Below are 144,179 nucleotides of genomic sequence, written 5' to 3'. Positions count from 1 at the left end.
TACCATATTGATTTACATTGTGTCTATACAAATTTTCACTTCCAACATGATGGAGGAGTGTTCCTGCATCCTCCTTAGTATGAGCTGTTACTAGTGTTACTGGTCTTAGCCATTCCAACAGGTATAATATGGATTCTCAAAGTAGTTTTGATAGTTACATTTCCCAAGTGGCTAAGGATGTTGTACATTTCTTTTAAGTGTCAGCTACAGGTCTTACTTGGTAGAATTTTTGGAGTCACTTATGTTATTATATCGTCTGCAAATAATGATACTTTGACTTCTTCCTTTACAATTCTTCTCTGTGAACTTCAATTGCTATACTGAGTAGATACTCTGACCTCTTCCTGATTTTAGGAAAATTGCTTTGAGTTTCTCTACATATAATTTAAAGCTGGCTGTTGTCTTGCCGTATTCTATCCAATACTTTAATCCTGACCATGTGTTGGATTTTCTTAAAGCCTTTTGGAGTATTTAAGGAGATGATTGTGTGTGTGTGTGTGTGTGTGTGTGTGTGTGTGTGTGTGTGTGTGTGTGTTTCTTCTTTGTTTTTTCTGCTGTGAGAATATCTCTTGTGTTGTCGTAGGTAGAGTCAACTTCCTTAGGTTAATTGAAGTTTTCCTACTGCTACCTTGTATAAAACTGGATTTGTGGATAGATACTATTGAAATTTGACCATATCATAGAATAATTTTATTTACTTATTTCAACTTTTCATTTTTCTTGCCTTTATTTAAGCAATTTATTTATTTCCTTCAATTTTTGTTTGTTTTTCTTGGATTTCTTTAAAAGGTTTATTACTTTTCTCTTTAAGGACCTCATCGTCTTCATTAAGTTGACTGTAATGTAATTTTTCTTGTGTTTCAGTTGTGTCGTAATAGTCAGGGTTTGCTGTAGTAGGATGGCTAGACTTTGGTGCTAACATATTATAGGCATCTGGGTTTGGCTTTATTATATGTCTAGGTGCATATTTCTGTTTGTCATAGTCAGATTGGTGTTTTTGATTTTGGTTGTTTGTTTGCTTTTCTTTTTGTTTTGTCCCCCTTTATTTCTGTTTTCTTTCCGGTCTTTTGAAATGAGTGGCCAGCTTGGTCTCTGGTCCATCATGGTTCCTCAGCACGATGATTTTTCTAGTTTCATTCATTTGCCTGTAAATTCATGATGTCATTTCTTTATGCATTCATTGGCTGAAGGAATTGGCTTCCACCTTGGGTTATGGGTGATAGCAAGGGCTCTGGGAAAGCACAGAGCCACTGCAGGAATTGTGGAACAGGATTATGTTTATGTTCTTAGTGTTCATATATTGACAACAGCGTAGCTTATGCAAATATTGCTATTCATACACCAGACAGACTACATCAATAGGAAATTGATAAAAATTCATAGAAATGTATTTTTAAGTTTCTTACTCAGAGAGTTTCATACATATACATGTAATTAAACATCATATTGCTCCCCCCATTCTTCTTCTTTTATATCTCCCTAACAATTCTTGTTCCCAACATCATGTCATTTTAATAGTTCTATAAATCTAGTTATCACTGCCCATATGTTACTTGTTGTGGGGGCATCTACTGAGAAATAGAAAATCTACCAACAGCGTACGCTCAATAAAGAATGATTTTTTTCTTTCCTAGAATCTGCTCAGTAAAGGGTAACTTTAGTATTTGATAGCTCTAATTCCCTTTTCAAATTATGTAAGCCTATGATAATCCTATGCATTTTCAATTTATGAAGCATCTATTTTTTGGCTTTCCATATGAAGGGTTTATTACCTTTACATAATCATCTCATTTTATCATTTGTAATACTTCAAAGGGCTTTGTCCTCTCTAATAGATATTAGTAAATAGACACAGAATTTTTTAAAATATGTTTAATCAAATGCTAGATAAAAATCCAGATAGTTTGGTGAGTTATCTATATTAGATTTTTCTTTCCCTTTTATTATGAATGCTGGAATTTCCCAAGAAGAATATATACTAACTTATCTGTTCCTTACTTATTGGGACAGTGGCTATGGTAGTCACTTTTGACTCTTGTCTGGTGCTATGAACAAAGAACATGACTGAACATTTTATAGAAACATATTTTTTCAGGCAAAATGATCAAATAAAACTAGTGACTATAGTTTTGAATTCTGTAGTAACACCAAATAGTCTTCCTTTCAACTAAGAAACTGTTCAATAGCTCTTGCCTTGGAGAATCGCGGAGAAAAAGGAGGGTTTCATAGTATTTTAGTTGTAATGTTTCTCTAGAATCATTTGCCTGATTACTTCTTTCCATATGTAATGAAGCCCTTCTTCTTTCCCCAAAACAAATCAGAGAAGAATTACAGTTATTTTATCACTTTGTTTGTGTCACCAAAATGTTTTGCTTTACTAACACAGATGCTATCACTCTGTTTCCAGACTACCAAATCAATGCCCAACTTAGCATCTGCATACACGGGGCCCACCGGAACAATGAAAAGGCTGAGTGAAGACCACTATATTTACAAATTGAAGATGTGATACTATCCTGCAATATTCCCTGAACACTTAATAATGAATTTAATGTGATGCTTGCTTTATACATTTGTTGATGTGATACATATATTGTATATACTGCATAATTATATGCATGCTATTTGAACATAACTGGTCCATATCTATCTAAGGCAACTTGTCTCTCTCTATATATTAGTCATCATTGAAGAAATTATGTAAACTGGAATTTATTTTGAGAAACATTTAAAATTTTCCATAAACAAAAAGTGAGTCAGTGTGTGACCATTTGTGATGTGAATTTTTATATTTATCTCTGAATAATGCATGGTTTCTTTTGGTGGCAGTTATATTAGACACTACATATAAATTACCTTCACTTTAGAAATGTATTTAAAAATAATTTTAAGCACAAATTAACTTTACTTTTTCCATCCATAAACACTTAATATTTACCTGTAAAGTATTATGCTGCCCATATTTTGATTTCTTGTTTGTAGGCAATCTTCTATCTACCATGATCTTTGTGTTACTCTATCGTTTACTTGAGATTCAGTATCGCAACCATTCAGGCTTTGCATGGAATAAAATCAGGAGAAGGTTTAAAATTAAGAACTAGTAAGTGAGATTTATGACTAGTTTTGTCTGAGCATTTTCTATGCATTCATACATACAAAAGTTAAAAGAGATAACTTAGACCCAAAGGACATTCATTGTATGTACTCACTGATAAATGGATATTAGCGGAAAAAGTACAGAATATCTAGTATACAACTCAAGGACCTGAGAAGTGAAACAATCAGAAAGGCCCAAGGGAGGATGCACCAACCCCATTTAGAAGGTGGAAGAAAATAATCACAGGATGCAAAGAGAGGGTGGAACCTGGGAAGGAGAAAGTAGAGAGAGGGAAAAGGGAACAGGATCAGGTATAGGAGAGGAAACAGGGGAAAATCATGGAAATAAGCAGTCTTAAGGGGAGGGTGTAGCATGAAATATTAAAAATATGAATCCCACGCCAGCGCAGGCAGGGTATCATCAGGCTGTCCATCCGTCTGTCCATCTGTCTGTCGTCCGTCTGTCAGTCTGCTTGTCCTGTTCTTAGCCTGGCAGACTCTACGCTCCGAAGTTCCCAAATCTCTCCACCTGGCTCGCTAAGTTCCCATGGCGGGTCGCTGCCATTCCAGCCCAATACTCCCTAGTTCTCATGGTTTGCTGGTATGCACTTCTCATAAATCCATGATCTACCTGCTGTACCCTTGTTTGGAACTCAGTTGAGTTGCTGCATGAAAGAAAACAGCACAGAAACTTCGTTAAAATCCACAGGTAACACAATTGCTGGGCAAAGCAACATGCATCCTAATTTGTAAATTATACTAAGGTATAAATCCTTCAGTAGCTAATCCCAGTGAACCCATTAGCTCTCCTGCCTCCCTTTTTCCGCTCTCTGACCCGGAAGTCCTTCCTACTCCTTGCCCAGCGATTGGTCCCCTGAAAACATTATTTGGAAGATGGGGAGGACATCTAGAAAGTACAAGAGACCCATGAGGTGAAAGATTCTCAGGACTTAGTGAGGGTGACCTTAGCCAAATTGTCCAACATTGGGGAGAGGGAACTTGAAGAGTCCAACTCCCTTAGATAGACGGGCCTCAACTGGATGGACTGGGTTACTAACTCACAGTCAAAATTTCTGACGAAAAATTGAATCTGTCTAAAAGAACGGGAACAACAATGGAGAAGAATTAAGAAAATGTAATGCAACGACCAGCACTTCTTGGGATCCATCTCATTGAAGGGCACCAAGACCTGACACTATTACTAATGCTATGGTGTGCTCACAAATGGAGTCTATCTTGGTTATCCTCTGAGAAACCCTACCAGCAGCTGATTGAGACAGACTCAGATACTTACACCTAACCACTGGACTGAAATCAGGGACCCCTGTGGTTGAATTAGGGGGAGGATTTAAGAAGCTGAAAGGGAGGGGGATCCCATAGGAAGACTAGCAGTCACAACTTACCCAGACCCCAGAGAGTTCCCAGAGACTGAGCCACCAACAAGAAACATGCAAACATGAGCTGTTCTGAGGCCTGGCACATATATAACAGAGGTCTGACTGGTCTGGCATCAGTGAGAAAAGATATACTTAATCCTTCAGAGACTCGAGGCCCCAGGGAAGGTGGAGGCCTGGAGACACCCTCTTGGAGTTAAGGGGGAGAAGGAATGAGTTGAGGTTCTGGGTGAGGGGGGACCAAGAAGTGGGAGCAACGACTAGCATGTAAATAAATAAAATAATTTTTGAAAAGATGTCAATATTAATTATCTAAAATAAATGAATTCTTTCAAAATATACCCTTTTAAGATCATAGTGATTGTTGGTAATATATACTCTATATAAGTAGCAATTAGGGTCACATAAAGGGTGTTCCTTCTTGCATTGCTAAGAATTAGTATTATTCATCTTCAATTAGATAAAATACAAGCAGGATGTATTGAATGTTATGCTACAAATTGACACCTTCTGTCTTCTACACATGGTGTCTGTGATCAAATGTTCTATGTTTGGGAATAAGTATATTTCTTTCTTTATGAAGTCCATTGCAATACAGTTTGTAATAAGATTAAAAAACAATGTGACGTTAGCTTGATCTCTGACAATTTAGTTGGCAGTCTCTTATTTTTTTTATATAAAATTAAGGTAAGGAGCTTACTCATCTCAAGGCATCATGCTGCCTTTTTTCGTGAGATAATGGACAGTGCTTAGAGCAGACCTTATTGTCCATAGCATTTGTAAGCATATGAGGTCCCACCAAATTCTCAGAGATGCTGAACTAAACTGTTAGAAATAATGACTGGTACTTGGAACCTAGACCACTACCCACTGTGTAGTGCAGTAGTGGGTCTTGGAGGAAAGCCTACCTCTACCACTTTACTATGCCTGCAAAGTCGCTAACTACATGGTAGCTAGTTGTTTTGCTTTGTTTTTTATTTTACCAAAAATGAAATGTTTTTTTTCACCCTTTGTCAAGAAAAAAACTATTTTCAGAAGATGGAGAGTATTTACAAAATCAAAAGCCAATCAAAATTCAAAGTTGTAGAGCCTAGTCCTAGTGGATACATACACAAATCTAATCCTATACCTAGAGCTCAGAATTAGTTGCATAAAGTGGATAGAAAGGCTAAAAGAGGCCTAATATCAGCTCATTCTGTGAGACTCTTTCTCTTAGCAATGCCACAGCTATACCTGTAATATCTTAGTGAATGGCGAGAATATGAGCAGAAAACAACAGTCACACCAAAGTACACACAGAAAGTCATAGGAGGCCTCAACCCTGCAAAAATAGCTTCAGGAAAATAAGAAAAGCTGAGGTTGGGATGAACAGTCTTCCCCAGCGAAGATGACAGGAGTTGATTACCCAACATGAAATATTAATCCCTGAAAACATACATAAAAATTATGGCATACAGGCAGTAGTATACTATACATTTAGGAACACATATGTACATACATATGTGAATGTAACAACAGTTAATTAACAATTAAAGATTGAGGCCACAGATTTCAAGGAGTAGTAAAAGGTAGTGCATGGAGGGAAGAAAAGAAACAGAAAATTATAAAATTATAAAAATTTTAAAAATGTCTGGATTTCTACTACAGTTTTAAGGAGAGTGAATTTGCAAGCTCCAGCAAATTGGAGAGTAGTAGTTGAAATATTCTCAGCAGTTAGATGAGTGTGTGAGACAGAGACATCTGAAGAAACACTATTTTAAGTAGATATAAATATAAAATGATGATCTCCTGAGTACCATGTTCTTGTGACTCTCAAAACTAGTTAAATAGCAACTCAATAGAAATTCAAGAATAACTTTGATACTCATTAAAAATAATACTGCTGTGCATGCCAAGGTGAATGGAAGAAAGACCCATAGGCCTCAGTTCCTCTCAAAGAACTCTCGGCAACTAAAACATGCTGAGAACAGGAGAAGTTATCTTCCCCAGGGAAGAGCACACCAATCTGTTATCTAACACCAAATGGTCATCCCTGAAAAAAGAAAAAAAATACAGGCAAAATTATACAAACTGAGCATGTTACATAAAGATATTCTTTAAAAGATGGAGAAAAACAAACATAAAAACCTACAGCAACTCAAAATGCAAAGTTGTAGAGCATAGTTTCAGTGCTTTCATCTGAAACTATAGCTCAATATACTTTGGATAAAATAGGCACACACACACAATTAATAAAAGTAGAGGCTTTGCATTTGAAAGAGATCAAGAATGGCTATATGGGAGGTTTTGACAGAGGAAAGAAAAAGAAACAACGTAGTTTATTTCTAAAATGAAAGAATAAAATTATGCTTTGATAATGCTGTACAATCTCATAAAAGAAAGGGATGAGTTTCAATATTTAACTCTGGAAAACCTGCAAATTGTACTAATTAGATATGAAAAGTAAAGAATAAATGTGATTTCAGGTAGCTAATAAGTCAATTAACTAAAGAGAAGAAAAAATGAATTAATACAGAAATTGATAAAAGAAATACAGTTATAATAATAATGAAACAAACAAATTATGTCTATCTATATATAGAAAATATGCATACATGTTTGTTCACAATAAAAATACATATAAATGTCTTATAAACATGCACAGATCTACAGAAACAAGTTGCTTAAGAAAACTTGAAGATGATAGGACTGAGTCATTGGTAGGAAGGTCAAGCTACACCAGCTGTTAAAAACTAATGGTTTTATCAATGTTTATTATTCTCTATATTATTATATCATTATACATTATTTTATTATTTTATATAAGTAAAAGAAGGAAAAAAAGTGAGGTAGAAGTCCCTAAAATTTATAACTGCATCATAAATCAGTAGATTAAAAAGAATATATTGTAGATTATCTCTACATCCTTGATTTCTGACATGAATATCTCTTAGTTTGAAAATAAACATTTGGTTGTTGATTACTTGAAATGAGGAGGTGGTAACAAGGAAAAGAAGAAATATTTGTGGAGGACACAATTTTTAAGATTTTTTGCTAATTTTCTTCACTTGGGGATGTCTATGACCAGTGTACACATTATATGAGAATCTACTTTACCACCAAGTTCTTTATATGCACAAAGCTCTACATACCGCAATTTTTGCAACAGACTTTGCATGACGTAATAAGAATGATATATGTGTTGACATATACACTTCAATCCCAATTCTGTAATTGTTTCCATTTATATTTTCAAAATAACTTAGACTTCTTTCATGATTTCTTTTCTATTCAAGGTTATAATTACATCATTCCACCCTTCTCTTTCCTCTCTCCAGACCTCCCCAAATACTCTTCTTTGCCTTCTTTCAGGTTAATGGCCTCATTTTTTTATTAATTGTTTTGTGAATATGCATAATTTCATATATATAAGCACTCCTCATTTTAGCCTGTTTGGTCTACATTATGTTACTCGTACTTGTGTTTTCACAACTAAGCATTTGCTATTGGATCTCAACCTGGTGTGTTCTTTTTTTTTTTTTTTTTTTATTAACTTGAGTATTTCTTATATACATTTCGAGTGTTATTCCCTTTCCCGGATTCCGGGCAAACATCCCCCTCCCCCCTCCCCTTTTTTATGGGTGTTCCCCTCCCCATCCTCCCCCCTTGTTGCCCTCCCCCCAACAATCTAGTTCACTGGGGGTTCAGTCTTAGCAGGACCCAGGGCTTCCCCTTCCACTGGTGCTCTTACTAGGATATTCATTGTTACCTATGAGGTCAGAGTCCAGGGTCAGTCCATGTATAGTCTTTAGGTAGTGGCTTAGTCCCTGGAAGCTCTGGTTGCTTGGCATTGTTGTACATATGGGGTCTCGAGCCCCTTCAAGCTCTTCCAGTTCTTTCTCTGATTCCATCAACGAGGGTCCTATTCTCAATTCAGTGGTGTGTTCTTTTCTAATAAGAACCTCTTATCTTACTTTCAGCATTCTGTATTTGGCTGTACAACTTTGTGTAGGGTTGTAGCATCATGTTCTTTCCTTCAACCTCTTTTGCATATGTTTCCATTGTCCTTGTGTACTTGATGCAGATGTTGTTTTGTAGATTTTGCCATTGGGCCTGGGTCTTACAACTCTGCATTTTAATTGGTTGTGATTGACTGTATTGGTCTCTCAACTGTAGTGAAAGCAAGGTTCCTTGATGAGGAAATGAGTACTTCACTTTTCTTTGCCTTTGGGCAAATATTGAGATTTTGATCAGGCATTATGCAGTAAAATAAATTGAGGGCTGTTAATGATCTATAACGTCCATGATTTCACTAGCTGTGGGAAGTTTGCTAAGTTTCCAGTATCACGCAGTTTCCTTCTTGTTGAATGGGTCTTAAGTCTCAATTAGCTTTTGTTGGTACTACTGTACCTTAGAGTTATAGGGACATGCTGGTTCATGTGTAATTTACACAATATAATGCAAAACAAAGCACCAACAAACAAAGAATTAGCCTTTACGTAAGAGAAACTCTACATTAAGGTGATAATATTTTCCACTGCATGTCAAAATATTCATGTTCACCAAAAAATGCAGTGACTTACAGAGATTAAGGGAATGTCACTCAATTATAGAAAACTGCTTGCCACGTACGAAGGCCTTATACATTCTCTGTTACTATCTCTGTAAAACACTGTATCTGCCTCTTTCTCTACAAGACAGGGAACAAATTGTCCACAGGGTTCATCATGACCAATGCAGAAGTGTTTTCATAACATTAATTTTTTACCATGCCAATTTTGAGTCAGGGTACCACAGTTATACTTATCACCGCTGTTAGCATTTCTTCTAGACTCCACCCCACAATAGCCAAGTGTGTCTGACTCACTATAAAAGGTGCTGTCTGCTCCCTCTTCAACCCCTCCTTTCTTTTCTTGCTCTCTCCCCACTCTGCCCCTTCTCTCTCCATCCTCCATGTGCTCATGTCCTTTATTCCTCTCCTCCTTCTTTCTCTCCCTTCCTATCTCACTCTCTCCCATTTGTCTGCTGCTACTACCCACTCGACTCCCTCACCGTGCTCTAAATAAACTCTATTCTATAACATAGTGTCCTAACTGGTACCTCAGGAGGAAGGAATGCTTCAGAGTGGGCCCACAAAGCTTCCCTGCTTTCCCCTGCACCATACTGTGCCTCCGCCACACCTATACCTGGCTTCCTTTTTCTTATTTACAAAACATGACAACCACATAATATCCATTCTGATTCTCTGTTGGAATTCATAACGTGTTGTAATGCATTTTTTGTACATTAACCTATTTCATATATGTCTATTCATATTCATTATGATTGTATAGTATTAATAGATGGTATTGCCATTGTACATAGCAATTTTTCATTATGTATAATGTTCGAATACCTTACCTGGTAGCAATATACTGGCAATTTAAATGCTTTTTTAATAATATGCAAACGTGTCTTTGTTAGTAAGTCCTCCTAAATTGTAGTTCTACAATATTATTATATTTGGCATGTCCCACAATTTATTTATTCATTCATGATTTTGGTTTCTGTACTCACTTCATTATTATAAGTCTCATAAAACATGGTTCTTTTGTTTTTAAATTGGCATGTTCCATGGGATTAGAAAAGTGTCCCTTACTTGCTAAGTTGTGAATATTTCAGTTCTGAATGAATAAAATGCCACTTATTTCTTCTTCATGAATTCTATGATATAGAATATAGATTCTGCAAACCTAGATTGCAATACTTTTTAGGTTTAGGGTCTTACATGTGACTATTCTATAAAATTAAATCAATCTACTTTTTCATATATAATTATAGACAATAATCACAGTTTGGAACTTGATATGGAAAATGAATTTTATGATTACTCTGAAAGAATTGCAAAGTGTTCAGTGCACAAAGTAAACATTATCATTGATGCTAGTAAATTCACTGCCCAATTTTAAGTCGTATGCACAATTAGAGCATTGGGATGTACTTTGATGAATAAACTCATCCTGAATTTTAAGATTTTATAAATCTTTTACTTATTGGGAGGAAATATTTTAAATGTCAGGGGTAAAATTTTATGTGAAATTGGGTTTCAGTCCTTGCAAAGCATATTGCTGGTTTGCTGTTGCTGGATTAACTTCAACCATTTTCTGGAATTCTTCAGTGTGCATCAGAACCGGAACACTCATAACTGGTGGTGCTCAGTATTCAGCAAAGCAAGGAAAGGTTCCCCACGGCCTCTGTGCACTCCTTCATTTTTGTGTTTCACCTGGGTGGGTACACACACAGTCTGCATTGGAATATGTTGCACTTGGAAATAAGCAAATGCTGAAAGGTGGGCTCCAGTCTCTCTCTCTGTGCCTTTCTTCTGACCCAAAAGCAGTCTTCTTGGGAAGAGGGATGAAAAGTTAAAGTACTTAGGGGATTATCTGGCTACCTCATGATCTTAGTCGCTTGAATTTTGATTGGAATGGCTAGAATAGATTCTACTGGTGGAAAATTATATGTAACCGTAACTTCAGAGAGAAAATAATTTCAAACCCATTATGACGAGAATTAAAGCCAAACAACAGCCAGAAAGCACTAAGCAGTGAAATGTATATTTACTGTGAAACAATCATTTTGAGGGTGCTTTTAGATATATTTACAAAAGAATAAATTGCCTACCTGGGGTACAATGATATTATGCAAAAGACAGCTTAGCTTAGCTTAGATGTGTAGTTAGGAGCTTGTATTTGGCTATAATGCATCTACTTATTGCAATAATTTTGGTTTTGGTGTGATTTCAGTGATGAAGTACTTACCAGCATGCTTTGAAAATGTCTTTCTGTAAATGGAATCATGAGGCCAGACTGACACAAGTAGATATTAAGAGAAAATGAAGCAAGGGGGAGGTGGCAATAATAACTCAATACTGTGTTAGAAAAACTGGCTGGGTGTAAACACCGGAGTGATGTTTTCCTGTAGGATCTGTAACTTCTGAATTGTTTGCAAAGGTAGATCTCAAAATCTGTTTAATAGATGAAAAAGGAACTGATATTTAAGCCATAAGCTGATTGATCTTGGTCCTTTTAAGTGTGTACTGCATATGTTAGAGATGCTGTTGAAATGAGCATTGGACTTTTTAAAAGAATACAAAATACCAAATCATAGACTGCAATAAAGTAGAATAAGATATTTAAAGCATACTTAATTACATAACCTGCATATGAATGAAACAAAAAATGTATGTACATTAATCTATCCAATTACTTGTTAGAATTTCTGAATAACTGACAATGCCAAATGCTGCACAGTGATATTTTATCCCGATGTCTCTTCTCCATAACAATATATGAATTTTCATATAGCATGTGGGAGTAGCAAAATTTGAACTGTTGATTAAATGAATTAGTAGCTTTCTCTTTGAGATGAGATCGTTTTCCACAATATTTTAAGCATCTTTAAAGACTGTGTATTCTCAAATATACATTATCAAGCTTTCTAGCATCCAATGCTATTATGTTTCAGTATATTTGACAGATAGAATGCCATGGGGGTGATTGCCAATTGTATGGTCTATTGTAAAACATTTTCTTTGATACTACGACTTTCCAAAGAGAATCGCCACGGTGGGTTCATAGGAGGAAATTAAAGCCCCTCAGTTCCTGTCCGTGTTTATTTCTCAGCCGTGTTTATTTCTTAGTCACATAATGGGTTTTCTCTCTTTAGAAATGATTTCTAACTACAAAGCTCTCTCCAGCTCTTCAGATTGTTCTGGGCCTCTGGTACATTATAGTCATTGTTGTATCAGTCCAGCAGATTGAAAGAAAAGGGTAGAGAGGTGTTAGCAGATTTTGGCAAATGTATTATTCACGAAAGGTTACTGTGCTGCTTCTAGCGGAGCCGGAATTTCCAGCCTTCTTCCATCTTGTAAAAACAAAAGCACACAGAAAGATTTCCCCGTGGTACTCAGGATGGCTGAACCCACGGACTGCGGCACTCACTAGGAACCTTTCTAATGACTCCTCCACAGCCAGACCGGAAACCGAAATCGCTTTAAGATTCCAGCCTCATTATTCTCATTTTCTATAATTTAACAACTTCTCATATTATTCTTAATGGAAAAGTCATGCAATATTGAGCAGTAACTGCTGTTAATTTCCTGCTGTATATCATTAGCATTTGGGGGTTGCTGGTGGAGAATAATTAACATGCTCTAATTATCATACTGATTGTCTTTTTTAGCTTATGAGAATATAGTCATCTCAACCCTCGATGATCTTACAATGGTATGTTTTATTGTTTCCAATAATAGTATCCTGGGATATACATGACAAATTCTCACAAAAAAAAAAATAAAAGAAAGAAAGAAAGAAAAAGAATAATGTGAGATTCTGCAGAGGATTTTTTTAAATGGTTCAATTTAGAACAGAGTAATGTTACTTTTTATACATCCTATCAAAATACATGGAGTCTTATTTCTCTGGAAGGACAATACTATTCGTTTTTGCAAGGCGAATCAAGGTTATATTACGCTATTACCACACAGGAAAATGTTTTCTTTCATTCCACTCAGATTGCATTTTTTATTTCTTCGTATTTTTAAAGGTTCATGCTTAAAATGTGCTATCAATATACTTGACAGTAATAACATTAAAGTTGTATTTCAAGGAGTGTTAGTGTATCAGAATCTTTCTGCAAAATGGTACGGTTACCTACTTAATATATTTTCATTTCTAAAACTATCAACTAAAATCTTTGCAATAGTTTGAAGATAGAAAAATGTAAACAAAATTAATTTACATTTTTAAAAATTCTTAATTATGGGCAAGATCCAATGCATATTTTGTGACTCAAGACACCTAGTCAAAGCTAGGTGCTTTGTTAATAAGGGCTTATTTGCAAAACCTGTATTATCACTGCCATTCTGTGTAATAGTTGTTCCATAGCAAACAGTATTCTTACCACAGAGCTTGCTTGTAGAGACAGGTAATTCCCTATCATAGTAAGTTCAAATTAGCTCTATGCATTAGTTTTCAGGAAACCATGACAGCGATAACAAAAAACAGGAAAGACAATCTAGATATAAAAAAAATTCCCAAAGTTGCCTGTTTATTGTATTAAATTAAAAAAAAAAACCTCTAAGCTGAAATACTAATGTAGATTAAAAGAGAGGTTAAGAATAACTCTTTAACCCATCACTAGATATTATAAGAATTTGTGGGTATGATAACAAAGCCATAACTCACACTTGCTCAAAAGGACTGATATCTATTATCATCATGTCTTCAAATTCAGAGTTTATTTGAATAGCAATGCATCATATCAAGTTTTATCAACATTCTAGGCTTTAATTCTCATTGTAAATGGAGACATAGCATATGCTTCAATAGTTCAACCAAGCTTTTCAACTAGAGCCTGAGGTAAAGCAATTGGCATATCTTTGACTCAGAAAAGTGTGATTTTGCGTATTTACTTCATAACAGAATTGTATATGGCTTGAAGAAGCTTTGAGATTGACTGACAGGTGATGGCTGCCTCGTGAGGATTAGATTTTCTTCTGTCTCAGCTGAACCAGCTCGGCTGCTTTGGTTTTGATTTGACTTTTAAGGTAAAATGCAAACATATCTATAAGGTAGGCTGATTTTTCTTGAGTGATATGATATTTGATTATCACCAAGCAGGCAATTCTAACAATTTGTTCAGTAGTAGTTAGCAAGTACTCTTTGCAGAATTGTAGATGTGAAGTTACACAAAATCAAAAGACCTGGAAATGAATGAAACACCAATCTTCAGGTAAAATCTCTTGGAATAGAGCAAGTAAACACACATCTGCTGATACTCATTGTGATGAGAGAAAAGGCTCATAAATGTTCGGCCTGCTGGGCATGACTTATTTTCCCCAGGGCTTTGGTGTTCCCCAGCCACCGATTCTTGGCAGGAGGTGCCATACAGGAATGATTTTCCTCCTGTAGAACAGACCTTAAATACAATCACAAAGTGGGTGGTTATCCCCAATACCATTATTGGACACATGGGCATATCTGCCATAGCCGGATAAGACTTTTTTGTAACTTGTAGGTTCACAGTTGAGTACTACAGTTAGTAACTGATCTCACAGAAGACTGTACACCACCTTCTCCAAATGCAAGTTACTGCACGGCAAGAATGAATGCTTCCTTATACTCACAATCTTGAACTTGACTAATCCTATAATCAGAGTCAATATCTCCAGCAAAATATAATATCAATATCAATAATATCAACAAAGGGTAAGACCACTGAGTTTCCTCTAAACAATAACTCCAAAGGTGGTAAACCATGCCTACCACATCAGTCACTGTCTTAGTCAGGGTTTCTACTTCTACAGAAACATCATGTCCAAGAAGCAAGTTGGAGAGGAAAGGGTTTATTCAGCTTATCCATTTATATTGTTGTTCATCACCAAAGGAAGTCAGGACTGAAACTCACACAGGGCAGGAAGCAGGGGCTGATGCAGAGGCCACTTCCCCTGGCTTGCTCAGCTTGCTCTCTTATAGAACCCAAAAGTACCACCCCAGGAATGTCACCACCCGCAATGGGCTGGATCGTTCCCCCTTAATCACTAGTTAAGAAAATGCCTTACAGCCAGGTCTCATGGAAGCATTTCGTCAACTGAGGCTCCTTTCTCTGTGATAACTCCAGCTTGTGCCAAGTTGACACACAAAACTAGTCAGTACAGTCACTTCTCAGAGAAAGATTTTTCTCTCATGTAGTACTGGGTAATTGTATTTGAATTCTACTTTATGTATATGCTAAAAACTTATGAATTAGTGTTTTCAAATGACTTTTTTCAAACTTTATTACTGTCAGATTTCCTCCTCCCACACACTACCACATTTTCTACTTGATGCAAATATGTATGTGAGAGCATTTAATGAATAACTGGACCAATAATTTGAAAGAGAGTAAAGAAGGATATAAGGAATAGTTTAGCAGGAAGAAAAGCAAAGGGATATGATATATTTTAAACTTCTTGAAACAAGACAAATTATGTCAAACCGTTATAGTCCATCTCAAAATTAACTTGTAAAGAGCTGAGAATGTCATACCTCAGTGGAACCCTGTGTTCTCAGTAGCACTGACACGATTTGAACAACAACGAAACAGTTTTACTGTTTTGTTGAAAATGCAATGAGTAGATTCTGGAAACCAAGAGAATTTAATAAGGAAACAAGTATTCAGAAGGACGAAGAAGGGATTTATTTGATGCTATTGGAATATTGTGGTTTTCCGTGACCTGGCAGGAAAGCACTTAAAGTTTGGTTCAGAGAAAGAACTGGAAGAGCTTGAAGGGGCTAGAGACCCCATATGTACAACAATGCCAAGCAACCAGAGCTTCCAGGGACTAAGCCACTACCTAAAGACTATACATGGACTGACCCTGGACTCTGACCTCATAGGTAGCAATGAATATACTAGTAAGAGCACCAGTGGAAGGAAAAGCCCTGGGTCCTGCTAAGACTGAACCCCCAGTGAACTAGACTGTTGGGGGGAGGGGGACAATGGGGGGAGGGTGGGGAGGGGAACACCGATAAGAAAGGGGAGGGGGGAGGGGGATGTTTGCCCGGAAACTGGGAAAGGGAATAACACTCGAAATGTATATAAGAAATACTCAAATTAATAATAAAAAAAAAATTTGGTTTTAAGTAAAATGCCAAAATCGTCATCATTTGCCATTCCTCTGGAATGACTAAGAAAATCTTGATGGTTTTTAGGCTTTTGTATGCTGGACGGAGATGATATATATAAAATCTTGATTTAGAGTGAACAAAGCATTTCATGGGAGAATTTGTCATCTTTAAACTATATTTCTGTAAGAAAACATTGAAAATATAAACAAATATACCAAAAAAGGACAACATAAACTATATCACAGCTATCATAATATAAAAGCAAAAAATAATTTTTAAAAATTTAGAAATTGTTATGTGCTGGAATATATAAGATATACATGTATATTTATATGTATATGTATATAATTTTATGTATATTTTGTGTATAATTTAAGGACTACGTCTCATGAATCAGACTCCATCTAGATATGTAACCTGGCAGTCAGTAGGTTAAGTTTCTGCCTGTTACCTATTCCAGAGTGTGGGATTCCTCTCCTGTCCCCCTGGTATTCAGACTTCCATAACCCCAACCACCAAGACCTAAGGGTTTCAAATATACACCTAAGGAAAAGTTTTTTTATTCCCAAACCTAATTTATTTCATGCTTCGAATATATGTGTTTCAGCATCTTGCCAGTCCAGGTATTTACTCAAAATCTACATCCAGAAGAGCTCCAAAGTAGCAACCTACAGATGCCCTAATCTACTCTCATAGACACAAATGCTTCTACTGGACCTGCTCCATCTATTCAGAGATGGTTCCACAGACCCTGGACACCAAGGAAACAAACAATTCTCCTAAGACAGGACCAACTTCCTCATCCCCATTTTCTTAGGTTTCCCTCTAAACACATCCCCCCAGAGTCAGCAGGAAGTAGCTAGAGATCACAAAAACCCTATTTCTACTTCATCCCTACCTCTTTCTAGTTTTTCTATGGAGGAACTTTAGCATTCCTTGTAGGCTCTGATTAACAATTATATTACCTGTCAACAGTCAGGTATGCCTGACTTGTTATAAAAGAGGCTGTCTGTGTTTCCCCACCCACCCCTGCTCTCTCTGATCCTTCTCTCTGAGTCTTTTCTTCTTTGATCCCTTTCCCCCTCTCTACCTCCCCCTACTCCTCTCTCCAAGTGCTCCTGTCAGGCCTCTCCTCTTCAAACCTCTCTCTCCGCCCCGCCCCCCCAGTCTTTCTCTCTTTATCTGCCTGTCAACTCCCCTTCCCTTGCACTAAATAAACTCTATCTTATACTTAAAAATAATTAATAATTGTTATCTGCTGGAAAATATAAAGTGTGCATATAAATTTATAGACATATATAATTTTAGGTATGTGTAATACATATTATATGTATATTGATATATATTATATAATCATAATATAAATATGTATGTGACACCAATATATATTTATATATTGAGTTCTGGAAAATTTATTCTGTTGTCCTTTTTAGCAAAAGTCACTGTAGAGCAAGCAGACAGCATGCAGATGTGCAGTCCAGATTCTAATAATGAGGATCACAGAGCAAATCAGAGAAATGTGAATTGGAGTTGAGCCACAACTGAAAAGTTGGCACAGATAATTACACTGACGTCATATCTGTCAACAATAGAATAAAATTAGAAAAAACATAAGCCCAAACACAAGGACTAATATAATTAAAATTCAAACATAAAATAACCGTTCAAGCAGTTAACAATATTTACAAGGCAATTTTCAATTTATGATACTTACAAGGTTTCGTGTCAGTATCTAACTTTTACCAAACACTTTCTTATTGAGGGGATAACTACACATACCTGCGGAAAATAATATCCAAATAGCCTTTGAATTTTGCCAATATATAAAAGTGAAAACTCAGCATAGTTAAATGATTACATTTTTAAACAGAGTAAAAGTAAATATAAATCATGTACAAATTTGTCATGAAAATGATCTTAAGAGATAAAGCAAACATGCAAATTTATAATTTTATTTTATTTCATTTTATTGTGTGTTCCATGTGTGTGCACGTGGGCGTGCTTGCATGCATGTTTTCAAGCCCATGATTGTGTCGGGGTAGTTATGCTCTTGCTTGGGCCTGCAGAGATGAGAAAATACTAAATGTCTTCCTCCACCTCATTCTGTCTCATTCCCCTGAAATGGGATCTCTCACTGAAGCAGAAGTTCTTAATCCGTGGATACTTGGGTTTAAAATTTTCATCGTCATTTATGAGCAGCAAGCACTTTCGAGACTAAGTCCTGTCCTCAGTCATTTTGTTTATAAAAATTCAATTAGACAAAATTAACAAAATCAGTATTCAATTATGGAACATTTGTATATTATGTATTTTCCATTAAGCCCATATGCTGGCATTTAAATAGTTTTCTATCAATTCACTTTCAATAGTTACTTAACATAGGCTAGCTTTTCAATCACCATACTGAGACAGGGAGGAGGATTGGCCACAAAATAAAAGAGCCCGTTTTGCCCGGAAAAGTAATTAGGGACACAGTGTCTGCCTGATTAGTCGGCTTAAGCACTACTGTGGTTCCTCAGAGGGAACTACAGATAGGAAACTAATGTACAGCTTCATCATTCATTAAAGGGTTAAGAACAGACAGACGGGGTCAAACCACAAAATCAGTCACTGCCTCGCTCAGGCTACTGTCTGACAAGGCATCCCGTGTAGGTATCGCTAATAACTGCTTCCGAATACCCCGGAGCAATCATCCATGAATTGCCTAAACCTTGCTTTATTCAACTGGTTTTTTTTTTAATCTATGTGTACTGCTTATGAGTAAGATTTCTTCTCTCAATAGGCTTCTTCTCATACACTTCCGTCAGATGGCACTTCTAAAAAAAAAATCTCATCAAGCAACTATAAGGCTCTTTAAAACCCAAGTTTGCGATATAATCTCCCAAATCAGATCTATTTTCTTTTAAAAGTGTGCATGGACTCATCAGGGACACGGACACTATATATGGGAACTAGCGCTGTATCTTGTGACAGGTGCAGTAACTGGGGACCAGGGCCACAAAATAGCCCCAACTTCACCTCTACTTCCCTATAATCCCCCAAAGTAACACTCAAATGGTTACAGCTGCTTTAAGCTGCCATTCTTTAGGATTTGAGCATTCAATCTCTATTAAATCAACTTACTTATTTATAATTCGGTGTGGTGTAAGTGTATTAGCCAATTGTACCGTTTACCTGAATGTAAGAATTCATTCTTTCTTGCTTATTTTTATTTTTTTCTTTCCAGAGATGCATACCCTCACTCCTTCCTCCCAGCGCATAGGCAGAACTGCAGAGGGTTGCTGCCAAAGGCAAAAGGCTACCTACCGTCCTGACCGTTCCTTCTCTTTGCCTGTCAATCTTGCCCTGTTTTGAATTTCTGATTGAGCCATCCTGACTTGCTTCTTTACATCCATTCCTCCCCCCTCTTCTTTGATCCTTCACTCCCATTACCCTGGGACCTTCCCAGGAAGGGATTTCCTCACTATGGTTTTACCAGAGATCTTCCAATGCATATTCTACACCATTACAGTCTTTAGAACACTGAAAAGTGACTAGGGTGGGGGCATCCGCATTGGTTTTGATCAGATTCTAGCAGAGCTTCTCAATCAAGCTGAGCCCAGGAACTCCAGGAATTAGGGGAAGGACTGAAGGAGCTGTCGGAGTTTGCTACTCCATAGGAAGAACAATATCAACCAACCAGACACCCCAGAGCTCCAGGGACTAAACCACGAACCAGCTCCATTTGTAGTAGACGATTGCCATATCTGGCATCGATGGGAGGGGAGACCCTGGATCCATGGAGACTCATGCCTTAGTGTAGAGGACTGCTGGACTGGTGAGTCTGGAGTCCGTGGGGGAGCACCCTCATAAAGGCAGCGGGAGGGGGAGGGGTTTGTGGAGGGGAAATCAGGAACGAGAATAACATTTGAAATGTAAATAAATAAAATAACCCGTAAAAACAAACAAACAAATAAACAAACAAAAAATCCGGATTTGATCCCAGTTCAGTAAAAAATAAAAAGAAAGAAAAATAAAAAAAAAAAAAGAAAGTGATAAGAGATCCTCAAATCGTCTCCTATCGGTCTATCTCCGTATTTACTTACATTGAGAGTATTTGGAGTCATACGTACAGGAGAACATAGGCTTTACTTTGCAAGGACACTCATGAAGCCTGGAGCATAAAGACACCTTAGACTCTGTGTTTTAGGGGTGGGTAAGATTGTGGCTGCAAAAGATTAATAATCATGGAAGCGAAAACACCCTGTGCAATTAACTCAAACCAAATACTTCCTTCTCTTTACTCCTATGACCAAATTTATGCGATATATTAAGAGTGTGAATGTCCTGAATTTTTACATGCAAAATGAGGAAACTCGGGAAGTTAAATGAATCCTTCCCCAGGTTTTACATCCCCTGGTACTTTCGATTACCTAATGCAATTTATCTATGTAATGATGACTGTATATGCTTTTATGATTATGCTCATGAAATCTCATTACATTGTACCTATTTTTTTTTTCTTCAGAATCTGGGTTCAGAGGCAGAAGCCGAATCAAAATTTTTTTTCAGGAAAACGGTCCTTTGAGGGAACTTGTGGAATATTGCCTCCGATGTGGCATTAGCTAAGGTCCCTGGTGAGCTGTAGATGGGAAGGGTCATCCTGTTACTTTGTCTGAAGCACAGAAGCTTACAGGTTAATTTTAAGGAAAACAAAGGAAGTGTTATTCTATGTGTGAAAGTGTACTTTAATTTAATTCTACGTGATTTGAAAATAAATAAATTATAGGGGGATATTCTGTGAATCATTCTTCACTTCGAACTCAGAACACAGGAAAAATAGACCCTGTGGTTCCAAAATTGAGAAATTCCTCTACTTGGCTTAAAAATCCATGCTAACTATAACATTTAATTTTGTGTGTTACTTTCCTAGAAAGCAAAGATAAAGGGTTATGAACGTTTTTCCTGTTTCTAAAATGTAACAAGTGTCCTATGATTGCTTTGTTAGCATAGTATAAAAATACATTTTCATTTTTCACACATATGTAGTTGTGTGTGTGTCTGTGCGTGCGTGCGTGAGTGCGTGAGTGCGTGAGTGCGTGAGTGCGTGCATGTGTGTGCGTGTGTGTGTGTCTTACAGTAGTACTCAATGGTATCAAGTATGGGGCGCATTAAATTCTTTATATTTCCTCAAAGCACACCCTAGTAATGTTCACTGCTGCTTCTGTTTGTATGTTTCTTCTGTACATGCATGGGTATCCATATGGCTAGTAGCTTCCTCTTTCTTTTTGAGGTGGGGATGCTCTCAGAAGCTGAAGCTTAAACTGCCTCTACTATCTCGACTTGATGCTGGAGTTACATGTTTGCTTCGAACGCCAAACTGTCATGTGGGTTCTTAGAGGTCAGTTCTGGTCCTCATTCCCCAAGGAGGGGAATCTTTAAAAACATCTTTAAAAACATCTTAATTTTCTAAAGTTTTCTTAAAATATTTTTATCCCTTTCCAAGTAAAAGTCATGTATTAACTTCTGTTATTAGAATGACATTTGTAGGAGGTGCCAGGAACAATCGGTGGTGGTAGAACTGCAGTGCACAAATGACACGGAGTGAAGAAATGCATTGCTTAACATCCTCACCCACTCATCAAGCAGATGCATTAAACAGCAAATTCATTCAATTTTCAGTGGCAAAGTAGTGGATTTTGAAAGTTGCTTTTTTGTTTGTTTGATTGGTTGGTTTTGTTTTCTTTTCTTTTTAATTCCCGTAATCTGAGTATAATTTCTAAAATAATTCAAAATGAGACCAATGTCAAACACTTTATCTTTTTATAAAAGAAAACTATTTCAAGTAAACAGCTATTCTGCAGATTTTAGTTAAATGTAGAAGGGGGTGAAGTTTGCCCGGTGGTTTTTTTAAGATGGACCTAACAGTTTCAAGTGCCTCATGACCTCCAAGTAAGTATAATTTGATGAAACCTTACATCATCCCTCATTAGTCCATACAGATGCTAGAAAACAGACCTCACAATAATCAAAACTCCATTGCTCAGGCCATCAGGGGCAAAGAATATGAAATAATGTGAAAAGAGCACTTCCTGGTTGGCTGAAGGGAGGCTGTTTTAAAAGTGCACTGCAGAAATAGAATTAAAATGCCTGAGATGGTAGTAATCCAAAGTGTGGATTTCAACAACATCAACAACAACAACACCAGCAACAACAACAACAACAACAACAACAACAACAACAACAACAACAAAAGTTGTTTTTTGGTTAAGATGCTAGACAAAACCACCAAAGACATCATATCCACCTCAATACCAAAAAACAAAGGTGACTGTATGATGTCACCTGTTGCAAGGTAGAAATCTGAGGCAAAAGTTTTTAGTTCTATGGGCTTCAAATTGTTATTCCATTCTCACTCTTGAGTGGGTGCTAAGTGTGCACGTGCGTGTGCATGTTCAGGACTGCCACCACGCAGTGTGTCGAGGCATACCTATGCATGTCAAAGAACATTGTAGAAAGAGTCAGTTCTCTTCTTCAACAATGTGGGGCTTGGGAAGATAACTCAGGTTAATCGGCCTAACATTAAATGCTTTTACTCATTGAGCCCTATCTCCCAGACTGATGCATTCAGTAAGAAGAAACGGATAATTGTTTGAAGTGGGGAATTTGTTTCTACATATAAAAATTTGTTTCTGATGAAATTGGGCTTCAATGTCAAAGGCAGCAAAAGGGGAATAAAGGAAAGCAATATGACAATATAAAAACTGTGTAAGATACATTTTTTTAAAAACTATTCACTCCTACAGTCCTAACTTGTGGTAAATCCCAAGGTGAAATTCTTCTGGTGCCATTTCATACTGTGGATATGCATATGACTTGTAATGGGTGGAGAGCAGAGGGCATGTGAAGCAAGGGTCGTGATGCAGTCTTTGTGTTGATGTAGCATATATGTAACATTTCTGTGAGTACTATAGTAATTAATGCATACAAAGTATTCAAGAAAGCTATTGCTATATCAGACCATATTGAGATCTTAACTTCTTAATATACTACCGCTCCTTGTGTAGTGTCTTGATGATGTAACCAGCATCTAGGAATACCACACTGACCTTAGGTTTATAAAGCCTTACCTTGTATTTGTGTGGTGATACTGCGTGCTGCCTTACTTATGGTGATATGATGATAGGCTTGATGTGTTAAAGAGAATGGCTGTTTCTCTTAAAATCTAAACCTGTTTCTCTTCAAATTCTTGTTAAGTATCCCTGTTGCTCATACAACACACACACACACACACACACACACACACACACACACAATCAAATGGAAAATATACACATACAAATATATAGGCATATAATATATAGTCATAGATACACAATACACATATTTGGTCTTGGTTTCTTTTCTTGTGATAGAACACCACGACCATAAATAGCTTGGCTAGGAATGTACAAAATTTACCTTATAGTTCTATATCACATTCCACCCCAGAGGGGAGTCAGGGAATACAGAGCAGAAACCTAAAAACAAGAACTGATACAGAGGCCATGAAAGAATACTCCTTATTGATTTATTCAACTTGTTCTCTTGTAGAATTCAGGACCACCTACCCAGAGGTGGCACAGACTACACTGAGCTATTCAATCCCACATGAATCACTAATTAGGAAAATTCACAACAAGTTTATCTTTGGACGATTCGGTGGGTGTATTTTTCAGTTGAGCTGCCGTTTTCCCAAATGTCTGCATCTTCTGTCAGGTAGAAATAACCTAGCCAGTACTGATGGTGAGAATTAGCTCTAAGATGCTGTCTGCAGGGTGTACAGGGACATACGTTCTTGTGGGTAAGACAACGACTGCTCATCTACAATCAGACACTAATAAAATATTATAAACTAACATGGCAGCAAAAGGCAAGTATGATCATAAAGTAGTTTCGAAAAATATATAAAATTGGCGCTTATATTTTGCAGTATACTATAGACAACCTATGCCTTTATTCCGTCACTAACAAGGTACTCATAACCTTCAGTCAGTATAAAAATATAGTCTAGCAATAATCAGATTTGGGGCCAAGAATAAGTCTTCGAAAATGTAAACAAAGTGAAAATAAGAGATTCATAATAACTGAACAAAACAAAACAAAACAAAAACCAAAAAATGCATAAATAGGTGCTCACAGTAAAAATGATTAATTTATTCAAATATTTGCATAAAAGATACAAACTACAAATTTTTAATACCTTTAGTTCATTTGTATTTAGTTGTCGAGTTGTGCCTATTTAATTACATTGTAAAGCACAATTTGAAGGGATAACAAGGGTTCATAAAAAATACACACATTTTATTGCTCTATGATAGAAATCATATTCAATAGATTAAGGATACCTATCTGAATACCTGTTAAGCATGTTAGGCATGGTTATACTTACCTGAAATCTCAGCACTGTGTATGGAATGTTAGGAAGTTCAGGCATTTAAGACCCGTCTAGGCCACACAATGAGTTTGAGGCCAGCGTGGACTACCTCAGACTCTGTTTAAATAACAAACAAACAAACAAACAAACAAACAAAAAACCTAAAATTAAATTGAAAGGAAAAGTAGTATGAGAAAAAAATAAGAAAATAGTTCATTGAGATAGTCAACTGCCAGATCCCTTTACTTTATTTTGAAGTTGTTTCGCTCTAACTTACACATCACAAGTAATTCATCTTACCCAACACAGTGGGAGCTCCCTTACTTAAAATAGCAACCCTGTAGTGTTCTGATGCAGTTGTTATTAAATGTTCTATCAGAGCCTCCATTGGCAACAGGAATACTTGCTTTACTAATATCCTTGTATGCAGTTCAGATAACTACATATTTCCATGCTGATTCTCATTCAGGTTTCATTGGTTATGAGCAAAACCTGACGCGACTATTAGGACCATTGAGTCTAGAAAGGATCTGTTGAATCCAGCAGAATCGTTACTTGTATGACATCTCACATGGAAGTCGCAGAACAGACGTGTGTCTCCACAGTCAGGTTCTTTGGGAGCACGATCAATGTTTATGTTATTTTTCTTTGAATTTCCAGAATACCTCAGAGTGTCTGTTACCAGTATGTAGGAAAAATACAGATTTGCTCTAGAGTGTAACTCAATCAAAATGACGGATAGAGCATTTGAAAATGTAGATGTGGTAACATATCCTTATTTTCATGGAGCTCTTGTCTCTGTGTATTAATAAATATTTGGGAGCGATGGCTCAGTGGTAAGAGCACTGACTGCTCTTCCAGAGGTCCTGAGTTCAAATCCCAGCAACCACATGATGGCTCACAACCATCTATAAGGGAATCTGATGCCCCCTTCTTGCATGTCTGAAGACAGCTACAGTGTGTTTATATACATAAAATAATCAATAAAAATGTTTTAAAAAATAAATATGTGACTATTTGCTTAATTAACTAAAATAAACCCATCACTACTTTGTGAATAGCAAGGACATATATGAAGACTTGCTCATGTGGTTCGTATATCAAGGAGTTAATGAGAATTTAATGGTAGGAAAAATTTTTTTCTTACTTCTTCCTATGATAAACTGGAGTGAGGAAGATATTTTACACCGTAGGCAACCAGATGTGTTAAACATGAGTAAATGTTTGAAGCAATATGAGCTAGCCTGGGATATCTTATTATGCTATTTGAAAAAGAAGAAAAAACTGGAGAGAGAGAGGAGAAGGAGGAAGAAAAGAATAATAAGAAAAGAATATATTGATCATTTCTGTTTTCTCTGTGTTTAAATTTTATTTTTCTTGGATATTTTATGTATTTATATTTCAAATGTTATCCCCTCCCATACCCCTCCCCTTCCCTCTGCTTCTATGAAGATGCTCCTACTCATACCTCAAAACCCTGGCATTTCCCTACATTGGGGAAATGAGCCTTTCCAGGAACAAGGACTTTTCTTCCTATTGATGCTGGACAATGCCATCTTCTGTACATATGTGGGTAGAGTCATGGGTTGCTCGATGTGTACTCATTGGTCCGTGATTTAGGCCCTAGGAGCTCTGGTGTTTTCTTCTTAAGTGAACTATTGTTTTCTTCACAAATGAACTATGTAGTATGATCAAGGACAACAACTTCCAATCACAGATTCCTATAACAGGTATACACATACCTGATCCAAAACACTTGTCAAGACTGTCTATATATTTACAACTGAGGGGAAAAGGGCAGCAGGAGAAAGCATCAGGTAAAGGTAACAGTTGACAGGTTTGATGATGTGAATTTGACCCTTGGGTCCCATATTTTAGGAGAAGAGAACCAAGTTCCAGTGACGTACTGCTGACTACTTGTGGCAGGTGCATGCCTACCACACACACATACACATGTACATAGGCATATAAAATAGATTATCTTTAAAAAAATAATGAGGGAAGAGTATAAATACTTGCTTATAATAGACATAAAACATTCTATATCATCTTCCTTTCCATTCAAACAGAAATATGTTCAGTAATAGTAATGAATTAACTAGAAAATTTCAAGCTGCTTGAACTTGTTGAAAACAGCATCTAATACAAATATAGACCTCCTTATCTCAGACTTTGGTGTTCTCTGTGACTACTAGTGCTATGATAAGTCGATTATCTGTCAAGAGTAAGGAGAACAGAACACATTTAAGTGTGTTGTAGTGCTCGCTTCGGCAGCACATATATTAAGTATGTTGTATACATTGTGCACTTGAGAAGAGTTAGGAGTAAGGGCATTTTTCCCAGAGTGTCTTAGGGTTTTCATTGCTGTGAAGCAACACTATGACTATGATCTCTTATAAAGGACAACATTACTTGGGGCTGGCTTAAAGGTTGAGAGTAGGTCTATTATCATCAAGGTAGGAAGCACGGCAGCATCCAGACAGATGTGGGGCTGGAGGAGATGTGAGTTCCACATTTGTTCCAAAGGCAGCTGGAAGACCGGCTTCCAGGCAGCTAGGACTAGGACAAAGGTCTTAAAGCCCTGGCACACAGTGACACATTTCTTCCAACAAGGCCATACCTACTCCAACAAAGTCATAACTTAAAATAGTTCTATTCCCTGGGCCAAACATTTTGGAACCAACACACAGAAGTAGTGCTTGTCAAGCTCATAATAGCAACGATAATCTGGAAAGAACTAATTGACAGGCTATGGTACCCAGCAATCTCTCAGCCAGGGACCTGCATATTTCTGTCAACAGACGCTGCAAACACGTAATTTGTTGATGCTATTGCTTTGCTGCTAGTCAACTGCTTCTTACTCTTGGAGCGTCTCTCAGTAGAGCTTACCTGACCATTTTCATAGGTGTTATAAATGCTTTATGATATTGCTTACCGGCTATTTTTCATACATTCTTTTCCTTTTGATTGACATGTGTTTAATAAACTCCTCTAAGAGTATCATACCTCTAAGTCATCACTGTACATGACTATCCAGAACTAAGTGCTACTTTACAAACAGAACAAGTATCACCTGAACAGAGAGGCACATAAATCAGAATGCATTGTCTGCTTTTAATGGGACAGCATCAACTGCTCTAGAAGCCATGGCACTCTTGTTCTATTAAGATTGAGTTATATGAGTCAGTGCAATCTATATTTCAAGTTTTTGTCTTAGCTGAGTTTCTAATCTATCCAAATGTAAAAGTTCTTTAACACTATGCATGTTACTCAATTCTTCATCACTATGGAAAAATACGGGATACGATAAACTTTGGCTCACAGTTATACAATTTTTAGTCCTAAATCACTTCACTCCACTGTTTTAGGCCTGTGTAGAAAAAAATCAATAGATTATATAGTATAACAAAACTATGTAAAAAAAGGGGGGGGTCTGGAATCCTGAGTCTTGTTAATCTCTTCAGAAGCACATTCTCAGTGAACTCACTACACTAGAAATCATCATTTTAAAATTTGTTCATTGGGAAACATCCTAGATGAAACCCAAGTAGTAAGAGAAACAGTTTTTTTTAGGGTTGCAGACTGTTTAGCTGTGCCTTCTCATAGCCTTTAGATAGACCATGGTGTATAAGTTCCCAAGTCTCAAAAGAGTATTGACTTTACAAAGAGTATATCCTCATGGTTAAGCAAATCCCTATCAACTCCTGAAAAGATCCATATAATAATAGGATCATATTGAGGATTATCCTCCTATAAATAGGACAGGTGTGTGCACACACACAAACACACACACACACACACACACACACACACACACACACACACACACACACAGCTCCATACCCTGATTCTAAATACAACCTTGATCTTAGACTTTCCAGTCTCCACAGTGTTGAGCCAGCTTGCTGTTTAAGCCTCTTAAGAAGAAGCAATTTGTTAGCACAGTATTACTTGACTCTCAGGCTGCTATAATAACCAAAGATTACATCCTGGTCCCAGGTAAATTGAGTGAAGAAAACAACCAAGTACATTTGATGCACATGTAGACTCCAAGGAATTTCTGTGCATTTGTAATTATTCAGAATGAACATATATTGAAACATTTTTATCTGTCTTCCAAAATTAGTTTTCATGTAATATTAAGGATGGCTGGAGATTTCTTATTATTCCCTTTGTTGTTCTTTTTCTCCTGTAAAGTGAAGTTTATCAATTCAGACTCAGACACTGGATGGAGACTTTCACCACTTCTTTAACATCCCAATGGGTTTCTACTCTCCTTGTGAGACTAAGCCTGGAAAGTAACTGGAAACGCACACTTGGTGTTAGTTCTAGGCTGATTTCATTTCAGATGACTGACTTGGAGCAGTGAATTAGTTCATCTGCTTTGGCTCCTGGTGGGTTGTGTGCTCTACACCCGCCCAAGAACTCTAGATTCATGAATGAAAGACACAAGTATCAGCTAATTTTGATATGCCTTTGACTAGCTCAATGACTGGGCATTTCTTTCTTTTCTTTCTTTCTTTCTTTCTTTCTTTCTTTCTTTCTTTCTTTCTTTCTTTCTTTTTTTTTAACTTGAGTATTTCTTATTTACATTTCGAGTGTTATTCCCTTTCCCGGTTTCCGGGCCAACATCCCCCTAATCCCTCCCCCTCCCTGTCTTTATGGATGTTCCCCTCCCCTCCTCCCCCCATTGCCGCCCTCCCCCCAACAATCACGTTCAGTCTTAGCAGAACCATGGGCTTCCCCTTACACTGATGCTCTTACTAGGATATTCAATGCTACCTATGAGGTCAGAGTCCAGGGTCACTCCATGTATAGTCTTTAGGTAGTGGCTTAGTCCCTGGAAGCTCTGGTTGCTTGGCATTGTTGTACATATGGGGTCTCGAGCCCCTTCAAGCTCTTCCAGTTCTTTCCCTGATTCATTCAACGGGGGTCCTATTCTCAGTTCAGTGGTTTGCTGCTGGCATTCGCCTCTGTATTTGTTGTATTCTTGCTGTGTCTCTCAGGAGAGATCTACATGCGGTTCCTGTCTGCCTGCACTTCTTTGCTTCATCCATCTTGTCTAATTGGGTGGCTGTATATGTATGGGCCACATGTGGGGCAGGCTCTGAATGGGTGTTCCTTCTGTCTCTGTTTTAATCTTTGCCTCTCTATTCCCTGCCAAGGGTATTCTTGTTCCCCTTTTAAAGAAGGAGTGAAGCATTCACATTTTGATCATCCGTCTTGAGTTTCATTTGTTCTATGCATCTAAGATAATTCAAGCATTTTGGCTAATAGCCACTTATCAATGAGTGCATACCATGTGTGTTTCTCTGTGATTGGGTTACCTCACTCAGGATATTTTCCAGTTCCAACCATTTGCCTACGAATTTCATAAAGTCATTGTTTTTGATAGCTGAGTAATATTCCATTGTGTAGATGTACCACATTTTCTGTATCCATTCCTCTGTTGAAGGGCATCTGGGTTCTTTCCAGCTTCTGGCTATTATATATAAGGCTGCGATGAACATAGTGGAGCACGTGTCTTTTTTATATGTTGGGGCATCTTTTGGGTATATGCCCAAGAGAGGTATAGCTGGATCCTCAGGCAGTTCAGTGTCCAATTTTCTGAGGAACCTCCAGACTGATTTCCAGAGTGGTTGTACCAGTCTGCAATCCCACCAACAATGGAGGAGTGTTCCTCTTCCTCCACATCCTCGCCAGCATTTTCTGTCCCCTGAGTTTTTGATCTTAGCCATTCTCACTGGTGTGAGGTGAAATCTCAGGGTTGTTTTGATTTGCATTTCCCTTATGACTAAAGATGTTGAACATTTCTTTAGGTGTTTCTCAACCATTCGGCATTCCTCAGCTGTAAATTCTGACTGGGCATTTCTTAACTTCCCTGTGGCTAGCGCACACCCCTGTTCCAGCATTTCTGAGTTAACATCTTTTAAAAATCTATATTTCATCTCTGCTATCCCGGACACAATTGGGGGAGTGACTCCTAGGGCCACATTCCCAGATTCCTACAAGGAGGCAGGCCTTTAAATCTCTTCTCATGGTGATTCTCCTCACCTCTTCCTCCCCTCCCCTTCACCATCTGCTCCCTTCCCCTCCCCCCTCTTCTTTTCTCTCCCTTCCTCCTCCTCCTCCTCCTCTTCCTTCTCTCTCTCTCTCTCTCTCTCTCTCTCTCTCTCTCTCTCTCTCTCTCTGGTCCCTCTCTCTTTCTTTTTTTAAGTTACTAGATACCTAAAAGCTTACATTTCATTTAATCCCAAGGGTAAGGAGTCACAAATGATAAAATGAATTTCTAATAGAATCTATCCAGGCAGCTACACTCAAGATCATTATCAGTAAGGGAACACACATGTGCTTTAGTGTTTTCTTGTAGTTATATTTACTGTTTACAATGCATTTTATCATGTTTATAATACATTGCTGTACTAGTTATATGTTTAAGGTTCACATTGATCTTCTCCAAAGAACTGTGTTTCCCCATGTTCATTTTGCAATGTCGTTATCTATTTTCTTTAAGGGAACAAGTCTCTTTCTGAATATTTTACTCTCAAATCACACCAGGAACTCTTCTTTCTAAATTAAATTCAACTAATGGGCATTCTGACCTTGAAATATCTCCTTTGCAAAATTTTCATACATTCAAGAAAAATACATATTACAGAAATGTGTATTGATATGATACATGACACTTACTGTCATGTAAGTGACAGTATTAGGGGCTACCTTACCATTTGGTCTCTCTCAGAATGTTACAAAATAAACTTGCATATGGATGAAGAACATAATTAGTTTGTCCCTTTATATGAATTATTTCTGAGCGGTTAAAGCACTGACCAATGAATGTAAATCAATTACATTACAAGCTTGCTTTCTTTTCATCTAGTCTACAAGTTGTCACAGCAGATTAACAAAATACTATGTATTAAACCCATTACTCTTCATACATCATTTTCATTATAATATATAACAAAATATATTTCTTGCTTTAGACTGTATTGTAGCAAGAAGTTTATTATAATCAAATGCATATTGTATTTCCTTGTTAAGTACTATATTCAGTGCCTTACTAATGATACTAATATATTTATAATTAAGTTTATCTAATTAAAATGATATTTTATAAAATTAGACTTATTTAATAAAATTAGAATTATCATTGTTGTGGCTATAATAAATAATATTAAATGCTTATATTTACTGGTCCTGATATTAAGTAGTAAGTGATGTGGATACTCCAATAGGCTGTACAAAGACAGTGGTATTTATGATGTACGTTTATGGGCAGAAGAAGAATATATTTAATATGTTAAGGTATCTTGTCAACTGATGCATACTATTATGAAAATACCTCACTAAGTAGCTCTGTAATTTTATATCCATCCAACTTTTTAGAGTTGATGAAGTTGGCTAGTGTCCAAGAGAAAGAAAGCAGATATTCTGCATCCCATAGCTATTGTATATTCTAGTCTCTTTCTGCAGATTGACATAATCTATAATTTCAATACACGGGCAAATCAGTATATGAATAAGAAATGGAGAATTCTGGAATAATAGTCACTGAAATTGCTTCCATCACACTCTGTGAAATGCCATCAACAAAATGTAATAAAGCAGGTGGTACTGGAGAAGATATATGAGTACAGTCATTAAGGTTGGGCACTAATGCTAACCTTTCCTTTAAAAAATAGTAAAAAGTTATGGCTTATTATGACATTTTCTAAAGGCATCTCTCCAGGCGTTCAAATTCCTTTTGCTACTGAAAAAAAGATTTATAACAATGGCCACATTCAGGTTTCATCTGTAGCCATTAATTCTCTTTATCTTGCAGAGGTCAATAATTCTAAGTTATGTTTTACTTCAGTTTGTCTCATTTGAGTATTTTAATGCAGAATTGTGCCAATTATTAGAATTACCTGGAACTGCTCAAATATATCATTTTAATGAAATGATAAAAATGGACAGAAATGAAAACTGGAAATATTGCTCCAGAGTTACATTTATTTTTGACATTTAATAAGATCTGGGCTGAGTTCGCATATTATAATGTTGCATTACATATAGTGCCTTTTGATGTTACTCAAATATAACACTGATTTTAGTGTCAATATCCACATATCTGTATGATAGTCTGCATAAGACATAAGTACTAGAATAAAGATTTATGCTTTGAATTGTTGCTGTTCTTCATTTTTTTACCTAATTGGTGAATAGTTATTTGTGAATAATATTGTTTGTGGAACAAAATATATTCAAACAACATAGATGTAATTTAGAAATTTTTAACTTTTATTTATAATTCAAGTTAGTATATATAATTTCTACTTAGGGATTGTGGATTATAATGTCACAATTTCATAGGTGTTTATTATTATTATTATTATTATTATTATTATTATTATTATTATATATTTTTTACAGTCCAGTCTTTAACCCCATCCCAGGCTGCCCGCTGATGTTCTTCATCCCATACCTCCTCTCCTGTCTTCAGGAGGATGTCAACCATCCTAACCCCACCAGACTACTACCTTCCCTGGGGACTCAAATCTCTCAAATCACTGCTTCATCTCTTACTGAGGCCAGACCAGGCCCTCTGCTGTATATGTATTGGGAGCTTCACATCACCTGGTGTATGCTGTCTGGTTAGTGGCTCAGTGTTTGAGAGATTTCCAGGGTCCAGGTTAGTTGAGACTGCTGGTCTTCCTATGGGGTCACACTCCTCCTCAGCTTATTCCAGATTTTCCCTAATTCAACCACAGGGACCCATGACTTCTGCCGTTTCCCTAATTGACTCTTTTCAGCTGCTTGTTGGGCCTCTTGCTCGGAGGACAGCCACGCTAGGCTCCTGACTGTAAGCACATCATAGCATCAGTAATAGTGTCAGGCCTTGGGATCTCCCCTTATGTTAGATCCCAATTTGGGCTGGTCATTGGACATTCTTTGCCTCAGACTATTCTCCATTTTTGTCCCTGCACTTCTTTCAGACAGGAACAATTCTGGATTGGATTTTTTGACAATGGAATGGCAATTCTATCTCTCCACTTGTTTCCCTGTCTTTCTACTGGAGGTGAACTCTACAAGTTCTATCTCCCCGCTGTAGGACATTTCATCTAAGGTTTCTTCCTCTGAGTACTGAGAAGCTCTTACTTCTCATGTCTCTGGTAAATTCTAGAGGGTTCCCCCACCCCCTACTCCTGAGGTTGTCTGTTTCCATTCTTTCTACTGGCTTCATTCCGGTTTCTCTCCCTGCTCCATACTTGATCATGTTCCCCTTTTCCCCTCCCCATCTCTCATTCACCCAGATCCCTCCCTCCCTCTGCCCCTGTGATTGCTTTCTTCCCTTTTCTCACTTGGATTGAGGCATTCTCAGTTGGGCCCTTTGGGTTGTTAAACTTCCTGAGTTCTATGGATTGTATCCTTCTTTTCAGTTTTAGAAACCTGGTATATTATAATAATTCATTTATAGATTGACCACCTATACCGTTTTTATTGTTTTATTTCATTATCCATTATTACAAAGTTTCTTATTGTTGGTTTACTATCCTATTTTCAACTTTATTATATAAGTTGTATTTATTTTTCTACTAGCTTTAAGTCTTAATAAGTAGCAGAAGTTTTAAACTCATTTCATGATGGCAGTATTATTTGATTTGATAAATTTATTTCCAATAAATATTTTTCTATAAATTTTTTTATTTATATTTACATATCACAAATATTATATGATGATAAAATATTCATTTTCTGCAACTCATTCATTGAAGTTTGTAGCCCTTTGCTTTGTATTTAAGGTGATTTGATATACCTTTATTTGTGAGAACACACAATAGTTAAGGCTTCTTCAATGCTTAAAATTATTGTTAATAAAAATATAATTCAATTATTTCTTTGCAATTATTTGAGTCCTCATAGTTTATTGAGTAGCTTCTTATTGAAATAAATTGATGCTTGAATATTTGTGCTTAATTCTGGATATGATTACGTGTGTCCATGTCTGTGGATGTATGAGAAATGATAAGCCTCAAAAAATATCAACAGAGTATGAGAAGAGAACTATCCAAGAGGATCTCCAAGGAAATGACAAATGGCTGACCACAGTTAAATTTTAAAGACAATGACCAATTTAACTTCTAACATTTATCAAAATTCTGCATTGTTGTTTTTAAGTTGTTATTACTTATTATCACTGTTCTTGGATCTTACAGGCCCCCAAAGCTCATGAGTTTGAGGATTGCTCTGCAGAAAGCTATTCTTTTAAAGATGGTGGTGCCTTTAAGAGGTGGAGACTAGTGGAAGACTATTATTTCACTGAGCTCATAGAACTAAGTATGGAACCCTATCCTCTTAGCCATTCTCACTTACTTTCCATTGTTACAAGGAGTTGAATTTGCTCCAGCTATTCTCCTGGGATGTTGTATTACCTCCCAGCTCCTAAAATAACAGTGGCAAATGATCATGGACTGAAGCCTCCAAACCAGTGAGATGAATTAAACCCTTCTCTCATTCAAAAACTTTTAACCTTCAGTATAAGTCATTGAGATAGAATGGATCAATACTACTATTTTGCTAATGTACAATTTGAGAAACCTAAGGTTGGTGTTCCTCCAGAAATAGGAATTCACTTGCTTTGGTTTTGCCTGTGGGATATTCAAAAGAATATGACTACACTCCCATTCAGAGAGGGATAATGTCCTTGTGACTGTTGAAAGCAACAGAGTCTAGGGAAGTGATGAGGAAATTCATAGTTAGCTTTAAAGTTGACTGTCAATTACTCAATTCTCAGAAGGCAGATGTGCTATTACAGAAGTCTCAGGATCCCATGGTTTCCATGATAGTTGAACATCTAGAAGAAAGACAAACATTTTGACAAACAAGGAGATAACCAGTGTGGGTGGGAGAGAAGTTCTTCTTGAGCTCTCAGCTGATACTGCTGCTAGACACTGGGGTGCTCTCAGCATGGATGCAGACAATGAAACACAGATAAACTTCTCTGTCACTGGCCAGCTTCTCTGACATACACATCTGGGAGATATAAGGCACGCATTGTTATGCCAGTAAGATTTTTTAAGTAATAAATAGATAGGACTCTGCTCTTTCCATATGTTTGTGTTGTGCAACAAGAAGTATATTCATTTAATTAGCAAATTTTGGATTTACAAATATATCACACTTGGTGTGTATATATGTGTGGAGCGTGTGTGGCGGCAGTCTATGGCGCCTGGGACTGCAGCTAAGTCTCATGACTAGCACCTGACTTCCTCACACACCTGAAACTAGCCACGTCCATTGTGAGAGCTGTGCAGGTGCACCATGAGGCAAGATCAGGCTATGTGATGTGGACCTATGAACTGAGATTACGCAGTCTGGACTGAGGAGGCGGAGTTGAGGAAGGATATAAGGGAGTGTGCTTGGGGGCTGGAGAGGGAGGGAAGAAAAGAAAAGAGAGATTGCTGCTTGCATACAGAAAGGTTCCTGAATAAACCGCTTTGAGAAGAACGTCATGGTGTCGCTCCTTTCTGTGGGACAGAGACAGAAGCGACATATATGTATATGTATATGTATGTGTATGTGTATGTGTATGTGTATGTGTATGTGTATGTGTATGTGTATGTGTATGTGTATGTGTATGTGTATGTGTATGTGTATATGTATATGTATATATATGTGTATGTGTATGTGTATATGTATATGTATATGTATATGTATATGATGTATAGTTCTGCTTGTTTAAATGAAAACTAAGCAAATGACAGCAAATATCACTGCACTTTTAACTTATCGATATAATTAATGTTTTTAATTGAAAAATTAGTTGTCTTAATTTTCTATTGAAAAAGTCAAAGTGGGATGGTTTTCTCATTTTAGCAAATTAATTATAACAGCTTTTAGTTCCATGGGGGCTATAGTGCTTAAAAGGGTATTCGACTTCAAAATTCCATTAATCCTTACTACTTTGCAGGACCACTGAAGAGACAAAATACACTCAATTTATGCTATTTGCATTGCAGTATCTATAAAGCTGTGCATCTATGTAGAAGAAAGTATTATTTAAGTATTTAGGTGTTATTTTAGCTGTATTCTATTGTACACATTGGTTATTTCTTGTATAGATTTTATAAAGAGAGAATTTTTGTTATAGTCCTTTTTACAAGTTAACTGGAGACTAATATAATTTATTAAATTAAATCTAATCCTTTTTAAATATTATAATAGTTTGCATCATGTAAAAATCACTCTACTCAGTTTTTCTCTCTTTCTCATATAGGAATACATATATAGTAAGTTTTTAATCTATTCCATTACATGTATTTGTTTATTTTCTATATATTTAATTTTAATTGACCTCTGGTGACATTCTTTGACTTCAAAGGCAATGAAAATAATATGTATTTACTTCTATTTCATTATGTAAGTATTCTTTAATGGCCATACAGTTATTTTAAATTATTATTATTATTATTATTATTATTATTATTATCATTATTATTATTATTCACTTTACATGCTGCTCACTAGAACTCCACAGGTCACAGTTCTTGTTAGCATATTTCAGTTCACCATGTAGAATCTTCGTGTTAGCTTATTTTTAGGCTGAAAAAAATTGAGAAAATAAAGAACACTTAATCTCTCAAAATAGAAGTTTAATTCTAAATTTTACTCTTATATTTAAATACAATATTTACACATAGAAATACATTTATTTCACATTTTATCAGTGAATATTGATAGAAAATTTTATTAAGTTATTTTTGTCAGAAATTGGTATTAGCCTAAGCCAAAATTTCTGAGACCATAGTAAATTCTTGTGATACACTTTAGAGACTATTTAAATCCACATTCAGCACACAGGAAAAACAAGAACAAAGCATTGGACAGAGCAGTACAGCCCATTGAAGCAGAGGTCCTGCCTTCTAAGTAACTTTTCAGTTCATGTGGCAGCCAGCATTCATCATCCTAGGGTCCCTGGTGTTTGCCTCAAATGTCTGCCTTCCTTAAGATCCAACCGTACCTTCATTTTGGATTTGCTTGCCAAGGCCTTTTGTTCCAAGAATGCTACAGGTCAAAGCCAAGAATAAATCCTGCCAAATGTAGGCTCCTCAGTTTGGCTTGAAGAAAGAAGAATGCTTCTTCCGTATCATTGCCAAGGTGGAAAATCTACTCTCACTTGCCTCATGGTTCATCTTATTAAGCACAAAAGACATTCAGCTGGGATCTGGCCTAGCCTGCTTGCCAAATAGAAAGTGAGTCACCGAGCCTTCTTATTTTAGGATCTGTCCTTACACTTTACATAGAAAAATGAGGGTTTTTGACAGATAACCCCCTTCCATTTTAAATATCAATTTTAGAATCTCTATCTGTTTCTATTTTATCATTTCAAATGTATAAATGGATGGGGAATGGCTGAAGAATAATTAAATTGAGACCCATGTTGAGATTATTATCTAAAATGTGTTTCTGCGCTGCATTGCATTTATGAGTGGGAATAAATTTTCTGGCATAAGCTTTAGTCCTTCAAGATGTAAAGTATAAATTTGTTCCTTAGTGCAAATATAATTTTTTTAAACTCTAGGTGGTTTTTTTGGGGGGTAGAGAATATATTTTTCATAAACTAACAATACAAAGATGTTACCTGAAAAAAAATCGAATCACGTCCAATAGAGAAAACACACAGAACAGTCATAGTTCTATATTTTATTATTATTATTATTATTATTATTATTATTATTATTTATTTTAAAGATTTTATTTATTGTATGTGAGCACACTGTCCCTGTCTTCATGCACACCAGAAGAGGACATCAGATCTCATTACAGATGGTCGTGAGCCACCATGTGGTTGCTGGGAATTGAACTCAGAACCTCTAGGAAGAGCAGTCAGCGCTCTTAACCACTGTGCCATCTCTCCAGCCCACTTTATTATTTTTAAGGCAGTAATATAGTAATGTTTTTCATATAATGAAACTAACCCTTAGTGTTTGTTTTTCCTGTTTGAGAAAATATAATAATTGGTAATGTCTTAGAGTTTTATTGCTGTGAACAAACACTATGACTAAGACAAGTCTCATAAAGGACATTTAATTGGGGCTGGCATACAGGTTCAAGGTGGGGGCATGGCAGCATCCAGGCAGACACCGGGCTGGAAGAGCTGAGAGGTCCACTTCTTGTTCTGAAGGCAGCCAGGAGAAGACTCACAACCAGGCAGCTATGATGAGGTTTAAAGCCCAATTCACAGTGACACACCTATTCCAACGAGGCCACATCTTCTAAAGTGCCACTCCCTGAGGCAAGCATATTCTAACCATCAGAGTTACGAGCATGTTCATTTATTTGGTTTTACACCATTTGATTCAATGGAAATATAACTTAAACGTGTGTGTGTGTGTGTGTGTGTGTGTGTGTGTGTGTGTGTGTGTTTGAGAAAAAGAGAGCCACTCAACACTGCATAGAAAGGATTTTTCTGTAGAACAGAACACTGAATGATGCAGAGGTCTTTTTCTCTATATCTGGGACTTAAAGTTTAATTGTCCTTAGAAAAGGGATCTCCAATATCAATCATATCAGCACATGATTCTATTAATGTAGAGAGCGTTATTATTAATGTCATACAAAATGAATAGCACAAAAAAGTTTCATTTCACTTTAATATACTAATCACTCCTGAATGTCAGAGAATGAGTGAGCCATCAGTTAGCAGAGATAAATAAGCAGCTTTCTGCCCCGCATCTACTTCTCTTCAGACGAAAGAGAAATATCCTGCTAATGATAGCTAATTAGTCGAGATGATATATATTAGAGAATAAAATTAATGTTAAAGAGAGGCCTTATTGTCCACATAAAAATACCATCTACTTGGACTCTGTATCATAAAGTTTTTGGCATAACTTATCACCTTCATTAGATAGAGTCTACAAAATAATTTATCTTGAAGCCTGTGGTTGTCAGGAGGTTCCAGGGTCACGGAATGCTAAAGACCTGTTCATCTCTCCATCACCTGCTTTTCTGGGCTATCTTTGATGGTTCACTTATAACCTTGGTGTCTCGAAATCATGGAGATTTCCCATAATTATTTTCTACTTCATCACTAAGATTTTCTACAGCAGGCACACTGTTCTTCACAGCAGATTGTAGCTCCTCACTCACAATGAGGACTCTTTATTCTTGCCAGCACAAACTTTCTGGTTCTTAAATGATTAAGAAGAGCATAAACACTCTTAAAGGTATGGCTTTATTAGGGGCCTTGTTCCAGCCCATGGATAATCTTTCATTGTTGGCTCGGCATCTGAGAGCTCCCGGTGGTCCAGTTTAGCTGACATTTTTAGTCTTCCTGTGGGATTCCCATCCTTTTCAAGGCCTACAATGCTCTCCCCAAGTCTTCCATAAGCATCTCATGCCTCCATCCAATGTTTGGCTTTACCTATCTGCATCGTTTCAGTCTGCTTCTGGGTCAAGCCTCTCAGAGGACATTTATGCTAGATTCCTGTCATGTGTGTCCTTTTGGGGCTGGGATACTTCACTGAGGATAATTAGTTCCATCCATTTGTTCACAAAATTCATGATGTCTTTATTTTAATAACTGACTAGTATCCCATTGGGTAAATGAACCCCATTTTCTGTATATTTTTCGTTTGAAGGACATCTGGGTTCTTTCCAGGGAGGCGTTTGGGATGTAAGTAGGTAAAAATATAATAAATAAATAAATAAATAAATAAATGTAAAATAAAGAGTTCTCTTACAGGGTAAGCAAATGTAAAAAGGTTGTTGTAGATAACTATTCCTCGTGAGTAAACTCATTCACAAACTGCTTCTCTTCTTCCCACTGCAAGAGCTACAGCAAGAGCGTCACATGGTGAATACCTCATCACCGAATTGACTGAAGTCCACAAATACATCTCCTGGTGTTTCTTCACATTACAGGAAAACTCCCATTCCCAGCAATACCAGCAAAATGTACGGATTTAACTCTAACTTTTAATTTTCGACATAAAAGGACATTATTCACATTTATGATATTTGCTTAGTTCAAATGTACATAATTAAGTTTATACTTCTGTTGAAAACGCCTATTAAGAAAACTCTAGTTCAGAATGTTTCAAATGGTTTAAAAAAAATCCCTCTTCAGGTGAAATGGAAAATAATGTTTCCAGCTAACAAATGTTCGGCAACAAGATAATTTATTGGCTATTGGATTTAAATTTCTCCCTCAGTGACTTTGCAGATTTGGGGGTGTATATTCTTCAAGGGAATTCTTCCAAAGACACAGCCTTGAGAGCAGGAGACATTAAGTGTGCCAAGCATTGAGAATCCCATAGCTATTTCAATCTTGGGCTCTTATGGTTTTGGTTTTCTTTTTCCTCACAGAGCTGAGCCGAGGAGCACCAGCCTCTCACGCTCTAAGCTGAGGGATCGAAAAGTCAAGCCAAGCACACAAAGTACCATTTAAAAACTCAACTGCTGTAGTGTGAGCCCAGACCTGAAGCAGAAATTATTGTCACCTTCAACGTGTCATTTCCCCTTAGGATATCAATGTGCAAGGTTCCAACTGTGCAGTACTTTGCATTGGTGCCCGTTAGGAAATGCTCCTCCCTCTTCTGCACCTGCAGCGGTGTGGTTAAGAGGAAAAACTTGCAGAGCACTGAGCCTTCATGCAGTCTGCACATTGTGCGTATGGCGTCCAAGTAAGACTCACTAAAGAGCCTCGATTTAGGATCAAGATAATAGGGAGAGATCACAATCTGTGGTCAGGTGGAAGCCAGCCAGATCAGAGGAGCTGAAAGACTGACGGAACACTTTTAGAAACCTTCTCCAATACACTGTGCAGATGTCTTCATGGACGTCCAGTTTCCCCATGAGATGTGTCCAGTTATTGAAGCCCTCATATCACCGATTATAGGCATACGATTTTTCACATTAGCTGTTATCCCCAAATCAGACTCCTTACTTGTTTTTAAGTGACTGCTTAAAAGTCGTCCTTTTGCTGGTTTTCTCTTTTTTTTTTTTTTTTTTTTTTATTAACTTGAGTGTTTCTTAAATACATTTCGAGTGTTATTCCCTTTCCCGATTTCTGGGCAAACATCCCACTAATTCCTCCCCCTCCCCTTCTTTATGGGTGTTCCTCTCCCCATCCTCCCCCCATTGCCGCCCTCCCCCCAACAATCACGTTCACTGGGGGTTCAGTCTTAGCAGGACCAAGGGCTGGTTTTCTCTTAAATTTAGAATTTAAGCGTGACTTGAAACTATCTTGTCTGGTCTCCACTGTGTTCGAACTCAGGTCCGCAGCACATATGAAAACATTTCTTTCCTAAGATTGAGGACGTATGCATTATACAGATACAAAGGGATCCTTTCCCTTGTAAACAATACTCCTCTCTTTTGATTAGTGCAAGAGCCCAAAATATGTATGTATGTCTTGTTCATTCTCCTTCCAAATCCAGTAATTAATTCTAAATTTACTGTGACCATTCGTTCCAGTGTTAAACAAGATTCTGCATAAACTCATCAGAAGCAAACTTACTCTTTTTACTTTAAACTTCTCTGACAGAGCCATCTGTGATAGGTACACGTAAGTTGTTAAAGGTTTATTATCCTAATAACTGCGGAAACATGGGTGGTTAAAAACTGTGTCCACTGATCATAGCCATTAATCAACAAGATTTACTGAATATGGTTATTGAATAATCCTCAGTTTTCTGTTCCAAATGATTTCTTCTGATTTCCCTTCCCACGTTGCTAATTACTTTTAATTTTTGGAAGAAAATATATGATTCATTATCGGATTTATTATATCAAATATATGCATATATAGTACAGTATTCATTATATATGTGGGGGGAGTGAGAGTGGGGGTTGTGTTTCTGTGTCTGATATTTCTGTGTATGGCATATGGGGGTGGCTTGAAGGGCCAGTGAATATTTTGAAGTCCATGTAGCTGGAGTTATACTCGTTTATGAGCGGCCTAATGTGGAGCCTGGTGACAAAGTTATGCCCAAGCCTCAAGCTTGTTTTACAGCTGAAGCATCTCTCCACCTCTTTCTGTATAATGCATAGGTTATCTAGGACTATTTCTTTCTTTAAAAAGAATGCACACCTGCTATTTTTACAAAATAGTTTTAGAAAAGTTCTAAAATTTATTCACTTTTTCTAAATTATGCATTCAGTTAAGTCAGAATTGTTAGTTTTGAAATTTTGATCATTGTTAAGTTATATTGTTCATTAACTTCATTTCGTCTACTTATTTTTATTGACCACTGGATTCCAAACAATCAGGGTTTAGCTAAATATGACTCTCCCATTTACACGAACCATTCAGTAAATTTCACCTTGCTACTAGTGGTCAATATTTAATTATAATTTTGCAAACTGTTTCCTTCACTGAATTTGAGTTAAACAAAACATGAAAATTTTCATTCATCTCTGTGTACTGCTGCTTCATTTTGAAATGTGATTCTTATTGAAAGAACTATAATTTCAAAAATATATGGGGTCGAGAACATTAATTTATTCAGGAAAATATAGGAAATATCATGATAGATCAATGATTATCCAATATAAATATGTATGAAATTACATTTTTTATAGATGAAGCTTTCATCTAACATTATTAAGAAAGCATTTATTGTGTGGAGTTCTCTGTGCAAATACCACACATCTAAAATAGATTCCATGTTTCCAGTCATCAGGAAAATTAAAATTTAATGTGAAATTTTATCTCCAAATTAAAATAATTTTCCAAGATATTTAACAATGTAGCTTAGAAATAAATTAAGAAACTTTGATATTAGGATGACCAAACATGTTATATTTTATATTTTCCAAGCATAATTTATATATAAAATGAAGTACTAAAAAATATGAGTTCATCATATCTATAAATTTAATTGTTGTTTTCCTTCATATTTATGTTTAAGAATCTAGATGAAAATTAATACTTAATGGAAAATATGTTGGAAAATGAATAATGGAAAGTTAGAAGGTTTAAAACAATTTTATTTAAAATAACAATACAAACCTTGGGCCCTTGGACATTTGAATCAAAGAGCTCCCCAGAGCAGAAACTATGTACCGCTGACTTTAAAATGTAAATTAGTGTCAACTGAAAAAAAATTCAGGCCTTCCTACGGCCCTTAAAATGTAATAAAATGATTCATTAAAAATGAATATTTTATGTAAATCGTCATTTCTACTCACTTAATCAACTCCCACCAACAATTTAGAATACTTGGAGTGTTCAGAATCCTTTAAGTATTACTAACTTTAATTATTTCTAAATTGAAGGTTAAATCCAATTGACTTCATAACCAGTCAGTTTGAAATATTGGAAAGTACACAGTGTTTGAAATATGAATGCTTGAGTTCAAGGTCAGGCTTTGCCACTTAGTAATATTTAAACCTGTGGAGAAGTATTTAGCCTCTTTGACTTTATTCATGTGAGTTAAATATATGCATATTAATGTATTAAATATTCATGCTGTTTAGATAGTAGCAATATGCATAATGGCCTGAAGTATAGTATCTAAATATTATGTGTACCCACATATTATATATATAAAAAGCATAAAAGCAGAAAGTGGAACAATATTTTTCAGTAGGTAACATATAAACTGAAGCTGTGAATATATAAATCTTTTTTTTTTCTGAAAAATATATTGTAGATTGAAGGAAATACTCTTATAAGGGATCATTTAATTCTGACTCCATCTCCTTTAAAATATCTTAGCTTCTTTTTAAATGTAATTTCTCCTTAGACACACAAACATATAAACAAAGAAAGGGACAATCTCTGCTTATAATCACAGCACTAAGGAGCTTAGTGCAGAGGTCTAGGCTAGATATTAACATTGGCTATTCACTGAGATTCTGACCCAAGACTGAGATCCAGGAAGCAATCAATGTATATCCTTTGTATAAGTTTTTATTTCCTGTTTCATTCCACTTTATTACACTGCTTCCTTATCAAGAGCTTCTCCATCACCTGTTTATACATTTCTGTTTTCTGTGATTGTGCATTGTTTTATAATCACATGAGAGGATGTGTATCTGGGAACTAGAGATAAGAAAAAAGTCATATAGTGTTTATTGTAACTCTATATGGGTTTTTCTCTTACTATTGTATTCCCATAAATTTACTAGCAAATAATTTAGTTTTTTTTTTAACAGCCAAATAGAATGCCATTGTATTCATGTACAATGTTTTCATTATTAATGTATGGGAGGACATTTAAGTTGTTTCACTTTCTTAGCTCTTGTGAATATGGTGTTTAATAAAGACAGCTGTGCAAGTATCAGTAGAGAAGAACGTCAAGTATTTGGGGGCATATGTCAAGGAGTGGCATAGCTGGATCATATGGTTGAACAATTTTTAGAGTGTTGTTTTTTTGGGAGGAGGGGCTTTATACTGACTCCAGAGTGACTTTACCAATTTGCATTGTTAATCGCAGTAAACTCCTATTCACTCACAAATTTGCTACATTCATTGTCAGGTGTGTTTGTTTGTTTGTTTGTTGTTGGTTGGTTTTTATCTTTGCATCCTTACTGGATTAAGTGGAAATCATGAAGCCGGCATAATTTGGATTTCTGAAATACCCAAGAATGTTGAACATTGTTGTTTCTTAGCCAATTTTATTTTTTATTGCAATTTATCTAATTATATCTTTAGCTCATTATTTATTGCATTATTTGTTTCTTTGACATTTTGTTTCTTTTCATTTTGTTTACTTCTGCTTTGTTTTATATTCATACTTCTTGTTTATTTGGGTCTTACTACTCTATCAAATATATTCAAAGGTTATTTTCCATTCCATGGATGATTCCTCAATCAATTGATTGTTTTGTTTTGTTTTGTTTTGCACTACAGATGGTTTTTAGTTTTCTAAGTTCCCACTTGTTAATTGCTGACCTCAGTCCCCGGAAAAATATTCTTACTTTACAACCCTTAACACAGGTGTCCACAAGAACCAATTACTAATGAGAACCACATTAGCCGAGCATGCAATTTCTCCTTTATTAAGATTGGTTAGAATAATCCAAGTGACTCTCCAACAGTATAAATTATGACTGCTCCCTCTGGAGGCCCCTCAGATGTTGAAGGTAAGTCCCTATTGCTGGAAGTACCATATACTTGGAACAGAAGACTTTGATTATTTTTGCTTAATTCTACTGAAAGACTTTTTTCTGTGGTCTAGCTTTCATGGGTCCAGAAAATACTATGCAATCTGCCAAGAAAGGATAGCAATTAACAGTCCTGCCTAGCTTTGAAATCTGTGGAATAGAGCAGTTGTCATCATGGCCAGATATTCCTAATGGTACAAAAAGTGAAATGTACTTGGTGGTAACTAACACCTAACACTTGTCTGAGTATATGTAAATCCTATTCAACTGGAAGGAAATCTGATTTGGTACTGTAATTCTAAGTATCCAGAGTAGGTAAGGTCATGTATATTAAAAGAAAGTTTGCAACTACCATGTTGCTATTCCAGTGTAATTTCAAACTGCATTATGAATCTTATGCTCATAACCATAGATACGTCTATGTATTGTTCTCTATCAAAGATGGTTCTCTTTACAGCCAATGGAGAAAAACATCACTGGAAGACACAGCTGGATGAATAAATGAAATCAAGATCAAAATTGATGAGTCAAGAGTGCTTTTGAGGGAGGACTGCAAAAAAAATTGATAGTTCTGCATCATATCTTCTGTATCTATGACTCAGACATCATTGAAGTAAAATGGGTGAAAAAATTGTGATATTCCAAATACTATTACATCTATTCGGGAACTATCAAAAGTCACAGTAGCTGAGAAAGACAACAACTACTGGGATCATACGGCTTGCCAGGGAACTAAAGGCAACTAACAAATGTTTGAAAGGAGAGTTAAGACTAGCCCAAAGTGGTCAACTCTAAAACTATACATACACAAACTGGTATAATATTTATAGTATAATATTATAATACAGTCAGCTGGTTATAATATTTATTTGATAATTGTGCATAAGTATATATTCATACATAAATACGTACATTCTCTCACACACATGTATGATTAGGAAGAAGTGGCTATATATTTAAGAGTGCTTGGGACAAGGAATGTGCTGTAGCATGGGGACTTGGAAGTGGTAGAAGGAGGAAAGAGGAGAAGGAAGTGATGTAATTATATTTTAAGTAAAAATGTATAAAATTAAATTAAAACTAGAATACATGTGTCATGAACGCAGAAAGACAGTTGATGTAGAATTGGAAGCAAAGAGACAAACAATAGCAGAGAGAGGTCATGGGAGGGCAGTGGAGAAAGAACATGAAGAAAGAATAAAAGCATGTATTTACTTAACTGCTATAACAAAACTCATTACTATGTTATGTCTTACCATTCTATTACATTGATAAAATATCATGACCTAAAGCAACTTTGATAGAATTGGTTTATGTCAGTCTTATAGCCAAGGCTTGGTTCATCATTGAATGAAGTCTTGGCAGTAACTTTGAGGAAGGATTTTCTGTGTTGGTGGAAGAGAACTGCTTACTGAACTGTTCACTATGGCTTACTGACCCTGTTTTCATTTATACTCAAGAGCTCAGGGTACCACTGCTCACAGTGTACAGTACTCTCTCACATCAATGATGAAGAAAGTAAATGCACTACAGGCTTGCCTGTAGACCATTCTGGTAAGGAAGATTTCCCAATATAGATTACCCTTTTCAAAATTACTCTAGTTTGTATCTAGGTGACAGAAAACTAGTCAGCAAGAATGCTAACATAATAACCTATCAGAAATTAAAGGCAAAAATACATAAACATGCTAGGTAGTGACCCCAATATGAAGAAATATAAGATGCTTATAAAGTGGTCCTCTCTCATAAATGGCAGAGTTCATGGTAGTATTAGTTGTGCAGGGTGTAAATGTTATCAATGACATATATCAAAGATATAAAACTTTAGAGACAGTGCTGCTCCAGTCTTCTAGGTTACCTAAGTTTCATTTTGACAATGCACCAATGAAAGACTAATAGCAAATCAACCAGTTTGTGGATGAGCAGAGAAATACTAAATACTAATAAATATTAAATAAATATATTATTTATATCTGTTTATGCATTATAGGAAGTGACTGGCAAATGTGGTTTGGGCATTGATGATCACTTCTTTTTAGTGACCTAGACACTAATGCCGTTAACCACGGGTAATGTTAGAAGCAACTTGGTTTTGTAATTGACTTATTTCATTTTAATACACACTGCTAAAAATTTCTGTATCTTGATTTTAACATTATTTAAAATGTTTAGAGTTGTGGATTTAGCTCAGTGGTAGAGCACTTGCCTAGGAAGCACAAGGCCCTGGGTTCAGTCCCTAGCTCCGATAAAAAGAAAAAGAAAACAAATGGTTAAAAGTATATTCTTTCATAAATGTTTTATTATAGAAGTCCAATTTTTTACACAAATTACAAATGATTATTTTAATTTGAACCTCATCATAATGTCTGTTAGCTTTTACTTTAGGTTAATATTATTGAATTTAAACATCATTTGAAAGACAAATTTGCAAGTGTGCCTTTCTAAATGGGGAACAGAGATTTCTTCTACTTAATATTTCTTTTTCATTTTTCTCAAGACATATTTGCCCTGCAACTGGTTGACATAAAATAAGTTTAAAATATGTTTTTATAAGCAGAGTGAAGATCAAGTTCCTTTGCCCTCTTGGCCTGTTCCCAGAGCAGGGTCTCATGTGAAGCCATGAAATGATCCATCTCTGCAAGGCGATCAAGGCCTTTTCAGTGAAAGGCTGTCCTTGCTGTTTCATAATGCTGTCCTTTATAAACTTACTGCCGAGCTTTACAATAACACTCTCTGATTTTCTCTTTCAGACAAATGCCACAAAGGATCAAAGGAAAACAGTAAGTTTCTAAAGAAAGGGATACTTGAAATCAAAACAGTTTGAAGTAATTTTAGGTGAACTTTCTTAAAATATTAGTATAGAATCAACTAGGAAAAGGGAAAAGAGTCTATATTTTAAGGGAGTTACTATTTGACAAAGGGGGACACCATATCAATATTCAAGTAGTCAGATCTATGACTATTATGAGGTTTTAAAGTATGTATTTTAATAACTACATATTTTCCTTTCTAAGTTACAATGTTAAATCAAGTTCTACACGTATAATTCATGAAAAAATATGTATATTAGGATCCGTTTTTACTAGAGCAGAAGTGGTCTGCATGTTTCAGTCTCTGTGGATTCACCTGATTCTCTCTTTTCAACTTTCTGACCAATCAGATTTTCAAGAGGAAATGTCTGGATTTAAATGTAATGTATTCTTTTAACACTTCTTCTAAATGCTAAAATATGATTGACAAATGCATTAGTACATAACTGTGCTCAAAATATATTTGATATAAGTATGCACTATGAGAATGCCTGCCATAATCAACCAAATTAGCCTATCTATCTCCTTTTTTGTATGGCAAAACTATTCATGATCTACTCTCAGCAACTTTTTATTCCATAGTAGATTATCATTAACCATTTACTCAATGTTCTATCTAGATTTCAAAATTAACAATCATGCATAGCTCAAACATCGGTGTGCCTTATTCTTTCCAGATACAATTAAGACAATAAAACAAAACCTTCTCGTGAATGCTCAGAAATAAGTTCTGAGCTTTTATGATCACAGATACTCTAAATTGACCTATTTCCACAACATTTTATATTATTTTGGATAATTTTCTTGTATATTTGATGTGGTTTCATTACTACAATGTGATTAATGACTAAACCTACCAGAGATAAACTCAGAACTTTTAGATTAAAATCCCAAGGGATTTTAACTTATTTTTTTAAACTGAGTTCCCTATGATTATAAGAATGATTTGCTGCTATTTTCGCTGTTTGTTTGATTCATCCTTCCTTATTACAATAATTTTTTTTTCTAATTTAAACATTCATTAGTTGATATAACATGATTTGGAGGTTTTGTGTCATGCATTTTGTTTCAGTATTTACATACTTGTCCAATTAAGTGTATTTATTATTAAATTAGTAGATGATTATAAGCTCATTGTAAGATTAACTTTGCATAGTATTTCCTAATGTCCAAATTAAGAATTATGCTTTGATTGGTTGATATTGTTGTTCTTCCTATGGAGTTGCAAACCCTGTCATCTCCTTTAGTCCATTCTCTAATTCCTTCATGGGGGTTCCCGTGCTCATTCTGATGGGTAGCTCTAAGCATCTTTATCCTTATTAATAAGACCCTCAGGAGCCTTCTCAGGAGACATCTGTATCAGGCTCCTATCAGCAAGCACTTGTTTTCATCAACAATAGAGACTGGGTTTGGTGGCTGCACATGGGATGGATCTCCACATGGCTCCAACCGCATATGTAGCAGAGGATGTCATTGTCTGGCATCAATAGTTGGAGAAGCTCTTGGCCCAGTATACAGGAATGTCAGGGTGTTGAGATGGGAGTGAGTGGGTGGGAGTAGGAGCATCTTCATAGAATCAGGGGGAGGAGGGAAAGGGAGAGGGGAGAAATGGGAATAATACATACAATATCCAATAAAAATTAGTTTTACTTTTAAAAAAAGAATTGTGCTTTGAATGTGAGTTGGCCCCAGAACCTCATTTATTCAAAGACATGAAAAAACTCTTGCAATTTGGAGATATTGAAAAATCCCATGGCATAGCCAGAAGAAGCAGGTCACTGGTATGTGTTTTATGGGTTTAATACAAATTTCTCTCTCTCTCTCTCTCTCTCTCTCTCTCTCTCTCTCTCTCTCCCTCCCTCCTCCCTCCCTCCCCTATATAGGCTACTAAGATCCTGTTCCTGTTGGACAGTATTTCTCAATCCACAAGATAGTATTAATCTTCTCTTAAGTCTCTCTGCTCCTATAGGGGAAAACTGTCCTTTTCCCAAAGTGAGATAATTCCTGTGATAACCAAGCTTGAGGTTTTCATATCTGTGGAATTGTTTCAATGGATGTATCTGAACATGGTAGGAGTTTTAAAGTCAAAGGGTTCTGAAAGGAATGTTCAATGTGTGAATCTTGTTGAGAATGTAGAAGATAAGAATATAAAATAAAAAAATAAAGACTGAACTCACAAGAATATAAAAATATCAAAGACATTGTTTACAATTTAGTCAGAGGTTATTCATGTTATAGTTTGACAGGACATCATTCTGTATTCTGCCCATATCGTGAAAATAATTGATGGAAGTTGACTTTAAACTTTGTTAACCTATTTATTTGGAAAGGGGAACTTGAAAACCATTTAGTACCTGTAGGTATGCACAACTTTTGATACTATAAAACAATGTATTCTCAATAAAGTTCATGCAAATTACAGCAGTCAAACCTGAAGTATTTACCCAACTCTCATATTTTCAGGAAGTGTATAGTGGGCTACATTAAAATTTATCCACAACTGTAAGAAGTCACATACAGCCCACAGGCAGTGGGGTGGACATGCATGTTGGGTTTTTAGGTGGTTGTTAGTGAATGCCTTTGTCTGTGTTTATTGTATTAAAAATAAAAAGAACCAAAAAATGTAAAATGTGTACATTTTAGGAAGAAAAACACTGAACAGGATAAATGTGGCAGACAGGGCAGTCAGTATAGGTAATTATACTGTTAAGCAGTATAATTTGGGTAAACTACACACTTTCACATAGACAAAATAAGCTCTTTTGAGGCCAGGAACTCACCCACACATTTCTTTGAAAGGACTGTACTTCAAGAGAGGGCCATCACCGTTGTTCCCTCCTTGAAAATGGTTACCTAGGAAAGTATTTTGTTGTTCAGCTACTGGGGTACTTGAAGATCAGAGTTGGCGCCATCTGAATGTGCCATTGGAACATACTTCGTCTTTTCATTCTTGAAGTATTTGTGTGGGAAAGTGGATGGCATTGAAGACAGAAGCCACATGACTAGCGTTGGCACAGATGTATGGGAGGGGCTGTCAAAATCAGGTGTACCTGGATGATGTCACCATGAAATAATGGGCTGTTATTTGTCATGGTTGGTTTCAGTCTTGTTAAGTTTGTTGTTTTCTTTTTGTTTGTTTTTTCCAGTCCCTCTTTTGGAAATTATTTTACTCTGTGCCATTGTATGATGCAAGCATTTCCCTTTTCTATTTTAAAATACTTAAAGTTAGGAGATTATCTTGAGTTTCAAGAAGAAACTGGACTTTTGACTTTTGAACAGTGGTAGAGTGCTAAGACCTTAAAGACTTTGGAGTAGGGCTCTATGAATTTTACGTTATTAAATGGACCTGAGTTAAAGTTGTCCAAGAGCAAAAAAAAATTATATGAATAGGAAATGCTACTCTGGTTGGTATTCATGGTCCATGACTAATACATTGTTGGGCTTTAAGTAAATGATCTCTAGAAAGTGGAAATGCATCAGTCGAGAACAGGTCTTATGTGTTGTAGAGTCCAAGATCTCAATCTGCTTCCCTTTTCATGTATTTGTAAGTAAGCCACTGGGAAGTTGTTGTCATCATGCCTTTCTCCCCACTGTTTCCTGCACCTTCTCAACTATAAGCCAGCATCTTTTCTTTTTCCTTTAGGATGATTTGATCAATACGTTCTCTTAGTTTGAGTTTCTATTGGTGGAATGAAACACCATGACCAAAAGGTAAATTAGAGAGAAAGGGTGTTTCCTCCTTACACTTCCATATAATTGTTTACCAGCGGAGGTCAGCGTGGGAAATCAGTATAGGAACATGAGTGCAGAAGCTGATGCACAGGTCCTGGAGCTATACTGCTTACTGGCTTGCTTCCCATGGGTTTCCCAGTCAGAGATCTGAGAGAAATCAGAATCACCAGCCCAGTGATGGAACCATCCAAAATGGGTTGGGTTCTCCCCTGTCTTATTGTTGCATCTTATGAAGGCATTTCCTCAACTGAGGTTTCTTTCTGATGATGGTTCTAGCTTGTATGAAGTTGTACCATTATACACACACACAAACACACACACACACACACACACACACACACACACACTCACTTTGATAACTGATGAAAATATGTTTGTTTATTCCACAATAACACATGAGGAAGTAATACAGCACGACCATGTGTTTGTCTAAATGTAATTAACTTAGCCAATGTTTATTGGTTTTTGTTTGGCTATTATTGTTGTTTTCTTATTTGTGAAGTGGTCCAAGAATATCTACCTTTAATTGTCTGGTATAAACACAATTATTTAAAGCCCATTATTTATAAGTCACTTGTCAATACACATATTTAGATCATGACTTATAGTAAAGGAAAAAAGTGAATGGGTATCTGTGGGAGGCTGAAGGTTTGAAGCTCTTCTTGACAACAGGACAGGGCAATGGTAAAAATATCACATATCAAATTGGGACATATTTCTAAATTTTTTTTGGTGACAGCAGAGAGATCCAGATTCTCAGTCACAGGACCAGATTCCTGGGGGAGTAGTAAAGACTCAGCCCCCAAGTATGTAACAGACACACTGTATAAAAGAGTGTGTGCCTCAAAATATATTTGGAAGACCTGATTGACAAGACTGATGTTAGAAACTGAATATTCAAAATTTATTTTTCTATGGAGAAAGAGAGCAAGGTTACAGAACACAAAGACTACATCCTTGGTGCTCTGTGTTTACCGTGATGGAAGCTTGTACTGAAGGATTCTGTGTTTACTGCTTTTACAGATTTTAGGAAAGGCTTTGGGAAACTCTTTTAGGTTTTGCACTTTTTGAGTCAGGCAAGATTGGTTACCTTCCTAATTCCTACGAGCTTCCTAACTCTCTCCTGGAGGAAATGTTCTAACTCTGTAGTAACTATGCAATAGGTTTGAGAGCTAATTTTTTTGTAATTTTTACAGAGGTGACTATTAGAGATGTTCTTAAGTATGGGAGTCTCCATACACATTAAAACAATCTATAATATGATATTCAATACAAGCAATCTCCCTACATATTGTTAAATCACCTTAAACATTAATAATGATTTAATGATATTCCAGTGGTAGTTATTTTTAATTCTTCATCTTCCTTGGTTATTTTGTTTATTTACATTTCAAATGCTATCCTCCTTCCTGAATGCCTCTTCAAAATCCCCTAACTCAACCCAGTGCTCCCCTGCCTTCCAGAAGGTGCTCCTACATCCACCAATCCACTCCTGCACCACCACCCTAGTATTTTCCTACACTTGGGCACCAGGCCTTCACAGGGCAAAGGGCCTCCCCTCCCTTCAATGTCAGACAAAGCTACCCTCTGCTACCTGTGCAGCTGGAGCCATGGCTTCCAACATGTGATTTCTTTGGTTAGTAGTTTAGTCCCTGGGAGCTCTGGGAAGTCTGGCTGGTTGACACTGTTTTTCTTCCTATGGGTGTGCAAACTCCTTCAGTTCCTTCAGTCCTTCCCCTAGCTCCTCTCCTGGGGTGTCCCTGTTCAGTATGATGGCTGGCTCGAAGCATCCGCATCTGTATGTGTAAGGCTCTGATTGAGCCTCTCAGGAGACATCCATATCAGACTTCTCTCAGCATGCACGTGTTGGCATCAACAATAGTGTCTGGGTTTGGTGGCTCCATACAGGATGAATCCCCAGGTGGGACAGTCTCTGCTCCTGCACTTGTTTTTATACCTGCTTAATCTCACACATATACATTATAATTTTAATCTATAATAGTAGTATTTTCCATGCTATATAGTAAAACATTCCATTTGTAGAACTATAGCTTTTCTAAATTACAAACTATTGCTTGAATCTGTTTCAGAATGGCAGCTTTCCTAAATTATTAGCTATTTCTTTGTCTCCTTTAGAATCTGTCTTAAGATCACAATATCCTTTCAAATTTTACATTTTTATATTTGAATATTTTCATTTATTACTTCCTTGTTTTAGTAATGGAATAGAAACCAATTTGGTGCCTTACCTTGTAGTTGGTATAATAAAAGCAATATAGTGCAAGCCAATAGCCAACATCAAACTATATGGAGAGATAATGAAAGCGATCCCAGTAAGATCAGGGAACAAGAAAACACTGCCCACCCTTTCCCTATCTATTTAATATAAATTAATTTCTAATATTTAGTAATAAGGCAAAGGAGATCAAGGGATTACAACTTTGGAAGGAGAGAGTCAAAATACTGCTATTTGTGAATAATATCATAATATACATAGTCAACCCCAAAAATTCTGCCACAGAACTCCTACAGCTGATCTTCAACAAAGTGGCTGAGTACAAAATTATCTAAAAAACAAAACAAAACAAAAAGCCCACCTTTATACAAATGATAAGCGGGTCAAGAAAGAAATTGGTGAAATAACACTCTTTACAAAAGCTGTGGGTAAGACAAAATATCTTGGTGTAACTTGAGCTGAACCAAGCAAGTGAAAGAACTGTATGACAAGAATTTAAGTAACTGAAGAAATTGAAGACATCAGAAGGTGGAAAGATCCTCATGCTCATGGGTGGTTTCAAATTTTAAATTATTTCAATTAGATAAACTGAAGATGTACAATAATTTAAATAGTATTTATTTTACCTCCAGTTTGTTCTTTACAATTCCTTGAATGTGCTTTACTAAAGTCTTAGGGAATGCCACAGCTTGCTACAGCATTGAACCCCATTCACTCACTTTGACCCCTCCTTCTTTCATTACATTCTTACGTATTAAAATTACATACATATTTTCAAGGCTTCTATCATAACTTTTGCTTTGCCATTTTATCATAAGCTGGAATTATTTGAGAATAGGGAACTACAATTGAGAAAATATCTAACAGAGATTTGCCTGTAGATCAATTTGTCAAGTGTTAATGGATGTGCAATGACAGCCCATTGTGTGGCCAAATACTTCTGAGGTGTGTATAACAGTAGGCTACGAAGCCAGATCAAATAAGCCAGTAAACAGCACTCCTTCAGGCCTCTGCATCAGGGCCTGCCTTCAATAATGGCTTATGATATGAATTGTAAAATGAAATTATAAGTTGAAAAGAAAAACTGTCATTTCCTAAATTCTTCTTGTTGGTTGTCTGATATCACAGCAAAAAAGAAATCCTAACTAATGGTGTTGTGGTTTATTGTTGTGAAGACCTAGTCATGTGTGGACTTGAGGAAATTATGGAAGGATTTTTCAGACATTTGGCTAGAAAACTAAGTGTTGTAGGCTTAATGAAACATGGTGGGAACTTAGAAGTTATTGCTGAGAGAACTGAAGATGTTGGAAGCCTGACTTGTGAAATTTCAGAAGAAAATTTAAGACTTCCTTAAAGTATCTATGAGGACCATCTGATACTTTGAATTAAGACCCACTAAAGTGAAACTTGCTTCCCTTAGTCAATTGATACCAGGCAGAAGAATCAAGTGGGATTAATAAGGACACCAGTATTAATAAATCCAACAGTTCTCAGCATGTTCAGAGAATCTGCAGTCTTAAGGAGGCCAAGAAAATGCCATGTTCATAGGTAAATTGGAAATGTATAAGAGTCTGCCACATGGTTCTAATTTTGAAAACTTTAAGGTATCATTGAGGACAGCTGAGGCCTGGGATCATAAAAGTGTAGAAGAGGCCATTGAGAAGGTTCCATATCAGTTTTTCCCCCTTTTTATTGGTTATTTTATTTATTGACACATCAAATGTCATTCCTCTTCCCAGTGTCCCCTCAACAAACCCCCATCCCCTCCTACCTTCCCCTGCCTCTAGGAGGGTACTCCCTCGCTGGCAACCCACTCTTGCCTGAGCAACCTGGCATTCCCCTACACTGGGTCATAAAACCTTTATAGGACCAAGGAACTCCCCTCCCAGTGATGCTAGATAAGGCAATCCTCTATACTTGTCTAACTGGAGAAATGGCTCTCCCCATGTCGAGTCTTTGGTTGGGGATTTAGTCCCCGAGAGCTTTGGGGGGTCTGTTTAGTTGATATTGTTGTTCCTCTTATGGGTTGCAAATCCCTTCAGTTCCGTAAGTCCTTGCCCTAACTTCTCCATTGGAATCCCTGCATTCAGTCTAATGTTTGGCTGCATGCATCCATATCTGTATTGGTCAGGCTCTGGCAAATACTCTCAGGAGACAGCTATAGCAGGATCCTGTCAGTAAGCACTTCTTGGCATCTTCAATAGCGTCTGGGTTTGATATCTGCTGATGGGATGGATCACTAGGTCTCTTGATGTCCTTTCCTTTGGTCTCAGCTCCACTCTATGTCCCTGTACTTGCTTTTGATAGGAATACTCAACCAGGGGCCTTGCCTATCCACTGGGTATAGTCATTACATGGTCCATCTCCCCTTTGTTGAATATTTCATCTAATCCTCTCTATTGGGACCTGGGAACCTCTCAGGTCCCTGGCATCTGGGACTTTCTAGTGGCTATCCCCAGATCCCCTTACTCCACTGTTACTAGCTTCCTTTCAAATTCCTGACCCTGTACTTTTCTCCCATTTCCTCCCATATTTGAACTTCTCCCCCATTCCCTCCTGGTCCCTTCCAGACCCCCCTCTCTCTCTACTTCCCAAGAATATTTTGTTCCCCCTTCTGAGTCGTACTGTAGCATCCACACTTTGGTGGGATCTTCTTTATTTTTGCATTTCATATTGTCTGAGAGTTGTATTCTGGGTATTCTGAGCTACTTTTTGGCTAATATCCACTTATCAATAAGTACATATCATCTGTGATTTTTATGACAGAGTTATCCTCACTCACGATGATATCTTCAAGTTCCATCCATTTGTCTGCAAATTTCATGAAGTCATTGTTTTTAATAGATAAGTTGTACTCCACTTTGTAAATGTATCACATTTTCTGTATCCATTCTTCTATTGAAGGACATCTGGATTGTTTCCAGCTTCTGGCTATTATAAATAAGGCAGCTATGAACTTAGTGGAGCATGGGTTCTTGTTATATGTAGAAGCATCTTTTGGGTATAAGCATCTTTTTGGCAGGACTGGTATAGCTGGGTCCTTAGGTAAAATAAGCTCTAGTGCTGAAGGCTTCATGGAGAGAAGTTGAGACTTTAAACCATGTAGTCAAGGTTCAAGTCACTGAAAAGAACACAGGAGAGATTATTTTCAGAGTTTTTGAGATGGCAGCACCATAGGGCTGTGAAGTGGAGCTGAACTGAACCTAAAAGACACTGTGTTTATTTTGTGGATGGCAATTATGCTTCAAAGGATGGTGGTGATAAGGAAGTATAAGATAAACAAACCCTTTCATTCCCAAGTTGCTTCTGATCATTTAAATAATTGGCAATAAAATCCCTTATTATCATAGCATCTCTCCTTAAGTATAAGATAATAAATGCATCAACTGTGTTCTCACATACATGTACACGAACACATGTATACATGCCTACATACACATACACACAGGCATACATCCACATACATGCACTCACAAACTCATACACATATGCATACTCTATTCCCAGAGATACACATACACAATCCTTTGTACACACAAATGAGTAGACACTAAGACCACAGCATCCTTAAACAGGAGTCTTTTGTTGTTGTTGTTAAATATTCATCTGATAATATGTGCATTTATTTGTTACTGAGGACAAAAACGAACCTGGAAATCTCACTTCAGGAATGATAAAATATTTGGATGCCAGATTTAGCATAGAAATAAGTTAAAATTCATGCGTATAAGTAATGTCTTATGTATTCACTAATGCTTTAACAAGTTGACACAAACTGCCACCATCTGAGAGAAGGGAACCTCAATTGAGAAATGTCTCCACCAAACACTCCTATAATTGAATCTATGTTATGTTTTCTTGATTAATGTAGAAAGGTCCACTCCTTTTCTTGTACCAAATTTTATTATTCAGAGTAGATTGTTGTTGGGTATATAAGAAATCAAAATGTGCAATCTTGGAAAAGCAAAGTAATAAAGAATATTTTTCCATTTTTCTATTTTAGGTCCTACCTCCAGGTTTCTGCCTTAAGTTCATATTCTGACATGTTTTCTGATGGTCTGTGGTCTGTGCATGAAAAATTAAATAAGCCACTTCCTCCCTAAGTTTGTAATGATATTTTATCACATCTATGGAAACCCTAACTAAGACAAATTAACACACCATGCATAGAAATAGTTATGCACACATTAGTGTTTTTAATACATAGTTGTCTTTATATAAATATAACATATTTTCACAGTGTTAACTTGAAATATGAAATATTAATACTTGCTTTTTCTGTTTTATTAATTCATGAAAATTATACATTAGAGGTAATGGCTCAGAATTTCCTCAATTTTCTGGACACTACTATGTAATTAATTTAATCAGAAATTCAATTGTGACCTTCTTAGACTCACAAGCAAAGGAGCCAAATATTTGCTTTCTGAAGAATAATGTTAATCTTCCTTGAGAAGCAAAACCTTGAAACTTTGTAGTCTACAAATAAAGATTCCTGAGAATATTATCATGACCTCATTATGGTCTTAAGATTTAAAAATTTAAGTGGTTCTGAACCTGAACCTAAGAAACAATTTTCATGTCTTGTGGTTGAGAAAGGTGAAGAAATTTATAAGTTGAAACTCAACTCACATTTTTCAAAATATTTTAATGAATTTTTATAATTATCAATAATAAATGACAAAATATGTTAATATGTTCATTTCTTCTCAGTTTAATGTACTTGTGTCTTTTTGCCTTAATGTAAACAGTGTTGTGATATTTTATTAATTTGTCCGTAGCGTAAGTTGCTCTTAGTTTCAAGTTGGGAATACGTAGACATCATAATTCTCAAGTAATAATATTCAGAGAAATGTCAAGAGTATACGTTATAAAAATTTTTATAACTAACATTCATTATTGTTTGTTGATCATATCCATCAGCTACTAACTTTCTTTGCCACTTCCTAGTGTCTCCATAATCAGCACTGTCAAATCAGGATTTTCCAGTTGCACATACATATTGGGCCATCCCCTGGAACACCAGAGAGTTACGTAGAGAAATATTTTCAATGGAAGGCTGAAGAAATGTATACTATGCTCTGCTAGAGATTAGCTTGTAGTCAATCATTAATGCCAATAAATCTTAAAAACATGTAATAGATAGTACCAAGCACCTTCTTCAGGAGGTATAGTATAGTTTCTTGTCCATAAGTATGTGAAATATGTTTATATACATTACTAGTAAGCCACTTTGTATATATTCTGACAATGTAATAAACTGAAGAATTTAGGCAACAGTTTAATGTTCTGTAATATATTTAATATGTATACACATGAATGTATACAAATTATGTATTATATTTTCTAAGGTATAACGTTAGCATTAAAAAATTAAACTGTAAAAATTTTAAAATAATGGATGTAAGAAACAGAAAGCAAAAATATTTCAGAAAACATGAAAAAATCTGTTATGGTAACACAATTAAACTTTAGGTGCTGTGATAGTGTATAGATATTTAATGATTAACTCAAAGCAATTCCCATATTCACAGAAAATACGTTGTGGAGTATAGCAATAAATCATGTTGTGGAGAATATTCTGAGAAAGGCCAATAGAGTTGTCGTTCTAATTTTATTCATTTAGCCTTTCTTTCTTTTTCTTTTTCTTTCTTTCTTTTCCCTTTCTTTCTTTCTTTCTTTCTTTCTTTCTTTCTTTCTTTCTTTCTTTCTTTCTTCCTTCCTTCCTTTCTCTCTCTCTCTTTCTTTCTTTCTTTCTTTCTTTCTGAAGAGTTTGTGTTTCAATTTTAATTCATTTTTTTTCTTTTTCATTGGATATTTTACTTATTTACATTTCAATATTAACCCCTTTCCCCATTTCCCCTCCAGAAACACCCTATCCCATTCTCCTACCCCAATTCTATGAGGATGCTCCCCAACCCACCCACCCACTCTTGTTTTCTATCTTGGCATTCCCTTACACTGGGGCATCAAGCCTTCACAGGACAAAGAGCCACTCCTCTCACGATTTCCAACAAGGCGATCCTCTGCTACATATGTGGTTGTAACCATGGGCCTCTCCATGTGTACTCTTTGGATGGTGGTTTAGTCCCTGGGAGCTCTGGGGGTTTTGGTTGGTTGACATTGTTGTTCTTCGTATAGGGTTGCAAATCCCTTTAGCTCCTTCAGTCCTTTCTCTAACTCCTCCATTGGAGACCCAGTGCTCAGTTCAATGTTTCCTGCCTCTGTATTTGTCATCCTCTGGCTGAGCCTTTCAAGAGATAGCTCTATCTTTCACCTCATAAAATGCTGTCAAAATACATGCTGAAATTGCTGGGGAAATTCATATTGAGATTTCTTTTAATCTGTGTCATTTTCTTCATTTTATTTGAAAACTACTAACATTTAAGCATAGATTTTTAAAAAAATAACTTAAGACCTATGTCACAAAATGTACATGAAGGAATTGCTATCAGGTTACAATCTCAATTTTCTTTTCTTTTTTTTAAATTAAGTTATTTATTTTTACACTCCAGATGTTATTGACCTCCCGGTCCACCCCAGAGGGTTGCACATCCCATACATTCTCCCTGCTACCCCACCCCGCGCTCCCTACTCCTTACCCCCCTGTATCCACAAGGATGTCTCAATCCCACCCACCCCACCAGACCTCTACATTTCCTGAGTCCTCCAATCTCTTGAGGGTTAGGTGCATCTTCTCTGACTGAACCTAGACCCGGTGGTTTTCTGCTGAATTTCAATTTTCTACAATTGCTTTGAAATTTCTTAGAGAAGAAATTGTTTTTTTTTCTGCTTTTCCTTCCATTCCCCTAGGCAGAAAATTATCTAATTATGGCTCATTTAAAAATTAAAGAATTCATTTCTGGTTTCACAAATATGAAAGATGTTCTAACAATAATTGGAACTTAATATGAATCAATTCAAATAACTCGAATGAACAATAGATGAAATGGTGATAGATAAAGAAGGGAAGGCCAGAGAAGTGGTCTACTAAAAATCTGAGAATAAGTCTGAGAAGTTGGTAATGGAGGACAAGGACAGTGAAAAGCTCCTTCCTGATTCCTTGGCTAAAGCCAAAGGGTTTCCAGGAAGTGCCTGCCAGAGTTAGAAATATTTGCATTCTTCCCCAGGTAGCCATCTATTTTAACCCACACCATTTCTTGAAGATACATTCTTTTTCCAATATGTATTTCTGGTTTATTTCTCCAAAAATCAGGTATCTATAGATTTGTAAATATGTCTGTGTCTTTATTTCCACTGAATGTTTTTGTGCCAATGCCACACTGTTTATATTACTATAGCTCTGTATGTAGTCCAGCTTGAGACTGGAGGTAGTGATACCTATGTCGGTTCTTTTATTATTCAGAATTTTTTAGCTACTCTATTTTTCTGTTATATATTTGTTTCTTTGATACTATGTGTGTGTGTGTTTCCATGTAAAGATGAAATTGTCCCTTCAATTTCTTAGAATTTTGTCAAATTTTTAATAGGAATAGTTTTGAATGTGCAGATTATATTTGGTAGTATGGAAATCACACTATATCAATCCCATTGTTCCGTATTGATTGGAGATATTTATATTTTCAATTTCTTTCTTCAGTGGCCTACTGTCTTGTTATACAAGTCTTTCACTTCCAAGGTGGGTTTGAAAAGGCCTGTCCATACAGCATAAAATAAAGTTAAAGAATTTAAAAACAATTAGACTATTTCAAGAAGGGAAAATTTAACACTGATAATAACTGTAAACACAAGTATATTATATAACACCCAACATTATATTAGTAAGTCATTTTGTGTATATGTAAGGAAGAATACATAACTTGTTTTAAAGTGTAGTTTCCTTTCCACATCCTAACAACAACGAATTGATCTTTAAAAAATGCTGGCTGCTGGTTAATGTTCTGTTTTGTTAAAATAAAAGATAGAGCTTAAGCTTGATTGTGGCATACATGTTTCATTCTTTGTGTTTCATTCCCGTTGCTCTGCTTCAATTTTGTAATCTTCATACACTTGCTCAAATGACTTTGGCACTGCTTAAGGTACTGCTGTCTGCTAATTATGCTTTCCATGCCTAGAATTTTATATTGCTCTCTTGAGTCTGACTTAGTTACTCATTCGTCTTCTTAACTATCTTATGAATTATGAAAAGATTCATTGAAAACTAAGGATGTCCATGACCCAGAGAGCATACAGAATATAAGGCAGAAAGATTGTAAGACCCAAATGGGATAGACTGCACCAGACACCAAGGAAACACTGCTTCCCATATGCAACAGTATTGAATACCAGAACAAAACTGAACTATAAATGGATCAAGGACCTCAACATAAGGCCAGGTAGCCTGAATCTGACAGAATGGAAACTGGAGAATAATCTGAAACTATTGGCACAGGAATAGTCTTTGTGAACAGGGTACCAAGAGCAAATGAGCTAACTCTAACAGTGAATAAATGGGAATTTAATTCAAATTATATAATACAAATTATACATTACAAATTATCCAAATTATACAATACAAAAATATCCTATGAAATGGAAATAAATTTTCATAAGATTGAAAAGCTTCTGTGTGGCAAAGTACACCATCATTTGGGCTAATAAGCAGTCAGGCCAAGTAATAGAACAACAGAATGTGGGATTAATATCTAAAATACATAAAGAAGAAAACAATGGACATTGAGAAAACAGTTGAAACAATTTTAAAATGAGATGCCAAGAGATCTCAAAAAATGAAAAACAAATGACAGAGAAACATTTTAAAATATTCAGCATGCTTAGTCATCAAAGAAATGCAGAGGAAGTTACTTTCCAAATTTAATCTTACACAAATTAGAATGACTAAAATCAATAAAACAGATAATACTCATGCTAGCAAGGATGAGAGTGGATAGGAAGACTTATTCATTGCTGTTGGAGTAAAATCGTACAGACACTAAGGAAATCTATGTCAAGGTTCCGCAAGAAGCTGGAAATAAATCTACCTCAAGATCTGGCTAGGACTCTCTTCTTAGTTAGGGTTACTAATGCTCCAAGGAAACATCATAACTAAAAGCAACATTAAAAGAAGGATGTATTTCATTCACAGTTCTATAAAACAGCCCTTCATCAAATGAAATGAGGGAAGTAATTCAAATATGATAAATTCAATATGAGGCAGGAACTGACGGAGGAACCATGGAGGAATTCTACTTGTTGTTCTGTTTCCCATGACTGCTCTATTCTTAATAGCCAGTTATTAGAGATAACATAGGTTTATCAGTAGATAGATGGATACAAAAACTCTGGTACATTTATCCAATGGAATATTATTCAAGCTCTTAATAAAATTCAGGTAAATGGATAGAGCTCTATAAAAGCATCATCCTTAGCATGATAATTAAAATATCAAAAAAATACTGTGTCTTTTCTCTATGTGAATCTTAGCCTTTAAACCTTTGGTAGTTATAATATAATCCTTATAACTCCAGAGTTTAGGTCTCAAATAAGTCACTGGTAGAAGTGAAAGATCTCCCAAAGAAGGATATATTTCTCTCTCTCTCTCTCTCTCTCTCTCTCTCTCCCTCTCTCTCTCTCATCTCTATCTCTCTCTCTCTCACACATCTCTATCTCTATCTCTATCTCTATCTCTATCTCTATCTCTATCTATATATAATACACATATTTATGAAAATGCAGGAGGACACTATATTAAAAAGTAGAAATTGAAAGGAGGATAGAAGAAACGGTAGGGGACGTATTATGAGAAGGGAAAACTAAGTGGAACAGCCACTTGATGTGTCCTATGGAAACCTACTATTTTAAAATCTTGTGAAATATATGAAAATAATTTAAGTGAAGTCACCAAAAATGGTTAACAAAGTGCTCTATCTTGAAATCTTTCTCCACCAAATACACAATGGGTAGAATGGGTTAATTCTAGTTTTCATTAGCCAAAGGGGTCTTATAGAAACCACCAAACATCGCAGGCTAATGCCAATGGTCTGTGTTGTTCTCCGCAAAACTATTGTTAAGTCACTCTTGCTGAAGACAGCACATATATTATTGAAGATTTATCAGGTATATTCTGATATATACCTGATATATTAGGGAGAATTCAAGCTGGAACCTAACAAGAGCCTTCATCCCTACTGGCTAGAGTTTACCTCAGTGTGCTGAGGTATACTCTTCATACAATTCGAGAAGAAAAGCACCATCAACTGAGCTACAAAGCTTAAAATCTACAATGGTGACCTCCCTGCAAGTTATGCTGGTTCAGTAGTGGCTCAAAGTTGTAGGAGCAACCCACAGCACTCTGATTGGAATCAAGACCCACTTCATGAAATGAACCCATGCATGAAAATGGTCAGGTTGCCAAGACCACATGGTTCATGAGCCCATGGGAAAACCAAAGGAAAATAACCATAAAATGATCTAAATGATATTGCACATTCTTCTAAACTCATTGATGACCAATTTCTCCATCACCCATTACCACTGTCATTTCCTCAAGCAATAGATGGGAACTAATACAGAGACACACTACTGGATAGTCTGCTGAAAGTGAGCAATTTTGAACAACCTGTGTTAAATTCAATGTCTTCCTTCCACCCCTCAGTTTTCAGGGAGCAATACAAAAGAGGAAAAATTTTCTAAGAAGTAATTGATGGACAATTCCAAGTTAACTGTGTCTTACAGATACAACATGACAAATGCATATTTGACCTCCTATACATTGTAGCATCATGAGAAGGATCTGCACAGATTTAATCCAGATAAGTTCACAGAGCTATACAAAAGAAGTAGTCACAGGCTCAAATGCCTAATCAAGAATGTAACTGAAACCTACTTTCACAGAAAAAAAATTGGATTTCTGCAATGAGTGAAACTAGGTGTATTATAGTTCATTTTAAGCCCCATGTCCAAAAATTGAGGGCTAATACAAAATGAATCCAATAGTATTTTTATAGATATATTTCTCATATTTCTTTGTACACTTTTTGTTGTTGCTGCCACTGCTATTGTTAATGGTCTTTTGTTTGTATAATATGGTTCCTTGTTTCATGGTTTCGATTATGTATGTCTTTCATTTATATTTGCTTGTTTATCTTTCTTCATTTCTGCTTTTTGTTTATATAAGAGTGAGGGAAAGGGCATGGGGTTTTGGAGGCAGGGAGTAGACAATCAGGGAGGAGTTGAGACAGAAGAGAATCATTTTCAGGATAAATTTTATGAATTTTTCCCCATGAAACTATGTATTCAGTGTAAGTGATGCTTCTTTCCTGGGCTCTTTTCTGTTCTATTTGTTTGAATTCTTAAACTCTATGCAAGCCTTTTCTGTTATTTTCTCATCAAAATTGTTAATACAGTTCCCCTGAGCCTTCAATGTTCCTGCAGTTTATCATGGAAAACAGTTATCTTCATTGCTATCCATGAGACCTCATGTATTTTTATGAAACATAGTTCAACACACAAATTATATGACTGATATATTTCTTCAGTTCTCCATGTGGTATACTGCTTAATCTGTTTGTATAGGTTTTGCTATGTTAAATTTTGCAGTAATGATTATAATGCTTTTCGACAAGGTAAAAATTTTAAATTTTAGGATTAGTTTGTATGGTAAATATTATTCTAATGAAATATCATGAAGGAAATACAAGGCAAAGACCTTTATTAGATGGCTTGCATTGAGGAGTTCAAAAACAATGTGAAATTATTCCAAACTTGTGTGTGAACTTCATGCTCACGGGTGTTAGGAAGAGGTCCCCTGTGTAAGATGAGCACTGAATAAATAAAAGTTAAACATGACTCACTGTATTTGAGGAAAGCAAGGACCTCTTCTCACCTTTCGAGCCAATTAACGTGAGTTTATTACATCATTACCTGGATCAGGTGCCTATGAAGAATGTAGTTTAACATTAAAAATATACTTTCTCAAATTATAATTCTTTTTTTAGATCACATATATTTACCAAATATAACATTTGAACAAAGTAGTATCTAAGTATATTCCTAGTTCTTCAGTTATGACCTAACATTATTTATTTTTTCCTGAACATCTCTAAAAGAAAAGAAGTGTGATTAAGCTTTTACAGTGAAAAACTATTCTCATATCCCTCAGTTACTATCAATTGTCTGTAAGAGATCGATTGGAAACAGATAACTTTTTCATTTTCTTCTCAGGTGATAAAAAAATGTGAAATCTCTAAAGAGAACTGATGTATATTTAAGTGGCAAGTGATGCTTATGGTGATTTTTAAAATAGATCAATTTATAAATATTATTTTCCATTCATAAAAACATCTGGTTCTATCATTTTACACTGGTGAGTTGTTTAGGCGCCCACTGTTTAGTGACAAGAGAGAGAAAAAAAAAGGCAATCCAGATTAGTTGCGCTGAATATGTATTTGAGATGTGAGAACCAGAGCAAATCTGAGATAATTTAAACAAACAAAAAATATGTAGCAACCTTGAAAGAATACTAATACAGAAATGAATACCAAAAGGAAATTAATCCTTAAATAGAGATCTATTCCAGGTAGACTTTATTCTCTTGTTTCTGAGATAACACAAATAATACAATGTAAAAGAATATTAAATTCTTTTGAGTACCAGTTTCCTTATCACCTGTTTGTACAAGATTTTTGAAATTATATTTGTACTAGAATTCAATATATCTCTTTGGCAGAAAACAAGTCTCTTTTTCAAACGGTGCTCTGCATCAACCATAGCAGCAAAATAAAAATAATATGGTATCACTCAAATGGTTATTGATAAACTAGATGGGTGGACTTTATGGAAAATGTAGTTAATAATGAACAGTAAATAGGAAAACAGCAAAGAGTTTTTTTTTTTTACTATATACCATCTTGTTGTCTAAAACTCAAAACATATGCAGAGATAATAAGCAATACCTTCCATGTGCATTTTGGATTGACATTCAAAAAAGAAGTTATGCATATTTGTTACCTGGCCTTTACATTCATTAAATAGGAAATAATGAATTTTTGTGTTTATCTTAGCAACTTCAAGACCAAGAGGGAAACAGAGTCAAGATATTATTACTGATATATAATGAGGTGAAGAATATAACTTAAGAAGTAAGTAATTCGCTATTTTCCAGTACCTTGTGGTAATTAATTACTGTACTTAGATTTAGAATACAATGTACAAAAATATAACACACACATACAAACACAGATACACACATATCTCATACATGTAAACATTTTTAAAATTCATCTTTCAGTTTATATGCATTTATATTTCTTAGAATTGAGAATAATGGTAAAAAATACAAATCTATTCTCAACTGTAAAGAAATATAAACAGTGATATTATGGATGGTACATTATTTCTGTCCTATTCTATTTAGTTGTGGTGCATTCTGTCCTTTTTTTCCCTTAGGTAAGGATGCTGAATATGATCAGGATTTATGTATACTTCTATTGAGGTGAATATATTATAATACAATTTTGGCATGGTATATGATGTCTCCCATTATCTGATTAACTTTGTTTAGAATAGAACAGTATTTTTGTATTAAGTGCACATACTCATTTTTGTTTATCCTGTCATATGAATTAGTATTAGCAGTAATGGTGTACTCATTTTATAATGAATACCTTTATCTCTTATTTGCTCTTATTTCCCTTTCTTTTAATATATATTCAGCTACTTTCACATACGGTTGGATTCTGTTTCATGGAACAGGATGATACCAGCACTTTGAATCAATTTTCTCGTAGAAATGAAGTGATATTGTAAGCAATGCATAATTGTTAACTCTTCTTTCATTTTTTTGGTGCTTATTTATAATATCAGTCCATGTGCCCTCTAACCTCTAAATGTGAACTAGAGCTGGGGTCAATGTTTGGGTGTGCGCTCTAAACTCAAGACTATTTTTCAAACAGGGTTCAAAACAGCTACTTAAATGTAACGACTTGGTACAAGCATACTGCAGCTGTTTTTCTACAAGATTTTCAGAATTTGGCTGTTTCATAGATTACCTGGTGTAATGGTTTTTTTTTTTTTTTTTTGGTTCTTTTTTTCGGAGCTGGGGACCGAACCCAGGGCCTTGCGCTTCCTAGGCAAGCGCTCTACCACTGAGCTAAATCCCCAACTCCGGTGTAATGGTTTTTAATCATTTCCATATCCCAATATCCCAATCACTGTACTGTTAGTAACTTTTCTCTCAACAATAATATGTCAAAGAGGATGAATATAAGACCACAAGAACTGAATAATTTTAAAGAATGACAGGAATGCTGAAAGTGGAAGAAATAGACTTGTGCAGAGAAGAGTTATACTAATAGGTTATCCAATACTGAATGATCAGTCCTGAAAAAATACATACATGTACTATTATATGGACTGCATTTAGCTGTTTATAATCAGGTTGTATTTAGAAATCTATATGAATATTGTCTTAGCGTTTCTATTGCTGTGATGACACACCATGACCAAAAAGCAATTTGGGGAGGAAAGCTTCTAATTGGCTTAAAATTGTAGATTGGAGTTCATCATTGAAAAAATTCAGGACAGGAACTCAAGCAGAGCTGGAACCTAGAGGCAGAAACTGATGAATAGGCTCTGTAGGGAGTTACTTACGGTTTGCTCGACCTGCTTTCTTACAGAGCTAGGGTCACCAGTCCATGGATGGTGTTTCCCACAATGAGCTGAGATCTTCCCCATTGATCACTAATTGAGAAATGCTTTACAGATTGACCTCACAGAGGCATTTCCTCAACTGAGTCTCTTTTCTCTCATGAATCTAACTTGTGTCAAGTTCACACAGGAAACCATCTAGTACAACCGATCCTTTGTCAACTTACACACAACACATCACTCTTTATTTTTATTTTTGCATTATTATCCCTTAATCCTTTTTTGTTTTTTACAGTCCAGTCCTTATCCCTGTCCCAGACTGCCTCTGACTGTTCCATACCATACCTCCTTCCCCATCTCAAAAATTCTGGGTCAGAGTTTTAGACTGTGGGATGGGATGGCAACCCCATCCCTCACTTGTTGCCCTGTCTTTCTGCTGGAGGCCGAGCTCCCGCTCCCCACTGTTGGGCATTTCATCTAAGGTCCCTCCTTTAGAGTCCAGAGAGTCTCACCTCCCAGGTCTCTGGTACATTCTAGAGGGTCCACCTACCTCCTACCTCCCAGGGTTGCCCCAAGATATCGTTATTACGCAACATCCCTTCCTTTCTTATTCATTCCCAAGAAAGAGCAACCCCATCCATCAGAAGACCTGTAGACTCAACTTACCCCGACCCCAGGAAGATCCCAGAGTCACCAACCAGGAATATACACAAGCCAGTCCAATGCTTCTGGCATAAGTACAGCAGAGGTCTTACCTGGTCAGGCCTTAATGGAAGAAGGTGTGTTTCATCCTTGAAAGAATTGAGGCCCCAGAGAAGGGGGAGGCCTGGTGTAGGGGAACACTCGTTTAGAGGCAAGGGGGAGGAGAAATGTCATAAAGAACTGTGGGGGGGGGGACCGAGACTGGGGGTAACAACCAGAATATAAATAAATAAAATAATGAATATTGAAAAAACCAAAGCAACAAACCCAAAAAATAAACAAACAAAAAAAACACAAATGTCCCATAGTCTTTACAAGTTCAAAGACATTAAAACTTTATTCCCTTTAAAACATTCAATCTCTTTTAAAATCCAAAGGCTTCTCAAGTTCAATGTATCTCAACTGTGGGCTCCACTAAAATACTTTTCTTCAACAGGGAAAATTTGGGGCAGAGTCACAATCAAGTTAATATAAAACTCCTAAAGTCCCATGTCTGGAAAGCTCTCTAGATCCTCTGGGCTCCTCTAAAGAGAGTCGGTTACTTTTCCAGCTCTGAGCTTTTCAACACAGACAACTTCTCTTCTATTCTCTGGCTGGCTATACCCCATTGCTGCGGCTGTTTGTGGAGGTCATTCCATCATGCTGGTATAGACAAAACTACTGGGATCCCTCATTGCAACTGGGCTTCACTTACACCAATAGCCATTCATTGGCTCTCTTTAAGCTGCAAAGCCTAAAGTTTTTGCATGATTCCTGCAGTCCTGGACCTTCAACTGCTACCGAGGCTGTGCCTTCTCCAGTGGCTTCACCTGACCTGTCACAGTGCCAGGAGTCAGCGCCCCTCCAGTGCTCCCATTCATGGAGTCAAAACCAGTACCCTATGCATGACTCTTACACCTTGCCAATCTGGCTAACAACATGAGGTATAACCTTGGCTGCCTCTGGAATAATTTCTTTGTTCTCTCAGGTAATACTTTCCAGAAATTTTTGTCTCAATGATTCTGGTCTCTTCTTAATCACCTCTAATTTCTTAGATAAGGAACACCATCCCTGAAAAGCAAGTTGGGGAGTAAAGGGTTTATTCAGCTTGCATGTCCGTATCATAGTCCATAATTGGAGAAAGTAAGGACAGGATCTCAATCAGGGCTGGAAGCAAGTGACAGGAGCTGATGCAGAGGCCATGAAAGAGTGCTGAATAATGCTTTTCTTGCCTTGGCTTGTTCTGCCAGCTTTCTTATAGAACTCAGGGTACCAGTCCAGGGATGATAACAACCACAATGGGCTGGGTTCTTACCCACTGATCACTCATTAAAAACACCTCACAGGTGGATCTTAAGCAAGCATTTTCTCAACTGAGGCTTCTTTCATTGAAGACTCTAGCTGTGTCATGTTGACATAAAAAACCAGCCAGTATAAATATACATATATGGGTGTAATAGAAATTAATGGAGAAGAGCCATAAATTTGAAAGAAGATAAGGATAGATGCTTGGTAGAGTTTGGAGGAAAAAAATAAAAGGGAGAAAGGGTACAATTATCTTAAATAGTCAGGAAAAACATCTCTGAGCTGTCCTCAGAGTTAACATTTAGAGTTCACCATATTATATAAAAATCATGTACATTACCCTCTTGATGCCTCCATTTCTTAATGATACCTTGACAAAATTTAATTGGTAGTAGAGTACAGTATTTAGTAAAAATATTAACAGTGAACATCATGAACATAGTGTTCAATACAGACTCCCAATCTAGGGTATTCTAGCCCTTCCAATCGTGTTAGCTGTTAGCCTACAAGAGGAAATCTTGGAGTTTCATGTTCTCCCTCAAGTTCTCTTGGGAGGCATTCCTATATTCATTCCACTTTGTTTCTTCCTTGTTTAGCTCTTGGTGGCAGTTTACTGTCATATATGCACAATTTCTTAAGCAGTTCTGTGAAGGAAGAGTGTAGACTGAGGCTTTATTCTCACATACAACCCTGGAAATTTTTTGAAAATAAATTTTCATGCTACACAGTTAAGACACTGACTAATGAAGTATATTTCTGATAATCCTTCCAGATGGCTTTAATTGTCTTAAGGCAAAATATTGGGCTATTTTTTTATTGATAATACTCATAGACATTCTATTTCTTATTTGTGTTATAAACTTGTTCTATTTTATCAATATATGATCGTTTTGAATGTTTCCAAAGTGATCTTTTACTGTCAACTGCTCTGAATATGCCTGAAACCATCAGCAGTCGTCTAATTCTGTGGCTGCTTAGAAGTTGAATGTTGTTTCCATGTCATTCAGAGATAGCAATTCATCATCTTTAGACAGCCTGATCCAAACATTAAACATATGGACACAATGTCTTATTTGTTTCTTTTTCTCATGGTGTAACATGAGTCGTTGCCAGTCCAAGCTCCAATCTTACATGTGAAAGCCACAGCATTCTCTATTTCAAATTTCTTACATTACCATCTCATTATAATAGTAACTACTAAAATAATCAAACTATAAAAACAAACATTTATATTTCATCTCACATTTTTGCATATGGTTTTGTTATTGGATATTATTGGTATGAGGGCTTATGTCAGGACAGTTTGCCATGGCATGCAGACTGGATAATAGACTCATAAGGAAGTCATTCTCCTCCCATTACAGTTCCACTGTAACCAAAAGAAGAATCAAAGAAACCCATTGAACTCATCCTTTTAAAGGGTCTGTAATCTCTGATTAGTAAAAAGCTAAGAAATGACCTCATTAGTCTGGCCTGAGAGAACAATGAAGTTTGACAATAAGACATGTTACTTTATCAGTCAAGCTTATTACCATATTTTTTCTTCCTCCTTATCAGTGTTTCTTCTTTCAGTGTCTTTGTTATTAGGGTTCCCTGTGGAAGAAAGTTGGTGAAGCTATATCCTCTCAGCTTTTCTATTTTTGTGAATGCTTTTATCCCTCCATTGTATTGGGTATCCTTTTCTTAGTCAACTGTTTTGGCTTAATTCTTTTCTACCGGTACTGCGAAAATATAATCTTACTCTAAGTGAGCCTAAGTTTATTCTGAAAAGTCTGCTGTAAGTCATATTGGGACTCATGTTTTATGTGTTAATATTTTTGTCATAACCTTGGGGATTTGATCCTTCACATCTAGATGATTGTTTAGATTTTCCTCATTTTTACTTATTTGAGCAGTTTTTTTTGTAATGTGTTTTGATTATAACTGTCTCCTCCCCAATATTATCTCATATTTCCCTTTTATTAATATTTTTTAATATTTCCTATTTTCTCTCCTTTTTGTTCTCAAATCCATAGCCTTTACACAAGTGTGTGTAAATTTGTGGCCATCCACTTGAATATGGCAACCAACCGGGGTGCAAAACCTAAGTCAACTATTGTCCATTTTCTCAGCTATTGAATAAGACATCCTGGCTATTTCCCTTCTCTGCACTGGGGATTTTTTCTTGCTTGAGCTTATGGAAGTCCTTCTATGAGCCATATATGCAATTCCTATCCTGTGTCCAGAATATAATCTTTTCTTAAATTTATTCACCTCATCTAATTGTTAAAATATGTCAGCCCTCTTTCTCCCAGTGGTCCCTGAGACTTAGGCACAGGGTTATGATACAGATTTACATGTTAAGGTTCAGCATTCTGAGTTCTCGGTCTCTGTATCGTGGCCAGTTGTGGATTTGCATGTTAGTTGTCATCTGCTGTTGCTTGATGAATGTTGGGAGATTGGCTAATCTGTGGGTATTTCTCTAACTCGCTAAGAGACTAATAGTATATCCATTTAAGAGAAGAATTGCCGTATATTCTCCTCGGGGACATATAACCTCTCTAGTTACTTTTTGGCCTGAATAAGTGTGTCAGGGATGAGTTTTAACTTGTGAAGTGGGTCTTAAATCCAACCAGAAAACAATTGCACACTTCCATGTTTTTCCTGCCACAATAGGATGGCAGTCACATCTTGCTAGGTCAGAGTTGTTGTAGCTCTCAGAGTTCACAATAGGATAAGAATGGTGATTACCTTATTCCTCAATTAGCACAGATAGCACTATGAAAGCTAGGGAAGAGGGTTGGGGATTTAGCTCAGTGGTAGAGCAATTGCCTAGGAAGCGCAAGGCCCTGGGTTCGGTCCCCAGCTCCAGGAAAAAAAGAACCAAAAAAAAAAAAAAAAAAAGAAAAAAGAAAGCTAGCGAAGAGTAATGAAGTGGGGTACCATAGTTTATTTATCCTCCTGAACTGTAATCCTATAAAGTGGGAATAAATATTTACAGACTGTAAATCTGTTTAGGGGATGTTTAAAATAAACTCAGAGGAAAAAAATGTGTGACCTGTGGTTTTCCACATGGCTATTTTAGATATTTCCATTTTCTGCATGTTGAAAACTTTGTTATTATTTATTGAACAAAGGTTTCTACCTGTTTGATGTTACCAAGTACTTCTTAAAACCAAAATCGTGTGTGTGTACTTTTAACATTTCCCAAAATTCCTGCAATTACCTTCTTTTTCTTCCATGTTCAAATAGCCAGGGATCTCCAATTCATTCTTCTATAATGCCTATTTATCTATTGATAGCTTCTAATACATTTTAGTTTCTCATTGTGTATTATTTTTAACTCAAGGATATTTATTAAAACTTTTATTAATTTTGACAATTGGACATGTATGTATATTGTATTCTGTTAACTTTTATACTCCACACTATATCATATCCCCCTACCCCATTCATTATCCCTACTTCTTATGAGTCCATTTTCTTTCATATTAGTCTTTCTGTGTTGTTTTTGTTTTGGTTGGTTGATTTTTCTTGTTATTTTGGGGGAGGGTATTGTGACCAATCAAGTTTAACCAAGTTGTGCTATGTGGCCACAAGTTTGAAAATACCTATTGTCAACTACTAGGCTAAACTTTGGCTCTAAAGTGAAAAGAGTTACAGACTGTTATTCAGAATTTATGAGAATTCTTGAATTTATCAAGGAATGTTAAGGTTCTGAGAGCCCATCCACTTCTATAATTAAATAACCACAGGTTTCATCTCATAATACTGCATTAAAAACAGTGGTATTATCTGTGGGAACCCATTGGCCATGCCCAGGGGATAGCATTGTTGTATCATATCTGCTGGCTCATATTTTATTCTTCATTGATCTTTCATGATGTTCTTTGAGACTTAGAGGAGGTGGTATTAATGATGTACTTATGGATGTCAAGACTTTCATTAGAATTTTTAAGTTTGTTTTATATTTTTATAATTACCATTTTAAGTACTAAACAGTCTTTCTATTTTGATGATTATTGAGTTTTCTTAACAGTTGTTTTAAGTTAATTCAACAATTTATTCATATTGGCTATTTCCAAACATTGTTTTGTCTTGGGGTGTTGTTTTTTATTATTTTTGTGTGTTAGCTATTGCTGTTTTTGCTATAGTTATTCTTGACGTGTGTTTTGTAGTATGATTCATTGACATTTTTTGTCTTTAGTTTTATTTCGTGATAGAGTCTCTCACTGTATTGCCCAAGCTGTTTTTGATTCTTATGCTCATAGGATCCATTCAAATCAGGTTGTGAGGAATAGAAAGGACAGACATAGGCCTGTTTGCCTACCCAGAAGTTCTAAGCAGTCTTCTTCCATTTGTGAGATGGCATCCTATGTCTAAAATTTATAACTGGTTGTTGTATTGTAAGTGAGTAATCCCAGAACATGCTGATTTGCAATTTAGTATGATATATTGTCTGTATGGGATATGTGTGTATATGTGTGTGTGTGGTTTTTTGTTTGTTTGTTTTGAGATATATATATATATATATATATATATATATATATATATATATATATATATCTCAATGATATAAGGCCACTGTGAGTGTAGACTTGGCTCAAAAGTCACATGCACACTCAGCAGTTTATGGTCATATTTTAATGAGTCTACCTCCTATTGGACAATCCTAGAGGGTGCAGTCATAGTGACCTTTGCTGTAACTGTGACCTTAAAAGTCAAAATCTTGACATGCCATAAACCATGACCTCACAAGTTGAGCACAATAATGGGGTAGTTTCAACAATTGTATATGTTTGATATAGCCTATATTTAGGTGCATTCATACCTAAATACTGCAATTTGCCATGGTGGTGCATTGCAACATGGAATACTGATCTAATGGAGTAATGTTTTTCTACTGACATTGAAGCCATGGAATATATTCCACTAATTGACCATGTCCTAGAAATGAGAGTCTTTATAATTTGTTTCATTTCAGATTTTATTAACCTTTCACAGAGGACAAAGATAAGGATTAGTCCTTATCATCCAACCATCTGATAATGGATACTTGCACCATCAAATACTACCAAGGTTTAAATAAAGATCGAACCAGTCATTTAAACATTACAATTGGCACTTAACTAGGGAGCACCCAGGTCTCATTTAAGCATGGGTGTGTTCAAATCTAATGATTAACTGATTGTGCTGCAGGCCACTTCCCAAAATTCAATGACACAAGTCAAAAGTGGAGCCTATGTCACCAAAGCATGGGTTTCTCAAAAAATCAGACCAGATCTCAAAATTCCACCTGAGCTGCCTTGTGTAAAGAAACCCTTGGTTTCTGTTTGGTCCTGGATTTCAATGTCTCAGCACTATGTTCCAAGAGGTATCCTATGGTATCTCACAGATCTTTCCTCCCTGCAGTTAGGATCTAGTTTCTTGTTGGGAGAACAGTGTTGTAGGCAGTCATTTAGTCAGTCTGTGAACACCATAGCAGTTAGGTATTATATAATGGCCTGGGGAAAGATCCTGCTGGCATAAATGCATGTGTGGGTTTTCCTATATTTTAATTTCTTTGAATTCTTGAGAATTTCATACATGTTTACAATAAAATAATAATTATATCTGTATCTACTTCCAATATTCCTTACTTAACTCCTTACTTGCCTCCAACTGTTTACCGTAAGCATCATGACATGTGTTTGTGTGTGTGTGTGTGTGTGTGTGTGTGTGTGTGCGCGCGTGTGTGTGCCTATGAGAATCTTTCATATTTTTCATTAAAACCTAATATTATGAACTTTCACCTCTCTTCCTAAATACCATGTAAATACCATGAATGTCAGTCTGTGTATATGGATAACTGAAAATGTCTTGTATGGGAGGAGACAGGAACTGATTCACTACCTTAGATCCTCAAGTTTGTAATAGAATAATTAAAAATATTCAACTAATATCCCAGAGCACTCTTATTCAAGTATGATAAGCATATTTTCAGGACAGCGTAAAAGTCATCTTGCCTTATTTCAATGGGTTAATGCTCCGTTAAGACTGCTTCTAGTTTTCAGTGTTGACATACATTGGCAATGCTGTCCTTTTGATACACCTGCCAATAAAGGTAAATATACAAATTATATTTATCGACACAACTTTCATAGTTCATGATTATGACATTACATATTAGAAAACCTGTGAAATCTTAGGTCATCATCTGAAAAAATTATACAATTTTGTTGTTGCAAATACAGAGTTTTAAATAAAAATTAATGGATTATTTGGACTAATTTTAAATTTATTGTTTAAGGCATGGACAAGTGATATCCATCACATTTTAAATTTTACTACAACTTATCATTAATTTCAAAGAGTCAATACTTTATGTTCATGTCTATTATGCTAGCTTTCATTTTTCCAGGGTTTATGGCTCACTGTTGTTTAAAGACAGATAAAGTGCAATGTGATGCACATAAAGAAAAACAAGACCAGGTGGAATTTGAAAAAATTATGTTGGCCCAGAAACTGGGAAGGGGAATAACAATCAAAATGTAAATAAGAAATACTCAAGTTAATAAAGATCATAAAAGAAGGAAAGAAAAAATTATGTTTTGCCAAAAAGGGCTTCAGAAATCCTTTTTGACACATAGGTAGAATGCACTCTCAAGCTAAACTACGAAACCTATTGCAAGCACTGCCCAGGCCCTGTGGGAATTAAGTACCAGAGAATGTTAAGCAAAGTCAGCAGCAGTTCACACAGTGACAGCGAGGTTGTGACTTTGAAAGCAATTTCTGTGTTAAGATTCCACCCTCTTTATATTTGTTCATACAGTCTGATGCATAGTATGAATTTACAATTATTTTATAAGTAGCACTTGGATCGTGGCATTACATAGACAACAATCCTTCTGAAGTGTACTCCACAAGGAAAATGCAATTTCGTCCTTCTGAAAATAACCGTGTCTGTGTAAATATGCATGTACATGTGTGTTTGTGTATTTTTTATGTGTAGAAAATCTATGCACAGCGTGTAGGGTCATTTTTAATGTAAGCAACAATGCCTGAAACAAAATTTAGCGCAGGATATTTTACTTTTTCTGGTAAATTGTGCTTAACTTACTCTGCAACACTGAGCCAAAGTCTCAGTTTAATATAATTTTTATTTCCAGAGTGTTACATAAGATTCCTGAGACATACACATATGCAGTATCAGAATAATGAACTATGCAGATTTTGTAAATGAAAACAATTTATGTATTTGCCTTTATTGGCAGATATAAATTATTTTTCTATATAAACATATTTGAATGAATGTGTTTGTTATACAGTACAAAAATGATTGTATTTTTCTTCAAAGATATAAGTATTTCCGCATATGTATGCATTTCTAGATATGCTTATATTCCTGTATGTGTAGCATATGTGTAACCATGCATGTGAATATTGGACATTGGGTGTGCAATGTCTTCCACACAAAAATATACTAGTGATCAGTCAATTTATAAAAAGGAATAGTATTTTCACAGAAACAATACATAAATTACTTTACTATTGTACAAATAATTGCTAAAATGATACTTTAGGCAAAAACAAAAAAATTAATCTGTATTTGCTGAGTACCTTACATGACTCTATGGTACTATTTATTTTCCATCCCATGTTGGAAATAACTGCCAATATAGTACTCAGAGTAAGTCATGCATGAGTGTGTGTGTGCATTCGCATGCATGTATGCACACACATGTAAATATAATAATAAAAACAAATGGATGAATCTTTCAAAGTTTCTAATATTTTTCCATTATGTAAGGAAAGCCCTCAGTTTAGTTTACTTAGAAACTAAAACATATCTTTTAACATTCAACTAAATTCATTAATGTCAATTTACTTATAGTAAACTTAGAAAACATTTATTCTTTTTATTATCAATTCTGAAATGAGAAATATGGCATAGAATTGTTAATTCTTATTTCCTAAGCAGACATTGACAAAATTTCCAAATACTGGAATAACATATAGCTTCCAAAGTTAATATTAATTTCATTGAGATTTTTCTACAATAAGTAGTAAATCAACACATTTTCATATGTGTGTGTGTGAGTGAGTGTGTGTGCACAAGCTCGTGTGTGTGTGTGTATTTGTATGTATAGATTTTCCATGCACAATATGTAGGGCCATTTTTAATATAAGTAGCAATGCCAGAAACAAAAATTAATTCATGCTATTTTACTTTTCCTAGTAAATTTTATTTAACTCAGTTTATTCTGCGTAAACTATTTTAGAAAAAAAGCTGATAAAATTCAGGATATTGACTCCTTCTCAAGAATAAAAAATGACATCATTAATGAAGGCATCCCTGAATCTGCTTTATAGCAATGTTAGTCATTTATATTATTAATTTTTTTATTTTTGTTTATCTCTGTGTATCATTTTTACCCTTACATGGTGGATTGGCATAAGTCATCATACTCACATATAAATAAAGTTTGTTCTATCAGATTAAAATAGCAAATGGAAACACAATTGGCATACAAAAATATACAAATGAATACAGAGAGAAACTGATGAAGCCTAATGTAATTATTAAATTGTGTAACACTATTAGAGTCTTCTATACCATATGACCATTAAAATACAGACACATACACATATGTCCCTGTGACTTAGCTTTCCCATGTCTAGAAGACCCAACATAAATTATAATTTACAAAAACTTTTATGAAAATTTGTTTCTAATCCCCCCAACTGGAAATGAGCAAACAACCTTCCTGGAAAACAATACATCTAGAAAATAGAGATATAACATGCCCATACTACAGTGTTATTCTGAGAATATCATTAGTCCTTCTGTCTCAGTTATTTCGGGAGGGGGGAAGAATAGTTAAACTTGCATAATACTTCTCTCTATATTTTACATAATGTTTTTTTATCTTCTTTCAAAAGTAAATTTAAGTTAATAAGGATGACGAAAGGTAAATAAATAAATTCGTTCTTTGGGATGGGGAAAGATGGAAGGGGTAAGAGGCAGGAAGGAAGGAAACGTTTTAACATTAGCTGAAGCATTTTCTAGATAATTCCAATATGGAGGGTACCAATGTATATCTCAAATAAGAACATCTTATAGCTGGACAACAACTTATATGTTGAGCTCTTTCAGGACCATGAATTCACATATGCAGCTGCTCTAATTTTTTCTTTTTTTTTAAACTGGAAAGCACAATTTTCCTGAAGTCATCCAACACTCTACCTGATCTTGCAAAATAATGCCTGAGAAGTGGAGAAGAGATACAGACAGAATACTTATAATTGAGCACTTTAAAGTCACTTATTTTCTACATGTTGGCCAGGTGAGAATGCTTGTGCTCATCGGTGTCTACCACAAAACAAAGCTTCTCTGATGAGGTTAGCTTCTCTGATGATACATTAATCGATGGGTACAATGGTAAATTCTTTGGTCTGCTTTTGTACTATGTCCCATTACCATAGTGACGGTTGGAGATCCTCCTCTTGGGCAGATGATATCTCTTGGTCATAAGTTCTTTGCTTTCATAACATTATCAATATGAATTCAATGTTATTGACTGGTTTTAATCCAATCAGAAGTGGTAGAGAGAATGGAAGAGGAAATTATTTTATTTTATTTAAAATTATAAATTTTAATTAATTTGAAAACAAATTTAACTTGTCTGACTATAGCACCAATGTTTCAAGGAGAACTTTATTGTAGATTTGAGAGGTCACAGCTGGGCAAGACTGGTAATTTTACTTTTTAGCATGCAAACCACCATCTAGAGTTAGGAAGATTAGTCAATATGGATGAAGATTCCATGTCAATAACACTTTGATTTCTCCATGTTTTACAATGGAGATAATATAATTAGCTAATATTAGTATTCTTGCCTAATAGTAGTCTTGTTCTCACACTATAGGGTAACTTAATTTCATTTACTTTCATATCTCTATCACTCATTTTTTAACATTTATATATTTCCATATATTTATAATTTAGAAAGTTGATAGTGCAGTAATATGCTCTTTGATTTTAAGTATCATATTCCCACTTCTACCCTCTTTTGCCATCCTCAACCCAATATAAGCCTTTTTTTTTTTTTTTTTTTTTTTTTTTTTTTTTTTAAGTAAGTCTTTTTTTTTTTTTTTTTTTTTTGGTTCTTTTTTTTTTTTTTTTTCAGAGCTGGGGACCGAACCCAGGGCCTTGCGCTTCCTAGGCAAGCGCACTACCACTGAGCTAAATCCCCAGCCCCCAATATAAGCCTTTTTGTTTCCATTATTACCATTATATTTTATATTGTTTTATATCACTGAATTTTACACTGCTCCTTTAAACACTTTCCCATGACATTTTAATAATTTACTGACCTATGTTGTTATTGTAAATGTGGCAGCTATACCTATAATTCTAAAACTGTAATACACAATGAGAAAAGAAATTTACATGTTATGATTTTATTTTTAATTATTTCTTTAATAATTTCTTTTCCTCCTTTTCTTTCATCTCTGCAAATAAACCGTCTTTGATACCTTTTAAATTTCTCACCTTTTATCATATCTGGTTATACACACACACACAGAGAGAGAGAGAGAGAGAGAGAGAGAGAGAGAGAGAGAGAGAGAGAGAGATAGGTTAAGTTTTGCATTAACAATTTGTGTGCTTTTCCTTGAAGACTATTTCTGTGTCTCTGCATTTCTTACTTAATCCTTTGTGTATGGTTTGCTCCTCCTGGGCTTTCCATCTATGTGTACTAGACATGGATAATACTTAGCATGTCTATCGGTATTGTCTTTCTTCAGCTCATGTTGGAAGGTCAGGTTGGGGAGGTTATGGTTGCTAAAATTGTTAGGAGAAAAAATTCAAAGCAAACCTTTCCTCATTCTGCCACAATGATCCCAATGATCTGAATCTTATGTATTTTATAAGTTCTTTATTGAGCATAGTAACCTCTTTATAAATATTCCTAGAAGAGTTATGGGAAAATAGGAATTAGGAAAAAGTCTTAAATAGGGATAATATTCTATTCTCCATTTATGTAGTGTAAACTATGAAAATACAGTGCTCATGTACTTAAAGATAACCTTTTCTTAATCAAATGACTCCAACTCCCTGATGGTTTATGATGTATAGAAAAGGTTTGAAAGTAAATAATTATTCAGCTTTTCACTATTAAGTAGGATGGAGGCTGCTTTATATTTTTATTTAAAATATTATTTTTCAGATTTTGAATGTTTTAATTAAAAAACTGAAGATGGGAAAATAATAGTGGTCAGCATGTAGATTTTTCTTTTTTAAATTTTATTTTATTTTTAGATAAAATATAATCAATAACTCTCCTTTCTCTCCAAATACTCTTATATTGCCTGCCCTTTCCATCGTCAAATTCATGATATAACCTTAATTTTTATATATGCACACATATATAAATGTATAACCACAATCTTCTAAAGAATGGTTTAAAATAAATGCCAGCAACAGTAAAGGAAAGTATCTGAAGGGACTGATCCAAATAATTGTATTGTGATTCATATAACAAGGAATGAATTAAACAAACAAAAAGGACAAGGAGAAAATATTTTACATACAGGGTTGTCGAGTGCGGAAAATGAGTGTCAATTCAGTCCACTGTCACAATGTGACATCTGTATCACACGCCCAAACACACCACACAAGGAAGGCCCATGTACAATTTCTGAACAGGAAACAGAAATATTATAAGAAAAAGAGGTTGGACAGCACCAGATCAAAACAGAATCCTTTAGGGTTTTGAGGAAGAAGGGTTTTTTGTTCTCTGATGGGAGAAGGTGGAGTGAAAGAAGGAGGAAGAGAGAGAGAGAGAGAGAGAGAGAGAGAGAGAGAGAGAGACACAAAGACAGAGACACAGAGTGATGATAGTGTCTTTATAAAGGATATATGGTAGCTTTGGCAACAGAGGAAGTATGTTACATTCCGTGGCTAATTATAACACCACTATTGGTGCTGAGTTGCTGAAGGCAGGTTGTGGAAGCATCAGGTTCTGGAATACGGGCAGTTCCTAACAAGTGTCTTCTAGACATGACAGGATCACTTCATTAATGAAGTCACATCAGCTGGGCCTGTCTTTATGAACTTTACACAAGCATTGAGCTAGACAATATTCTATCATGGAAAGGAGAGGCACTCATGACATTTTACTCCAGTCCTATCTGAAGAGCTATTGACAGTTGATGGGGTATTTTATGGGTTTGGCCCTCAGTAGTTAGACCATTCTCTAGAATATGTCCTAACCCCTTCAGTATATTTGTAGAAAAAAAGTGATTTCAGTGAGATATTAAAACAGAACCAGGGGCTTTAGAAATGGGCCAGTGGTTGCAAGTATGGTGTGCTCATCCAGAAGACCTTGGTTCAGTTGCAAGTGTCAAGTGTCAATAGTTTAAAAACTGTAGTTGAAGTTTCATGGGATCCAATGCAGCCTTCTTGCCTCTTCCTGGACTGAAATTACACGATGCACCTACATATGCACACATGTTTAATTAATTAATTAATTAATTAATGTAAGAAAAAAGTATGAGAGGTCTCAAAGGTCAAGAGTATTTGTTGCCTTTGCAGAGGACCTGAGTTTTATTATTTGTAATCAAATGATAGCTCACAATCATCTATAATTCCAATACCAGAGGATTTTATGACCTCTTTTAACTTCTGTAGTTACCACACAAATATACGTTGAATGTACTTGTACCTAGGCAAAACATTCATAAAATAAAAATAAATCTGTATAATATTTTCTCTCTGTGTTTTAAAGAGGGTGTGAAGTTGGATGAGGCTTGAGATTTATGGAGTAGGTTTTGGGGAAGTTAGACAAAGGAGTGTGGAATAAATGTAATCAAACTACGGTCATTACAGCGGTAAAGAATCAATATATCATTTTTTAAATGAAATGTAATAATCACCCTTCCTATCTTTGTTGTTTTCATTCTCTGTGAATATAAAAGTTTTACATCTCTTTCAGAATGGGTTAAACAAAATTGAATATAAATGCAATCTTCCCTTCTGGTGTCTACATCAATGTGTGTACACTCAAACATTTGATTGCACTTAAGCAAATAAGAAATGGCGACTGCAGTTGGGACCTTTCTCCCTGTGCTACAAAAAAGTCTTCTCCTTTTTTTTTTAATGCATATACTTTTTGTTGTATATGACAAACAGCACTTTTGCTGACTGTCCTTTTTCTTTATCTCTTAGAATAATTTTCCTTGACATCTATTAATGCATCAAATCCTGTGACTTAAGATGCACCTCGAAATCAGACTAATTTTAGATCTGGCCCTCCTCATCAAAAACACTCACTGGAACCCTTTTATTTCTATTCTGTCTTCCTCACATACACAGATTCATTATTGCAGCTCATTTGCACAGTACTCTCCCTTTTCTTCAAGCAGACCTTGCACATTTCCAGCTAGATAATTCTACTGCATTATGGCACTTTTTTGTAGGATATAAGATTATGCAGATGGAATGTATTTTTTTAATACAAAAAGAAAGACTTCTCTTGGTTTTCACCACACTTCTAACCCTTAGCCCAGGTCAAAGTCCATCCTGGAAAGCTGTGTGCAGAGTCATCAACAGAGTGAATATTCTCATAGTTCTCTACAGAAATGCTGCCTTGCATGAGTAAGAGGCCTACATTTTCTCTCTAAGGGCTCTCAAGCATCTCAGATCTGTTTTCGATGAATAATCAAATGCATTTAGAATTTCAGATGTCATCAAAATTTAAGTCTACTATTCACTATATCCACTTCTGTTCTGTAGGAGATAATGACCTTTTCATGAGCTACCAAAGAGGCCCTCCGGCTCACACTTGGCTGCTTATTAATGGCACTCGATCTCTCATTAGTTCTATGTATGGTCTCAACAGAACTCAGCAAGCCCAGATGACCTTGCTAATTCATAGACACTTTTTTCCTAAATTTTTAAAGTTTCTTATTTATCATTCGTGAATTCCAGTTTTCAAATCATTCCCAAAGTAAATTTGAACATTTCTGAAATAATATTATTATTTCGAAAGAATTGGCATTGTACTAATAAATGCTTCTTCAATTTTGTGATAGTTCATACTATGAAAATATCCAAATATAGAAGCTATGATTATTTTTTTTTACATTTTGGGAAATAAAGCAAGATTATAGAAATTTAGAACAAAATTTAATTTGTTATATTCAGAATTTAAATTTTAGTGATACATTTTTTTTATTTTTTTCATTATATCAATATGCTATATAAAGGTAATTTACTAAAGGATAATGTATGGAGTGCAGATTTAGATGATTAGCAAAGTACTTGGCTAACCTGATTAATAATATTCAATTACTATTCAACCAAAATGTATAAGATTATTTGATAAAAAATGTAACTGCTGTTAGAGACTGCTTGACTAATTACCCACATGATTTTCACATGTTGAAATTCAAGAATTGGTTGGTAAGCACCTCACACTTTAACCCTAAAATATTATTGCCTTTAATAAACAGACTTGCCACACTGTGCTATACTATTTTTTACCTTTTCAATTTGTTCTGTGACATCTCTTTTTTGTTACTAAGTTGTTGAACATTTTCAGGTGTGTAGGATTATTCAATCACAGATGCCCTTTTTTAAAATTCTGTGATCACTTTGTGAGGCTTCATCACTCTAAGTTAACCATTGCTACATCTTCTACAGAGCATCCCTTTTTGGAAAGTCAATGAAGTTGTTGATTTTAAGTGTTCTTACAACAACAGAAAGGCAATGCATCCTGTTTCCTGTTTCACCATATGTTCATAAGTTAAATATAACCAGTGATTTTTCGGTTAAAATGACTTTTCAAAATATTATTATGGCTTCTTAATTGGAGGTTGTTGTGACCTTGCCACTTTTATTTCACATATTTCTATTTTCTATTTATTCCTATGGCCAGGTGATTTTGCTGTAAGTGATTTGTACAATCTGTGGGCTTCCTTTCCTGATAATACTTATTGCATGTCTGCAAAGAACTCTTACTAATGTCCATGTTATGACAATAAATATATATGTTTTTTATAACATCCCATAAACACAGTGTATGATCTTGTTGCTATGTAAAAGGCAGAAGTTTGTTTATAAATTTCCCAAGTAAGGTTTATTTTTGAATCGTCAAGCTTCATTTGTTTTTGGTTTTCCTAGCAAAGTTGGTTTTCCTAACAAAAGGCTATCATGCAATTATTTCATTAAGAAGGAGAACTTCAGAAAGTGTAATAAAAAAAATAGAAAATAACTTTTAATATTTCCACAAAGACATGTCATACTAGCTGACTTTTCCACATGTATATCATTTATTTATTGTTTATTTTATAATTTACCATCTTTGATTATGACTCAATAATGATTTTATCATTTTTGACTTCCCTATCAGGCTTCTACACATGGGATGTGAAACTTCTGTCACCTTTCAAAGGGGTTTAAAATCAGAATAAGTTACTCTTCTTTAGCTCCATGCTAACAGATTGGCTACTTGAAATTCAAATATTTATTGAATAGAACTTAATTTTCAAATGACCGTGTCTAAAGCCACCATACATACATAAATTATCCTGAACAAGATTTGACATTTTTATTTTTAACTAGTTTATATTGTCTAGGAATATGCTGGAATTTTTCAAGTACTAAATAAAATTATACAAATGTAGTTTTCTTCCTTGATTGACATCTGTGCTGTTTGCCTACATACCCATATGTATATGCAGTTATCCATTTATTGATTTTTTTCTGTTACTCTGATAAAACAGTGTTATCAAAGTCAGTGTGAGGAAGAGTGAATTTATTTCGGCTTATGTTTCTGGTTCCAGGTAGATAAGAGAACATCACAGGACAGAGAAAAGGCAACACTTGAGAGTCCTGACAGCATTAGTGGAAACTTATGAGATCATATGTTTAGCAGTAAGCATAAAACAAGGTAGCAAACTAGAAATAGGGTTAGGGTGTGTAATCTCAAAGCCCACTCCCAGTGGTATACTTTCTCCAACAATGATGTACTCCTTAAATCTCCTAAACAGTACTACCAAATGATAACTAAGTTTTCAAATTCTAGAGCCAATAAAGGACATGTCCCTTCCAATCTACCACATTTTGTCCCTTAATCTCCATAATCTTGGCAACAATGTAATACAAAACACATGTAAAAGGACTCCAGAAGTTCCCATACTCTTTCGAAGTTCTAGTTTGATACAAGGTGATTTCTCGTTGCTGATGTTGTTCTTTAGTTTTATTCATACCAATATTTTCTTTATGTTCCTTCATTTCAGCAGAGTCCTCCAAGATTCTCCCTATCTCCCTACATAACTAACATTATATTATTTCTCTCTCAGGAAAATAAAACATCAAAGCAAACAAACAAAAACAAACAAAAGTAAACAAAATAAACAAGTACTACACACGCACACACACACACACACAAACAAAACAAACAAAATATACTACCAAAATCATCATCAAAAAACACATTAAGTGTGTTTTATGTTTGTAAACTATGCATGTGAATGGGGCCTTAACCTGGAGTGTGATTGATGTAAATTGTTACTCAAAATTAGCAAATGACTCATGAATTTGTGTGTTATTCTGGCACAAGGGTCATGGCAATCTTCTCTGCACCGCTCCAATTTTAGTATTTGTATTGACAAAGCAAGCATTCAACAAAGTTTCTTATTGTAACACCAGAAAAAATAAAGACAAATAATACAAAACTTTTAATTTAACGATGGCACAGAATATACACCAACATTTCAAAAGGCAGAAATAGGGGCAAAAGGGTGAAAATACTGGACCATAACAAGATTGAAACCCAGCAGGAAATTGTCAACTCATTTAAATCATGTGTAATTTTTGGGACTTTAATTCCAAAGACTTAGATGGTTTTCTATTTCTATTAGTTGTGCTGTCTGCAACATGTACCTTTCTTTGGGCTGATTCCACCTCTATGGAGCACACCTTTGCACAAATCTTATGTTTGTAGCAGCTCCAATATCTTAGAATATTAACTAAACATTTCACTTTACTCTCCCTACTTCATGTAATGGATCTTCAGGGTCTCCTGACTATTCTAGATCTTTATATCTGAACTCTATTGCTTTATCCTGCCTGACTACCAAAACTCTGTAAACTCAAGGAGGAATAATCCACAATCCCTTTATTATTACATTTTTCATAACACTCAAACAAGCACCATGTATATAACATGGCCAAATTTTATAACCATCTTATGATCGACCCTGCCTCATTGAACCACATTAGTGATAGCTTTTGATAACAACTGCTGACTAGGAGTAAAAAATGTCTAAGCCCATTTCATATAAATTGATATGATTGATTAGACTCTTGCTCTTAAAATAAACTTCTGTTTGTCCCACTGTAAATTAAAGATTTCCTTAAAGTTGCAAATCGTCTTAGCAATTACACATCTCCCATGTCATGCTTTATAGTATATTAAAATTTTCTCTTTCAAATAAATTAGTCTAATACATTATAATTTAGCCTCAGGCAAGTTATTAGGACAAGGACAGAAAACATCCAGACACTCTACCAAAATATCATAGCAATTTCACAGAGCTTGGTGGTTATTTTAAGCCCTTGCTTCATTCTAGGCGTACCCTGGAAATCTACAGTCTGCTTTACTCTCAGCAGTATAACCATAAATGCTTCTCTAGAATTTCTTGCTAATATCTTAAACACATTAAAACCTCCTTTGCTAGTCTAAAGCCCAATGTCTTTGACATTTCTTTAGGTTCCTCACAGCAGTGGCCCCAATTTCTCCCAATGTCTGCATTATTTATGTTTCCATTGATTTGACAAAATTTCAAGAGTAAAGGCAATTTAAGGAATACCTAGTTTATTTTCGATTACTGTTCTCCTTCCTGAGGAAAAGAGATATGGTGAAGAGGCATGGAAACATGTGTCAGCTACGGAAGCAGATCAGAGAAGATGAAATAGATCACATTTCATGATCACCTTTGTATTAGTACGTATGGAATACAGAAACCAGGATGGAAGTTGGGCAAGGCTGATAGTCTCAAAGTTCATCCCTGGTGTCATTCATTTCTGAACAAGGCTGCACCACCTAAATCTATCCCAAAATGCAACAACTAGGGGCTAAGTGTCCAAATAACAGAGCCTCTGTGGGACATCTTCCATTAATTCCATTGCATACATCTGCCTTGGACCAATTACACAGGTATTTTGCTTCCCACCTCGAATTGTTTATTTTGAATCAGAGATTTTCTCCAAATTAGTGATTTATCTTTCCTATGATAGACTATTCTTGGTATTAATTTTATTTTAATTAAATCATTTTATTTATTTATGCTCTAAATGGTGTCCCCTTTCACAGTGTCCCCTCCCAGTGTTCTTCACCCCACCCACTGGAATATAGTTGGGGACCCCAGTGATTGAATTAGACAAAGACTGGAAGAAGCTGAGGAGGAAGGCAACTCCATAGAAAAACCAGCAGTCTCACCTAACCCAATCCCTGCGATCAAATGTGGAGCCACCAAACAGACAGCATTCATGAGCTGGTCCAAGGTCCCCAAGGCATATATAGCAGAAGAGTGCCCAGTCTGGCCTTAGTGGAAAAAGATGTCCCTAACCGTTGAGAAATGTGGGACTTCAGGGTGTGGGAAGGCCTGGTGGGAGGGGCAAAATTCTCTTGGAGACTGGGAGGAGGGAAGAGAAATGGAATGAGTAACTGGGGGGGGGGGTGAAGAAAAACTATAATACTTTAAAGACTGGAAAAGAGGAGCTCAGTTCAGTGAATATTTCTTGGGAGTAAAAGACATAGGAAAACATAGATATAGGCACTCAGAAAAAGAAATGCAGCTTGAAAAGGTAAGGGAACTCCAAAAAATTAAGGGAACTTAGAAAAATAAATATCTAAAGGAAAAAAGAAAAAGAAAAGAAAGAAAAAAAGAAAAAGCCATGTGATTATTTTTAGTGCAAATTCTTTTTTTAACTTTTTTTATTAAAATTATTTTAAATTTACATTTCAAATGTTATCTCCTTTCTGTCCATAAGCCCCCTATCCCATCCTCTCCCCCTTTCCACCCACCACTCACCCCTTCCTGCCTCCACACCGTGGCATTCCCCTACACTGGGGGGCCCAGCCTTGGCAGGACCAAGGGCTTCTACTTCCTTTGGTGCCCAACAAGGTCATCCTCTCTATATATGCAGCTTGAGCCATGGGTTTGTCTATGTATATTCGTTGGATAGTAGTTCAGTCCCTAGGAGCTCTGGTTGGTTGGTATTGTTGTTCTTATGGAGCTGTAAACCCCTTCAGCTCCTTCAATCCTTTCTCTAAATCTCTCTTGGGGATCCCATTCTCAGTTCACTGTTTGGCTGCAAGCATTCATCTCAGTATTTGTCATATTCTGGCTGGCTCCTGTCAGCATGTACTTCTTGGTATCAGCAATACTGTCTGAGTTTGGTGGCTGTATGTATATGGGCTGGATCCACAGATGGCGCAGGATCTGAATGGTCATTCCTTCAATCTCTGCTCCAAACTTTGTCTCTCTATCCCCTCCTATGAATATTTTTGTTCCCCTTTCTAAGAAGGACTGAAGCCTTTGCACTTTAGTAGTTCTTCTTAAGCTTCTTGTAGTCTGTGGGTTGTATCTGGGGTAATCTGAGATTTTTGGCTAATATCCTTATCAGTGAGTGCATACCATTTTTTTGTTTTGTTTTGTTTTGGGTGATTGGGTTAATATGCTCTGCTAAAGTAGGGCAACAACAGTTACACATTTTATTATATTTTGTAGATGATTGTTCTTGGTTTTGTGAAGAAGAAACAATAAATTTAGCAACCTAGAAGAAGAAGGTTGGAGAAAGAATACAAAATTCTGATATACAGGGGCTAGGAAAAAGTGTCTGTAGATACTTTGAGTCTTCGGACACTGACAAGGACTAAGAGAAATAGGTGGGTTTCAGAGAAGCAGGCCTCCACCCTATCCAGGGACCATTGGATGAAAAAGCGGGAAAGCATAATCTGAGCAATCCAGAAGTGGCAGTTGGGTCCCCTCCCTGGGTGGCATCAGAGGCAGCACTGGTGAGCAGGACTATGTCTAATAAAAATGTTTATGGAAAATATTTGAGATTGATAAATGCAAGTAAAATAAAAAATCCCTCAGAAAAAAAGATGTTTGAAGTTGGTCAATGCAAGAAAAGATCTTTAAAGTTGGTAAATGCAAGTAGAGAGTTATAAATGTTGGAGGGTCTAATGCTTTACGTTATATAAAAGAAGTTACAGGAATGTAAGAGATGTTATTTTAAAAGGAGGGAAATGTTTCATAGTCCCCCCAATTGCTATTTTTATTTCAAAGTTCAGAGTTCTAACATTGATCAATGGAGTTCTGATAAGCTAATTGAAAACTGGCAGTTTACAATTTAGTGGCGAGATCAAGATTTTAATTTCCCTTTGGTTATCTAATGAATATAAACTTAAAGTTGCTTCCTATCATGCTAAGAATATCTCTGCTCAATCTTTGTATCTATAGCTGCAAACCTGTAGAGTTTACTGTGTCTCAAAGGCATGACCTACTCCTCTTGTCTAATTAACACCTGTTAACTATATTTCTTAATGGTAAATACAAATGTGCATGTTTTTGTAACTAAAGTTCACATAAGATTTGGACCTAGCCCTTACAGAAATCTAATGGACTCCAGATAACTGTACCTGCCTCTTCTGATCCAATGCATGAGGTGTCCCCAAATGAAAATGATATAAACGAGCATATATCACACAAATTAGAATTTATATACATTGAAGGATATGTATTAAATATAAATTTTAGTATGTGTCAACATAAGATGACCTGTCCTTAAAAATTATACATGTTCACACATGCATGTGTGCATAGTTCACATTAAATATAAATTATACCAGTTAAATATAAATTGTATACATTGAATATGATTTATATACATTAATATATATTTTAAATATAAATCATATGCAATAAATAGTCATGATATATTTTAAGGAAAATTATGTACATTAAATGTTAATTTTAAATATTAAAATATTAATTAAATATGAGTTAAATCTATAAAATATAAGTTATAATCTATATAATATGCAGAATTTCCAATGTCCTCAAGAACAGGGAATTATGAGCCCATGGCACTCTAAAAATCGGTTATAAGAAAAACCTTTAAAGGGAGTTGCATACTTTTTACCACAATATTCTTTTTTAGAAAGTTTTGACCTTGGATGCCAAATTACTGTCTGGTGCTGAGTGTCCATGGCACCCTACTACTAGGCACACTTAGGTGAAAATGGAAGGTTCTGCTTACAAGCACCTTCCATGTATGGTATGGTCCTGATCAGATATTAATATAGGAAAGAGGTCATGTTTGTGTTTTTTGTAGATGATGAAGGAGCATAGTGACAGCTAGAGCGATCGGTGAGACATTCTTATGATGGGAACAAAGAATGCTGATGACCACAACCTAGCTGAGAGCTCTGATGATCATGACTATGAAGCTGTACTAGGCGTATGCTCCTGATCCTCTTTTGATACATCCTTCTGAATGGTCAAGGCCAGAAGTACTTGTATCCTCTAATAATACTCAGCTGTTGGGATTTGCTTAGTCTGAGAGTAAAAGTTGACCAATATTGACTTACACTTCTATGGGTCATGGCCTACTATTTGCTTCACTATAAATACTTCCAGTGCTGCCAGTGTTTCTGTGTCCCATAAGTTTTGGAAGAAGAATGTCTCTAAGACTATAGTGCAAAGCATTTCGATGGGAAAAACTGTGTCTCAGAATGGACAAACTGCCTTGCCTCAGACTTTCGGACCTTGCAGGACAGAGTACACAGAGACTGTGGAACTTGCCTTCAAAAAACTCAATCAAGTAGAGAAGTTGTTATAATGACCCTGTCCTATCCTTTAATGTGACCACTTATCATGGACTAGTTCTGAAATCAATCCAATATTGGAAAAAAGGAAATGATAGTTGGCATTAGGAGGGCTGGTTCTGGACATTTTCAGAGACAAATTTGGAAATTGGCAGCTGCCTTGTAGGATTGTATGTTTGCTGTGGAAAAGAATGGAACCAGTTTTAGAGTTAAGGAAAACGCAACATCCTGTTTTACTTCCACCACTCAATCTTTTATTAATTGGGAATATTAACTTGTTATTGGCTCTGATAATGGTTCAATGTCTTTTATTTTGTCTTTTGTCCAATTGTGTTTCTTCGCTGTATAGTGGTCAATCTGTAATAGTAGTATATCACCCAGCTTTTATTATGAGTTCTGTACACTAGGCTGAGCCCTGCTGCCATAAAAAAGGCTTACAAATATTTAAAAAAATGAGATTATACTCAGCAAGGAGCAAAAGTGTGGTTGGTATGATCATTGCCAGGATTGTTGTTCTCCTAACACTTATAGTCAGTGTTATTACTTCTGCATTGGCATTAGCACAAGAGGTAAAAAGAGCCAGTTTTGTTACTCATCATCCTCAATATGTAAACAATGCCCTGAGCATAAAGACAGTTTAGGTAGACTGCTAGAACAGCAAGTTGATGTGTTATATGATATAGTGCAGATCATGGGAGATGAAGTGCAAGGAACAAACTCAGAAGCCATGTGTAATGTCAAGTTCGATATCTATGGATTTGTCTCATTTCAAGAATATATAAAAAGCCAGCATACTTGGACCAAAGTTAAAATGCACCTTTAAGGTATTCACAATACTGATACTTCTTTAGATTTGTTAGCCCTGCATAGAGAGATTGTAAGTATAAAAATGCAAAACCTTTGTCTTTTGATGCTGCTAGCAATGCAAATAATATTCAGAAAATTTACAGGCAAATTTCCTTTCTGGCCCACATTACTTCCCTTATTAGGCATAGATGGCTTTATAATCCCTTTTATCGCTTGTCTATTACCTGTTATTTTGAGAGGAATGATCAGATCTTGAACAGATGTCAAAGCAGAGTTGTGTACTCTAAAGCTCCAATGTCTTCCCTAGACCAAGTTGATAGTCAATGATAGGTAAGGTTGTCTTAAAGAGCTTATCAACTTAAGAGAGGCCATGAATAGAAGATTATTCACGTGCCAATGATGGGTAAGAGCTTTTGTGGATGGCAACCTAAGACAGTCACACATTTTTGCTCTGTGACTGATAAAGTGCCTCTTATTAAAAAACAACAACAGACAAACAAACAAAAAATAGGTAAGATTCACTTGGGGGTAGATCAACCTAAGACAGGGCAGGAATGCTAGGATTTATGTACCGATGACAGGTATGGTTCATTCTTCCTGAGTGGATTCCTATGACAGGCATAGTCTATCTGTGCCAAGCTGAGGCAGCTTTGGCATCTGTAGATAAAAAGGGGAGACATGTGAGGAGCACTTCCAGAGTTAACTTATGCTGACCTCTTGCTTGTGATTAATCATGAATGACTCTCCCTTATATCTGTGTTTGTTTCTAATTAAAACATGTGCTATTTCTCCACTTACACAAATGTCCTGGAGAGACTGTCATAGCCTAAATTAAGTAGCTGTAGTCAAACAGATACTGTGTACCATAAACATTCCACATTAACATTTGTGGTCATTGTTTATCTTTCTCACATTGGTCATGCTTTGCATTGCTTGCCTTTAAAAGACACTGAGAAAATACACTTGCTTCCTGGCATGGTATTCACCAGCAGCCCTCCCATAACAGTCTCCTACATCTTCTTTCTGCCTTTTCTATATCCATCCTCACTCCCCCAGTCATGATTCCCTCATTGACTGACTGCCAAACTCCTCAGAAAACACTTTCACTTCTTAAGCCATTCACCAGCCCTGTAATTCAAGTTTCAATAATTAAGTTTAGAGGATGGCATGCAATTAGCTATTCATTGAGTCTAAGGTATTGCCTTTCATGTCATCACTGATGCAAAGAGTACATGCTAAGAGGCTCAAAACCATCCCTTATTAGAGAAGAAACCCAATTGTGTCTCTCCCTTCAAAAAGTCTGGATTTCCAAGCAACCAGAGCTTCCAGGGACTAAGCCAATATCTAAAGACTATACATGGACTGACCCTGGACTCTGACCTCATAGGTAGCATTGAATATCCTAGTAAGATCATCAGTGTAAGGGGAAGCCCTGGGTCCTGCTAAGACTGAACCCCCAGTGAATGTGATTGTTGGGGGGAGGGTGGTAATGGGGCCGATGGGGAGGGGAACACCCATAAAGAAGGGGAGGGGGAGGGGTTAGGGGGATGTTGGCCCAGAAAGCGGGAAAGGGAATAACACTCGAAATGTAAATAAGAAATACTCAAGTTAATAAAAATGCAAAAAAAGTCCGCATTTAAAAGAAAATGCCCAGAATCATCAATAATTCTGACATAACTAATTAACAGATTATAGATAAATAACACTAATAGTTTAGTAAGACTATGTTAGGTGTTAAATTTAAAATTCCAGAGAAACATTGATACATTATCTTTAATTGATTCAGAACATGCTATGGAACATATAAAGACATGCATCTTTTTCTTTTTTTTTTAGAAAATTAACTATTTCATAGTACAAATGTTCAATTTGAATACTAGTTAACTCTAAGAAACATTTTGTTGTTCTTAAAAACAGAAATGTGATTATTTAAATATATACATTCAGAAAAAGGAAAGTCAAGCATATCTAAACTTGTCGACTGTTGGACCAATTAAGTGATGAGACATTGACAGCAATATTGATGCTTAAATGTTTATTAATGCATTGTAAGTTAATACTGCACATACTTCTGAATAAGTCAATGACATCTTTTTAGAGCCTAAAAGAGTGATATGGTCAAAGTTTAATCTTTTATGTTAATACAAACCTGAATAGTGCTACCAATATGATAATTTGAATGATTATATTGTTGTCTGTATATATACATTTATATAGTATATATACACTATATAGATACATATATACACACACACACAAAGTATAGGTTTATGATTAAAATTTTTCATTTTAAATTATTTAATTTATTTTTATGTAGTATTTCATTGCATACAAAAACTGTACTCCTCTCATTTCCCTAAGCATACATGTTGTCTAACTTCTCTAAGTATTTATGTAAATATATAGTAACCCCACTCTCATGATAGTCTCAATCGCATTCTTCTTACCCATTTAAGATATTCCTTACTGACTCAAGATTCAAGATGAAATAACAAGTTGTCTTCATGCCCCAGTACAAATGTCTTTTTTTCTCACTTGCTACACCAATTAACTGTTAAGCTACATCTCTCAAAGAATCCAATATGCCTTGATTACCATGTTTCAATCGCACAACCTATTCAGAATGAGATCAAAAAATATCACCTGGGCATTTATCTTCAACCTTTTTTTCCACCTACCTTTTCACAAAACTTCCAAATTTAGCTTACAATATATCTTTCTTACTGTTTTTATTTCTACCATTTTGCTTTTTATATGTGTATTTAAACATTCTTAGCCCAGTATTTGTAACTAATCCCATAGTGGTTTTCTACCCCTCTTTTTTCTGTTTCTTTTCTATTGCTACCCAAAATAACTAATAAAATTCTATCCAGGGAACTTTGGTGTTCCTCCTTCCTTCTAAAACAATTTGTATTTAAGGAGTATAACCATCTGGTATTCTAAGTGTGAATTTCATGTTGGATAGTTGTTTGCTAAGTGGGCACTGTGTTAAAATATTTTTAAAATCCTTAGGATTATACCTATAAATTAATTATTGTTTTCTGCCTACATTGGAATTGTGTGTGTGTGTGTGTGTGTGTGTGTGTGTGTGTGTGTGTGTGTGTGTGTGTAGGAATGGCAGATAACACAGAGTCACAACAGATTAAAATCCTGTGGCAAAAAAATGTATGAGTCATGATTAACCTTGTATGGAGCATTTATATCACCACCTTCAAGACATATATCACATCTCAAATACCAAAATTGAATAAATTTAAGAGCCAGGGGATGGAAATGAATGCTTTAGAACAGTGTATTCTACATGGCACAATGTTATTGCACTCCTGAATTCCTGTAGTTGTCTTTGCCTGCACAGAACATGTACAAGATTGGCCCATACTCATTTCATTAGGCATAGTTGAGGGTCTCCTGATCCCCTCTTGGGCCTTCAGGGAGCTAATAGTTATTACATCAAATATCATTTCCTTCACCTGTGCATCAGTGTAATCACTAATAAGTGCTAACCTTTGGGTAAATATACACTCACTCGTGCTTTTCAGGCAACAATAAGCTCAGTAATTCACAAAAAAAATCCATCAAAGTAGAGGTAGAGTTTCAAGAAACTAATTAGAGAATACTAAGTTTATAACTCTTATTTTTTGCATTTGTAAATCCGATAAGACAATCATGTACATTTTGTGTACTAATTAGCTAAAACATATACTGTGATAACAAAAAGTGAATATACCAAAAGAGTACACATAGACAGACCCATGGCTCCAGCTGCATATGTACTAACATATGACCTTCTCGGGCACCAATGGGAGGAGAATCCCCTGGTCCTGCCAAGGCTGGACCCCTGAGTGCACGGGAATGTCAGGGCAGGGAGGCAGAAAGGGTAGGTGGATGGTTGGGACAACACCCTCATAGAAGAAGGGGGAAGGGGCTTGGGATAGGGGACTTATGAATGGGAAACCAGGAAATGGAATAACATTTGAAATGTAAATAAAAAATACCCAATTAAAAAAAGTGAATATACGGAAGGAAAATGGTTGTTAGAAGGGGTTGGCGAAAGTATAGAAATGGTGATATGGGGAGATGCTGAACAGAAAGTATATAACTATATTTATTTATTTTTTAATTTATTTAATACGTAATAATAATTCTTTGGTTTCCCGGTAAACACCCCCCTCCCCCTCCCCTTCCTTATGGGTGTTCCCCTCCCAACCATCGCCCCATTGCCGCCCTCCCCCCAACAGTCTAGTTCACTGGGGGTTCAGTCTTAGCAGGACCCAGGGCTTCCCCTTCCACTGGTGCTCTTACTAGGATATTCATTGCTACCTATGAGGTCAGAGTCCAGGATCAGTCCATGCATAGTCTTTAGGTAGTGGCTTAGTCCCTGGAAGCTCTGGTTGCTTGGCATTGTTGTATATATGGGGTCTCGAGCCCCTTCAAGCTCTTCCAGTTCTTTCTCTGATTCCTTCAACGGGGGTCCTATTCTCAGTTCAGTGGTTTGCTGCTGGCATTCGCCTCTGTATTTGCTGTATTCTGGCTGTGTCTCTCAGGAGAGATCTACATCCGGCCCCTGTCGGTCTGCACTTCTTTGCTTCATCCATCTTGTCTAATTGGGTGGCTGTATATGTATGGGCCACATGTGGGGCAGGCTCTGAATGGGAGTTCCTTCAGTCTCTGTTTTAATCTTTGCCTCTCTCTTCCTTGCCAAGGGTATTCTTGTTCCCCTTTTAGAGAAGGAGTGAAGCATTCACATTTTGATCATCCATCTCGAGTTTCATTTGTTCTAGGCATCTAGGGTAATTCAAGCATTTGGGCTAATAGACACTTATCAGTGAGTGCATACCATGTATGTCTTTCTGTGTTTGGGTTAGCTCACTCAGGATGATATTTTCCAGTTCCAACCATTTGCCTACGAATTTCATGAAGCCGTTGTTTTTGATAGCTGAGTAATATTCCATTGTGTAGATGTACCATATTTTCTGTATCCATTCCTCTGTTGAAGGGCATCTGGGTTCTTTCCAGCTTCTGGCTATTATAAATAAGGCTGCGATGAACATATTGGAGCACGTGCCTTTTGTATATGTTGGGGCATCTTTTGGGTATATGCCCAAGAGAGGTATAGCTGGATCCACAGGCAGTTCAATGTCCAATTTTCTGAGGAACCTCCAGACTGATTTCCAGAATGGTTGTACCAGTCTGCAATCCTACCAACAATGGAGGAGTGTTCCTCTTTCTCCGCATCCTCGCCAGCATCTGCTGTCACCTGAGTTTTTGATCTTAGCCATTCTCACTGGTGTGAGGTGAAATCTCAGGGTTGTTTTGATTTGCATTTCCCTTATGACTAAAGATGTTGAACATTTCTTTAGGTGTTTCTCAGCCATTCGGCATTCCTCAGCTGTGAATTCTTTGTTTAGCTCTGAACCCCATTTTTAATAGGGTTATTTGTCTCCCTGCGGTCTAACTTCTTGAGTTCTTTGTATATTTTGGATATAAGGCCTCTATCTGTTGTAGGATTGGTAAAGATCTTTTCCCAATCTGTTGGTTGCCGATTTGTCCTAACCACGGTGTCCTTTGCCTTACAGAAGCTTTGCAGTTTTATGAGATCCCATTTGTCGATTCTTGATCTTAGAGCATAAGCAATTGGTGTTGTGTTCAGGAAATTTTTTCCAGTGCCCATGTGTTCCAGATGCTTCCCTAGTTTTTCTTCTATAAGTTTGAGTATATCAGGTTTGATGTGGAGGTCCTTGATCCACTTGGACTTAAGCTTTGTACAGGGTGATAAGCATGGATCGATCTGCATTCTTCTACATGTTGACCTCCAGTTGAACCAGCACCATTTGCTGAAAATGCTATCTTTTTTCCATTGGATGGTTTTGGCTCCTTTGTCAAAAATCAAGTGACCATAGGTGTGTGGGTTCATTTCTGGGTCTTCAATTCTATTCCATTGGTCTATCTGTCTGTCTCTGTACCAATACCATGCAGTTTTTATCACTATTGCTCTGTAATACTGCTTGAGTTCAGGGATAGTGATTCCCCCTGAAGTCCTTTTATTGTTGAGGATAGTTTTAGCTATCCTGGGTTTTTTGTTATTCCAGATGAATTTGCAAATTGTTCTGTCTAACTCTTTGAAGAATTGGATTGGTATTTTGATGGGGATCGCATTGAATCTGTAGATCGCTTTTGGTAAAATGGCCATTTTTACTATATTAATCCTGCCAATCCATGAGCATGGGAGATCTTTCCATCTTCTGAGGTCTTCTTCAATTTCTTTCTTCAGTGTCTTGAAGTTCTTATTGTACAGATCTTTTACTTGCTTGGTTAAAGTCACACGGAGGTACTTTATATTATTTGGGTCTATTATGAAGGGTGTCGTTTCCCTAATTTCTTTCTCGGCTTGTTTCTCTTTTGTGTAGAGGAAGGCTACTGATTTATTTGAGTTAATTTTATACCCAGCCACTTTGCTGAAGTTGTTTATCAGCTTTAGTAGTTCTCTGGTGGAACTTTTGGGATCACTTAAATAAACTATAATATCATCTGCAAATAGTGATATTTTGACTTCTTCTTTTCCGATCTTTATCCCCTTGACCTCCTTTTGTTGTCTGATTGCTCTGGCTAGAACTTCAAGAACTATATTGAATAAGTAGGGAGAGAGTGGGCAGCCTTGTCTAGTCCCTGATTTTAGTGGGATTGCTTCAAGTTTCTCTCCATTTAGTTTAATGTTAGCAACTGGTTTGCTGTATATGGCTTTTTCTATGTTTAGGTATGGGCCTTGAATTCCTATTCTTTCCAGGACTTTTATCATGAAGGGGTGTTGAATTTTGTCAAATGCTTTCTCAGCATCTAATGAAATGATCATGTGGTTTTGTTCTTTCAGTTTGTTTATATAATGGATCACGTTGATGGTTTTCCGTATATTAAACCATCCCTGCATGCCTGGGATGCAGCCTACTTAATCATGGTGGATGATTGTTTTGATGTGCTCTTGGATTCGGTTTGCCAGAATTTTATTGAGTATTTTTGCGTCGATATTCATAAGGGAAATTGGTCTGAAGTTCTCTTTCTTTGTTTGGTCTTTGTGTGGTTTAGGTATAAGTGTAATTGTAGCTTCATAGAAGGAATTCGGGAGTGATCCATCTGTTTCAATTTTGTGGAATAGTTTGGATAATATTGGTATGAGGTCTTCTATGAAGGTTTGATAGAATTCTGCACTAAACCCGTCTGGTCCTGGGCTCTTTTTGGTTGGGAGACCTTTAATGACTGCTTCTATTTCCTTAGGAGTTATGGGGTTGTTTAACTGGTTTATCTGTTCCTGATTTAACTTCGATACCTGGTATCTGTCTAGGAAATTGTCCATTTCCTGAAGATTTTCAAGTTTTGTTGAATATAGGTTTTTATAGTAAGATCTGATGATTTTTTTGAATTTCCTCTGAATCTGTAGTTATGTCTCCCTTTTCATTTCTGATTTTCTTAATTTGGACGCACTCTCTATGTCCTCTCGTTAGTCTGGCTAAGGGTTTATCTATCTTGTTGATTTTCTCAAAGAACCAACTTTTGGTTCTGTTGATTCTTTCTATGGTCCTTTTTGTTTCTACTTGGTTGATTTCATCTCTGAGTTTGATTATTTCCTGCCTTCTACTCCTCCTGGGTGTATTTGCTTCTTTTTGTTCTAGAGCTTTTAGGTGTGCTGTCAAGCTGCTGACATATGCTCTTTCCTGTTTCTTTCTGCAGGCACTCAGCGCTATGAGTTTTCCTCTTAGCACAGCTTTCATTGTGTCTCATAAGTTTGGGTATGTTGTACCTTCATTTTCATTAAATTCTAAAAAGTTTTTAATTTCTTTCTTTATTTCTTCCTTGACTAGGTTATGATTGAGTAGAGCATTGTTCAATTTCCACGTATATGTGGGCATTCTTCCCTTACTGTTATTGAAGACCAGTTTTAGGCCGTGGTGGTCTAATAGCATTCATGGGATTATTTCTATCTTTCTGTACCTGTTGAGGCCCGTTTTTTGACCAACTACATGTTCAATTTTGGAGAAAGTACCATGAGGAGCTGAGAAGAAGGTATATTCTTTTGCTTTAGGATAGAATGTTCTATAAATATCCGTTAAGTCCATTTGGCTCATGACTTCTCTTAGTCTGTCTACGTCTCTGTGTAATTTCTGTTTCCATGATCTGTCCATTGATGAGAGTGGGGTGTTGAAATCTCCCACTATTATTGTGTGAGGTGCAATGTGTGTTTTGAGCTTTAGTAAGGTTTCTTTTACGTATGTAGGTGCCCTTGTATTTGGGCCATAGATATTTAGGATTGAGAGTTCATCTTGGTTGATTTTTCCTTTGATGAATATGAAGTGTCCTTCCTTATCTTTTATGATGAATTTTAATTGAAAATTGATTTTATTTGATATTAGAATGGCTACTCCAGCTTGCTTCTTCTGACCATTTGCTTGGAAAGTTGTTTTCCAGCCTTTCACCCTGAGGTAGTGTCTGTCTTTGTCTCTGAGGTGTGTTTCCTGTAGGCAGCAGAATGCAGGGTCCTCGTTGCGTATCCAGTTTGTTAATCTATGTCTTTTTATTGGGGTGTTGAGGCCATTGATGTTGAGAGATATTAAGGAATAGTGATTATTGCTTCCTGTTATATTCATATTTGGATGTGAGGTTATGTTTGTGTGCTTTTCTTCTCTTTGTTTTGTTGCCAAGACGATTAGTTTCTTGCTTCTTCTAGGGTATAGCTTGCCTCCTTATGTTGGGCTTTACCCTTTATTATCCTTTGTAGTGCTGGATTTGTAGAAAGATATTGTGTAAATTTGGTTTTGTCATGGAATATCTTGGTTTCTCCATCTATGTTAATTGAGAGTTTTGCAGGATACAGTAACCTGGGCTGGCACTTGTGTTCTCTTAGGGTCTGTATGACATCTGTCCAGGAACTTCTGGCCTTCATAGTTTCTGGCGAAAAGTCTGGTGTGATTCTGATAGGTCTGCCTTTATATGTTACTTGACCTTTTTCCCTTACTGCTTTTAATATTCTTTCTTTATTTTGTGCGTTTGGTGTTTTGACTATTATGTGACGGGAGGTGTTTCTTTTCTGGTCCAATCTATTTGGAGTTCTGTAGGCTTCTTGTATGCCTATGGGTATCTCTTTTTTTAGGTTAGGGAAGTTTTCTTCTATGATTTTGTTGAAGATATTTACTGGTCCTTTGAGCTGGGAGTCTTCACTCTCTTCTATACCTATTATCCTTAGGTTTGATCTTCTCATTGAGTCCTGGATTTCCTGTATGTTTTGGACCAGTAGCTTTTTCCGATTTACATTATCTTTGACAGTTGAGTCAATGATTTCTAGGGAATCTTCTGCTCCAGAGATTCTCTCTTCCATCTCTTGTATTCTGTTGGTGAGGCTTCTATCTACAGCTCCTTGTCTCTTCTTTTGGTTTTCTATATCCAGGGTTGTTTCCATGTGTTCTTTCTTGATTGCTTCTATTTCCATTTTTAATTCCTTCAACTGTTTGATTGTGTTTTCCTGGAATTCTTTCAGGCATTTTTGCGATTCTTCTCTGTAGGCTTCTACTTGTTCTCTAAGGGAGTTCTTCACGTCTTTCTTGAAGGCCTCTAGCATCATGATCAAATATGATTTTGAAACTAGATCTTGCTTTTCTGGTGTGTTTGGATATTCCATGTTTATTTTGGTGGGAGAATTGGGCTCCGATGATGCCATGTAGTCTTGGTTTCTGTTGCTTGGGTTCCTGCGCTTGCCTCCTGTCATCAGATTATCTCTAGTGTTACTTTGTTCTGCTATTTCTGACAGTAGCTAGACTGTCCTATAAGCCTGTGTGTCAGGAGTGCTGTAGACCTGTTTTCCTGTTTTCTTTCAGCCAGTTATGGGGACAAAGTGTTCTGCTTTCGGGCTTGTAGTTTTTCCTCTCTACAGGTCTTTACCTGTTCCTGTGGGCCTGTGTCTTGAGTTCACCAGGCAGGTCACTTGCAGGGGAAAAGTTGGTCCTACCTGAGGTTCCGAGGCTCAAGTGTGCTCGTGGGGTACTGCCTAAGTCCTCTCCGCGGCAGCAGCAACCGGGAAGATCTGCGCCATTCTTTCCGGGAGCCTCCGTGCACCAGGGTTCCAGATGGCTTTTGGTGTTTTCCTCTGGCGTCTGGATGTGCGCACAGTGCAGTCTCTTCTGGTTTCCCAGGCGTGTCTGCCTTTCCGTAGGTTTAGCTCTCCCTCCCACGGGATTTGGGTGCAGAGAACTGTTTATCCGGTCTGTTTCCTTCAGGTTCCGGCGGTGTCTCAGGCGCAGGGGTCCTGCCGCTCCTGGGCCCTCCCCTACGGGAACCCAGAGGCCTTATACAGTTTCCTCTTGGGCCAGGGATGTGGGCAGGGGTGGGCAGTGTTGGTGGTCTCCTCCGCTCTGCAGCCTCAGGAGTGCCCACCTGACCAGGCGGTGAGGTCTCTCTCCCACGGGGTTTGGGAGCAGAGAGCTGCTGCGGGCCGGGATCCGCGGTATAACTATATTTATAATCAATGAGTAAGCTTCAAAAATATGGTTTCTATATCATGATGGCTGTAAATCTTGATTATTTCTAATTTCCTTGAAACATGCGAACAGGGTAAGGGAACTATTTCTAATCACATGTAAACAATATTGAACACTGTGCAATAATACATTTGTTATCTGGATTCACCTATTTATAACTTGGGTATATTTATACCAAAATACTGTGATGCATACAATATACTCTGCTAATTTTTAAAAAGAATCTTTAAAAACTATGAAATAGTCTTGACTTTTAACATCTGGAATCTTTGTATGAAATGATACTTAGAAACTGAAAATTTCTTAGAATTGCATTTTTCATTCAAGTACAAGTTGCTTGGTCAGATTAATAAAATAATAGAACATTCCAATAAGGAATGATAGAAGAGATATAAACTTTAAGATATTTATATCCAGATATTGTATCTGAACATATAGAACAAAAACGTGTGTATGTATGTATATGTGTGTTTGTGTGAGTGTGTGTGTGTCTGTGTGTGTGTGTCTGTGTGTGTGTGTCTGTGTGTGTGTGTCTGTGTGTGAGAGAGAGAGAGAGAGAGAGAGAAACAGAGAGAGACAGAGAGAGAGAATACAAAAGGTTCAAAGGATATTTCAAATGGAAAAGACATTTTGATTTAGAGTATCACATCTAGATATATGTAGTGCGTCAGAGTCTTATAGAAAAATGCATTTACAAATATTTAGAATTTAATCTGTGCTTCACGGAGCCATCCAAAAACAGAATGAAACAAAAACACTGCTGCGAGCATTCCATTGTAAGCATAGTGTGTGTGAGAAAGGAGGATACATTTCTAGAGCAAGAAGTTTTATGATGCTCACTTCTTAATAGATACTTACATTGTCATGAATATTTTACAACATCAGAGTTTCAATGTCACCTATATTACTGTTTCTTTGGAAATAGCATATGCCATATAGCCTGCTACTCAGAGCTTCTTTTAAAATGTCTAATGAAATATTCATTCAGTTTCACATTTTAGAAAAGATCACAATAGGTAACCTTAACATAAAATACATTGAGTTTTATAAAGTTTCTGTTGTACCTCGAGGAACTCAAATTAATTATGAAATAGGTCTAAGTGGGCCAACAATCTTGGTAGCCAATGTATTACCTTTCTGGTTACCTACACTCACTAAAGCACGTCAAAATTCTCAATGGAAAAAGACAGTTCATGGTACATAGCTCTACTCTGTAGGCAGATTAATATGGTAAAAATATATTTATCCTTGGCTCTTATTAGGCAGAATGGCAAATTATTTTACTGCATTTTAGGGTGAAATAATTAGACTACCAATATAGCTCTTGGTTGATTAACACACTGCATACTTTGTAGATGACATTTAGACAATTCATGCTGCATATGATCTGAAAGTGTATTACTGTGGTCTAACTTCAGTGAACATACTTTGCAAGCTACCAAGGGAAATAAGCACCTAGACTGTCAGTTCTTCCCACTGGCCACACCTATGAAACAGCATGGTTATAAAGGAACAATGGAATACATAGTACTGACATGTCCGTGGTGATAACCATTATCTAACTCCACTTAAGCAGCACACAAAAGTAAAAATATCATCCAGCTTCCTGGGGGCTATGGAGGTCATGGATCTTGTAAAGAATCTACTACCATTTTCCTAAGCCAGGATAACCCCTTGCTACATAACAAACATCGTTCTAATATCTGCAGGTAAGTCTTGATACCACCCATCATCAAAGAAGCCTCTCTTTAAAGCAAATAAAGACCTTTTCAAAACATCCACAGCTGGGAGCAGTACAGAGATAAACAGACCTTGGGACTATCAGCCCCAGTGAATGTATCTGTTTCAATTTTCCTATATCACTGGCTCCAGAAACATTGCAGAAGAACAGGAGAAAAAATACTCTAAAAGCTAGTACAACAGGAAGCCTGTTGTGAAAGAGTCCCCCTAGAAATAGAGGAATAAATAAGGGGTCATGATATCCCCCTTCCTGGTTACCTCTTCTGAACCCTTCCCTCCATCCCATCTGCCCTATCCCCCCTTTTCTCCCCTTTGCCTCTTTGAAGATACTCTTCAATCTATTTCCCCAATCCCGCCTCACCCCTCTTGTTTCCTTTTAAGCTGGGGTATCAAGGCCTTCCTTCTCTCTCATTGATGTCAGAAAAGGCCATCTTCTGCTGTATATGTATCTGCAGCTATGGATCCCTGTTTGGTTGGTGGTTTAATATCTTGGAGCTCAGGGTGGTCCAGTTAATTGATACTGTTGTCCATACTATGGGGTTGCAATCCTCTTCAGCTCCCTCATTCCTTTCCTAGCTCTTCCACTGGGGTCCCAGGACTCAGCCCAGTGGTTCACTGTGTCTGCATCAGTATTTTTCAGGTGCTGCTAGAATCTCTCAGGGAACAGCCATATCAGTCTCCTGTCTGCAAGAGCTTCTTGGCATCAGCAATAATGTGGGAGTTTGTTATTTGCCGACGGAAAGTATCCCTACATGGTGGGGCAGTCTCTGGATGACCTTCCCTTCACTCTCGTCCTTTTTATTTTTGTCACTGTCCTTCCTTTGGACAGGGATAGTTCTCTTAAGTGTTCTCAATAATTAAAAATATTTTAAACCTCCTTTCCTTCAAGCTTAGAACAGTCTTATGAAGAGAGAGAATATACTGGGTTTCTTTACATTCTACATTCTTCCCATTTAGTTTCACTTCTTTGTGAACTGTGTGACTCTTTAGAAGTTTTCATAGAGTTTAGTTTTCAACAGTCTTGATTCTTTTATGCTGTTCAATGGATGATTACTATTTATGCTAATCTTGAAGCTTACAGTATTCTCTATGGAAATATGTCCTTGAATTTTCATTTTGAACTTTTCATTCCTTTAAAATATCTTGTCACTTTAATTCATGTGAAATAGTGATTGAGCAGAAAACACATGACTTATGTACTTCTAAAGAATATTGTAGATACCCTTAATATATTTTTTAGAAAATAACAATTTTCCTGAAACTTATTGGATACATCTTAGAAAATATACTTGTCTTTTTTAAAGAATTCATAAGTAAGACCCAGACTTGTCAAACATTTTGCTCTCTTTGACAACATGAAAGCCTTTGTCAGTAGCTTGAAAGAACACATACAATTCATCTTGATTCTAAGAAAGCAAGCCCTAGTCTTCCAAAGTCTTCCAAATGAAACATTTCTTTCTTCCTTTGACAGCATCGAACATGTTTTAGATAATGTTATTTCCGTGTAAATACTTTGCTGGTCAGGAGCTTAAACACAACTATTAGCAAATTGTAATTTAGTATTGATTCACAAGTTGTTTTGCTATTCTTAAGCCAAGTCTCTCCTGATATAATCTACTACTTTGAGCAAGAGCCTAGAAAATAGAATGTCAAGACTTAAATGTCCTTAAGTTGAAAGTTGTCAGCTTACAACTGAAGACAGGATTTACTTAGCTTATTAAATGCAAATACTACTTGCTATAATTACTTGATTGTCTCCTCTCCTGAGCTCTCTAAAATGGACATATGATATGACCTTTAAGTCGGAAACTAGATAAAGATTATAAAATCAAAATCTTGGCAGATTTTCATAGTGGAAATAACATAACATTCCTAACATAAAATTTTAATATCATAAATAAAACAGCAAAGAAACCAAATGTTAGCAGGTGACAGTTACCTGTCTATGCATGATAATAAATATAAGGAAAGCTGACACATTTGAAGATGAAACATCACTGAAAGAAATTTAAGGGTGAACATCCTCTATTTCATATGGGATGACACGCACCCTTGATGAATGGAACCTACCATGTCAGTATGAGCATATTTAGCAGTTGATTGGTGAACTTTACAATATATTACATTAAAGAAGCAAACTATGGAAGCAAATAACTATGGGTCAAACAAATGCACTTATTATTGAATGATATTTGTGGCTATGTATTCTTCCTAGAAAGATCCTTCTGATTAGTCTCCATGGTGGCAGGACAGTATATGAGAAAAGGAGTTATTAAGTTTCTACTTATTATTAATTAGAAAATGTAAGTGAAAGAGAAAGAGAATACAATTAATATTTTTACTTTGTATTTTAGCAAATGACTTTTCTTCCTAGATCCCCAAAATACTCAAACCTCAGATAGAATCATTAATGAGTAGAAGAATAAGGTAAATGTGATAGATGATAATGATACCCTTTAGGTATAACCTTGATGAAATGATACTCCATGATTTAGTATGCAGGCATTTACTTTAATGATACTATTTTATTAGAAACAATGAAGATACGTTCATATAATATCCTTACTAAATAGATTATTAAACAAGACATTATTGTATTATTAACTTCAATACTATGCACACGGAGGATGAAATGACCAATTCAAGTGGGATTGAAGTGCTGAATCTCAACAATATATCCATCCCTCTTGTCTTGAGTCAAAATCTTCATTGTCTGAGGCAATGGAAGGGAAATCTCAGATGACTTGCTCACATAATCCACCAGAGATTCATGTATGTCACAAGTCAAGGTCCCCATGAAATCCATGTATTACAATAAACTAGAGGCAGAAGAAACATAGCAAGGTAGGAGAGTGTTTGATGCTTTGCTCATGAAAATTATAGGGCTATATCCACATAAAAATTGAAGAAAGAGAATATATCATCTAGGCTGTCAGGTTTGGAATGAGAGAGGGGTATAATGAATGAGCCTTATGGATATGGCTAGGATAAAGAGGTTGGAGAGTTTCCAGTGAATCTACACCACTTAGACAAAGTTATAAATAAGGTTTGTATGGTTCTAAGCTATGCAAAAGGAAAAAAACAAATCACTCAAATGACCAGGAGGCTTTGACAACAAATGGGGCAAAAATTGATTTGAGCTACAGTTTCTAAAGAAAAAAATTAAAAAGGAGATGTCTTAGTTTGGATTTTATTGCTGTGAAGAGGCATCGAGACAGAGAAAACTCTTTTTTTAAAAAAAAACATGCATACAAACATAAAACATTTAATTGGGGATGGCTTGCAGTTTCAGTGGATCAATCTGTTATCATGGAAGAAAGCATCACAGCCTGCAGCAGACAGGAGGCTGCCTTCTGCATTCAGCCAGGAAGAGACTGGAATTCCACATGGGTAGTGCTTAAGCACAAGGAACATCAAAGCCCATCTACACAGTGACTTGACCCACTTCCTCCACCAAGGAGATACCTCCGCTGATAAGATCATACCTCCAAATAGTGCCTTCCCTATAGCCAAGCATTCGAACACATCAATCTTTGGAGAACACACCTATTCAAATCACCATAAGAGAGAAATAAAAATCTGTATTTATGAGGTTTTGAAAGGCTCTAAACCCTGAGCAAAAGTTCACAAAGGGCACCAAATAAGAAATCCCTCTAGCATAGAGGAATTTTTTTTTATTATTTATTTATTATGTATACATCATACAGCTCTCTGCCTGCATGTATGCCTACAGGCCAGAAGAGGGCACCAGACCTGATTATAGATGGTTGTGAGCCGCCATGTGGTTGCTGGGAATTGAACTCAGGACCTCTGGAAGAACAGACAGTGCTCTTAAACACTGAGCCATCTCTCCAGCCCGAGGAATTTTTTATATGTGCATTTATTTCTGGAAAGATACAAAAGGTGTCAATTTCTAGAGAAGAATTTTCTTTTCCTGTAGCATAGAGTACCCAACATCAGCCATACAGTAGAAAGAAGAAAAACATAACACCCCTCCAAGTCATAGCTCAGGAAACATTGCAGAAGAAGAAAGAAAAGATTATAGAAGCCAAAGGAAATGGTGGTATTGCATGTAGGAATTTCCTATGAATTGAAACATGTCCCCTTTGAAGTGAAGAGAATTTATAAAAAAAATATGCTCATGAACATTACCGGAATTTGAGATGTCAAAAAGTCATGACTCACAACATTATTCTTGAAGTTAATGTAACGTATATAAAATAAAACAAAAGAAGCTGGGAAATAAAAAACTGACTTAGAGTTGTATGTGAATTGTGCCAAAAATTCTAATCCCGTGTGAGGGTGGATTTTATATGATGCATGTATAATCAAAGGCCTTCTTAGTTCGTGTTTCCTACAAGTAATTGCCCATTTATTAATGTTTCCTGTTCAAAAGTCATATCCAAAGAGAGCATTTTTTCCTCCATCTTTATTTACTTGAGTATTTCTTATTCACATTTCAATTGTTATTCCTTTTCCCGGTTTCTGGACCAACATTCCCCTAATCCCTCCCCTCCTCTTCGATGTGGTTTCCCCTCCCCATCCATCTCCCATTACCGCCCTTCCCCCAACAATCACGTTCACTGGGGGTTCAGCCGTGGCAGGACCAAGGGCTGCCCCTTCCACTGGTGCTCTTACTAGGCTATTCATTGCTACCTATGCGGTTGGAGCCCAGGGCACCACTTCACCATCTAAATGTTATCCTTTATTTAAAAACTGATTTGACTTCTCAGTAACGCCAACCTCAGTACCTCTTCTCTTAGAGCTGTCCTCCTCTAGTTCTTTGATTGTTCTTTTCCTTCAACAATGTGCAAGGACATTAAACTTGTTTCTCTCTGAAACTGTATTATCTCCGTTAGCAGAGTCCAATATTTTTTTTCCCACGAACTCTTTGTAAATTGTATTCTCCCTAGAGAGGTCTTGTCTGAAACCATCAATAGTTTCAAGTGCATTTTAAGGTTTACCTTGCTTTCTATCATAATAGAAATGATCATTGACTAATTTATAATTTGACTTATAATTCCTACACTTACACGAAAGTGTAATAAATTTTAAGTAAATATATATTTAAATTTACTTAAATACATATACTTAAATATATATACTTTTATTACAATATATTGTATACATATATTTATTACAAAAATATATATTTTTTATTACACTTTCATGTAAGTGTGGAAATTGAAAGTCTCATGCATCCCACAATAGTAGTCATAATGCAGTTACATTCAACATTCACTTAATTTTACCATGTGAGTCCAGGGAACTCATATTCTGAATTCCTTTGTTCTTGACAAGTGTTTGTATATACACTAAATCATCATCCTGAACTTCATGTTAATTGAGATAAAAAGGTAAGATGCTGCTTCATTCACTGATACATGGAGACTGATTTTAATTAAGTCTAATTAACTATAAAATACTTCATGAGTTTTTGGAATATATTATCTACAGTTTTAAGCACTGTCAGAACTGATAACGCTTATAGTAGTTTAGTGCTGTCATTTCATATTTAAGGTTATTTATACCTATAACGTGATAGTCATCTTCAACTCGTATATGGATAAACAAGAGGAGGCACGAGGTACAGCTATGAATGTATTCTAAAATACAGTCTTGAAGCATCATTCTATAAGAATCACATTGCATTAATTTGTAAATGTAAACATCGCTTTTATTTCCTCAGTGGATGGATGAGATGAGAGCTATATCTAAGCTTTTATGAATACATTGCTTGGGCTGAGCCCAGAGTGCATCTATCTCTGTTCTAACTATCCCTTGACCTAGGGCTGAAAGTTTACAGCCTTTATACAATAATCCAGCCTCTATCTGCTATAGAAAGTAAGCCTCTGAGACTTACTGCTGAAAAAGTTCACCCTATCTAGCTCTTTCTGGATTCTGAGAAATAATCTACAAGGGTCCCAGATATGTTGGTATCCTTCTTTCTGGTGTTTTCCTAACTGTTTTAATGAGATGATATTCTCTCAACTCCTTTAGGAGTACTACAGTAATTATGTAAGACTAATTTGCTAGTGAGGCACAATGAAGACTTTCCACTTTAGCTATTTTTCTACATTCTTTGACCCTTTCTTAATACTCTCCCTAGGCATCTGTGTATAAACTGCTGCAGACAAGCATTATACCAAAACTAAGTTAGCATTTCTTTAGTATTTAGGCAAAACTTAAAGTGCATTCTTGGAAAACCAGTGTTTAAGTCATGAAGGAATATAGCAACAAAAGTCGGCTTCATGGGCATAAGTTTGTAGAATGAACGGCCGTGGGCACCTCTACACAAGTGTTGGGAGCCACGCAGCTGAAAAGGCATCTCCTACAAGAGGACCTAAATAAAGACTGTCTGACTGACCGAGGATTGTTGACACAGACAATGCCAGCCATTCTGGAACCGCTGTTTAAAAGAGATGCTAGCTTGGGACCAATGGAGCACAGGTGGAGGGTATTTCAAAAGCTTGTAGCAGCTTTTATCTTTTAGGTTTCTCACCTACTTCTGGTTTCTGGTGCCACCGCACCTCCAAACTCCAAGGGCGTGTAGGGTCGGGTAGCACAGGCTTCATAGGTTTTTGCTCTCAACTTTATTTATTATAGGACTGGAGCGATTGCTTACTGATGTTGATCGTGTATTCTTCCATAGTGCCTAGATTTGATTGCTGACACCCACAGGACAGCTCACAACCCATATGACTCTAATTCTAGAAGATCTCGCACCTCTTTTGGCCTCTGCACTCACCAAAACAATGGAACAGATAAACCTACATGGAGACAAACTGTCCTACAAAGAAGTAAAATTGATCAGATACATCATCTCTCATTTATTTCCCCTAATTCTTACAGTCATTGGTACATATATGGTTTACTCATCTATTTTGATATTACCCACATCATATCTATTTTCTCTTTTGAAAATTTTCGTTATTTTTTTTTCATTTTTATTTAGTTTTAAAATCATAGTCTCATTAAGCCAAAGGTGTCGTTAAACGTCCTTTATACCTGAGGATAACCTTCTGTTGCCCGTGTTTCTACGTCCTGAAAGCAGCATCGTGTTTCACCCTGTTCATTTCATATGATGTAGGGGATCAAATGCATATGTATAGCACAGATACCGAGCAAATACTATTTTTTGACTTACGTCTGCTTTTACTCTACAGTGGTAGAATTGAATTGAGTCATTGTTTTTCCCCTATCCCTTGTCCCTCCGCCTTCTTCTATGAGGGTGTTCTCCCACCCATCCACCCAACTTTTGCAGCCTCCCCACCCCGAATTGAGTCATTGTAAGAGAAATTCTCAGTCTAGCAAAATCTGAATTAATGATTGATGATACTAAACATAAAATTAACCCCTAAATGTTGAAGATTAGCAATAGGTAAAAGAGACCTGTGAGTATTGACAAAGTCTTTGATGGCGATGGGTCAAAGTAGAATCACAATGCTTTCATGAGGAATATCTGTTGTCTTTGGTGAAATATTGGGGTCTAATTAATATGGGGAACATTCTCTGTCTAAAATACAACAGGAGTGTATTATTGCAGGTTATTAGGAGCATACAATGTATTGTAAAGAATTGGGGACACGTATATATATTTGTTTTCATCCAACGTTTAAATTTAACTAGATGGAGCTAAATTGCTATAATAATCACTATATTTATTTGAACACCTATCTCAATTGAAAAAAATAAAATAATTTATAAAGGAAATAAAATTACTTAGCAACTATAATATATATTAGTTTACTATTGCAAAAAATTAAAAAAAATATTTTGTTTTGGTTAGTTGTTTACAATAATTCCTTATGGATATTATTTCTTGTACTGCATTAAGGCAGCGCATAACATTGGGCACATATGGTGGCTCATGAAGTATGAGCCTCCAAGTCTCGTCAATAAGAAAAAAAAACTTCCTTTTGATGCAACCTCAAAGTTCCTACTCTTATCCACTAGTATTTTAAAATAAACAAAACCACTTTAGCCATGGAGTTTCTCTTCTAAGAGACTGTTAATGCACACCAGATAATTAATTGAAATAAAAGAAAATTCAAATTGCATTTTTATAAGTAAATAGTTTGCCAAGAGACATAATAGAGAATATGAATGAACATGCCACAGACTGCATAAAATATAATACTGATTGAAATATATGATAAATTATTTTATATCAGACTCATTTAATAATCAAAAACAGCTAAACCAATGAAATGAATCACAAAAAGTGTCACAACAACATAACAATGGCTAATGAGTACATGGAAATGTCTTCTTCTCATTAACCTAGGGTGAAATGCCAATTAAAATAACATTTCATAAACATCAAAATGACTAAAATAAGACTAACAGCAATTTTAAGCAGTGTCATAGTATTCACATATTGCTAATGAATTAGGCAATCGAGCACTTGCTTTGTCAAGCTGAGAGATTTTTTTTTTATAAAATAAACCATGCGTCTAGTTTGTGACACAGTAATTACCCTCCAAGGTATTGACACACTATTAACAAATATGTTCACAAATAAAAATAATGACAAAGCAAATCTTAAAAACAGTCCTTTCCATAATAAATGTATAATGACCCATGTGTCTGTTCACAAGAATGTCTAAACTATGCTCTAATTGATTGAAGACTCTGCAGTGGTAAAAATCAAAATAATAGTGATATGCTCCATTATAGAAGAATTTTGTGAACACATTGAGAGAAACTAATAAGACTCAGGAGAAAATATCCTCAGGGCTTGGATTGTACATTAGGGTGTTGATATTTGCATAGCTTATCTGATGGTTAGATCCTCAGAAGCCAATAAACAGAACATAGCATTTCAGGCTCTAAACTCAAGATAGTAGTAGGTAAGACAGAAGAACCAGAAGTTCAAGGTTATCTTTGGATACACAGTGACTTTAAGATCCTATATTTATTTTTTAAAAAAAGTAATAATAGTAGCATTGTAATAACTCATTCAGAAACTATCACAAATCCATGCAATGGGTGATGAACACTTAATTATCTCATTACTCATATTAGCTAAGTCTGCCATATATAAGACTACTATTCCTTCTAAACTGGTTCCCCTTTGTCAAATCAGCAGTCATTATTACCCTATCACTGTACCTTTCTATGTGAATTAAAAAGAAATGGTTTTAATTATCATATTTTGGGGAATGATCTTTTTTAGTATGATATGACATGATATGGAATTATCAGCTTTTCCTAATCAGAATCCACTTTGAATCACATTCATGTCCTTTTAAAACCAGGTGTCCTCATGAATGGTTGGTTTTCTATATTTTTTTTAATCTAGTCCAACACTAATATTCTAAGACGTCTTTCCAATTATTCTAATTTTATGTCTTAGGTAACTAAAGAGCGCCTGATACTAATGATTATCTACTATTGAAAAATCTTGTTGATATGGGATTTAAGTGTTATTTGGCTTATAACAAACATAGCTTAATTTTCTTAAAAATTATTTTAAAGCATATTTCTGCACGTGTATATGCGATGTTTATTCATTTGATTTCATTTCTTGTGAGTTTGTAACCTGTCTAGGATGGTTTCTCACATCTCTTGCCTTCCTTCCCTCACATTTTAGATGTATTTTCTTCTGTTGGCTTTTCTACAATGATCAACCATATCAATTAATTTTATAGCATGCAGCAATTATTCTGAACTGAAACAACATAAATCATCCTTCAATTATGAAAATCAAAAATCTAAAATTAGTCTTTCCATTTCCTCCCTGTAGTCTTGAATCTCACTGCCTACACATCCTTGTTTGATTTCTACTGCTGGGTTTAAACATCATACCAAAAGCAACTTGGAGAAGAAAGAGTTTATTTTACCTGAACATTGTACATTGTAATTCATCATCAGAAAAAGTTGGGGCAGGAACATTTAGTCATAAATTAAAGCAGGACTATAGTGGAATAATACTTACTAGCTTGTGCTTCATGGCTTTCTCAATATTCTACCTTGTGAAACTTAGGTTCTCTTACATAGGGATGATATCACCAAGACTGGGATAGGCCCTGAATCATCAATTGCACACACTAGTCCAGCACTATTGACTCCTTGTTGTCTTGTCACACAAATATATCATAGCTCAAATATAAGTACTCTTCTCATTTTTCTGAAAATCTCATGTTAATATAAATCCCAAACACCCAGTACCTTTTAAATGTCTGAGTTTTAAAAATTCAGAAAAAGGTACATTGTCTATAAAGCATGCAAAGGCTCTCAAAGTTCAGAATTTCTCAAAAATACCTGAAGCCTCTCTAGTATATCCAAAACCTGTGGCAAATCTCCTGTGTCTTTAAAATTCCAATGTCTCTTAAGTGTGGGCTTGAGTAGAGTCCCAAATAAGTTGCATAATTTTGTAAAGAGGGAAGAATTGGGGTACAGATTCAAATTGTTGCAAAATGGAAATCCAATGGTATAAAAAGATCAGTCTCAGACATCTGGGATTCACAAAGGACATTCTGGGGTCCAATACATGGTGTGTGTAGCTTGGCTTTGACTCCCCGGCCAGTCACATTCTGCTGTTGATAGTATTCTTGGTGATCATCCCTTGGTTTTGGCATTTCCAGAATTTTGGGGACTCTGCTGCACCAGTGTGTAACCTTCACCCATATTTTGTCCAGGGCACATTTCTGCCACTCTGACACTTCCACATAATGCTAAGCCTCAACTTCACTCCGTGACTGTTCCATCCTGCATCTTGTGTCTTAACTGAGATTCAATCTCTACTATTGGTGCTTCTTGAACGCTCACAGTGTCAAGCCTCATTTGCTTTCCACAATTTTTTCCAGCCTTAAAAACCAGTGCTACCTGGGAAAATCATATGCTTTACAAAGTTCTGTAATCAAGAAAAGTTACAACCTTGGCTGCATCTGGCCCACAGCTCCAATGTACTGAGAACAAGGGATTTTTTTTTTCTCAGAAGATTTTCATTTTTATAATGCTGATTTCATCTTAATGATAACTTTAATTGTATTTCTCTCGTTTACAATGATGAGCAACACTTTTTTCCCATAAAAAGCTTTTATTTCAATCTTGCTCATCTTCTGTAAATCACAATTAAAGCTTCAGATATAGTTAACCAGACAGTCATTACAGATTTTAACCCAGAGTATCACACAAATAGTCCCACAGAGACGTTGCTTCCCTGGGAAATGTCACAGACCAGGCCTACATTGTTTGTACTGTTCTCAACATTAGCTTTCATGTTGCCAAAATCACTCTAGAAACTTGCTCTGTAAACTATGTACACCTTTAGGTCTTCTATTTCCAATTTTTCAGTCCTTCCACAATCCCGCAGAAACCTATTGCCAGGACCGTCACTGCAATACACCTTGACCTGATACCAATTTCTATCTTAAATCATGTTTCTATTGTCACCAAACATCACCATGACTGTACTGACTGCTTTTGTGTGAAAACTTGACCCACTGAGAGTTATCACAGAGATTAGAGCCTCCCTTGAAGAAATACCTCCATGAGATATAGTTGAAAAGCATTTTTTCAATTTGTGATCAAGGGTGGGAGGGTCTATTATGGGTGGTGCCATCCCTTGGCTGATAGTCCTGGGTTCTTTAAGAAAGCAAGCTGAGTATGCCAAGGGAAGCAAGCCATTAAGTGACATCCCTTCATGGCGTCTGCATCAGCTCCTGCTTCCTGACCTGTTTGAGTTCCAGTCCTGACTTTCTTTGTTGATGTACAGCCATGTGGAAGAGTACGCTAAATAAACCCTTTCCTCCCCAACTTGCTTCTTGGTCATGATGTTTGTGCATGAATAGAAACTCCAAGACAATGATCAAAAGCAGCATGGGGAGAAAATGTCTTATTTCAGCTTCCATGCTCAATACCATATGCTGTTATCAAAGGAAGACAAGTTAGGGACCTAGAAACAGGAACCATTGAGGAACACAGATTGCTATTTTGTTTTGGTTTTGTTTTTTTCTATATAAGTCATTTATTTGAAATGCCAACTGTGTATAGGATAAGGTCAGTATTACATGCATATCAGTAATAGCAGAAAAATAGAACTAGTGAAAACGTCTGTACAATTATGATGGTACGCAAAAGAGAAATGTATTGTTTACATTGTTTCACACAGATGAATTCAAGTTTGGAGGTAACTAAATAAAAATATTATATATTTCATTAAAAACACTATGTACAACTGAAGCATAAACAAGTCGGACAAAGAACTTGTAAAAAACACTTGCATAAGACAGGAAATAAATTAAGAAAGATTTCTGAGTCCTTAGCATTGAAGGCACTTGACTTTACCATTAACTGCACAACTACAAGAACTGCGGTGGTGGAGGCCAGATGGCCAGATGTGGCACATACACGGACTATAAGCAGAGCTCAGGAGCCTCAGATTTTCCAACTGACTCATCTAAAAGCAAAATTCTCTGGCATCTATCCAGATAACACAGTCATGTGCAGGCATACCTGAGGACTCTTCCAGATCATATCTGATCTCAGAGCTCACATAAACACACGAGTAGAAGATACTTCCAAGACACAAACTTGCAGTTGTTCTATAAAAACAGTCACAGCATTATAATATTCTGAATACAGAAGATTGGTACAGTCATGGATATACTTTGTAAGGAAAACAAAATCCAAGACCAAAGAGTACACATGGTGGGAACCGTTGCTCCAGCTGGATATGTAGCAGAGGATTGTCTTAGCAGTCGTCACTGACAGGGGAGCTCAATGTTCCTGTGGAGGTTTGATGACCCAGGGTAGGGAAATGCTAGGGTACCAAAGCAGGAGTGGGTGGGCAGATAGAGGAATACCCTCATAGAGGTAAGGTAAGGAGAGGGGGGAGGGAATTTGTGGAGGGAAAACTGGGAAGAGTGATAACTTTTGAAATATAAATAAACTAACCAATGGAACTAAAATTAAATAAATAAAAGTTGATGGAGACTAAAGGAATTCACATTTAATATAAAACAAACTTTATTCTTACTGTTTGTGTGACATTGATTAGAATTGCAAAAACTTCTTAAAAGACACATATTTCTTGCTATTTGTGAAATTTTTCCTGCTGCCATGGCCATTTCCATCTCACATCAAATGTGAATTACATGGCATCAGCTGAACTGTATTCCTACCCACACCCACCTTGATGATTGTTATTTTAAATTAGATTTTTAAATTTACATTTCACGTGTTATTTCCTTTCGGATTTTAGGGTTTTCTATGATGACTTCCATGCATCAAACTCAAATGTTGTCAGACTCATATTCCAAGCTTACTTGTTGGTGAGCCAATTTATCCACTGTTGATGCATTAAAAATTACCTAGCTATCTTTGTGGCTGCAGAACATGATATAACCCGTTCAAACTATATATTAAGTAAAAGTATGGGTATTAGAAGATAATTTACTACTGCTACTCTTCTGGACCAGCATAATTCTTAAGTATTTTCTGAATCTTATTCTTAGGCCCACACATAAGTGTAGGTACCATATTTTTCTCCCAGAAACATCTATTTACAGCAAGTAGAAGGCATCACATAAAACTCCAAGTCAGCACAAGGGAAGATCAAGAGCTGTTGGGGAGCTCAGCCCTCATGATGACATCTCAAATACCACACCTCCACCTATGATTAGAAGGAGTGGAAAGATTACAAATCCCAGAATAGCAGAAATGTGCTGTGAAATGAGGTCTCTTAGAAATGTCTTCACAAACAAGATCTGAGAAATGACAATACCAATGGATATGGTAATATGGAAGGGAGAAAACATCATGGGATCAAACCTATGAACAAAGAAGTACAAGCAACTTATGACTGTTGCAATATAGAGTATTTCTCTCTCCCATGCGCAAGCCACCTAATAGCAACCTATTGTATTATAATTAACTGTGAAACCATATATATAGAAACAACAAAAACTGATACATATATACCCATATGAATGAATGTTTGGCACAGAAATAACTGGAGAAGAGCATTAGACTGATTTGATTATAAAGAATGGGGCATGGAATGGACCGAAGGGAAGTTACCAGGGAAGAGAAGAGGGAAAGACAGAGAAGGGGGAAATTGGTGTAATTATATTTTAATAAAAATCATATAAAATAAAACAAAAGTAAAGAGTTATATATTCAATTACATATAATAATGACAAAGAAGGCAATTCTTAATATCATATATTAGGATATATCTTTACATCATATATCCTGATACTTATGAAAAGATCATAATTTACCCTTCTGGGGTCCTAAGGAAGGAGGATATATTTGAAAAAGGCTTTGTTTTCCACTGTTCATGGGTAGATGTTAAAGCTTAGCAATGTCCTCACGGCATCAGATAAGATAAAGATTCCAAATCCCTCTCAGAAGCTCACTTAATCATCTTGAGTTAAGATCATCAATTAAGCAAAATGTCACCATTTTCAAAATAAACCCTTCCATTTTCTCCTCAAGTGGCCCATTGTTCTTCATTTAGCCATGTGTCTGATAGTCTACTAATGGCTTACCAAGAGAAGGAGTTTGAGAACAACTCAAATAACAACAACCAACCAATAAATGAAAGAGAGAGAGAGAGAGAGAGAGAGAGAGAGAGAGAGAGAGAGAGAGAGAGAGAAAGAGAGAGAGATGAAAAAGAAAAGAAAGAAAAAAGAAAGAAGGAAGGAAATAAGGAAATAAGGAAGGAAGGAAGGAAGGAAGGAAGGAAGGAAGGAAGGAAGGAAGGAAGGAAGGAAGGAAACTTTACATTGGGTGTGGTGGTGCATCCCTTTAATTCCAGTCCTCTGAAAGCAAAGGTAGACAGATCTCTGAGTTTGAGGCCATTGTGATCCACAGAGAACAGCTAGGACTATTCAGAGAAACCATGTCTAGAAAAAGCCAAAAAAGAAATGGAGGAGGAGGAAGGGAGAAGGAGGAAAAGAGAAGGAAAAGAGGAAGAAGATGAGAAGGAGGAGCAGTAGGAGGGAGAAACATTGGTAACAGTAGAATGATGACTACTTTCCTACTATCAGTTTTTTTCTTTACTAAATCTTTTTACTATAAGTGCATTGCAGAACAGAGAAAAAGTGCAGTTTATAGAAGTAATTCCAGTGAGCAAATATTATTTAAATTCTAAAGATGGCTGGTATGCATAAGTTAATGGCATTGTGCTTCTACATTTACTAGGGAGAATTTCCCACTATTCTTTAGCTAAAAGTTAAGTAGCATTGTTACTAAGGAGAAAATATCTAAATGAAAATTTGTTTTCTCACAAATCATAATGCCACCAGATTTATGGAGATTCATAACAGATTTTTCCTCAGTTTTGTGAGAAGATCATAGTAATCAAAGCTAATAAATCACAGAAAAATAACTGGAGTTAGCAACAAACATTATAGTTATTAAGAAAGAATATATATAATGAGGACAGAAGTAATAAGAAATTTAAAGACTCTTAAATTCCTTCTATGTATTTTCCAACATACTTGACAAATGAAAGTTCAAACTCATTACATATTATTTCAAGTAAATATAATTATTGATGCTAATTCTAACAAGAGCCTTCAAAAGGAATCATATGATTTTTGTTTGGTTGATGATTGGATGTTTCTAAAAGAATCACACAAGGTATAAATTTATATTTTACCCAGAAAAATTGTAATTAAATCATTATTATTGCATATAAAGCCAGAGACCTATTTTAAACTATGAATTTCCCTTTATGCTTTATGAAATAGAGAAAATATTAATGAAAATCAATTTGTCATTGGCAACATAAATTAACAGAGAACTTGTAAGTCCTTGAACACTAGAGACACATATTTGAGCAGATACATTTGTGCTGTGTGAGTGAAAACAGGAAGACTTGTTTGTTTATTTGGCTGAATGCTTTTTGTTTTGTTTTTGTTTTTGTTTCTTTTACAATGCCAGCTACTGTTTGCTATTAACTACAAACTTTTATATTTCCCAATACATTTGATTAAATGGAGCTGTATATGAAGCACAAGTCCATGATTAATATATTCATCTTAAGTACTTTCAAATCCTCAATCACTTACTCCCTCACACAACTAATTAATTCTGATTTTATTTAATTTTGTCATTATTTTTACATATTATATTTGTTTCTGCTCTTCTTAAAATATACCATGTGCTTCAAAATTTAGTTTATCTTTACATGAATGAAACTATCTTCATCATATGAAACAGAATGTAAACAAATTTGAAGTGATAAAATAATGTTTATGTTTCTCAGTTTTATTGGTTGCTCTTTCTCCCTTATTTAATCACAGAATTGCTCTTGCAGAGTTCTAGCATTTTTTTCTTTCTAAAGTAAATTTGAAAGCAGTGCATGAAATCCTGATTTCAAGTAAATTACATCAATATGCTGCACATATATTGTATAGAGCCTACTGAGAATTTTAAGTGTGCTGTAATTGTGAGAACTCATGCATATGTCTAAGAGTTTGGAAATACAGAATTCCCTCAGACTGTAAAACTACAACAATTACTTGCATGTATTTATCATTAGATATATTCATTCTTTCATATTTTGTAATTTTAATGTTTAATATGAATTTGTTTATTACCTTGATATAAGTAATATGAAAAGACTCAGATTTTCTAAATTTTTATATTGAGTTGGATTTTCAAAAAATGGACTGGTTTGCTGTAAGCATTTTCTCCATCTGTAGTACCAAGTGGTAGAATCCTTAACTGGTGCTTAGAGAAGAAAATATTGTCATTATCAGAACTTGGTAAATCTGAGTTTGTCAATGTTGGTGTCATGGAATCAGACCTGTCCCACACATCTGTCCTTTTGCCAAAAAATAACGTTTTATTCTTATTTACATATGGAAAATTCTAAAAACCAGTCGTCAAAATGCAAAAGGGACATTTGCAAGTATCTCCTCCTTAGATGTTCTGTTATACATATACGTATACATGCCTGCATGCAAACACCCTCCCCAACAACCCCCCCCCAGAACCTGGGTTATTATGTTTCTTGTATCTTGATATATTCTGATAGGCTTATCTCTCATTAGTTTACAGAGTTTTTTTGTTTTTTTTTGTTTCATTTTGTTTTGTTGTTATTTCCTGTGATTTTGTTGGAAATATTTTTCATTGTCTTTGATCTGGGTTTCTTCTATTTCTACTATTCATATATTTGGTCTTTTCTACCATGTTCCATAGTTCCTGGATATTTTTAACAAATCTGTCACTGCAGTATTCACTACTTCTCTCATGTTTTCTATACCTGGCATTCTCTCTGAGGTTCTTATTCAAGTTGCTAAATTTAATTTCCAGATTTGTCCTCAGGTTGGGATTTTTGTTGTTGTTGGCTGTATTTCTGCTTTAAGGTCTTGAATTGCTTTACTCCTTTCTTCTACTGTTTGTAGTCTCATAGGCTATTTTATTACTAATTAATAACTAATCATTATTACTAATTAACTTAAATTACTAATTAACTTTACATTCAGATTGCAGCTTGTCCTCCCTCCTCTCCTTCCACTCTCTCCCATCTTACCTCCTTTCTTCCTATTCACATCCCTGCCCATGTACCTCAGAGAAGGGCTGAGGTTCCAAACATATCAACCAGCTTTGGCGTATTAAATTGCTGTAAGACTAGGTGCATCTTCTTCTAATGAGGCTAGATGAGGCAGCCCAATTAGACGAAAGGGATCCAAAGACTTGGAAAATCTTTTCTAGACAGTTTCTCTGAGGTAATGTATTTTCAATGTTGAGGTTTTTTTTTTTCCCCATGTGGAGAGACTTAATGAGAGAAGAGTAGAAGAGAGGAGAGAAGGCCGGCCATGGGCACATGGTGGGAAGGGAGAAGGGGTAAGAACAGAGAAGAACAAAGAGCAAGAGCAAGTTTTGTTTTTTGTAAGCAGCAGAAAGATGGAGCTTGTTTTCACATCCATTCTGATAATGTGTCTTTTTATTGAGGAATTGAGTCCATTGATGTTGTCCCATATTAAAGGATTTTTTAATTGTTATTATTTTGATGTTGGTGGTTTCTCCCTCTCTCTCTCTCTCTCTCTCTCTCTCTCTCTCTCTCCCTCTCTCTCTCTCTTTCCCTTTCTCTCTCTCTCTCCCCCTCTCCTTCTCTTTCCCCCCTCCCCACACTGTGTGCGTGTGTGTGTGTGTGTGTGTGTGTGTGTGTGTGTGTGTGTGTGTACATGGTTTCCTTTTGGTTTTTATGGTGTGAAATTATTTTCTGTCTTTTCTGGGATATAGTTAACCTCCTTTGACTAACTTTTCCTTCAAGTATCTTCCGTAGGGCTGTATTTATGGATAGATACTGTTTACATTTGGTTATGTGATGGAATATTTTATTTTCTCTATTCATGGTGATTGTTTTGTTGGTTTTTGCTTTGTTTTTTGTTTTTGTCATTTTGTAGTGTGGGTATTGTTTACTTTTTCATATTTCTTTTCAGGACTGAAAGAGTTTTACTGATTTCCTTCAACAGTTTGATTTTATTTCCATTTATTTCTTTAATAAATTTAATAATTTCCCTTTTAAAGGCTTCTATGATTTCTATATCATTGGGTTTAAGGTTCTTTTCTTGTGATGCAACTGTGTTAGCATATCCTGGGCTTGCTGTAGGAGGAAACCTAGTGTATGGTGGTACCATATTACCTTGGCTGTTGATTGTATCCATATGCTGACCTGTAGCCATCTAGATTTTGAAGTTTTTGCTCAAGCTACTTCCTTATGAATTGCATATCAATTCAATCATTTACAACAGGTTCTCTTTTGATTATCCTACTAATCAGCATTTTATGACCTTAGCTCATTGACTCTAAAGTCAGACCCAGGTTGCCAAAGCTATAGAATTCTGCTGCTTGCTGCAGCTGGCACATGGTCCTATTGTTACATTATGACCAGCTTTCTGTTTTCCAATCCTTCATTGTCTAAGCTTGGCTGAACTGGAGCTTGTTTTGTATACAGAATTTGAACTCAAAAATCCACATGTCTCTGTCTCCTGAATTAAAGGTGTGTACCACCATGTCTGGACCTAAGCTTTTCCTAACCTAGAACTTGCTTTGTCCCAGGCTGGACTTGAACTCAAAACTGTGATTTCATTTTTCTCCTGGCATTAGAGGTATGGACCACCAAACTCAGGTATAACCTTTTCATGGCCACCATTCCTCAAGATCCAGAATAAAAACCTGTGTCTCCCAGCTATACCACTCCTGAGCATATACCCAAAAGATGCTCCAACATATGACAAGGACATATACCCCACTATGTTCACAGCAGCTTTATTCATAATAGCCAGAATCTGAAAAAAGCCAGACGTCCTTCAACAGAAGAATGGATACAGAATATGTGGAGATGTCCTTCTTTTTTTATTTTATTTTATTTTTTTATTATTTTTTTTATTAACTTGAGTATTTCTTATATACATTTCAAGTGTTATTCCCTTTCCCGGTTTCCGGGCAAACATCCCCCTCCCCCCTCCCCTTCCTTATGGGTGTCCCCATCCCAACCCTCCCCCCATTGCCGCCCTCCCCCATAGTCTAGTTCACTGGGGGTTCAGTCTTAGCAGGACCCAGGGCTTCCCCTTCCACTGGTGCTCTTACTAGGATATTCATTGCTACCTATGGGGTCAGAGTCCAGGGTCAGTCCATGTATAGTCTTTAGGTAGTGGCTTAGTCCCTGGAAGCTCTGGTTGCTTGACATTGTTGTACTTTTGGGGTCTCGAGCCCCTTCACGCTCTTCCAGTTCTTTCTCTGATTCCTTCAACGGGGGACCTATTCTCAGTTCAGTGGTTTGCTGCTGGCATTCGCCTCTGTATTTGCTGTATTCTGGCTGTGTCTCTCAGGAGCGATCTACATCCGGCTCCTGTCGATCTGCACTTCTTTGCTTCATCCATCTTGTCCAATTGGGTGGCTGTATATGTATGGGCCACATGTGGGGCAGGCTCTGAATGGGTGTTCCTTCAGTCTCTGTTTTAATCTTTGCCTCTCCCTTCCCTGCCAAGGGTATTCTTTTTCTTCATTTAAAGAAGGAGTGAAGCATTCACATTTTGATCATCCGTCTTGAGTTTCGTTTGTTCTAGGGATCTAGGGTAATTCAAGCATTTGGGCTAATAGCCACTTATCAATGAGTGCATACCATGTATGTCTTTCTGTGATTGGGTTAGCTCACTCAGGATGATATTTTCCAGTTCCAACCATTTGCCTACGAATTTCATAAACTCGTTGTTTTTGATAGCTGAGTAATATTCCATTGTGTAGATGTACCACATTTTCTGTATCCATTCCTCTGTTGAAGGGCATCTGGGTTTTTTCCATTTTCTGGCTATTATAAATAAGGCTGCGATGAACATAGTGGAGCACGTGTCTCTTTTATATGTTGAGGCATCTTTTGGGTATATGCCCAAGAGAGGTATAGCTGGATCCTCAGGCAGTTCAATGTCCAATTTTCTGAGGAACCTCCAGATTGATTTCCAGAATGGTTTTACCAGTCTGCAATCCCACCAACAATGGAGGAGTGTTCCTCTTTCTCCACATCCTCGCCAGCATCTGCTGTCACCTGAGTTTTTGATCTTTGCCATTCTCACTGGTGTGAGGTGAAATCTCAGGGTTGTTTTGATTTGCATTTCCCTCATGACTAAAGATGTTGAACATTTCTTTAGGTGTTTCTCAGCCATTCGGCATCCTCAGCTGTGAATTCTTTGTTTAGCTCTGAACCCCATTTTTTAATAGGGTTATTTGTTTCCCTGCGGTATAACTTCTTGTGTTCTTTGTATATTTTGGATATAACACCTCTATCTGTTGTAGGATTGGTAAAGATCTTTTCCCAATCTGTTGGTTGCCGTTTTGTCCTAACCACAGTGTCCTTTGCCTTACAGAAGCTTTGCAGTTTTATGAGATCCCATTTGTCGATTCTTGATCTTAGATCATAAGCCATTGGTGTTTTGTTCAGGAAATTTTTTCCAGTGCCCATGTGTTCCAGATGCTTCCCTAGTTTTTCTTCTATTAGTTTCTTCTATTAGTCTGGTTTGATGTGGAGGTCCTTGATCCACTTGGACTTAAGCTTTGTACAGGGTGATAAGCATGGATCGATCTGCATTCTTCTACATGTTGCCCTCCAGTTGAACCAGCACCATTTGCTGAAAATGCTATCTTTTTTCCATTGGATGGTTTTGGCTCCTTTGTCAAAAATCAAGTGACCATAGGTGTGTGGGTTCATTTCTGGGTCTTCAATTCTATTCCATTGGTCTATCTGTCTGTCTCTGTACAATACCATGCAGTTTTTATCACTATTGCTCTGTAATACTGCTTGAATTCAGGGATAGTGATTCCCCCTGAAGTCCTTTTATTGTTGATGATAGCTTTAGCTATCCTGGGTTTTTTGTTATTCCAGATGAATTTGCAAATTGTTCTGTCTAACTCTTTGAACAATTGGATTGGTATTTTGATGTGGATTGCATTGAATCTGTAGATTGCTTTTGGTAAAATGGCCATTTTTACTATATTAATCCTGCCAATCCATGAGCATGGGAGATCTTTCCATCTTCTGAGGTCTTCTTCAATTTCTTTCCTCAGTGTCTTGAAGTTCCTATTGTACAGATCTTTTACTTGCTTGGTTAAAGTCACACCGAGGTACTTTATATTATTTGGGTCTATTATGAAGGGTGTCGTTTCCCTAATTTCTTTCTCGGCTTGTTTCTCTTTTGTATAGAGGAAGGCAACTGATTTATTTGAGTTAATTTTATACCCAGCCACTTTGCTGAAGTTGTTTATCAGCTTTAGTAGTTCTCTGGTGGAACTTTTGGGATCACTTAAATATACTATCATGTCATCTGCAAATAGTGATATTTTGACCTCTTCTTTTCCGATCTGTATCCCCTTGATCTCCTTTTGTTGTCTGATTGCTCTGGCTAGAACTTCAAGGACTATATTGAATAAGTAGGGAGAGTGTGGGCAGCCTTGTCTAGTCCCTGATTTTAGTGGGATTGCTTCAAGTTTCTCTCCATTTAGTTTAATGTTAGCAACTGGTTTGCTGTATATGGCTTTTACTATGTTTAGTTATGGGCCTTGAATTCCTATTTTTTCCAGGACTTTTATCATGAAGGGGTGTTGAATTTTGTCAAATGCTTTCTCAGCATCTAATGAAATGATCATGTGGTTCTGTTCTTTCAGTTTGTTTATATAATGGATCACGTTGATGGTTTTCCGTATATTAAACCATCCCTGCATGCCTGGGATGAAGCCTACTTGATCATGTTGGATGATTGTTTTGATGTGCTCTTGAATTCGGTTTGCCAGAATTTTATTGAGTATTTTTGCATCGATATTCATAAGGGAAATTGGTCTGAAGTTCTCTTTCTTTGTTGTGTCTTTGTGTGGTTTAGGTATAAGAGTAATTGTGGCTTCGTAGAAGGAATTCGGTAGTGCTCCATCTGTTTCAATTTTGTGGAATAGTTTGGATAATATTGGTATGAGGTCTTCTATGAAGGTTTGATAGAATTCTGCACTAAACCCGTCTGGACCTGGGATCTTTTTGGTTGGGAGACCTTTAATGACTGCTTCTATTTCCTTAGGAGTTATGGGGTTGTTTAACTGGTTTATCTGTGCCTGATTTAACTTCGGGACCTGGTATCTGTCTAGGAAATTGTCCATTTCCTGAACATTTTCAAGTTTTGTTGAATATAGGTTTTTATAGTAAGATCTGATGATTTTTGAATTTCCTCTGAATCTGTAGTTATGTCTCCCTTTTCATTTCTGATTTTGTTAATTTGGACGCACTCTCTGTGTCCTCTTGTTAGTCTGGCTAAGGGTTTATCTATCTTGTTGATTTTCTCAAAGAACCAACTTTTGGTTCTGTTGATTCTTTCTATAGTCCTTTTTGTTTCTACTTGGTTGATTTCATCTCTGAGTTTGATTATTTCCTGCCTTCTACTCCTCCTGGGTGTATTTGCTTCTTTTTGTTCTAGAGCTTTTAGGTGTGCTGTCAAGCTGCTGACATATGCTCTTTCCTGTTTCTTTCTGCAGGCACTCAGCGCTATGAGTTTTCCTCTTAGCACAGCTTTCATTGTGTCCCATAAGTTTGGGTATATTGTATCTTCATTTTCATTAAATTCTAAAAAGTTTTTAATTTCTTTCTTTATTTCTTCCTTGACCAGGTTATCATTGAGTAGAGCATTGTTCAATTTCCACAAATATGTGGGCATTCTTCCCATATTGTTATTGAAGACCAGTTTTAGGCCGTGGTGGTCCGATAGCACGCATGGGATTATTTCTATCTTTCTGTACCTGTTGAGGCCCGTTTTTTTGACCAATTATATGGTCAATTTTGGAGAAAGTACCATGAGGAGCTGAGAAGAAGGTATATCCTTTTGCTTTAGGATAGAATGTTCTATAAATATCCGTTAAGTCCATTTGGCTCATGACTTCTCTTAGTCTGTCGACATCACTGTTTAATTTCTGTTTCCATGATCTGTCCATTGATGAGAGTGGGGTGTTGAAATCTCCCACTATTATTGTGTGAGGTGCAATGTGTGTTTTGAGCTTTAGTAAGGTTTCTTTTACATATGTAGGTGCCCTTGTATTTGGGGCATAGATATTTAGGATTGAGAGTTCATCTTGGTGGATTTTTCCTTTGATGAATATGAAGTGTCCTTCCTTATCTTTTTTGATGACTTTTAGTTGGAAATTGATTTTATTTGATATTAGAATGGCTACTCCAGCTTACTTCTTCTGACCATTTGCTTGGAAAGTTGTTTTCCAGCCTTTCACTCTGAGGTAGTGTCTGTCTTTGTCTCTGAGGTGTGTTTCCTGTAGGCAGCAGAATGCAGGGTCCTCGTTGTGTATCCAGTTTGTTAATCTATGTCTTTTTATTGGGGAGTTGAGGCCATTGATATTGAGAGATATTAAGGAATAGTGATTATTGCTTCCCGTTATATTCATATTTGGATGTGAGGTTATGTTTGTGTGCTTTCATTCTCTTTGTTTTGTTGCCAAGACGATTAGTTTCTTGCTTCTTCTAGGGTATAGCTTGCCTCCTTATGTTGGGCTTTACCATTTATTATCCTTTGTAGTGCTGGATTTGTGGAAAGATATTGTGTAAATTTGGTTTTGTCATGGAATATCTTGGTTTCTCCATCAATGTTAATTGAGAGTTTTGCTGGATACAGTAACCTGGGCTGGCATTTGTGTTCTCTTAGGGTCTGTATAACATCAGTCCATGATCTTCTGGCCTTCATAGTTTCTTGCGAGAATTCTGGTGTAATTCTGATAGGTCTGCCTTTATATGTTACTTGACCTTTTTCCCTTACTGCTTTTAATATTCTTTCTTTATTTTGTGCGTTTCGTGTTTTGACAATTATGTGACGGGAGGTGTTTCTTTTCTGGTCCAATCTATTTGGAGTTCTGTAGGCTTCTTGTATATCTATGGGTATCTATTTTTTTAGGTTAGGGAAGTTTTCTTCTATGATTTTGTTGAAGATATTTACTGGTCCTTTGAGCTGGGAGTCTTCACTCTCTTCTATACCTATTATCCTTAGGTTTGATCTTCTCATTGAGTCCTGGATTTCCTGTATGTTTTCAACCAGTAGCTTTTTCTGCTTTACATTATCTTTGACAGTTGAGTCAATGATTTCTATGGAATCTTCTGCTCCTGAGATTCTCTCTTCCATCTCTTGTATTCTGTTGGTGAAGCTTGTATCTACAGCTCCTTGTCTCTTCTTTTGGTTTTCTATATCCAGGGTTGTTTCCATGTGTTCTTTCTTGATTGCTTCTATTTCCATTTTTAATTCCTTCAACTGTTTGATTGTGTTTTCCTGGAATTCTTTCAAGGATTTTTGTGTCTCCTCTCTATGGGCTTCTACTTGTTTATTTATGTTTTCCTGGAATTCTTTCAGGCATTTTTGTGTCTCCTCTCTATGGGCTTCTACTTGATTATTTATGTTTTCCTGGAATTCTTTCAGGGATGTTTGCGATTCTTTCAGGCATTTTTGCGATTCCTCTCTGTAGGCTTCTACTTGTTCTCTAAGGGAGTTCTTCACTTCTTTCTTGAAGTCCTCCAGCATCATGATCAAAAATGATTTTGGAACTAGATCTTGCTTTTCTGGTGTGTTTGGATATTCAATGTTTGTTTTGATGGGAGAATTGGGCTCCGATGGTGCCATGTAGTCTTGGTTTCTGTTGCTTTGGTTCCTGCGCTTGCCTCTCGCCATCAGATTATCTCTAGTGTTACTTTGTTCTGCTATTTCTGACAGTGGCTAGACTGTCCTATAAGCCTGTGTGTCAGGAGTGCTGTAGACCTGTTTTCCTCTCTTTCAGTCAGTTATGGGGACAGAGTGTTCTGCTTTCGGGCGTGTAGTTTTTCCTCTCTACAGGTCTTCAGCTGTTCCTGTGGGCCTGTGTCTTGAGTTCACTAGGCAGCTTTCTTGCAGCAGAAAAGTTGGTCTTACTGTGGTCCCAAGGCTCAAGTTCGCTTGTGGGGTGCTACCCACGGGCTCTCTGCAGCGGCAGCAACCAGGAAGACCTGTGCCGCCCCTTCCGGGAGCTTCAGTGCACCAGGGTTCCAGATGGTCTTTGGCTTTTTCCTCTGGCGTCCGAGATGTATGTGCAGAGAGCAGTCTCTTCTGGTTTCCCAGGCTTTTCTGCCTCTCTGAAGGTTCAGCTCTCCCTCCCACGGGATTTGGGTGCAGAGAACTGTTTATCCGGTCTGTTTCCTTCTGGTTCTGGTGGTGTCTCAGGCACAGGGGTCCTGCCACTCCTGGGCCCTCCCCCACGGGATCCCAGAGGCCTTATACAGTTTCCTCTTGGGCCAGGGATGTGGGCAGGGGTGAGCAGTGTTGGTGGTCTCTTCTGCTCTGCAGCCTCAGGAGTGCCCACCTTACCAGGCGGTTGGGTCTCTCTCGAGGTGTCCTTCAAAAGAGGAATGGATACAGAAAATGTGGTACATTTACACAATGGAGTACTACTCAGCTATTAAAAACAATGACTTCATGAAATTCTCAGGCAAATGGATGGAACTAGAAAAATATCATCTTGAGTGAGGTAACCCAGTCACAAAAGAACACACACATGGCATGCACTCACCGATCAATGGATATTAGCACAAAAGCTCAGAATACCCAAGATACAATTCACAGACCACATGAAGTTCAAGAAGATGGAACACAAAATGTGGATGTTTCAGTCCTTATTAGAAGGGGGAACAAAATGTTTGTGGAAGAAAGTATTAAGACAAAGTTTAGAGGAGAGACTGAAGGAAAGGCCAAGCAGAGACTGCCCCATCCAGAGATCCATCCAGTCAGCAAACCCAGACACTGGAGATAGTCACCAAACCCAGACACTATTGCAGATACCAAGAAGTGCATGCTGACAGGAGCCTGATATAGCCGTCTCCTGAGAAGCTTTGCCAGAGTCTGACAAATACAGAGGCAAATGCTTGCAGTCAACCATTGGACTGAGAACAGGGTCTCCAATAGAGGAATTAGAGAATGGATTAAAGGAGATGAAAAGGTTTGCAACCTCATAGGAAGAACAACATTAACCAACCAGATACCCCAGAGCTCCCAATGACTAAACCATCAACCAATGAGTACACATGGAGCAACCCATGGCTCAAGCTGCATATGTAGTAGAGAATGGCCTTGTTGGCATCTGTGGGAGGAGAGGCACTTGTTCCTGTGAAGGCCCAATAGCTCATTGTAGGAGAATGCCAGGACGGGGAGGCAGGAGGGAGTGGGTGAGTGGTGGAGCACTCTTGAAGAAGCAGGGGTAAGGAGGATGGGATAGTGGATCTCTGGAGGGAAAACCTGGAAAGACAATAACATTTGAAATTTCAATAAAGAAAATATACAATAAAAGAAAAGATAAAAAGACATGTATTTTATGTGTGTCCTCCATTTCTGGACTGTAATTCATTCCAGACTGAAAGTCCAAACTATTCCTTGTTCATCAGCAAACAAACAAATAAATAAATAAATAAATAAATAAATAAATAAATAAAACAAGAACCATTTAGCTGGATGGAAATTGCCCTGAGATCATCATTCTCTAAGTCTCTTTGCATCCTTTACTTAATATCCTTCTGATAAAACTGGTTTATTAGTGCAGTAGCCTGGGTTCCTTGATGTCTGTGAAGCCTCCATATAACTCATATTGAATAGCTGAGAAATCTTTTAAAAGTAAAACGTTCTTTCATTGATTTATATACTTTTGAACTCATGTTTTTAAGTTATTTTCTACTCTTCAGGACTGTCCTGGAGTTTACAGCATCACCATTTTGCTCAGGAACACCAGACATGTTCTCACTTCCTGAAATCATGTTGTTTCTGATTATCACAGAGTCATAAAACATAGCATTCCTCAATAACCTTGGCAAAGAGAACATTGGCTGAAGAAGGAACATAAAACAAAATATATACATTATTATACGGACAAGTTTTACCCCTATAGATCCCATGGGGAATACCCATGCCCTGCTGTCTCTGCTCCAGGGATGGTTCTGCTCCAGGGGCAGGAATTGTGTCATGCACTCCCTTCAACAGCCATAGTGGATATGGCAAAAGATCACAGCAGCAGGTCTGCTATAGAACTAGGGATAAAAATTTGAGTTTAGATTTGGTGGAATGCAGGGAGAGGTAAATATTTGCAGTTACCATATTTACTTTGTTGGGTGAAATACTCTAAATGTTTTCCAGGAAAATCTGTTCAACTTGAGGTTTGGGTAAAGTAATATTTGGGTCAATGGAAGTTTGAAGGGCAAGATCTGTGTGAGTCTCTAAAGAAATGGGCAGAGAGGAAAGGGAAGCTGTAGCAGAAGCTCAGTTACAGAGCTGTGGAAGAGACTGGGATTGGACTTGGATGAGTTAAGAAAGAACTGAAGATCTCTTTCTTTGTTGTGTCTTTGTGTGGTTTAGGTATAAGAGTAATTGTAGATTCGTAGAAGGAATTCGGTAGGGCTCCATCTGTTTCAATTTTGTGGAATAGTTTGGATAATATTGGTATGAGGTCTTCTATGAAGGTTTGATAGAATTCTGCACTAAACCCATCTGGACCTGGGCTCTTTTTGGTTGGGAGACCTTTAATGACTGCTTCTATTTCCTTAGGAGTTATGGGGTTGTTTAACTGGTTTATCTGTTCCTGATTTAACTTTGATACCTGGTATCTGTCTAGGAAATAGTCCATTTCCTGAAGATTTTCAAATTTTGTTGAATATAGGTTTTTATAGTAAGATCTGATGATTTTTTGAATTTCCTCTGAATCTGTAGTTATGTCTCCCTCCTGGACTCTGACCCCATAGGTAGCAATGAATATCCTAGTAAGAGCACCAGTGGAAGGGGAAGCCCTGGGTCCTGCTAAGACTGAACCCCCAGTGAACTAGTCTATGGGGGGAGGGCGGCAATGGTGGGAGGGTTGGGAGGGGAACACCCATAAGGAAGGGGAGGGGGGAAGGGGATGTTTGCCCGGAAACCGGGAAAGGGAATAACACTCGAAATGTATATAAGAAATACTCAAGTTAATAAAAAAAAAAAAAAAAAAAAGAAAGAACTGAAGAGAGTTAATTACCCTAGCTGCTTCTGGGCCAAGAAGAGCAGCTCTATTCACACAATATCCAGAAACTGTAAATAACATAGATGTCTCTCAAAAACAACAACAACAAAAGAATCATAGCAATGTAGTACATTTATACAATGATTACTCAGCTGGTAACAAAAGGAAATCATTATCATCTCAGATATAAGTCGGAAACTAAAGAAAAACTGAAAATCCAGAGATATTCTATATCCTGAAAACCAAATTTGGCATGTTTCCTTTATATACAGATATTATAATTCAAAATTAAGTAAGCCATACTCTATAGTTCCACAGAGTATAGGTAGAGTGAGGGACTATAAATAGAATAGAGGTTATGGATAAGTGGGAAAGCTGAAGGAACAAAGGAAGGAATATGAGAGAGACAGAGTCATTCGAGGTGTAGTATATCAAAACATAATACAGTAGATGTTTCATAAAATATGTACAACTTTAAGGCAAACTAATTAAGTGTCAAAAAATGAGGGAGACATAGCCCACACTTCTCATCAAATTAAGCTTCCAGTACCAGTATTTGATTACATAGAATAAATCTGATGGCCTGTAGAATAATAGAAGATGGTGGTCCTAATAGAATATAATGACTTTGATAAGAGGGATATAGAAAGCATTGATCTAGAACGCTTTTTAAAATCAAATGGTAGCTATGTCACATATACACATGATACCAGCCTTACGTTGCTAAGGAAAAAGAACCACCATGATTTCAAAACCATCCATGAGTTGAGTGTGAAGATTTAATATCTTAAATGAACAAAAAATAAAACAAAGCAACCCTACAAAGTGAATACATAGATATCAGAGGTAAATATGTAATATTCTAATATTACCATTTCATGTCTAAGAGACCCTCTGTTAATCTGAGAAAAGAGTATATTTTGTGGCTCAGGAATGTTTTGAGGTTTACATGATTTAGTTTCTGGAAGGTAATCTGAGTTTCTTATTTATTTGGGTTGTCAGAAGCTTAATTGTGTGTTTGTTCTTCTACGTAACGAATAATTAATTTGTAGCTTATTTGTAATTGCTTTGAGGATTATCCGAATTTTATTTTTGATATTTTTGTATTTATTTCTGATGATATAAAGGACTAAAGATAAAATATTCATAACGTGTTTAAGCATATCACAGATCCTTTTGTTAAACACTATAGACTTAAGTAATTTCACCCTGTTTAAAACTCAATTTATCTTCTGAAATTATAAATAAGAAAATTGTATTATGGTTATCTGATGGTTTCAATTTGTTTGGTTACTGTAAAATTTAAATTCAATTACTTTACATAATTATTATGAACAATTTCATTGATTTTTGTATATATATTTATATATTTATTTTTTTAATTCTTCTTTCATAAATTAAATCCGTCACCACAGTTTCCTTTTCTTCCTCCCCTCCTAGAACCTTTAGTGTATCTCCCTGCCCTATCTAATTCTCCTTTTCAGAAAGGGGCAGGTTTCTCATGGATATAAACCAAACACAACATAGCAAGCTACAATAGGTCTAGGCACCTCTCTCATATTAAAGCTGGAAGAGGTAGTAGTAAAAGAGTTCCAAATGCAGAGAAAAGACTGAGAGATTACCCCTGCTCGCAGTGTTAGTAGCCCCACAAGAAAACCATGCTGCACATCTATAGCCTATAATGTAGAGGTCCTAGGTCAGACCCATGCAGGCTCCCCGTTTGCCCATTCAGTCTCTGTGTTTCCCTGTGAGACCAGGATAGGTGCTTCTGCGGTTTTTCTTATAGTGTCCTTGACCCCTCTGGCTCCTACAGTTCTTCCTCACCTCATTCTCAGGATTCCCTGAGTTCTGCATAATGTTTGAACATGGTTCTCTGAATCAGTTTCCATCAGTTGTTGGATGAGGTCTCTCTGATGACAACTAAGCTAGGCACTAATTATGAGTATGACAGGATATCATTAGAAATAATTTCAGCAACTTATTTCCATGCTTTACTTGGTTTTATCCTGTATCTGACTTTTCCAGAATCTGAGTCAGGGACGAGCTTCCTCTTGTGAAAATGGTTTCTATCTGAACCAGTCATTGGTTAGCCAATCCCACAATTTCTGTACCACCTGTACCCCAGTACGTCTTGTAGGCAGGACAATTATAGGGTCAAGGTTTTGTGATGATTGGAGTCCCAGGCACACCACTGGGAGTCTTGCCTGGTTACAGAAGATGGCAGTTCAGGCTCCATATTCCCAGTACCGGGATTCTTAGCTAGGATCACCTTTACAGATTCTGGGAGCTTCCATTGCATTTGGTTTCTAGCTTATCCCTGAGAAGCCCCAATTCCAGTTGTTTTTTTATACATCTTCCCTCCACCTAATCCCTCATCCTGTTTCCACCTATCTTTTTCTACCTGAGATATCGATTCTATTTCTTATTCCCAGAGGGATTCATTCATTCCCACTTAAGCCTTCCTTGTTACTTACCTTCTCTGGGTTTGTTGATTATAACATGATTATCTTTTACTTCACAGTTAATATCTACTTAAAAATGAGTACATCTTTGTCTTTCGGGGTCCGGGATATCTCACTCACGATCATTTCTCTAGTTACATTCATTTGCCTGAATATTACATAATGTCATCTTTTTAACAGCTAAATAACACTCCATTGTCTAAATATACATTTTCTTTATCCTATCCTTGTGGGATTTCTAGTTTGTTTCCACTTTCTGGTTATTATGAATAGAACCTCCGTGAACATATTTGATCAAGTGTCCTTGTGATAGGATGGAACATCCTTTTGATATATGTCCAATTTTAGTCACCTCTGAAACATTTGAAATCTTCGATGAAGAGCATAAAATAAAATAATTGGACTACTAAAACAATACGTCTTTTAATTTTCAAGTGGCTAAGTTTTTCTGAAGAACTACGAAGACTCATTCTTATTCAAACTATAAGTAGTTGATACTTAGAAATTCTAAAAATTATTAGCAATAGTGTATAAAGAACAAAGTAATCTTTGCTTTTATGGCTACTAATGACTTATTGTTATAGATTAGTGCATCTCTCAGTCCTCTTAAGAAAAGGTTCTTCTCATCATAAGTAACAGCTAAATCAGAAATCACAAACTGGTCAACACAAAGTGCTCAAAGTCAAATGAGACATACATATTAAATCCTTTACCCATGCCTTAGAAAACTTTGCAAAAGGAGTGGCAGAAAGATTGTAAAAGCAAGAAGTAGTAGATAACATCAGGGAAACTTCATCTTCATCCTCCTCCTCCCCCTCCCCCTCCTCCTCCCCCTCCTCCTCCCCATCCCCCTTCCCCTCCCCTCCCCTCCTCCTCCTCCTCCTTTCTCCTCCTTCTCTTTCCCCTTCCCCTTCTTCCCCTTTCCCTGCCCCTTCTTCCCCTTCTTCCCCTTCCCTTCCCCTTCCCCTTCTTCCCCTTTCCCTTCCCATTCTTCCCCTTCTTCCCCTTCTTCCCCTTTCCCTTCCCCTTCTTCCCCTTTCCCTTCCCATTCTTCCCCTTCTTCCCCTTCCCCTTCTTCCCCCTTTCCCTTCCCCTTCTTCCCCTTTCCCTTCCCATTCTTCCCCTTCTTCCCCTTCCCCTTCCCCTTCTTCCCCTTCCCCTCCCCTTCCCCTTCTTCCCCTTCTTCCCCTTCCCTTCCCCTTCCCCTTCTCCCCTTTCCCCTTCTTCCCCTTCCCCTTCTCCCCCTTCCCCTTCTTCCCCTTCCCCTTCTTCCCCTTCACCTTCCCCTTTCCCTTCTTCCCCTCCCCTTCCCCTTCTTCCCCCTCCCCTTCTTCCCCTTCCCCTCCCCTTCCCTTCCTCTTCCCCTTCTTCCCCTTCCCCTTCTTCCCCTTCACCTTCCCCTTCCCCTTCTTCCCCTCCCCTTCCCCTTCTTCCCCCTCCCTTCTTCCCCTTCCCCTCCCCTTCCCTTCCTCTTCCCCTTCTTCCCCCTCCCCTTCCCCTTCTCCCCCTTCCCATTCTTCCCCTTCCCCTTCTTCCCCTTCCCCTTCTTCCCCTTCCCCTTCTTCCCCTTCACCTTCCCCTTCCCTTCTTCCCCTTCCCCTTCTTCCCCTTCCCCTTCTTCCCCTTCACCTTCCCCTTCCCTTCTTCCCCTTCCCCTTCTTCCCCTTCCCCTTCTTCCCCTTCACCTTCCCCTTCCCCTTCTTCCCCTTCACCTTCCCCTTCCCTTCTTCCCCTTCCCCTTCTTCCCCTTCCCCTTCTTCCCCTTCACCTTCCCCTTCCCCTTCTTCCCCTTCATCTTCCCCTTCTTCCCCTTCCCCTTCCTCCTCCTCCTCCTCCTCCTCCTCCTCCTCCTCCTCCTCCTTGTCCTCCTCCTCCTCCTCCTCCTCCTCCTCCTCCTCCTCCTCCTCCTCCTCCTCCTCCTCCTCCTCCTCCTCTTCTTCTTCTTCTTCTTCTTCTTCTTCTTCTTCTTCTTCTTCTTCTTCTTCTTCTTCTTCTTCTTCTTTTCTTCTGAAACATTATGGTAGTTCCCATATAAACTCACAGGACTTGTGACAACATTAAAAAAAATCTATGCAAATTCAAGCCAGACGAATTTCTACTATGAAAAAGGGAAGTATGCACGAAAGCCCACCTTAACTTAGGAACTACTTGCACATCTATTGTTAATGATGGTCTACTAAATAGCAAGGAAATAGAAATCTCCTAAATATTTACTGAGAGATGAATCAGTAATGAAAATACGGTGATTGAGGTCACTTAGACTCAGAAATACAAATGTTACATCATGTTCTCTCAATATATGCATCCTGTCTTCAATACATACATACACAGTTACATACATACAAACAAATGAGTCATTTCTCAGATGAGAATTTTCACCAGCTCCATACGCCCCCACCCCATATTCTAATTCACCCCTCGATTTTCTAAGTAATATTGATACTGCTACCAGATACTGGGTGAATATATACCTCAAGAATGAATGTGTTCTTCAACAAGTGTTTTAACTTTCTATCCTATCAGATTCCCAAATCTAACACTGTTTTTGTTACAGTAAAATTTCTTTTTGAATGCTTCATTTACTTGGCAGGGCTTTTGGTTCCTCTGAAAGAAAGTGAGATGATTTATTTTCCTAATATAAATTCCATTTAGCTGGCATAATGACAAGGAAAATGTTCTGTAGACATAAAAATAAGAGAAATATATATTAATAACAAACTGTTTATTTTTAATTGTGGGGTGTGTGTGTGTGTGTGTGTGTGTTTGTGTGTGTGTTTGTGTGTTTTTACATGTACACGTATATCAAAATGAGTATGTGGGGATCAGAAGTCAACTTTATGTGGTAGTTTTGGTCTTCCACACTTTATTTTATAGGGCGTTTTTTGACTTCTTCATATATCAAGGCTGTGAACTCACAAAAATTATTCTGTCTTTTTCTGTCTCTTCTATATAGTGGTAGCAGTTTGGTGATAAAGAGAATCACAAACCTGTCTGACTTTAGGCAAATTCTGGGGATCCAAACAAAAGTCTTCAATCTTGTGTAGTAAATCTTTTGCACAATGAGCTACTTTCACAAAACATCTCCTAAAATGTCTGTTGCCTCAAAGAGATGTCTCTGTAATTTATCATCTTGGGAAAGAGTGTTGTTGTAATAATATAAAAATAAAAATGTATTGTGGTCTTTTTACCCTGCTAGGTCCTCACTGCGGTGCCCCAAGATATCTGCTAGATATCTTGGCGGAAACACATCCCAGCCACACACTTTCCTACACTCAAACCCTCACATAAAAGAACACACAACACAATAATCTTAGATCCAATTGGTAAGATATAATTGCCCACTCAAACATACAATGGCCGGTGCTATCCATCCCTTGAGAACATTAATAACAACCTGTAAATATACAGAACAGAATCTTAACATTACCTGCCATCTTGTCCTGCCACGGCTTCTCCGCCCCTCTCCTCTGCCCTGTCTCCTCCTCTCTCCCCTAGTCTCCTCCTCTTCCTTCAAACTTCTCTCCCGCCCATCCTTCCTTCTCCTCCAATGACAGGCCTCCTTCTATCCTGTACCTCCATACTACAAAGAGGAATGAGCCGATGGTATAATTGAGTTTCCTAATTAGATAATTTAATCCAAATTGAAACTATACTGGGTAGAACAACTTAAAACTGAATTTATAAGTCAAAAGAAAGCAAACACATGGGGCAGAGGAAGGAAGGGACCTAGGTGGGAGATGGGAGGGGGGAAGGGGAAACATTATCAGGTATTGGGGAAGAAAAACAAGAGTGAATCCCTGAAGGGCAGCAGAATGAATAGAAACAGGCAACCTCCTGGAGGTTGGAGGTAGGAGGACCCTCTAGAATGTACCAGAGACCTGGGAGATAAGAGAATCTCAGGACTCAAAAAGAGAAACCTTAAATGAAATGCCCTACATTGGGGACAAGGCATGGAGTCTACCCCCAGCAGAATGGCAAGGCATCAAATGAAGGAATGGGGTTGCCATTCCACAGTCAAAAACTCTGACTATAACTGTTCCTGTCTAAAAAAAATGGAGAAGAGACTGAGGAAAATGAGGTCCAGTGACAGGCCTAAATTAGGATACATCTTAATGGGGGGACTCCAAAGCCTGACAGTATTACTGATGCTATGGTATGCTAACAGAGGAGCCAAGCATGGCTGTCTTGTGAGAAGCCTAACATGCAGCTGACAGAGACAGATGCAAATACTTACTCCAAACCAATAGACTGAAGTAAGAGACTTAGAATTAATGATAGGCTAGAAGAAGCTGAGGAGGAGGGTGACCCCAATGGAAGACCGGCATTCTCAACTAACAAAGGACCCCAGAGATCTCTCAGATAGTGAGCCACCAATCAGGCAGCATACAGAAGCTGGTCTTGTATGTATGTATGTATGTATGTATGTATGTATGTATGTATGTATGTATGTATATCTCAGAGGACTGCCTGGTCTGGCCTCACTGAGAGAAGCACCACCTAACCCTGGAGAGACTTGAGGCTCCAGGGAGTGGGGTGAGGAGGTGTCATTCTTTTGGATACAGGGAGAAAGAGTAATGGGAAGAGGAACTGTCTGAGGGCAGACAGAAGGAAGATAAAGAATGAACCCACAATGCAGCAGCAAAACTTAGTTGATTGAGAATTATATCATTGGTTTTCAGAATTAATGAGCCATAGAAAACCAACACCATTTAAAAGCTTAGAAAATCAATATATTTCTGGCAGAAATAAAATTCTGAATTTAATGGCTTTAGAAGACAATCCTGGATTCTAAGCTTGGTCACATGTCCAGTGCTTTGAATTGCCGAAAACCCTTAGCAGAAAACCATCCAGTATATACTTGTGTTCTTTAACATGAAACTCTAATGTAAATAAAACACTGTGTACATTTAAATTATTTGGGCAGCAATAATTAGATACATATAAATGCGGTATGACATTATTCTTCAGGCCTATGAAAGACCAAATTTGGAATGGCACCAAATTTCAAGGGGGTAAACCAATGACATTTTGGGGGGAGAGATTAATAACACAGTATGAGTGAGGGATTATTTACAGCAACAGAAGTGAATAGAAGAGAGTTGCATTACCTAATCCCATCTTTGTATAAGTGACAGCTCATGAAAGATGGAAACCAGAAATATACTGCTTATGCAACACAGGCATCTCAAGGGTTGGAGAGTGTCACTTCCTTATGGCTCAGTTAGACTGAGCCTGCTCTGGGCAATGGTGTTTATACGAGTGTCTCTCAGAATCCCTTGTAGCACACACAGACTTGGGGATGATAGACTTTAGTGAAAATGACCAGTTTGAGGAACTTCAGAAGTCAGTGAAATGTTTAGTTCTCAAATGTAAGCAATTTCCATGTTACAGAATGTTGCACTTTCCCTTAGCACATCCTGTTGGTTCACCTTCCTGGAAATATTGGGTACCTTGACAAGAAGAAAGGTTTTAGTCTTTATACCTAGCAGACAATAAGATGTGGGCACTGCATATGAGCAGCTATCCAACTATATTTGATACCAATGCTAAATGGTCTATTATGTCAAAGAAAATAATGACATAGGTAATAACAATGGTAAATGTAACGGATTATTTTTCTCATAAAAATGTTGCTCTGTCATTTAGTGAAGTTTTTTTATTTAAAATAAAAATCCAGTTTCAGCATGTTTCCTAATAACATCATTTCTTCAAAACTTGTATTACTTCTCTTTCCATTTTTTTCTCTTCACAGATTTAGGTGAGTAATATATTATTAATTTATACTGTTTTGTTTTAATAATTCCATAAGCTACTACTTGCACAAAAGTAAACATTAATGAAAACTATAAGTTATGATGAAAGATAAAAATTATAATTCAAAGTACCCAGCAATGACTAAGAGGAAATTTTAAAAATATTTAATATATGTGCAATCTATTTTTTTAATTCTAATTTTTTTAAAATAAATAGATAAACGAAATAATTTAAAATAGTTTACATTGCATGCAAGGATAAAATAGTACTTGTCTTCTTGAGGAAAATTGATTTTCTCTTATATACTTTTATATATTATATATTTTGTATATTTTTTATTTATCTCTTATTTTTATAACTATTTGTAAGTAAAATCCCAAATACATTAGCTTGGTATTTTCTGATAATTATTCATTCTAATTAATATAGTACAGTCTAACACACATGACTATTAGTAAGAATCATGAACTTGTTGCACATTGGAGCATCTTTTGGATATGTACCCCAACATATAACAAGGACACATGCTTCACTATGTTCATCGCAGCCTTATTTGTAATAGTGAGAAGCTGGAAAGAACCCAGATGTCCTTCAATAGAGAAATGGATACAGAAAATGTTTGCCGGAAACCGGGAAAGGGAATAACACTCGAAATGTATATAAGAAATACTCAAGTTAATTAAAATAAAGAAAATAAACAAATTAAAAACAAAAAAACAAAAAAAGGAAAATGTGGTACATCTACACAATGGAATATTGCTCAGCTATTAAAAATAATGACTCCATGAAATTCTTAGGCAAATGGATAGAAATAGAAAATATCATCCTGAGTGAGGTAACCCAATCACAAAAGAACACATATGATATGCACTCACTGATAAGTGGATATTAGTGCAAAAGCTCGGAATACTGAAGATACAATTCACAAACCACGTGAAACTCAAGAAGTAAGCCCGAAGTGTGAATGCTTCAATCCTTCTTAGAAGGAGAAACAAAATATTCACAGGATGAAAATTGGAGAGTGAAGGAAAGGCCATCCAGAGACTTTCATACCTGGTGATCCATCCCATACACAGTCAACAAACGCAGACACTATTGCAGATGCTAAGAAGTGCATGCTAACAGGAACCTCATATAGCTCTCTCCTGAGAGGCTCTGCCACAGCTTGACAAATACAGAGATGGATGCTCGCAGCTAACTATTTGACTGAGAATGGGGTCCCCAATGGAGGAGATAGAAAAAGCACTGAAGGAGTTGAAGGGACCTGCAGCCCCATAGGAAGAACACCAGTATGAACCAACCAGACATCCCAGAGTACTCAGGGACTAAACCACCATCCAGAGAATGGAACCCATGGCTCCAGCGGTATATGTAGCAGAGGATGGCCTTGTTGGGCATCAGTGGGAGGAGAGGCCCTTGGTCCTGTGAAGGCTTGATGCCCTAGTGTAGCGAAATAACTAGGTGGGGAGGCAGGAGGGTGAGTGGGTGGGGGAACACCCTCATGGAGGTAGGGGGAGGGAGGAAGTTATAGGGGGAAACAAACAAACAAACCCCCAAAATCCAAGCACGACCTCT

The 144,179-nt window shown here is 36.6% G+C and overlaps 1 non-coding gene across 1 annotated transcript; it reads right to left on the bottom strand.

Annotated features, from left to right (window-relative positions):
- Positions 1-87,501: 87,501 nt before the first annotated feature.
- Positions 87,502-87,606, bottom strand: LOC120094866 (U6 spliceosomal RNA). The gene has a single exon (XR_015630082.1). It is a non-coding gene; the product is annotated as a U6 spliceosomal RNA (small nuclear RNA).
- Between the last annotated feature and the right edge of the window lie 56,573 nt (positions 87,607-144,179).

Source organism: Rattus norvegicus, chromosome 9, assembly GCF_021556685.1.
Source record: "Rattus norvegicus strain SHRSP/BbbUtx chromosome 9, alternate assembly SHRSP_T2T, whole genome shotgun sequence".
Taxonomy (NCBI): domain Eukaryota; kingdom Metazoa; phylum Chordata; class Mammalia; order Rodentia; family Muridae; genus Rattus; species Rattus norvegicus.
This window is presented reverse-complemented; position numbering and strand designations above follow the sequence as displayed.